Source organism: Marmota flaviventris, chromosome 8, assembly GCF_047511675.1.
Source record: "Marmota flaviventris isolate mMarFla1 chromosome 8, mMarFla1.hap1, whole genome shotgun sequence".
NCBI classification, from domain to species: domain Eukaryota; kingdom Metazoa; phylum Chordata; class Mammalia; order Rodentia; family Sciuridae; genus Marmota; species Marmota flaviventris.
The window spans coordinates 106,998,423-107,142,601 of record NC_092505.1 but is presented as its reverse complement, the minus strand read 5'-3'; the positions used below and the strand labels follow the sequence as shown (position 1 = coordinate 107,142,601).

The 144,179-nt window shown below is 40.0% G+C and overlaps 1 protein-coding gene and 1 non-coding gene across 5 annotated transcripts; both read right to left on the bottom strand.

Annotated features, from left to right (window-relative positions):
• Positions 1-61,911: 61,911 nt before the first annotated feature.
• Positions 61,912-110,783, bottom strand: Tsc22d2 (TSC22 domain family member 2). Of its 4 annotated transcripts, XR_011708364.1 has the most exons (5): positions 107,938-110,783; positions 96,711-96,782; positions 83,940-84,098; positions 65,187-65,238; positions 63,647-63,679 (listed from the first exon to the last, which is right to left on the bottom strand). XR_011708364.1 is itself a non-coding variant. In XM_071615520.1 (4 exons), the coding sequence occupies exons 1-4, from the start codon at positions 109,911-109,913 to the stop codon at positions 63,419-63,421; spliced, it is 2,361 nt and encodes a 786-aa protein (XP_071471621.1). In that variant the 5' UTR covers positions 109,914-110,783; the 3' UTR covers positions 61,912-63,418. The 4 variants fall into 4 exon arrangements, 2 of the variants coding, with proteins under 2 accessions (XP_071471621.1, XP_027789835.2); XM_071615520.1 differs by lacking the exon at positions 83,940-84,098 and having other exon boundaries at positions 61,912-63,679; XR_011708365.1 differs by lacking the exon at positions 96,711-96,782.
• LOC114091573 (U6 spliceosomal RNA) lies at positions 79,441-79,547 on the bottom strand. Its single transcript, XR_003582511.1, has one exon. It is a non-coding gene; the product is annotated as a U6 spliceosomal RNA (small nuclear RNA).
• Positions 110,784-144,179: the final 33,396 nt, after the last annotated feature.

The window sequence follows — 144,179 nt, the reverse complement described above, 5'->3', positions numbered from 1 at the left end:
TTTGAAATTAAATGGGTTTACTGATAAGGATCAGTCTTCAGTCTTCCCTTATATGATTTTATAGGTCATGATTGATCAGATTTTCTTATTAATAGTAAGGGTGAGGGTGATAAGGCAGATTCTGTGTTTTCTAGTACTGTTGAAAACTGCAAGTGTTGGCTCTACTTAGCCATAACTTGGTGCAAAAAGCCTGAGCAGCGTGTGTGTACTAATGAATTGGTAGAAGGCTGCTTATGTTTTGTTAATCGCCTCAGGATATCTCTTTTAAAATAAGCTGTTTTAAGAGGAACAGAAGGGAAATCTGCTACCTAATATATACACAGTGCGAACCTCATAGGGGACTCCCGACATACCCTCATGGAAGGAGGAGAGTAAAGGGGAGGAGTGGTTAAGGGCATCTAGGAACTTAACTGCTCCCCTAGGAGAGGAATTGGCCAACCTTGGGCCAGCAGGTTTTTAGCTGAACTTTACCTGCCTTTCTCACCCAGTAAATCAATCCCTATACTTGTTTTCCTCTTTGAAACAAGTCTTGGTTACCTAATTCTATTTTATTGTAACTTTAAAAATGAAAATTATTGCTCTAAATTCATAGCAGGTGCCTTACTCTTTGCTTGAATCAAATCATTCCATATCAAACTTGCCCTTGGTTTACTATAGATAATTGGCTTTAAGGTGGTTTTTGTTTTTGTTTTTTAATGTACAACAATTTTAATTTGTTAAGTTGCTATAGCTGGCAATCATTTCACATATGTAAAATTGCATTCCCTTTGTATTTCATGTGTAATTTGCCAATTGAGTGCGTTTTATATTCAGGTTGGATTATGCATGTTTGGGTAAATGAAAGCTGTGTCTATTTGATTTATCGTTTAAAAATAAAGTTCCCTGAATATTTGATGCTTTTCTTCTCAAAGAAAATGATTTTACAGAGTTCTTATCTGAGTGTATTATCTTACATTTAAGTTAAAAGAATAATACCGAGAGGCACAGATATAAGATTTGTAAGAAGGGGCTAGCGGGCTGGGGTTGTGGCTCAGTGGTAAAGTGTTTGCCTAGCATGTGTGAGGTACTGGGTTGGGTTCTTAGTACCACATAAATTAATTAATTTGTTAATTAAAGTATTTTTTTAAAGTGACTAAAAAGAAAAATATATAAGAAGTAAAATGAATTAAGAACTTTTTCTACTTAGGGTATTTTCATTTCATTACCCAAATCTGATTCAAGGAAAAAGTACAATTCTTTGATCTCCTTTCTCATTTCAATTTTACAGATCATCTGATGTTGAGCACAACTTGAGAATAAGTGCTTACTTGGGATTGTCCCCATCTATTTACTCTGATTTTTGCTCTAATACTTCAGGAGTTAAGTTATTTCATTGCATCTGTTAGGTTATAGATAATGTTGCTCAAACTAAATGGGCTTCCAAAATAAGATTCTCAGTGTAACAGGGTGCACGTACCAGATTTTAACTAACATTAAAGATGTACACGTACATTCACCCGCAGAGCCGTGAATTCTCACTGAGGTTACTTGGGTTCTGTTGGCCCAAAGGACTAACAGGCACAGCTCTATTGTAGGGCTCAGTAGTAGATCCACTAACAAAATTCCCATGTGCTTTAGCATCTGAAAATTTAGAATATCATCAGATTCTCCATTTAGAAATTGTTCTTAGGTTTGATTTGACTTTACCTACTTTTTTAGTTAGATTTTTTAAAATTGTTTTTGACTTTAACTTCAGGAGTTGACTTAAACAACAAATTCTGTCACTCTCTTAGAGCTTTTCCTGTTAAATGCAGTTCCACTCTAGACAATTCAATTACTTTATCTTCAAGTGGAATTAGGACACGTCCATACTGGGAAGGAATATTAAGAGCAGTAAAAGGCTAAAAAACTGAAAGGAAATTTTTAACTGAGCTTTGATAATTCAAATTAAATTCATACATTTCACAGAAACAGGACATGGAGAATTTAGTTGAACCGCTTTAACTTACATAAAATATAATTTTTTCAGTGAATACTCAGTAACATGCTATATCTAGATAGAGCTGTGAATAGAGTCCCAATATTCAAGTATCTTTCAATCTGGTGGAGGGGAGCAGATAACAGCATAAGAATAATTGTACATATTTCAAAGGAAAAGATAAATGATCTTGCCGTCACAGAGTTATTGGGGAGCAGAAACAGAACTGAGGTTTCTTGACTCGCTGAAGAGGTCAGAAATTGCAAAATGTACACAGCACTTCTGTTTTCATGAGCACTTTGCTTCTGCTTTTAGAAAAATTTTATTTTTTCAGGTTGCTAATCAAAAATTTATCCTTTAATGGGTGAATTTTTTTTTTCATTTTTCCACTATTTTTATTGGTACCTTATGGTTACATAATGGTGGGATTTATTGTTACATGTTTGTACATGCACACAGTATAACATAGTTTGGCCAATATCACTCCTCAGCACTTCCCCTTTCGCTCCCTATCTGATCCTTTGGGTGCAATTTCTTTTGAGAGTGAATTTAAGTGACAATTACTATTGGTGTTTCTTGTATAGCAGAAAAATCAAAGATCAAATTAGTAAGGTTTATGTCTTTAAGAATTATTTTGTATTTTGTTTTTAATTTTTTTATCTGTGGTGTTTAAGAATAATCCTACAATAAACTTATTTTTAAAAATAATGATTAGGTAGTCTAGTAGTTCAAGAAATGTAACAAGTGTTCTCCAAAGATACTTTTGATACCAAAGGTTCAGTGTGTTTCTATTTTGGAATGCAGATAGAACTAAATCTATAAATTTAAGTAATTACAATGGTTTCACCCAACTGCTATGTATTGCTATAAAGCTCTAATTTAAAAAAAAAAAATCTATGAAACATGAAAAGAATTTTTTAAAAAAGCATATTTGTGAAACTTATAAAAAGAATTTTACAAGATTGTTTCATAGTCAGTAGATAAACTAGGAACGGGCATTTTCTCACTGTTGGTCCAGCAGGAAGATGAGAATAATTGATTTAGAACTAGAATAATTTATTTAGAAGCTCTAGATATGATCTTCATTGGCCTCTTTATATCTGAGGAAATGACAGACAGTCAAGAAAAGTTAATCTTTCTCCCACCAGTGCCAGTAACACAACAAAAATTAGAAAAACCAAACTGGCTTTTCAGTATGGTAAGGATGTGCCTCAGAGGTAGAGAGCTCACCTGGGCTGTGCACGGCCCTAGGTCACATCCCCAGCACCTGAGGAAACAGGGCTCCTTTTACCTTGTGTATTAATCTCATGAGGCCCCGTGGGTTTTTCATAGAGGTGAAATCTGAAAGAGTCTGGTTTTCAGGGCTCTCCACCGCGTGGCTGAACCTGCGTTTTCAGCCTTGTCCCCAGTTTCCCCTCATTGCACAGTTTCCAATACTTTTGAAAATGTTTCTGCTCATTCTCCCACATTAAAGTTCTACCTGTCTTTTCAGACCCAGCTTTCATTTCACTTCCTCTGTAAAGTTTCTTTTTCCTCTAGAAACCAGATGCACTTGGGGATTGATGACTGGGCAGTTAGCACTTAGACCATATTGAATTGTTTTGTTTCTGAGTTTCTCAGATCAAGTATAGAGAGGGGCCAAGTCTTTTTCTTTCTTACTGTTTTCTACTCTGACCACCCCCAAGGCTAGTATGGAGCTTTATACACATAGTGGGAACTCAACATTGTTGAGTGATAAAAAGAGCAATGAATGCCTTATAATAAAATAATCTTGGGGCTGTTGCTGTAGCTCAGTGGTAGAGCACTTGCCTAGCATGCATGAGGCACTGGGTTCAATTCTCAGCACCGCATAAAAATAAATAAAATAAAGGTATGCATCTACAACTAAAAAAAAAAAACCTTATAAAAATAATAATCTTTAAGAAACATGTCTTGTAAATCCTCTAACCCTGGCAAAACAGTCACCCATTACTTCCAGTCCAGTGATCTCTGGTTAATGTCTGCCTTCATTACCAAAATTCAGTTTCTCTACCCACGAAGCACAGTCACACAGGATAGGCTTGATATTTGGAAATATTTCAACAGAGTGATATTTGTCCTTCAGTCATATTTAGAACAGTCATAGCTGGTGTCATGGAGAAAACCAAATAGTGCTTTATCAAAGAAGCTAACACTTCACCAACCAGTCAGTCCAGTTACAGGAAAGAAGCACAGCTGTGCCTGCCCTGCAGAGGGGTGCCTGTGAGTTGTCAGCTGCCCCTGCCTACCTCCATCCCAGGATTCAGGAAAGCCAGGACACCACCCGGGTGCCTCTTCTCCATACCAGGCCTGTGGACATTTCTCAAACCAGACCTAGCCCTGGGAAGACAGCTCCTCCTCACAGATTCCCTCACAGCAGGGTCATACCACATGACTAGCATTTAGAATGTGGTGTGGTTACCAAACCAGGCCACATATGTTGTGCAAGGGGCACTCCCTAGACCCTTGTGGGAAAATACCATCCGTGGAGCCACACAGAGCACAGGAGCCACACAGCTCAGCTCCTGGCACCGGGAGCCCCTTGAGACCAGAGGAAACCTGCTCTATTTGATGCACCAGTAAATGCACAACTGCAGATTCCTGAGCACAAATCCATCTGGAATTGAGACATAATTTCTTATAAGGCCCAAATCATAAAGGTATATAAACATTGGGAGCATTAAAGCATGCTTTTACCTAACTCCAGCCCTAGTCACTAGTGTACAACCCACCTGTTAATTACCAGTGGATTATAAGGAGAAGGAAGGCACCACAGGAAATGAAATCCATCCCCAAATCTTAGTCACTTGTTCTTGCATGAGAACAGTATTAAGATGTGTTTTGAAGCGAGAAACATTTCTTTTGCAAAACATGCTGTGGAAATCCATATGGTGCCAAGTACACACAAGGAAAGCTGACCAGTGAAATTCAATGCCTAACCTGGGCTAATCTGCTCAGAGTATCGTCCTGGGACCAGCAGAGTCCTGGAAGCCTGTTAGAAATACAGTATCTGCCACCCCACCCAAGGCCCACTGAATCTCCATCTTTACGGATCATCCCCCTGGTGATCTGCCTGCACAGAGAACTTTGAGAACTATTGAAAGGGCTTGGGTTTTCATCCAGCTCTGGCACTAACTAGCTCCATGATGATCAATCCCACAACCTCCTCAGGCTTCCTTTTCTTTGTGGTGAAGGAAACACCCTCTGCCTCAAGCAGCCCTTATGAAATCTAATGATGACAAAAACACTTAAATTTAAAAATACTCTACAAATAAGATAAGACTGACTTTGTGAACTGCAAAAACAGATTTGTGATAGGGCGAAGTGCTTTCCCCACCCCAAATAAAAGGAATAATAGCCTTCCTCTTTGATTTGGCAGGAAGTGATCCATCTTCTTAGTATCATCGGCTATTTACAGACCCCAAATTATAATTCAACCTTTTCAAAGCTTTGCCTCTGAAGGACCACTGGAAACCTGTAGGATTGTGAGTCATGTCCAGCTATGGAGTGACTGCCATGTGCCAGTCCTCCAGGAAGATCTGTTGGCATTTGGAAAAGTGAGGAGAAACTAGAGAGCTTGTTGTTCCCAGAGCTTGCTCATTCATTCTATATAATTTCCTTGATGTAAGCTGTATAACAAGCAAACAAAACTTTTAAAAAACAAACCATAAAGATGGCTCCCTCACAGCAGCAACCTGCTTTGGTGATTCTTACCGCACCCCTTCTATTACTTACAACCAAATCAGCACCACTGGGGAAGTGCAGTGATGATACCAAAGCCACCTGGATGTGAAAAGGCCCTTCACAAATATATGGGCTCCCAGCCTTGAACCTGAAAATGCTTGGGTCCTCATTAAGACAACTGGAGAACCATTTAGGGAAAATGTATGGAATTTGATTTGATACCTTTAATCATTTTAAAATAAACCTAGATTTACAGAGAAGTCTCAAAGATAGTACAGAAAATTTCTGTATATCCTCTACTTAGCTTCCTTTTATATACATCTTACAAAATTAATTATAGATTTGTTTCTGTTGTTTTGTCACTTTGTACCTATGTGACCTTGAGCAATCTATTTCAGTTTCCTCAAGTACAAAATCAAGATGAGGTGGGTTTGTTCATGGAAAGCGTGCAGAAGTGAGACGGGCAGAGCAGAAGCCCCAGGTTCATCTGAGATGTTTCCCTCCCTGGCTTGAACAAGCCATTTCCCCAAGGAGCCTGCTGTTTTCCATCAGGATGTGGATTTAGAGACTGCAATGTCCACTCTAAGGGAACTCATGCAACTGTGCTGCCTTGCTTCTAAGACTTTAGTAAACAAAGCTTTTATTTTTGTTGTTTTGGGGAAGAAGGACTGAGTCCAGGGCCTTATACATGTTGCTAAGCATGTTGTCTATGACTGAGCTGTCCCCAGAACATTTTTTTTTTTTAGTTGTTGATAGACCTTTATTTTATTTATTTATATGCAGTGCTGAGAATGAAACCCAGTGTCTCACACATGCCAGGCAAGTGCACTACCGCTGAACCTCAGCCACAGCCCCAGAACACATTGTTTTAAGAGAAAATGTACCATGAATTTACAGATACTGCCAACTCAAATTTGAAATTACAGGTCTTCACTTATGTCCTTAACTTTCTGTTTGTAATCGCCCTTTAAACTACATTGAAAATCTTGGTTCCTAACGTTAAAATAATTGTCTAGCTGCTTTATCTTATTACCTACACAATGCTTGCAGAATAACAATACCAACTTTATTACTAGCAATGCAATTATGAAAAGTTTGGTTTTCAAAGTTTCTTTGCACTCCTTTTTGTCCCTAGATAATATTTCTTGAGGAAAGTAGAGTCAAATTCCTGCTTTTAAGTCACCCAAAATTTATATTTAGTTATGCCACTAACTGGATACATAGGTTTATTCGTTCCATTTGATTTTTATGTTTAGAGCTTCCTTTTTAAAAAAAAATTTTGTTGAGCCGGGCACCGTGGAGCATGCCTATAATCCTAGCAGCTCAGGAGGCTTCGAGAAGAGGATCAAGAGTTCAAAGCCAGCCTCAGGAAAATTGAGGTGCTAAGCAACTCAGTGAGATCCTCTCTAAAGAAAATACAAAATAGGGCTGGGGATGTGGCTCAGTGGTTGAGTGCCCTGAGTTCAATTCCTGGCACACGGAAGGAAGGAAGGAAGGAAGGAAGGAAGGAAGGAAGGAAGGAAGGAAGGAAGGGAGGGAGGGAGGGAGGGAGGGAGGGAGGGAGGGGATGTGGCTCAAGTGGTAGTGTGCTCGCCTGGCATGCGTGGGGCTCTGGATTCCATCCTCAGCACCTCATAAAAATAAAATAAAGATGTTGTGTCCTCCGAAAACTAAAAAAAAAAAATATTAAAAAATTCTCTCTCTCTCTCTTTAAAAAAAAAAGAGAAAAGTTTTATTGAGAAGAAATTCACATACCATACAATTTACCCATTTAGAGCATATAATTAATTGGTTTTTAATGGATTTATAGAGGTGTACAACCATCACTATAATCATGATGCTTTTATTATGTTAAAAGGAATCTATAACTATCACCGTTCAACTCTCATCCCTCACATACAGCCTAGAGCAACCATGAAGTCACTTTCTGCCTCTGTATTTGCCTTGCACGGATATTTCCATCAGCGCATGGTTGGATCCGCTGTCTATGGACTGGCTTCACCCCTGTTGTATCAACGCTTCCTCTTTCGGACCTTCCATTACGCGGCTCTCCTGTAGTTTGTGGATTACTCATTAGTTGGTGGAGATTTGGGTAGTTTCTACCTTTAGTTTTCATGGCAGAGGCTGCTGTGAGTCTTCCTATACAATTTTTGTGAGAGCCCGTTCCATCTGTCTTGGCACACGCCCTGGAGTACTGCTGCTGGGCCAAGTGGCACGTGTGCCTACCTTTCTGAGGACAGCAGGCTGCTTGCAAAGCGCTGAACCATCTACATTCCTACTGGCAGTGAGAGGGTTCCAGTTTCTCCTCTGGATCAACACCTGTGATTGCCTGTCTTCTCCGTTCCAGCCACCCTAGCACATGGGCAGTGGGATCTCATGTAGCTTTGATTTGTTTCCCTGATGACTAATGATCTTCGTGTGTTTACTGGCCATGTGCATCTTCTTTGGTGAAATATCTATGCAGATTCTTTGCCCATTTTTAAAACTAAGTTATTTATCTCTTATTTAATTATAAGCATTTTAAAAATATATTCTAGATATAAACCCTGTATCAGATACATGATTTGCAAATATTTTCTCCCAGTCTGTGGATTGTCTTTTCACTTTCTCGGTAGTATCCTTTAGATTCCAGAAGATTTTATTTTTATTTGTCACTAGGGATTGGACATGGGCATCCTTTACCATTAAGCTACATAATGAGCCCTTTTTATTTTTTATTTTGAGATAGGGTCTTGCTAAGTTGCTTAGGGCCTCACTAAATTGCTGAGGTGGCCTTTAATCTGCCTTCAATCTCCTGCCTCAGCCTCCTGAGTTGCTGGGATTACAGGCATATGTCACTGCACCTAACTCAGATTTTTAAATTTAGACACAACCCAATTTACCTACTTCTTAATTTTGTAGCTTTTGCTTTTGATTTTATATCTAAGATATCCATGGCCAAATTCAAGGTCATGAGGATGTTTCTCTTTTTAAAGAGTTTTACAGTTTTGGTTCTTCATTGAAGTTGTGTATATATGTGTGTGTGTGTGTGTGTGTGTGTGTGTGTAATATACATAAATAAATATTTAAATTAAATATATATGCCAATATATATTGGTACTGGAGATTAAACCCAGGTATGCTTTACCATTGAGGTACATCCCTAGTCCTTTTTTATTTTTTCATTTTGAGACAGGGTCTTGCTAAGGTTCTGAGGGTCTCATTAAATTGCCGAGGCTGGCTTCAAACTTGACTTGTCCTCCTGAGTGCTAGGATTATAGGTGTCTGCCACCACTTTTCTTCAGTGAATCATCTTGGCAGTCTTGTTGAAAATCAGTTGACCCATATACATATGGGTTTATTTCTGGACTCACAGTTCTGATCTATTGATCTATATGTCTAGCCCTGTATCAGTCCCAGTGCCTGATTACCCTTGCTTTGTTTTATTGTTGTTTTTATTTGTTTATTTATTTATTTATTTAGTTGTTGATAGACCTTTATTTTATTTATGTATATGCGGTGCTGAGAATTGAACCCAGTGCCTCACACATGCCAGGCAAGTGTGCTACCGCTGAGCCTTAGCCCCAGCCTGTGTTTTTGTTTTTTATTTTGTTTGCTTGTTTTTGGTACCAGGGTTTGAACTCTGGGGCACTCGACCACTGAGCCACATCCCCAGTCCTATTTTGTATTTTATTTAGAGACAGGGTCTCACTGAGTTGCTTAGCACCTCGCATTTGCTGAGGCTGGCTTTGAACTTGCCATCCTCCTGCCTCAGCCTCCAGAGCTGCTGGGATGGCAGGCATGTGCCACTGTGCCCAGCTGTATTAGGTTTTCGAATCAGGAAGCATGAGTCACCCAGAATGGTTCTTTTTCAAGAGTGTTTTAGCTATTTTGGGTTCCTAGAGTTTCCGTATGAATTTTCAGATCAGCTTGTCAGTCTACAAAGAAGCCAGTTGGTATTCTGATAGGGATTGTGTTAAATCTCTATATCAATTTGGGAAGCATTGCAACTTCAGTTCATAAATTGTCTTCCAATTTATGAACGTGAGATTGTTTCAAGGCAATGTATAAGTGGCTACACAGCATTCTGTCTTGGTCTGTCATCCCTAACTGTGATGTTAGCTGTGGATTTTTTGTAGATACCTTTTTTTTTTTTTCAGGTAGATATTTTGGTTTGGTAGCATATTGTTGAGGATTTCTGTATGTATGTATCTTAAGAGATCTCATAAGCGATCCTGGTGTAAGTTTTCTTACTTTGAGGTGCAGGTTTTTGTATGAGGATAACAATAGCCTCTTAGAATGAAACAGAAATTATTCCCTCCTCTTCTATTTTCTTGAAGACTTGTGAGGAATTAGCATTAATTCTTCCTTAAATGTTCAGCAGAATTCACCCAGGAAACCATCAGGGCCTGGGCTTTTCTTTATGGATTTCTTGTTATTTCTATTGTACAAATTCAACCTTTTATTTGTTGTAGGTCTACTTAGGTTTTCTATTCTTGACTTGGTTTTAGCAGTTTTTGTCTTTTTTAGGAATTTGCCCATTTTTCTAAATTATTTATTTATACTTATATTTCTCAACGTTTATATAATTTATTGGTTTACAATTGTTCATAATACTTCTTCACAGTCTTTTTTTATATTTCTAAATGTCAATAGTAATGTTTACTCTTTCATTTGAGACTTCCCTCCCCACCCCCTCTCTCATTTATTTGATCAACCTAGCTCAAGACTGGTCAACTTTGTTGTTCCAGAGAACCAACTTTAGGTTCATTCATCTTCTCTGTTGTTTTCCTCTTCTCAGCTTCTCTAATTTCTGCTCCATAGCTGATGGTAATTCCTGGCTTGCCTATCCTTGGCTTTATGACTGAACTTGGGGGAAGGAAATCAGACTAGATGTTCTCAATGCACCTAACTAAAGACACAGCCTCTACCCCAGCTGGGGGCCAGGTATGGCCAACTCCCCAGGGTTTATGAGAACTGCAGACCTCCCAGCCTTCTTGGAAGGAATACCGTAGAACACTACTCTTTGGGTTTGGAGCCATGGGCAGAGGGGGCCTGTGTTCTCAGCTACGTTTATCCCAAGTAGTTTCCATAACTCTGAATGGGGAAGGGGAAGGAACTGGGTCATGGTTCTGATGTCACAGACTTCTTATTCTTTCCTAGTTTAAATAGCTTTTCTTGAATAAATGTTTCTTCACTTGCTGCACAGCTCTAAGGCAATTTCCAGAGAATTCAAATATTTTTTAAATGCTTTTCAGCAACTTCACTGTGGAGTAGGCCCAGGAGGGTTCACGTTGCCATCCAGAGGTAGAATGTTAGGAGTCGTCTTTTAACTTTTAATTCAATTTACCTTAATAGCCATGTGCCTTATTTAACATGATCCTAATTTCAAATGTATTAAGGTATATTCAGAGAAACTCAGTTTCTATTCCTATCATTTCTACTTTGTTGCTTCTTCCTATTGATAAGATCAACTTTTTTTTTTTTTTTTTTGAATACTAGGAATTGAACTCAGGGGCACTCAACCACATCCCCAACCCGATTTTTTTTGTATTTTATTTAGAGACAGAGGCTCACTGAGTTGTTTAAAGATTGACATTTTTGAGATATAATTAATGTACTATAACTCTCACCCCCTTAAGAATATTTTGTCTCCTCCCACAGAGACTCCGCACCCATGCAGCCTCGCTTCCCCAGCCCAGCCCAGCCCAGCCCAGCCCCTGGCAACAGTAATCTACTTTCTTTCTCTGGACTTACCTATTTTAGACTCTTTATATAAATGGAATGATACAACATGTGGCCTTTTATGACTGACTTCTTTTACTTAGTATGATGTTTTCAAGGTTCATTTATTTTACAGTGGGAATTAAGACTTCATTTCTTTTTATTTGTGTATCCGTTCATCAGCTGGTGGACATCTGGGTTGTTTCCATTTGTGTCTGTTATGATCAATGTTGCTGTGAACGTTCGGTTACACATTTTTTGTGTTGAACATGTGTGTTTCTTCTCTCTCAGGTATTTACCTCGGATAAGAATTGCTGAACTTTAGGTAACTTTTAACAAAACTTTTTTGCTTTCTTCTGTCATTCAGAGAGGTAATTAGATGGATAGCTCTGGGTGTATAATTATCCATTTTTTTAGATAAATAGCAGCACTGCACAGATGCTCTTTTTCCACCCTATTTCTTCTACCTAAAATATATCCTGAAAAAGAAAAGGAAAAAAAAATTATATGCTGAGCATCTGGCCACTTCAACGAACAGAAATTATTCCAGTCGCTTTGTAGCCTCACAATCAGGACGCGCCATAACTTATCCAACCAGTCACTATTCAGGGGCATTGGGGTTGTTTTACCACCTCATGTTATTACAAATAGAGAACTGAAAAAATATTTGTCCTGGGTATTTTGTCTTTTCATATTTTTGCAAGTGTATTTGGGGGATAAATCCTTAGAAGTGAGATTTCTGTGTCAAGGGATACACGTGTTAGGGATTGTCAAATGCCCTTCCATTGATGTTGTACATTCCCATCAGCAGTGTGACGGAGTGTGGCGTCCCTAGCTGGTCACTTTTGGTGACCTACTATTTATGCTTGAACAATGTGTGTTCTCTGGACCACAAGGCCAGGTTTATTTGTTCCTTTGTTCATGTTGTTAATTATGTGGTTTAAATCTAGATACTTATTAGTCTTTTTAACTTTTTGATAGAGGCTCATAGGTTTGTAAATTCTTTCAATATTTCTTTAAATTTTTACTTTAAATATTTTTAGGCTCTGATTGGTATGTTCAAGTTCAAGGTACTTTTCTTTTTACTGTGTAATATCCATCCTAATTTCTAATAAAGCTTCTCCACTACAGTCTACTATATTTGATGTGAGATATATGTATATATAGTCTTTAAATATATATTCAACTGTATTTTTATTTAGAATACATAATTAAATATATTCCTCACTATATTTGATGTGGGATATATGTATATATAGTCTTTAAATATATATTCAACTGTATTTTTATTTAGAACACATAATCAAATATATTCCTCTGTATCCAAAATGGCATATATAATAAATACATGTATATGTTCACCTTTTGGGGGGGAGGTGCTGGGGATTGAACTTGAACATACCAATACTTTCTTCTCATTAAGTTATAGTTCCTTTTCTTCCCCTAGTTTGGGATTAATTCAAGAAAGGCTTACTTTGTAGAACTTAATATGAAATTGTTTTTTCAGTTATAAGTCATAATTTAAGCTTACATAAGCACATAGAACTATAGCTTACAATGTAGCTTTTTTGGGGGGAAAAACGACATTTTAATCATGATCTTTTGAACTGTAAAAATATTCACTATAATGCTTGTTCATCAAAAGAATACTCTTGAGTATCCCTGTTATGAAGAAAAGCACACTAAAATATTTAGGGTAAAGACCCGCGACATGATTTATCTGCACACATGTGCGCACACACACAGCAGCACAAAGTGAATGATTTAATATGAGTAATCTGGGTAAAGGGCATATTGTTTGGGCACTATTTTTATTTTCACAATATTTTACAAGTTAGAAATTATTTCCAAGCAAAAATTTGGGGGCTGGGACTATAGCTCAGTTTTAGAGCATTTGCTTAGATATGCAAGGCCCTTGGTTTGATCCCCAGCACTTAAAAAAAAAAAAAAAAAAGATTTAAAACTTGAGCTGTAGCAAAGGATTAAAATGATAATCTCTTTTGCTTGTGGAATTTTCCGTTCACATTATTAAAACAAAAAGGAGCACAATAGTATTTTTGATGGTAGTTGGGTGCCACCCAGAGTTCAATTTCTGCAACTACTAATCTTACAAAATCAAAGCCAACTATCAACTATCTGGGAATATTGTGGTGTTGACTTCTTTGTGATGACAACAGAAGATTAGGAAAGGGATGTGTTTGATGTCACTAAAAATAACCACGAGCCCCTGCCGCACGAACACAGGAGCAGGCACTGCAATATCAGAGCCTTTCTGCCCTCCTTAAAACGTCATCAAAATTTCAAGGGGACATTGAAGGAGCAGGAGTTCAGAAAAAGACGAGGGTCAGTGTCCAGGCTAGTCAGAAGGGGGCTTTACACATGATCCAGGATCATTTTAGGGCAGAGAATTTATTCAAAACATAAAGTTACTAAGTAATCAGAGCAGGAAAACTAGAAACACTTTTTTTCCCCTTTCTCTCTAAAAAGCAGATGTGTGTTCTTTGATCCAAGTAAATTCCATGACAACAGAAGAACAAAGTGGGTTTAACATTTGACTTAGGATAATTTAGCACCGTGAGTTTGTAAAGAAACATACTTTAAAACAGACTTTGGAAATCAATGTGCAGCGCTCTTCATTCATCCTGATCCCCTTTAGTCCTCCTCCTGGATGTGGCCTTGGTCCAGGTTGTGCGGCAATCTTCAGAAGAACTGCGGAGTGTTGAGCTAGATTTAGAGCTTCTCAGTATTGTCACCGTCATCTCCCAGGCCCTCATCTGGCACCATCTGCAGGGTGCCCTGCTGCAGCTTGTCCCTAGGCTTCACGTGGCTTTTGACGTGCAGTTTTGTTGGAATATGACATAAAGTACCACAGCCCTGTCAGGCAGTATCTCCCAGGCTCATTCATGCAAAGTCTGAAGAACTGTCTCCAAACTGCTTTTCAATTTCATTGAAACATGTTGCTTCCACTTTCCAACATTCCCCTCACATGGGCTTGCTGGACCGATCTCCTTGAAGGCCAGTTCAGAATCCGTCACATCCTCACCTCTCCTGCTGTCACGTCTCCTTAGCAGCACTTCAGTGGAGGTCTGGGTCTCCACCTCCTCCCAGTGTGTGAGACACACCAGGGCCACCTGGTGCTGTTGTGTAGCAGGACAGCAGCCTGCGTGTCTTTGTCACATTGTCCCCTCTGTGCCTTCCTTGACTACACAGTCTACTTCTGTGTTCCCAACAAGTACCCTTTCCACCTCACCAGCTGTATTTGGTGAAGTCTAAAATTAATCTGACCTCTACTTTCTTCTCCAACAAAGACCTTTAAATGATGGATAGAACAATCTCTCTTCCCTATTTTATGTTCATGTCTAGTATCTTCTGCAAAAATAAACTCTCACCCCCACTCCCAGGGTGGGAATGGGGTCCCCTGGTGGAATGGGCTGGCTGAGACCCCCACTCCCAGAGGTGGGAATGGGGTCCCCTGGTGGAATGGGCTGGCTGAGACCCCCACTCCCTGGGGTGGGAATGGGGTCCCCTGGTGGAATGGGCTAGCTGAGACTCCCACTCCCTGGGTGGGCATGGAGTCCCCCTGGTGGGATGGGCTGGCTGAGATTCCCCACTCCCTGGGTGGGCAAGGGGTCCCCTGGTGGGATGGGTTGGCTGAGAAATAACAGCTAAGAAAAGTAGAACCATGAAAAAACACAGGACACAGACAGCAGTTTCAACAGCGGGGGCAGGACGGGCAGGCTGACCAGATGGATTGCGCTTCTAGACTCTGGCAAAATGAGCCTGTGCCTGCTTCATTTATATCGGGAAACATCAAAGGCCTTCCATAGAAAGTTCTTCACCAGAAAAGGTTAAAGTTGGGCTGTCCAGTTCCCAGTGGGTTATACCCATCTCTGGAGGAACTAGGAGGGAGCTTCCTATTAGAGCGGAGATAAAGGTCACGTGCATTGGGCAGTCTATTGCTGTGGGAGAGCCATGGAAAGTTCCCAAGGCCAAACCTAAATCTCCCTGGCTTCCACTCTGAGAGAAGACGCTCATGTAATTCACAGATGGCTTCCCACAGTACGCTGTTACCATTGTTTTGTTTTGTTAATTTTTTTCTTAGTTGTAGTTGGACACAGTACCTTTATTTTATTTATTTATTTTTATGTGGAGCTGAGGACCCGTGTGCTAGGTGACTGCTCTACCACTGAGCCCCAGCCCCAGCCCCTATTGCTGTTGTTTTTAATGAATTTCCTGCCTCCCTCCCTCCCTCCTTGCTCCTCCATGCTCCTCCACTGCCTAAGTCACCATTCCTTCTTGCATGTCATTTCTTCTAGGTTCTTTTTCCTTTCTAAGGTGCGTCCCTTGCTACATTCATCCTTTGGTGTCCACAGGGGGCTGGTTCCAAGACCCAACTGGGATACCAAAATCTGAGGATGCTTGAGTTCCTTATATAAAATGATGTGGCATTTGCATGGAACCTACACACAAACACACACACACACCCTGCATATTTTAAATCATCTCTAAATTACTTATAAGACCTAACACAATGTATACAGTTGTTATGTACTTTGTAAATATACATGTAACTATGTAAATAGTTGTTATACTATATTGTTCAGGGAATAATGACTAGAAAGAAATCTGTTCAGTATAAACACAATTTTCTAAAAAATATTTTCCATCTGTGGTGGTTAAATTACAAATATGGAATCCACCAAGATGGAAGGCCAACTGTACTTTAACATTTCTCTTATTTCCTCCTGAAATTTCTGAGAAAATCTAAGAGAGTATTAAATGAACATTTGATTCTAGTTCCCTTTGGATAGGTAGCAGGTGCTGCTGTTGATTTGTAGAAATGCTTCAAAGTTCTGGGGACAGAAATCCATTCTCCGAACCCCTCCAGACAGCTCCTTTGTACAGGAGTTTGAAAAATGAACTGTATTCAGGACTCTTTCCTTCAGATTTCAGGGTTGGGCCTTAGCACTTTTGTTTTTTGGAAGGAAGATGAAGCAGATTTTGGCCATATAACAGCTCCGCAAGCACCTTGTGGGCAACTCTGCAAGCCCCACCTAGGAACTGCAAGCCTCACCTAGGGAAATGGTGAAGAGCGGGGAGAGCAGGAAACTGACCTCCTTCAGGAGTGGCCAGGCCTTTATCTGTCAGCGTCCTGCACAGAGAGGCACTTGATGGGCAGTTGCTTCTTCAAGCAGAGGAGAGTCTGGGGATGGGGTGAATTCTCCAAGCATTCTGTTTATTCTAATGTAGGGAGGAGTGAAAGATTTCCCAGGGAGAGAAGACTGAAAAACTTGCTCTGAATGCTTGTGTAAATGGAATTCCGAGAGTGGAATTAGTATGTTGAAATATATGCACATATTTTAGTCAGTTCCAGGCGGTCCTGTGAATTAGTTTCACAAGGCTGTGTGGTAACATGGAAATCATGGATAGTAACTGAGAAAGGATATAAAATACCAAGTGTACTGATCTATCCATACTAAAATGGGAAAGGAAAACAGGACATATTAACTCAATGGATTCTTTTTTATTGTGATAGGTTTGTGTGTGTTTTTAAAAATTATATTTTGATAAATATGTCCATAATAAACATTTGATAATTGTTTAAAAAGCAAAGATAAAGAAAGAGAAAAATACACTTTTGCTTATTGTTGTAATTACAACTTGTTTGCAAATTTTCATATTTTTCCTGTTATACATAAACCAAAGGGTGTTAAATAGCATATACCATCAGATTACTCCAGTGAGAGTAGGAAATGCCCATGTTAATTTGTGTTGGTTCTCTTTAAATTTGGGCTCTTCTTGCAGGATTAAATGCAGAAGCCACCCAAAGTCCAGCCTTCCCAGGTCTTTTGTAAAAGCCCAAGGAAACCAGGATGAGGAGGATGGGACTGTGGAGGATGGGAGGGTGGGACCTGGAGGCTGGGAGTGGAGTGGTACAGCAAGTTCCTGGGGCTGGAAGTGCTACAGGGGACAGGAAGTGGGGGACCCACGGGAGCAGAGGATTGCTGAGGCCTTTGGGGTGTGGAGTCTGGGAACTTGAGAAAGTCAGCTAGAGTCTGATGGCTTCTGGGCGAGGCCCAGTTTCCAGCTCCGCCTGTGCCTGTTTCCCTCCGCGCTGGTCAGGAGGGTCTGAAGGAAGGTAACAGAAAGTGAGGCCAAGGCTGTAGCCTGAAACCACACACAGAGCAGATAAATTCTGCCCAGAACTGGAGGAGGGTCAAAGACCTCCAACGCGCTGGTGCTTGGGAGCTGGGAGAAGCTGGGTGCACCTGGAGGGCCCTAAAGCCTGATTCTCGTTCTCTCTCTCTCTCTCTCACACACACACACACACACAGGGCTCTGCTTCAGCAGCCTGGGGCAGAGCTGAGAACGCACTTCAGCAGGTTGGCAGTGCAGCTGCTGCTGCTGGCCATCCCCAGGGTGGGAGATGGAACCCAGGGCCCCCTCAGGCTGAGCCCACCTCTGGACAGTCCTTGGCCACCCATTTGGGCACTGTGTTTAGGCACTGGTGAGTCTTGCTGGCTGAGGCTCTGGGAGTGCTGTGATGTCATTTCCTGAGCATTGCTGCCCCCTGGAGGTTGGTTCGGTTCTTTTCAGATTTCAGGGACCCAAAGGCCCCACAGAGGAGCCCGTTCTTGTGCTTTCAATTACTTGCTGCCTGACCAGAATTTTGGATTTCCATAGTTAAAATGACCTCTTGGTCACTTATGTGACGTCTTTCAGTTTAAGCCACTGTCGCATGCATCAGGTAGTTGTGTTTCTCTTCCTGGGAGTATTCAACACTGTGTCTTGGGGACTTTTAGCAGCTGTCCTGTGAGGCAAGCAGAGGATTCTTCCCCTTTTCTGTGTCGGTCACAGAGAAGGGAGTGACTCCACACCAGTTGCTGGCAGGTACACGTGGCAAAGGGGTGCGGGAGGGGACAGTGAGAGGAAGACCAGATGCCACAGAGCGGCTCCCCAGCTTGTCCCTGGGAACGCACCTTGCCACTAAGGCTGTGACTGGGGAGAGGAGGAGGCCTCCACCAGGAGAGAGATATTTGGGCCCACCACTGTGCCCGGACACTCTGGGCTTCCCAAGCCAGCGTGGCCTCCTGCGACGAGGACCTGCCATCTTTGCTTTGGCCTTGCTGGGTCAGGGGCAGTGGAGCCTGAATCCTATGCCTGTCCTGCGTGGACAGAAACATGCATGGCCTTTGGCCTTCTCTGGGATGAAGGAGGAGAGCGGTGTGGGGAGAGGAGCCGCATTCAATGCAGAGCAACTGGACCCTCGAGAGAAGCAACCCCAAAAGTTTATTTCCAGCTCTGACATGAGTAGAAATGACCTAAAGTGAAGGAGGACAAACAGGGGAGCAGCTGGGCCCCGACAAGTCTCTCCTTCCCTCTCCCTGTCCCTCCCCTTCCTTCCTGTCACCCTGTCACCACTATCCTATCTGCTTGAAGCCAGTTAGCAGTGACAATTGAAGGAGGCTGAAATGCGGGCCCTGGAGGAGAGGAGAGCAGCAGGCATGGTGGGTGTGGTCTCGGGAGGGGAGGTGCGCAGGCTAACCAAGAGGGATGGTGCTCTTTATTTTGCCAGACAGCTTTGTTTTTTAAATCGTGGTTTAACTCACACAGTAAGCAAATGCAACTGAGCACATTCTGTATGCATGTGCACTGTCCCTCCAGGTCTCCCTAACAGGCCACTCCAGTGCCCCAGGGCCCTGTGCCCAGGCAGTGACCTCAGAGGTCAGCTTTGCCATCCTGTCCTGCCCTTGGACGGGTGTCCCTGCTCCAGCAGCATGTGCATCCTGGTGCCTGGCTTTCTCAGCACTGTGCTGGTTAAATTCACTGGCACTGTTTGTTCTTTTTCACCCCAAAAACCCCACTCCCCAGGTAGGCCCACGAAACCACTCCTCTGCTCCCTGTAGATCAGTCTATTCTGAATATTTCATATAAATGGAATTCACAATATCCAATCCTTGTTATGGGCTTGTTTTCAGGGTAAACCCATGTCACAGCATTTATCAGTGTCTCATTTTTCTTTTTAGCTAACAGATAATATTGTATTTTTTTTTTCATGTATAACATGATGTTTTGAGGCACAGATTCATTGTGGAACAGTTAACTGTAGCCAATTATCAAATTCATTACCTCACATAGTTAATCATCTTTGTGTCGTTTCTTTTTATTGCTGAAAAATATTCCATTGTCTGAGCATAGACATTCTCTTTATCCATCCACCAGGGGCACATTTGGATTTTTCCACCCCTTGCCCATTATGAATAACGCTGCTGTGGATACTCAGGTCACATTTTTGTGTAGACAGTGGACGTATGTGTTAATTTCTTTGAGGTCCATACCTGGTAGTGGAACGGCTGGATCATTTGTAATGCTGTGTAACTGGTTAAGCGATGGTTAAGAAGCAGCTACACCATCTGTATTTCCACCAGCAACGTGTAAGGGTCCAGTTCTTCCTGTCTTCACCACTCTCCTCTCTTGCCTTTTGGATTCTAGCCGTCTTAGCTGCTGTGAATCATCATCTCACAGTGCTTTGGATTCACATTTCCCCATGACTTGTGATGTGGAGCATCTTTCCGTGATCACATTAGTGTACCTTTTTTTCAGGGGGTACCAGGGATTGAACTCAGGGGCACCTGACCACAGAGCCACATTCCCAGCCCTATTTTGTGTTTTATTTAGAGGCAGGATCTCACTGAGTTGCTTAGTGCCTCTCTGTTGCTGAGGTTGGCTTTGAACTCGTAATCCTGCCTCAGCCTCCTGAGCTGCTGGGATTACAGGTGTGCACCACCCCACCCATCTACATATTAGTATATATTTGTGGGAAATCGATTTAGATCCTTTGTTTATTTTTTAAAAATGAGCTGTTTGTTTTTTATTATTTAGTTGTAAGAATTCCTTATATACAGACATAAACCTTTATTAATATGATTTTCCAAAATTTAATCCCATTTTTATCTTGTAAAACTGAAACTGGGGGCTGGGGTTGGGGCTCAGTGGTAGAGCACTTGCCTAGCACATGTGAGGCACTGGGTTAGATTCTCAGCACCACATAAAAATAAGTAAGTAAAACGAAGGCAGTGTCAATCTACAACTTCAAAAAAAAACTGAAACTCTACACATTAAGCCATTCCCCCATCCCTTCCCCCCAGCAGGCTAACTGCCCTTCTCTATTTCTATGAACCTGGCTATTGCAGGTGCTGCTCCTAAGTGGATCAGCAGTGTTTGATCTGGTCGCTGGATGCTCTCACTTGGGCAGTGCTGTCCAGGCTCATCCATGCTGGGGCATCCATATGTCAGAACATCCTTTCTAAAGCAGCCTAACATTGCTCTGTGTGTGTGTGTGTGTGTGTGTGTGTGTTTCACATTTTGTCTATCCATTCATTCAGAGGTGGACATTTGGGTAGCTTCTACTTTCAGGGGTTTTGGATCACTTTTGCTATAAGGAATACTTTTGTGATTTGAGGACAACATTATTTGGAGGAAAGGTACATAGAAAAGGATCATGTGCCACTTCATGGTGTTTGTGCATTTATTTAAGCAGTTAGGTAACCTCAGATGCGCGTCTCCCTAGTAGGTGCTGTCAGACCCTGTGACCCTCTGGTCACTTACATTACCCTCCTACATATTCCCCAGGCCTTTGGTGCTTATTGTCCTGCTGAACAAACTACTGGCTAATTAGGAACAACTCAGCGGAGAACAATGTCACCTGACAGAATCACATGTCCCCGTTCATCAGCAGTGCTGCTTCCTTATAGTCGAGATAGTGCATAGCACGGAGTGTTTGGAAGTGCTATGCGGTCATTTTAATCAAGCAAGTATCACAAAAGTCCCCTGAGGATTTATGTTCATTTGCATAAGATAATGAAACCTTCAGATGGGACAGCAGGTAAGGTGACAGAGTTAGTCTTGACCTGGGGGAAGTGGGAGAGGAAAGGAAAGAAGGGGTGGGTGTGGTATCTCAGATCTCCTAAGTGGACATGCTGCAAAATGACTGGTTTCTAGGGCTCCAAAAAATGAAAAAGTGGAATTTGGACATGTGGCTTGGAGTTCTTATCTACCCCTCCCTCAGCTATGCCTGTGTCCAGCCAACAATGATCACATGATCATTGTCAAAAGAGTGACAGCCACTGCAAAGGCCTTCTAGGAGGGAACTGACCCCTCCAGGTAACACACGCAGCCACCTTGTAGTCAGATGCAGATCAGCCTGTCAGCCTCTTGTTGTTGAAAATTTAAAGGCACCTGTCCCCAAGGAATACCTAAACCAACTCCACAGTAGGGCACAGGTCCCCTGCAAGCTGGGGAGGCACTGGACTTCACAGCCCAGCTGCCTGCCATCTCTGGCCATCTTGCCTTCTCGTTCTTAACTGATTCTTCTCTTCCACAGGTGCACACACAAGGAGCACGACTTTGCCACCCAGGGACCTCCCTCTACTTGCACTAGTGTCAGCCTGTACTTTAAGTGCTTTGGGGACTTTGGCTTCCAATTCATTGGCCCCTCTGCAGGCTGATCTTTACCACGGCTTGCTTTTTACTTGCTTATTGCAATTTAAGGAGCAGTATCAAGCCTTTATAATCTTCTTGCACATGGTTATAAACTGACAGCATGCATCTACTGGCTCTTTCATGATGTAAAACAGAAGGAAGCTAAAGAGTTAGACACCTGATCCTTGGGTCCCCACTATGAAGGGACATTCCCCTCTGGCAGGTGTCCTCAAACCCAAGCCTGCCTCCAGAGCAGCTGCCAGGCTTCTTAAGACATCGTCACTGCTGAGCCTCACTCCTGAGTTCTCTGGTGGCTTAGTTCTGGTTGGCCTCTGAGAATTTGCATCTTTAACAAGTTCCCAGATGATCCCAATGCTCCTGGTTTGGGGACTTTAGAGGGTTAATTCCAAAAGTCATATCAGGAAGAGCCGCACAGTGTGGATATGGGCCATTCATCACATACAAGACAGTGGTGACAAGGGATTTACTTACCACCCTTTACCGCAACTTCTATTTTTCTATTTTCAAATGAGGAAACTGAGTCATGAAGAGGTTAGTGCCTTTCCAAAGGCATAGCACAACCAAGTAGGGGGCTGGATTATGGATTTTGGTAGTTTCAGAGTCTGTGGGTTTAAATGAACCTCATCATATGAAGTGACGTATCTTATGTGTGTTTGCATACATTTTGTATCAAGTATGAACCTGTAAAAACTAAGAAATGCGTAAGAAAAATCAGTCTTGCTAATATAAAGCCAATGATTTCATTTTCTTCTAGTTCTGTGAATGCTCACTTTCTATCACAGGGAACCAGAATGATAAAGGGGGAGGACTATTAGTTCTTCTAATTGAGACTTTTAAAGGCATTTACCTCTTAACCTGAAGAGCGTCCTCACATTTCCCTCCTGGGCCTTTCCTTCTGTATTCCCCATCAGTCTGCAGTCATGGTGGTAGCTGTTCCACGTACTGGGTTCACCTAAGGAGATGTGCTGTGTGACTTCTCTTCTCTGGAGAAGGCCCTTTGCTGTCTCTCCCTGCTTCACAATCTAGGCTTTCCTAAGACCTAGCACTGAAAACAATGAACTGAGACTCTGCTGCATGAGTGACTGTAACTTATAAGATGGGCTCCCTGGGTCTCCACACCTACCCCTGGGACCATTCAGAGCAGGAGATAGATCTCAAGGCGACGCAGTGTTTCACTAAGACACATGGCTTGTGGAGGGACCATTGCTGTATGTATCACTCAGTACAAGGAGAATGCTGCCCATTAAGTTGTGTGGGTGTCTCAGCTGCGATCCCCACCCAGTAATCAGTCACACTGATGTCTTATTGCTTTGACAATACTTTCATCTCTTTTGAGAGATTTGATAAGATCTTGAAAGCCATTCAGGTGCCTTTCTTGGAATGTGATAGGCAAGTGTTTCTGAAACTAGGGCCCATGAATCACTGGGAGTCTTATTAAAAATGCAGGTTCTGGTTCAACAGGTCTGCAAAAGGCTTGGCATTCTGCATGTCCCTTGCGCTCCCTGGTGAGCCCAGCACTGCCACTGTGGGCCAGTTGTTGACTAGTAAGGTGCCGCTCCCTGCATCTTCTGGTGGGTGCCTTCCCTGCTGTGGTCTCAGAAGTGCATGCTTATTGCTTTACAAGTAAACAGAGCTGCAGGAATTCCTCCCACTACGAACACTGCTTCACAAACATCCCGCTCCTGTCCCTACCTTTGTTACTAGGCCTTTCGTGTGCATGACCTTTTGTTTCAGAATTGAATCATGCTGTGAAAATGTTTGAAGACATTTTAAGTGGCAAGTAAGCTTAACACATCCAATAGGAGTGATGCACAGAACTCAACAGAAGCAGGGATAACATGGCCATGCATGGCCACATTTACAAACGCATAGGCAAGGACAGCGGTGTCACAGACCTGGCCAGGCTGCCAGTAGACACAGGATGCAGTCAGGCTTGCAGGACCCATCCTCACTTCTCAACAATAATAAAATATGAAAAAGCAGCTGGGCATGGTGGTGCACCATAATCCCAGTGACCCGGGAGGCTGAGGCAGGAGGATTGCCTATTCAAATCTAGCCTCAGCAATTTAGGGAGGCCTTCAGCAACTTAGTAAGACACTGTCTCAAAATAAAAAATAAAAGGGACTGGGGATGTATCTAATAGGTAAAGCTCCCCTGAGTTCAATCCCCTGCACTCCTCCATATATATATATATACGTACATATATGTACATATACATATATGTGGAATCATGAAATATAGTGTTTTAAAAGTGCAAGAACAACAGGAGGAGAAGGAAAGACACAGGAAAGGAAGCTAGACAGCTCAGAGCTGCTGGCTTGTTGTGTCTTCTATGGGAAAAGCAGTGCCCCGGAGGAAGGGAGAAGAGCGGTTCCTGTGCCCTTGCAGCCTGCGCCGCTGCAGGGGGACCCACAGCAGAGGAGTGCACCCAAATTTTGGGATTCGGGGATTCTGCACTGGTGGGTTGGCCTCGGTGATGGTCAGCTAGGGCTGCCATCATCAGATGCAGCCTGGGTGACTTAACTGCAGAAAAGCATTTGCTCACAGTTCTAGAGACGACAAGTCCATTTGAGGTGGGAGAAAGTTTGGTGCTGGCAAGACTCCCTCCTTCTTACAGATGGCCGCTCAGATCTGAGGAACCGGGGTGGGGTGAGAAGGGGTGTGCTCTCTGCTGCCTCCTCCTCCTCTTGCGAGGACACCAGTCCTGTTGACAGAACCTCACCTTTATGACCTCAGCTAACCCTAATCAACTCCTTCAAGGTCCAGTCTCCAAATATGGTCACTTTGGGGGCCAGAGCTTCAGCATATGAATTTTAGAAAAACACAATTCAGTCCCTCATACCTACTTGTTAAAATTTCTTTGTAAGCTCTCAACATTTTACCACTCTTTAGTGGTGTGTAGACATGCGCAGAGCAGTAAAAACTTGGATGTGTGTCCTACGTATTCTTCCCTGAGACTGAGAGGGCGGCACTCCATCTTCCTGCTCAGCTGTCATGCGGTTAACAAAATCCCTCTTCACAGTCAATTTTGCTTCACATTTTCCTCATTTTTTTTGGTGCTCTTTTTTGTGATCTTGGTGTTTGAAATGTCCCCAAGAGTGGTGTTGAAGTTCTGTCTAGTGTTCCTAAGGGCAAGGACACTGAGAGGGGCCATAAAGAAAGTGTTGGGGACACGTGGTTCAGGTAGGAGTTGGCCCTGGGCTGGCTGTTGATGGAGCAGTCACCTGTACTAAAGGAAGCAGTCACCTGTCTTTAAAGGAAGCACACGTAAAGCAAGACAAGTTGTTGAACAGTGAAGGAGAATGAGACCAGAGGCTCTGGAGCCCGGCCTGTGGTTCCCTGGAGCCAGGGTCAAGGTCACTGACTCAGTGCTCATGGCAGCTCAGAGAGCACATCAACCAGGAGCACCAAGCACTGTCATTGTCACTAACTACCTGTGACAGAAGGAACCTGGTAAGATTCTATGACAGGTCCCTGAGTAGCATCACAAGGTTCTATATCTCAGATGGTACTCATGAGAAATATTTCTAGAGTGAAAAAGTGCTGCATTAAAAGAATAAGGGGGGAAACAGCATTGGATCCTCATTGTGCAGAGTGAAGCTTACTAAAGGCAGGGGTGGGTCTTCCACATTTGAAATGAACAAATGAAAAATTTGTTCATTTTTTTGTGTTTTTATTTTTTAAAAAAGTCGTACAGTAGTTGGTCTTCCAATGCTGTGTTTTTTAAGTTTCAAAATTTGAATGATCATTAAAAACCACAGTGTTTCCAGGAAGACTGTACCATGGTAGGTGAAGATAAGACATCTGGGAGAGCCCAGACCTGATAGAAAGTAATCCTAGAATTAAACATGAAAATTAATAAGATGTCTTTATTCTTCGTTCTTGTAAATGAACAATACACGAAACATAAGTCATACATTATGCTATGTAAATTTCATAATAATTACACCTTTCCTGTTCGAAAGCATTTTCTAATTGAAGAGTTTACTTTAGGAACTTAAACTCTTGAATTAGAAAATGTTTCATTTTGAGTAAGTTTTCCAGTTCCTTTAAGGACTGGGTTCTGAGTTCCAACCACCAGGTGGAGACCAAACAGAACTAAAGCACCTCCCATATTCTGTGCTTTGTGTTGATTGGGAGCAGTTCTTTAATCTGAATGGAAGAAAGGGAGAATTTTTTTTTTCTTCTTGTAAGTGTTCCACTGACCTCAAAGACCATCTGCACCGTCAAAACAGTTTTTTGAAGAGAACCACAACGTGCTCAAGTCAGTGACCTATGAAATTAAAAAAGGGAAACGTGTACTTTAAATAAGTTTAACAAAAGTAAATATATTTCCACATTACATTCTGGCCAGTTAGAGGATGTGTAAAATAATGTAGAGAAAAACAGTCATGAAGAAAAAATAAAGGACTGAGGCTGTAGCTCAATGGTGAGCACTTGCCTGGTGCATGTGAGGCTCTGGGTTCTTCCTCAACACCACATTAAACATACAAACAAACAAATAAAATAAAAATATAAAAATACAATAACATTATTTTTTAAAAGAAAAGTAAATAGATGCAAGAGGAACTTTAAACAACAGACACAAGCAGGGACACACAGAGTGAAAGGCGCGGGGTGGGGGGCGGGGGGTGGGCCTCTTGTCCCTGCTGGCAGGGGCAGCTGGGTTTTGGCCTTTTCTTGTCCACTGCAGGGAGGGTATCCAGGACAGCAGCCCCACAGAGCCTTCAAAGACTGACCAGCCTCCCACAGCCCTTCTCTGAAGAGGAGTTGGGTCTGTTTTAATTTGTGAACTTCAAAGTCTAATTTTAAAATGAAGATTTCTCTTTCCACCAAAATTGAAATATTTTTCTATCCCATGTAAAGGAATCCCTGGAGTTTTTAAAGTTCTCCTTTGGATGTTAGAAGTGCTGTCTCAGGCGAGATATTTAATATCCACAGGAGGAGCCTTCTGACTCTTTTCTTTTCTTTTTAAGATAGGAGTTTCTCATTCCATGATATTTGGACGTTCTAATTCTAGTGGCCATAGAAGTGCACTGAGGCAATGAAACCTGTTGTGTGTGTCTGTGTGTGCAGGCCCGCACACGCACTGGGAGTCTCAGGGTTGTGTGCCTAATTAGGGCCTTTCCAAGATGTTCTATGATAAAAAAGACTTTCCCCTCTGGGGATATCAGGTGACAGTGGGCTCTGCTTTCTGCCTCTTGAGGGATCCAACCATTTCGCTCCCCACACGGAGGGGAACTGGCCCCATGTGGGGTGCTCATTTCTCCTTATTTACCAGGAACTGGACACAAATTAGGAGCCAGAGCTCAGCAAGAAGATGAACTTCCCCATGAGGGCCTCTCCCTCAGATGAAATGTCTAGCTCATTGTCATGTCATTAGAAGAAAACCAGCTTGTTCTAGAAAAACTAATCTCACAGGTACTTTGAGTCACACCACTTGCCCTATTGGAGACTTCTGTGAGATTACGTCATATGAAAGTTTTTGACAAAACTATGATGGTATTTGCATTTCTTCCCTTAACACTTGGAAATTTAAAATAAATATATAAATAAATAAATCAGGTGGGGGGGAATCTAAGTTCCTCCTTTTATTTTTAACTTTTAAAAGAGTTTCATTTTTATGATTATTATTATTTTACAATAAAAACAAATAGGCATGCTCTCAGAAGGTATTGAGTCTTTGCAACATTAGAGGTGCTGCTTAGGCCAGATTCAATGTTTTTTCGAATTCTGGTTGTAACCTGCTGCTTGGTTGTAATACCAAGTTAGTGGAATTTTTTTTTTTTTTAACCTGTCCGAGATTTTATTAGCAGGACCGGATTGGCCAGTCTTAGAAGAGAAGGGGGGGGGGGGTGGAGAGAGAGAGAGAGAGAGAGAGAGAGAGAGAGAGAGAGAGAGAGAGAGAAGAGGGGGAGAGTAAGAGGGAGAGGGACAGTAAGAGAGAGTGAGAGTAAGAGAGGAGAGACAGAGAGGGTGAGAGGAGGAGAGAGAGAGAGAGCAAACACGAACAAGGTATTGATATTTATGGACTTAACACAGGATGAGGAGGAGCAAGGCGAGTGGGCTGTTACTTCTTCATTGGCTGAGAATTCGCACCACTTCAGGGATTGGAGGTGCGCCATTCAAAGTTCCAGCCATTCACAGGGATTGGAGGTGATGGTTCGTGCGCCATTCAGTGCGTCAAGGACCTGAGCTCCCAGAAGAGAAGCGCTCCCGGCACCGTCTTTACCAACATTCCTTCCTTTTTTGTTTTGGTTTGGGGGCCTCATACTCGATCTGGCTACTTCCTGCTGAGTAGGGGCATCGTTTAGAGGGAGGGAGGGAGTCAGTCGGTTGGAGAAGAAGGGCCAGGAGGCCCCATATCCATGCACTGAAGGCATGGATTTCCTCCAGGGAGAAGTCCATGAACGTGCCCTGCAACTATGAAAAGAAACATCATTAATTTCTGGCATGTCGTCCAGTCTGTAGGGCTGGGTAGAAAAAGCCTATGCCCAGGAGAAGGCAGATTAGAACATATAAAGCTGAAAACCAAGGGCTTATTTCTTTGGCATGGGGGGGTAGAGATGGCCCTTAGGTGGAGTTGTCATTCGGTATCTTCATCTGTCAGCACTTGGTGGAGATTTCTTGGGATGACTGGATGTGCATGTCGTCTGGCTCCTTGGCAAGTAGCTGGTAATCCCTGAGGAGCAATCTGCAGGCCGGTGGTGGATGTCAGGCAGGCAATCAGAGGAGTGGAGGACAACAGGAACGGTTGGGCTCGGAGTTTGGGAACGGGGTTCCACCTTGAGCGACGAGGATCCCCACCCCGGGTTTCAGCACCAATGTAAAGAACAGTGGAAAAGCTTCGTAAACTCAACAAGCCAAAACAACCGTTTACCTGTCCGAGATTTTATTAGCAGGACCATAGCGGCAATTGCAGAAGGGGTGGGGAGAGAGAGAGAGAGAGAGAGAGAGAGAGAGAGAGAGAGAGAGAGAGAGAGAGAGAAGAGGGGGGAGAGGAAGAGGGAGAGGGAGAGTAAGAGAGAGTAAGAGTAAGAGAGGAGAGACAGAGAGGATGAGAGGAGGAGAGAGAGTAAGAGTAAGAGAGTAAGAGCAAGTTAGTGGAATTTTAAACAATAAAATAAAATACAAAATGACAGCGTGTATTGTAAGTATTGACACATTAAACGTGTGCCTGTGTGAGTACTGGATTATCATGTAAAATGTATTTCTTACATTTCTACATCTTCATAACATAAATTGAAAGCACATGGACTACACTGTGGCCTCCAAAGTGCAGTCCTGAGAACTTTCTAGAAACACACACTCCGGGCTCACCTGAGATTCACAGTCTGAAACTAGGGTGGATTATAGCCTCTCCCCTCAGGTATTTTTTCTCCTTTTTTAAAAGGTGTAGATTTGGGGGCTGGGGATGTGGCTCAAGCAGTAGCGCGCTCCCTGGCATGCGCGGGGGTGCTGAGTTCATCCTCAGCACCACATAAAAATAAAATAAAGATGTCCACCGAAAACTAAAAAATAAATGTTAAAAAAATCCTCTCTCTCTCTCTCTCTCTAAGAAAAAAAAGTGTAGATTTTTTTCCTCTTTGATTAACTATATCATAACTCTAAAATTAAAGTAAAATTTTACTGCCATGAGAAGTGGCCCTTATGACATTTTCTGTTACTCTTACTGCTATTTTGACCTCTTGTTATCATCTGTCTTTTATGACATATTGTTTTGCTTTGGCTTTTTGCCATTTATTTTCTTTTTCTTGTCTTTTATTTACATTGCAGTAAGAACATTTCACTACAGCTACCCTCTTAACAGATTTAAAGTGTGACATAGAGAATGGTTAACTGTAGGCACAAGGACAGACAGCAGACCTCTAGAACTTAATTATCTTGCATAATTTTTTGTCCCATGCTCGGGATGGAAGCCCAGGCCTCAACAAGGTAGGCAAGTGCTCTGCCCCTGAGCTCCACCCCAGCCCACAGGAAGGGCGATGGGCGGGATACCTGGCGATCTTCTTCCCCCAGCCTCTGGCACTAGCCTTCTCCTCTCTGCTTTTCTTTTTAAGATAGGAGTTTCTCATTCCATGATATTTGGACGTTCTAATTCTAGTGGCCATAGAAGTGCACTGAGGCAATGAAACCTGTTGTGTGTGTCTGTGTGTGCACAGACACACACAACAGGTTAGCTTAAGTGAAGTAGCTATCTTAGCTACTTCACTTAAGTAGAATTGAGACCAGAGGTGATACCGGTGTTGAGAATAAATCAGGATCCGGTCCATTCCCCGCTATGGAAGATGGAACGCTCGAGAAACACTAAGGCAAGAGCAAGGAGTTTTATTTCAAGGATTAGAGGAAAAGGGAGAGGGAGAGGGAAAGGAAGAGGCAGAGAGAGGGGAAGGGGGAAGAGGGAGAGGGGAGGGGGAGGGGGAGGGGGAGGGGGAGGGAGGAGAGGGTCTTCTGCAGAGGAGCGGGTCCAAAGCTAGTGCCCCAGGGAGTGGGGGTGTCCTGCTCCTTTTATAGATTTTAGATTCCTTTGTTCTCAAGCCCCTCCTCCCATCCTGCTTAGGAGACCAAAAGGTGGAGTGATCCTAGGACCTGAAATGATCTGTCCAGGGGTACAGGCTGGAGGGAGCCGCCCAGGGGGCATTCCTTAACCACCCCTTAACCAGAAAGGAGGCAGGTTGGCAACAGGTTGGAGGAGCGAGGGAGTACTCTGGAGATATTAGTGCTTTATTTTCTTTGAATCAGCCCCCATCTTCCTGGCCCAATTCAATTGTTCATTATCTACACTGACTGCCCTTTTGCCCGGGCCTCAGAATCATGTATATTTTGCAATCAGAAAATATAATATCTCCAGTATTGTTGTTCTTTCTCAAGATTGCTTTAGCTATTCAGGATCACGTGCGTGCGTGCATATGTGTGTGTGTGTGTGTGTGTATGTGCACACGCGCGCGCTCTCCTGCGCCCATGAGAGCCTGTGTATATTGTGCATGGTTCCAAATAAATTTTAAGGTTTTCTATTCCTGAAAAAAGAATGCTATTGAGATTTGGATGGCAGGAATTGTGCTGAATCTTCTTATCACTTTAGGTATTATGGGTATTTTAATAAAATTCTTCCAATCCATGAATATGGTCATATCTTTCCATTTATTTGTGTCTTCTTTAACTTCTTTTCATCAATAATTTATATTTTTTAGTGCATGAGTTTTCTCTCCTTGTATAAGTTTATTCCTTAATATTTCTTCTTTTTTCATGCTATAATAAATGGAATTGCTTTCTTAATTTTATTCTCACATTGTTGTCATATAGAAATGTAACTAGCTTTTGTATGCTGATTGGATCCTGATATTGCCAGTGACGAAAATCAATCAGGACTGAGTATCCAAGAAGTGTGGAGGCAAGCATAGAAAGTAAGTTTTATCTAAAGGATAGAACAGAGATAGACTTCTCCTGGAGGAGAAAGGGGATCCAGAGCTAGTATCCAAGGAAATTGGGATGTCCTTACCCCTTTTATACATTTAGAATTTTTTTTTTTCTCATGGCCTCTCCTCCCCATCCTGTGTACCTGACTCCTGACCAAAAGGTGGGTCAAGGGTAGGAAGCTACCCAGGGGTCCAGGCAGGAAGGAGCACCCAAGAGGCATTCATTAACAGCCCCTTGTAGAGAGGAACAATTCCCTGGAGGCAAGTCTCCTTAACTTCTGGTTGCAGGGTTCTGGAGGTTTTAGCATTTCATTTCCTCCTGAATCAGCCCCCATCTTTCTGACCCAGTTATCTATTACCTACACTGTCTGTGGTCTTTTTGCCTTGTGGCCTCAGTAACCTGCAACTTCACTCCATTAACTTATGAATTCTAAGTATATGAGATTTTTACAAGTAAGATTATGTCATCTGCAGAGATAATTTTACTTCTTCCATTCTGATTTGGATGCCTTATATTTCCTTTTCTTGCCTGATTGTTCTAGCTAGAATTTCTAGTATTGTGTTGAATACAAAAGGCAAGAGTAGGGGAATCTTTTCTGTCCTGATCTTAGAAAGAAAACTTTCAGTTTTTCCCCATTGAGAATAATGTTAACTGTTGGATTTTTCTTTTTTTTCTTATTGGTGCATTATAATTATATATAATAATGGGAATCATTGGTATTTTTCATATATGGCCTTTATTGTGTTGAGAATTTTTTTCATGAAAGATAATTGATTTTTTTTGTGGGGGGGCGGTGCTAGGGATTGAACCCAGGGCCTTGTGCATGTAAGGCAAGCACTCTACCAACTGAGATATACCCTCAGCCCAAGAGTATTAAATTTTGTCAAAAACTTTTTCTGCATCTGTCAAAATTATTGCTGGGCTCCATGGCACATGCCTGTAATCCCAGCAGCCGAGGAGGCTGAGACAGGAGGATTGAGAGTTCAAAGCTAGCACCTCAGCAATGGTGAGGCACTAAGCAACTCAGTGAGATCCTGTCTCTAAATAAAATACAAAATAGGGCTGGGGATGTGGCTCAGTGGTCTAGTGCCCCTTAATTTCAATCCCCGTTACAAAAAAAGAGTGATTTTTATTCTTCATCCTATTAATGTGATACATCACATTTACTGATTTGAACATATTGAAGCATTCTTGCCTCCCAAGGATAAATCCTGTGATCCTAGTGTATAATCCTTTTAATTGTGCTCAGGAAGTCAGTTTGCTTGAAGATATTTTGTTGAGGATTTTTTCATGTATGTTATCAGGATATTAATCTGTAATTTTCTTGTGGTATTTTTATCTAGCTTTGGTATCAGAATAATGCTGACCTCATGAAGTGAGTTTGGAATTATTTTCTCTTCTTCAATCTTTAAAAAGAGTTTGAGTGATTGGTGTTCATTCTTTAAATATTTGGTAGAAGTCATAAGCAAAGCTGTCTGGTCCTGGACTTTTCTTTGTTCAGTTTCATAATATCTTATTGTTCTCATCAAGTTAGATATTTCTTCATGATTCAGTCTTGATAGGTTATATGTTTCTAGGAATTTATTCATTTCTTCTAGGTTATCCAATTGTCATATTTTTACAATAATATCTTATAATCTTTTTTGTGGCATTGGTTATAATATCTCCTCTTTCATTTCTGATTTTATTTGTCTTCTCTTTTTTTTCTTAATCTAGATAAAAACTAATAAATTATTTTAAAAAGTCAACTACTACTTTCATTGATTCTTTTCTATTGTTTTTATATCCTCTATTTTTTTTTTTCTTTTCTGCTCTAATCATTGTTATGTCCTTTGTTTTCCTGACTTTGAGCTCAGGATGCTCTTCTTTATAGTTTCTTGGGACATAAAGTTGGATTATTTGAGATCTTTCCTCTTCTTCACATATTACTTCTATTGCTTCTTTTTTACTTGTCTTGAGATATTTTCTAATCTCCCTATTGATATCTTCTTTGACTCAATAGTTATTTAAAAGTGTGCTGTGTGCTGGGATGTAGCTCGATGGTGGAGAACCTGATTAGCATGCACGAGGCCCTGAGTTCGATCTGCGGTACTGCCTAAATAAAGAAGTATAAATTTAAGTGTGTTCATTTTCATGGATTTATGAATTTTCTAGTTTTTTCTTCCATTACTGATTCATTTCATTGTGCCATAGTTTCAGTCTTCTTAAACTTTTTGAGGCTTATTGTGTGACCTTGCCTGTGAGCTGTCCTCAAGAATGTCCCATGTGTGCCTGAGAAGACCTATACTCTGCTGCAGTTGGGTGTCACTTTCTGAATATGTTGATTAGGTCCATTTAGAATATAATGTTGTTTGTTTATAGATTTTCTGTCTGGAAGTTCTATACACTGTTGAAAGGTGGGTATTGGAATTTCCTACTCTCATTGTATTCCTGTCTATTTCACCTTTTAGATCTGTCAGTCTCTGCTTTATGTACGTGGGTGCTCTGACAATGGACACACACACACACACACACACACACACGTAAAACTATATATCTTTATGAAAAATTGTCCCTGTTGTCATTGTATAAAGATAAAACATGTCCTTTGTCTTGTGTGACAGGTTTTGACAGCCTGTTGGTTATGACATTTGTATGGAGTACATTTTCTATAGTTTCACTTTCAGCCTGTGTGAATCTCTGACTCTAGACTGAGTCTCTTGAAGACATCATGTGATGGTTAATTTTAGATGTCATCTTGACTGGATTAAGGAATACCTGTGTCCATGACAGCATTTCCCAAGGAGATTGGCAAGTGAATTGGTGGATCAAATGGGGAAGATCTGCCCTCTGTGTGCAGGCTCCATCCAATCAGAAGGGGACCCTGAATGGAAGAAAAGAAGCCAGGAAAGGCGATTTTCCTTTCCTCTCCTCCCAGGACTCCTCTCCTGCCTTCGGACTCCATGCACTCTGGGATTTGGACTCCAGGGCTGACATCGGAGGTCTGGAACTTCAGTCTCAGAATGAGAGTCACACCACTGGCTTCCTTAGTCCTCAGGCTTTGGGCCTTGGACTGAGCGTCTCCAGCTGGAGATGGCCTGTAGCGGGATTTCTCGCCTTCCTCATTTCAAGAACCCTTTCCCCTAGTGAGTACACTGCTCCAATATCTGTTTCTGTATTAGCTGGTGCGCTGCGTCTGTGTTGACCTCTATATCCCAGTGACTCTCTGGGAGAACACGGCTAATACTACATACAACTGGAGCTTTTGAAAAAATCCATTTGCTATTCTTTGTGTTTTGATTAGAGAGCTCTGTTGAGCTATTTTAAAGTTATTGTCGATAGGTTAGGACTTTTAATTGCATTTTGTTAATCGCTTTCTTTTTGTAGCTCTTTTGTCCCTTTGCTGTCTTCGTTTGTGATTTGTGCATATGTTTTGTAGTGATGTGCTTGGATTCCTTTTAATTTTTCTTTTGTGCATCTGTTGTAGATATTTTCTTTGTGGTTACCATGAAGCTTATAAAAAACTTCTTATAGCTAGAACGATCTATTTTATTTTTTGTATTTTTTTTTTAAATTAGAGCTTTATAGTTATACATAGTTGGGTTCATCCTGACTCATCCATGCATGATAACCATCTATTTTAAACTGATACCTTTTTACATACAAAAACTAATTTTACCCCTGTCTCTATTTTGTTATTGATGCTATACTTATTTTATATTGTGTATACATTAACGAATTTTTTTAACTATAGTAATTTTGAACACATTTTTTTGACTTTTATGCTAGAGCTCAAAGGACTCACCACACCACAGTTTTACTCCAGAGTACTTAATTTTACTGGTGAGCTTTATATTTTCACATCCCTTCCTGTTGCTGTTTAGCATCCTTGCATTTTAATTTAAAGAATTCCCTTTATCATTTTTTGTAAGACAGATTTGAGTGGTGACGATCTCTCAGCTTTTGTTTGGAAAAAACCCTTTCTCCTTAATTTCCAAAGGGCATTTTTACCAGGTAGGGAATTGTTGGCTGGGGATTTATTTCTTTCAGTACATGATCATCTCCTTCCCTTTTGGCCTGCCATGCTTCTGCTGGGATTTCTTGTACTTGATGAGGCACTTTTCTCTTGCTTCTTCTAAAGTTTCTCTTTGTGTTTGATTTTTGACAAACTGATTATAATGTGTCTCAGTGTAGACTTTTTAGGGTTCACCCTATTTGAGGTCTCTTGAGCTTTATGAATCTGTTTATCTATTTCCCTCCCCAGATTTAGGAAGTTTCCAGTGGTTCTTTCTCTGAATAACCTCTCTGCCCACTTTTGCTTCTCTTCCCAGCACTGCCAAGATATATATGTAGGTTTGCACAATAGTGTCTCAGAATTCTCGTAGGCTCTCTTCACTCTTTTTCATTATTTATTCTTTTCTTGCTGGATAATTTTAAATGGACCATCTTTGAGTCTGCTGGTTCTTCTGCTTGGTCAAGTTGGCTTTTGAATCCTTCTAGTAAAATTTTTAGTACAATGATTGAATTCTTCAGCTTCAAAATTTGTTTGATTTTTCTTTATCATTTCTATTTCTTTGTTAATATTCTTATTTTGCACATGTATTGTTTTCCTGACAATATATGTATTCTTTTGGAACTCACTAAGCTTCTTTTAGATGATCACTTTTAATTTTCTGTCAGTCAATTTATAGATTTCCCAATGTGTAGGGTCAGTTACTGGAGATTTCCTTTGTTCATTTGATTGTGTCAAATTTTCCTTTTTTTTTTTTTTTATGTTCCTTGTAGCTTGGCACTAGTGTTGGCACATTTGAAAAAACAGTCCTCCCCCCACCCCACCCCTATCCCCAGTCTTTGTGGACTAGCTTTAATTGGGAAAGATCTTCCCCAGGCAGCTTGGCTAGAGATTCTGGTTCTTTGGTCCTAGATGCCCCAGGCATCTGAATTTTGTTTTATTTCATAGCTCACAATCTCTTGCTTCCCTTGATGTCTGCTCACATGGGTTCTGTCAGCACTCTGTGTGGCGTGAGACAGAGCATGACTGTTGGGTAGTGCACCGGGAGGCAAGGATGTTGGGAGCATGTTTTCCTTCCTGTCCCCCCTGGAGGAGAGGCCTCAGTTCTGTGCCTTCTCCAAGCCCCTCAGATCTGTGCTGGCCTTGGGAAGGTGTCTCTCCCACTAGCTGCCCCAGGAAGCTGGGCTATGCACGTTCTTTCAGGACTCTGTACAAGACAGAAGCCAGACTCCTGAGGAGTACACTGACAGGCCAGAGACATTGGATATTCACCTGGCTCTACCCCCAAGGAAGAGTCATGATGTCCCTCATTACTGAGCTGATGCAAGTTAAGTGAAATTGTTCATCTAATCCATTTCAATGTGACTGACCTTGATTTTGGCTCCCATGGGGGCACTTCAACTTCGTAGCAAGCTTCTGAACTTCTCATAGAGGTATTTTTGTTATTTATGTCATTGTCAAATCTGTGTTTCTGTGGGGAAAGAGGACTGGGACTTCCTAGCCTGCTCTTTTGCTGATGTCACCATTTAGGTGATGAACAGCATATACTAAATTTTGGAGCCACTGGCTAGAGCATTTCTGGGATTCTTCCAGTTGCACAAGTGTAGGATTGTGTTAGTTATTTGTATAGTTAAGGCAGCATTTTAAAAATTTACCTGAGCATAAGAAAAATACCCCAGGGACCCTAATTAAGCAGAACTTGGGCAGAGAGGGCCTTGGGACCATATTTTTAATGAACATCCATGGTGCTTGCTTCTTGTAAGTAGTGGGAGATACTATAGAAACATGAAAACTACAAAGCCTGTAGAAAATAAGTATTTTCTACATAAGAGAAATGACTATTTTCTAGAGCAGAAATAATATATATAGAAATAAATATATAAATAAATATATATAGAAATCAATTATAAGGAAGGAAAATGAGCTATTTGAAACAGAGCCTTAAAAGGTAAGAATTGTCTGAACATTCTAAACTGAAGGGAATGAACTTTCTTACATTTTGAATGCTGAGACTGGGACGTTCTCTCTGGAAAGCTGGCTCCGGAGCCTGTGAAAGTGCTTCAGGTCTAGACCTAGCAGGTGCTGAAAGGTGCCACTTGAAATGAACCCTGCGTGTCTATAGGGTCTGCTCCTGAGTGCTTGAGCCAGGCATTGGAGGAGGTGCTCTCAAGTGTCTCACTGTGGGAGAGGCGACTTCACACGTGTTGGTAGGGTGAGACTTCACCTTCAGAAGTGACAGATTCATCCAGTGTGACAGACTTAAAATAAAAGGAAGCAAACTTAAAATAGTGTTCTGGGCTCACGTTATCACCTCACTAAATAGCTACCTTTCTGTTTTTTGATGAAGGATCTTATATACATTAGAACATCAGATTTGTTGCTGTGCAGAGTCTTGTCACAGCACCATAGATGAAAATCCCCCTTGTACACAGGACACTGTGGTGCAGGAAGGAAGGAAGGATATGCAGAGTGCAGACATTTAAGTCTTCATGTATTTTTTATTTACATGCTTTAAAAATTCTTAATTAAATTCTCCTTCATAGTTCTTTTTTTTCTAGAAATTCGTGGGTTTCATTTTTGTGTTGATGTGTTTGACCATTTTGCTTCCTTTTTTTCGCTTTAGATCTATGAGGAACAAGTGGTATGAGTGTTTATTTATTTATTTATGTTTTTAATTTTTTTTTTTTTTTGGTGGTTCTGGGAATGGAGCCTAGGGCCTGTGTATGCTAGGCAAATGCTGTACCACTAAGCAACATCCCCAGCTGTATGAGGGTTTAAAAATATTGCCAATATCAATATCTACCTCCAGTGCATGTGGTAATCATGAGATAAGACACCTATCAATGGATCCGTCACCCAGGACAGGATTGTGCAAGCATTTCCAGGCCTGGGTGCTCTGGGAGACATGGTCACATGCTCTCCTATGAGGTATTTTTCTCTTTTAATTTCCTGGCATTCTGGAGTGGAAGGTAATCTTAGTATTCTCTGAAATTTTATGGTTTAGGACACAACTATGATATTTAGCAATAAAAGAAATAAATACTTATGAAATGCTACAGATTTAACTTTTGGATGAGAGTTTTTTTTTTTTTTTATGTTTTAGTTGTAGATGGACACCGCATCTATCTTTATTTATTTTTATGCGGTGCTGAGAATTGAACCCTGTGCCTCACATGTGTGAGGCAAGCGCTCTGCCACTGAGTGCCAGCAGGTATTTTCTGATATCAGAACCAAACTCTTAAACCTTGGTCATTCAGCCTAGCACTCAGGCCCACGGGGCACCACTGCTTTACTGACAGCTCTGCTCCCGGTGGTCCCTGCCCAGAGAAGAGGAAGTGTTCTCCTCAGTGCTCTGTGACTCTCCTGTGGTCTGTGAAGCATTTTGTGTGTATTATTTCATTCAGCATCGAAAACGCCCTGGGAAACTGGAAACCACCACATGAGGGGAGGTAAGCCAGACTCCGCAAGAGAAGCACCACTGTTTTCTCTCGTGGTGAAGCTCGTGGGGGATTAAAAAGGGCACCATGAAAGCAAAAGGGAGACCAGCAGGGTAGAAGGGAATGGGGTGAAATGAGGAGTTGTGTCACACACATGCCCCAGCAAGCCACAGCAGCCCACCACCTGCATGCTCAGTGGGCATCAGTTAGGACTCCCACAACACGTTCTCTCTCCTGTGCAGAAGCTAGAGTGAAATGAAGGAAAGGCAGGGAAAGATAGGACAACAAGCAGAGCCAATCAAATGCAAATTAATAACCTGACAAAGGAGGTCTAGAGGGTGGAGAGAGGGAGGGGGAAGGCGGGTGGGTGGGGAAAGGGGGCATCTTGAACCAAAGTCAACTCTGTGGTGTATGAGTTTGTGGGAATGAACCCAATGAGGAGGCATAACTTAACAACAACAACTACAACACACACCCTGTGAAGCAGGTGCCATTTTACAGAGAAGAGACCAAGGCTCAAGAGAAGTAAGGTGCATGTACAAGTTGCCTAGAATTCAATTCATATTTGATGTCAAGGCCCTGTGCTAGTCATTTGCCCACCGCTAATGTTTTTTTCTAAATGTATCACTGTTTTATTCTCACTTAAGATATTTTTAAATAGGCTCATTACTTATTTATTAATTTTGGTTTTTACGTATCCACATTTTGAGAGTCAATTTGATATTGGTATATTAAAATGGGTACCAAGACTTCACAAAGGGAAGCAAAGAAGGATAACTTTAAACAATCAACTCTCATATGTTGGCTTCCATAGATACTCTGTTCTAACTGGGATCTGAGAACAAACTGTCTCCACTCCCCCACCTTATTCTTATTGGGCAGGTTTGCCCTGGGGTACACAAATTTCAGGGACCCAAGCAAATGACAATTTGAAATATATGCTCAGGTTTTATTGACTGGATAACAAATCCTTCTGCTAGAAAGGAATTTCTCACCTTTTAATTTTGGCAAAACTGAAGAAAGACCTAACTGAGTTATGAACTTCTTGACCACTAAAAATAATAGCTGATGAGAGATCACGATGTAGATTTTGGCATAGAACTCAAAAGGCTCAAATATTGATATTGATGTAACAAAACTCCAGTTCTTATCTACTTACGTCAACAAGATTTTTCAGAGATGACATCTACAAAAAAGAAAAATAGAAATAGAATTGATGCTAGATCTCTCTTGCTCAACCAGTAACTATTCTCATCCATGAATAAATGAGTTAACTCGAAAAAATTCTAGCCATGGGGTTAGAGGAATTGCTCGTTGGGAGAGTACTTGCCCAGCATGTGCAAGGGCCTGGGTTTGGTCCCAGCATAAAAAAAAAAAAAAAAAGAAAAGAAAAAGAAAAAATTACCAACCATATTGCCATATTCATTTTATTAGAATATGTGTTTTTAGTACGACTTTTCTTTTTAAATTTGGAAGTTGTCTATCAAGCTGGACATGATGGTCAATGCCAGCAACTTGGGAGGTTGAAAAAAGAAGATGGCAATTTCAAGGCCAGCCTCAGCAACTTAGCAAGACCCTAAGCAACTTAGCAAGACCCTGTCTCAAAATAAGAATGAAAAGATCTGGAGATGTGGCTCAGTGATCAAGTGGCCCTGTGTTCAACCCCCAGTATCCTCCCCAAAAGTTAACTATTATAATTTTTAATAGATAGATATAGGTTTTTGCCCAGTTGTGTATGGATATAATTGTGATAACTGAGAAAACAATTTAATACCTTGAACTTTATGGTTATGGGCAATAAACCATATTTTGATTTATAAGCATATTTTTATAATAGAGAGAAGAACATCATATCAATAAAACATGTTTAGGCTTAAGAATGTATTGCATGAGGTCAGCTGTTTTTTAACTTCATCATGCTGTGGGGGGGTGGGCACGTGATTCTCTGCTGTGCTGGTTGGGGAGGGGGCAGGCTGACCTGTGTGCCTGGGAACAGTTAGCAAACAACTGGGCACTAGTAGCACCTCCCACAAAGTGGTCCAGATGTTGCTAGAAGTTCCCAAACTCGCGGTGGGGAAAATCACCCATGGTTGAGACCCACTGCAATAGGTTAAGTTCTGTGGGGGGAACAGAGTAGAAAAGGGAAAATCAGGGCAGGAGTGTGGCTCGGTCGTAGAGCCCATGCCTGGCCTGTGTGAGGTCCCAGGTTTGATCCCCAGGCCTGCAAAAACAAACAAACATGAGTCACCTCTGCTGTTGAAGAAGAGCTTGTTTATTTTTGGATGATGAAGAGTGATAGTGAGTATCCAGTCCCTGTGGAATTTAGATTCTACTAGGTAAGTTTAAAAGTGAGACCTAACACTTCTTTTTTCTCTTTCCAGTTGAGGTGCATATGTACAAAGTAGAAATGGATACATTATTTCTATTTCAAGATACCAATTTTCAGATAGCCTTCTTGAAGCTATTATCATTTTTGTAATTATGAACACATTAATTGTTGAGTTCACAGGTTTCACGGTGGCATTTGCATACACATGTGTGGAACTTTGATCAGACTCCCTATTTCTTCTCCTTCCCTTCTCTGGGCCCTCTCTAGATCCCGATTGTCCCTCTTCTACTTTCAGGTGAAGGGAGAGGAACCCTGCACACTGTTGGTGGACTGTCAATTAGTGCAGTCACGGAAGACAGTATGGAGGTCCCTCATAGAGCTAAAAATAGAGCCACTAAATGATCCAGCTTTTCCACTCCCAGGTACATTTTTGAAGGAAATGAAGTCAGCAAAGAAGACACCTGCATGCCCATGTTCATGGTGGCAGTATTCACGTCGCCAAGACATGGCTTTGGGAGGGAACTCCACAGTTTTCAGGGCTGCACTCATGGACACTCCACCGACAGTGAGCAGGGTTCCTCTCCCTTCACGCACGACCTTCCAGCACTTGTCACTCTCTTTGTGCTTTGGTAATAGCCATTCTGACCAGGTGAGATGGAGTATCGAGGTGGTTTTATTTGCCTTTCCCTGATGGCTAGAGATGTTGAATATTTTTTCCACATATATATTGGCCATTTGTACCTCCTCTTTTGATTCAGATCATTTGCCCATATATTGATTGGATTGTTTGTGTTTTTGTTGCAGCCTTTGAATTTTTTTATTTTTATTTTTTGTGGTGCTGGAGATTGAATCCAAGGCCTTCTGAATGCCAGACAAACGCTCTACCAACTGAGCTATATCCCCAGCCCATGAGCTGTATCCCCAGCCTTGAATTTTGTATATGTTCTGGATATTAATTCTCTGTCAGATGCACAGCTGGAGAATATTTTCTCCGTTTCCTTCCCTCTGTTGATGTTTCCTTTGCTGTGAGAGGCTTTTTAATTGGATGTAACACATCTGTCGATTCCGGCTTCTGTTTCCTGGACCACTGGAGTCCTGTCCAGGAATCCACTGCCTGGGCCACTCAGGGCCTGGAAGTGCTCCCCTTTCTAGAGGCTTCAGCTCCAGATCTTAGGGAAGGTCTGTTGTCCATTTGGAGTTGATGTTTGCACAGGACAGTGGGATCTAGTTTCAGTTTTCTCTGTGTGAATCTGGAGCTGTTTAAAGCACCGTTGGTTGAAGAGGCTGTCTTCTCCAACGTGGGCTTCTAGCTACAAGTGGGTCTATCTCTGGGTCTCCCCTTCTGTGCTGTTGGTCTGTGGGTCTGTTTCTAGGCCAGTGCCGGATGCTCTAGCCACCAGGCTCAGTGTGTGCTGTCAACCTTGTTGTGCTGCCCCAAGCATGGCTTTGCTTCCTCTTTTCTGAGCACTGCTTTTGCTGGTCAGGGTCTTTTGTGTTGCCAGGTGAACTTCAGGGTGATTTTTTCCTACTTCTGTGAAGAACAGCATCGGTGTTTTGAAGGGGATTGCAGGGAGTGTACAGATGGCCTTGGGTAGCATGGACATTGTCACAATGCTAATCCCCCAGTCTGTCAATGTGGGGGATATTTCCAGTGTCTCTTCTGTGTGTTTCTCCAGTGTTTCATGATTTTCATTGTAGTCTTTCACATCCTCATTTAGGTTTAGTGTGTGTGTGTGTGTGTGTGTGTGTGTCTAGCTACTGGGACTGGGACTGTTTCCTGATTTCTTTCCTTCTCAGTGAGTTCATTGTTGATCTATGAAAAGCTACTGACCTCTCCATGTTGGCTTTTTACCCTGCTGCCTCACTGACTGCTCATCATGTCTTTTGGTGCAGCCGGTGGGATGTTCTAAGTGCAGAGTCAAGTCCTTAGCAGTCAGGGGTCATACGACTCCTCCTGTCCTAGGTGTAGGCCTTTTCTTTCTTTCTCTTGCCTGATTGCTATGACTGGCACTTCTAGCACTATATCAAGTGATAGCGATGAGAGTGACAACCTTGTCTTTTTTCTGATCTTAAAAGATATGCTTTCCATTTTTCCCTTTCCGTATGATGTTGGCTGTGGGTTGGTCATGCAGTCTTTATTACGTAGCGGCATTATCTCTGTGTGCCTAATATATCAAAAAAAAGTTTCCCTTTTATCATAAAGAGATGTTGACTTTTATCACAGGCTTTTTCTGCACCTATTGAGATGACCATGGATTTTTACCCTTGATTCTAGTAATGTGATGTATTTTGTTTGTTGACCTTTACTTGTATCCCCAGCATGAAAACAATTTGGCATATCAACTTTCTAATGTGCTGTTGAATTTGATTTCCAAGTATTCTGTCAAGGATTTTTGCATCTATGCTCATGAGGGATATTGATCTGTAGTTTTCTTCTCTTTCTCTTTCCCTCTCTGTCTCTCCCTCCCCCTCTCTCTCCCTACTCCTCCCTCCCCTTCATCTCTCCCTGCCCCCCCTCCCCTTCATCTCTCCCTCCCCTCCCTCCCTCCCCCTTCATCTCTCCCTCCCCCTCCCTCCCTCCTCCCCCTTCATCTCTCCCTCCCCTCCCTCCCTCCCCCTTCATCTCTCCCTCCCCCTCCCTCCCTCCTCCCCCTTCATCTCTCCCTCCCCTCCCTCCCTCCCCCTTCATCTCTCCCTCCCCCTCCCTCCCTCCTCCCCCTTCATCTCTCCCTCCCCCCTCTCCTTCATCTCTCCCTCCCCCTCCCTCTCTCTTCCCCTTCATCTCTCCCTCCCCTCCCTCCCTCATCTCTCCCTCCCTCTCCCTCCCTCCTCCCCCTTAATCTCTCCCTTCCCCTCCCTCCCCCTCCCTCCCTCATCTCTCCCTCTCCCTCCCTCCCTCCTCCCCCCTTCATCTCTCCCTCCCCCTCCCTCCTTCCTCCCCTTCATCTCTCCTTCCCCCTCCCTCCTCCCCCTTCATCTCTTCCTCCCCCTCCCTCACTCCTCCCCTTCCTCCCCCCTTCATCTCTCCCTCCCCCTCCCTCCCTCCCTCATCTCTCCCTCCCTCCTCCCCCTCTTCCCCTTCATCTCTCCCTCCCCCTCCCTCACTCCTCCCCTTCCTCCCCCCTTCATCTCTCCCTCCCCCTCCCTCCCTCCCTCATCTCTCCCTCCCTCCTCCCCCTCTTCCCCTTCATCTCTCCCTCCCCCTCCTCCCCCTCCTCCCCCTTCATCTCTCCCTCCTCCTCCTCCCCCTCTTCCCCTTCATCTCTCCCTCCCCCTCCTCCCCCTCCTCCCCCTTCATCTCTCCCTCCCCCCTCCTCCCCCTCCTCCCCCTTCATCTCTCTCTCCCCCTCCTCCCCCTTCTCCCCCTTCATCTCTCCCTCCCCCTCCTCCCCCTCCTCCCCCCTTCATCTCTCTCTCCCCCTCCCTCACTCATCTCTCCCTCCCCCTCCCTCCTCCCCCCTTTCTCTTCCTCCCTCTTCCTCTCCCCTCCCTCCCCCCTCCTCTCTCCTTCCTCCCCCTCTCTCCTCCCTCCTCTTCATCTCTCCCTCCCCCTCCCTCCCTCTTCCCCCACTCCCTCCCTCCTTCCCTCTCTTCATCTCTCCCTCCCCCCTTTCTCTCCCTCTGTTTCCCACCTCTTGCTCTCTTTCTTTCTCCCTCCTTCCCTCCCCCCTTCCTTTCTTCTTTGTCTGATATTGTACCAGGGTGATATAGGACTGGTAGAACAAATTTGTAAGTCTCCTTCCCTTTCTATTTTGTGGAATTGTTTTAGAGCCTCGGTGTTGGTTCCTCTCTAATGTCTGATAATACTCAGCAATGAATCCATTGGTTCTGGGGCTTTCTTTATTGGGAAACTTTAACAACTGCTTTAATTTCATTACTTGTTATTGATCAATTTAGGATTTTTCATGTTCTCTTGATTCAATTTCAGCAGGGATTATGCATCCTGAAATATATCCATTTCTTCTTGATTTTACAAATGATTGGCGTGAACTTTTTCAAATATTCCCTAATGGTCCTTTGAATTCCTGTGGCACTATTACATGATCTCTTTTTCCACCTGCAATTTTATTTATCTGGGGCTTCTCTCTGTTTGTTAGTTTAGCTAAGGGTTTGTCGATTTCATTGATCTTTTCAAAGAACCAGCTCTTAGTTTCATTGGTCCTTTGCATCATTCTCTTAGTCTTTATTTCATTTATTTCTGCCCTGCTCTTTATTATTTTTTTCCTATTGATTTGGAGTTTGGTTCTTACTTTTCTAATATTTTGAAGTGCATTACTAGATTACTTATTTTAGATGTCTATTTTTATTTTTTTTAATATTTATTTTTTAGTTGTAGTTGAACACAATACCTTTATTTAATTTATTTATTTTTATGTGGTGCTGAGGATCGAACCCAGGGCCTCACACGTGCTAGGTGAGCTCTCTACCACGGATCTGTAGAATTCCATCAAGCATCTTCTGTAATGCTGATCTAGTGCTCTGGTGGTCATGAATTTACTTAATTTATGCTTTTCCTAGGAGGCCTTTACTTTTCTCTCAGTTTTCAAGGATAACATTGCTGGGCCTAGTCATCTTGGTTGGCAGTTATTTTCTTTCTGGATTTGAAATTCATCATCCAGTATCCTTCTGGTCATCAATTTCTGATGAGAAATCTGTCATTACTCCAGTTAGTTTGCCTTTAAATTTGACTTGGGAATTTTCTCTTGCAGCTTTAGTATTAACTCTTTGTTTTGTACTTTTGGCAATTTAATTATAGTATGTCATGGAGAAGTTCTCTTATGGCAATGTCTACTTGGGGTTCTAAGGGCCTCCTCTACCTGAACGTTTTTGGGAACGTTCATAGCTGCTTATCTGCCAGCTAATAGGTACACCTTTCCCAGTGTTTGGGAACATTGCTGCTATTATTTCCCTGAGGATGTTTTCTGTGCCCTAAGCTATGGCTCTTCTCCCTGTGGTAGGCGATTAGACAGATGTTTAAGCTTTTAGTGGTGTCAGGTATCCTGTATGTCCTTTCACTATTTCTGTTTTTCCTTCATGGCCGTCTGAATTTAATATTTGGGCAGAGTTGTCCTAAAGCCCCAACCTTCTTTCTCCCGCCTGATCCAGTCTGTTGTTGAGCCTTCCAACTTTTTAAATCTGACTGATTGAACTCTTCATTTCCAGAATTTCTGTTCTTCTCTTTTTCAGAATCTCTGTGTCTTCATTCACTGCCTGCATGGTCTTCCTGAATCCATTCAACTAGCAGATTATTTTTCATCAACCTGAAAATATGTGAAGGGGTACACAGTTACCCCAAATTCTTTCAGGAATAAATAAGGAAAAAACAGGTTGGAGATCACTGCTTTCTATCACTTTATAAGTGGAAAATCGTTATCCTGTTCTTTGGGTGTTGAATATGTCCCCCCCACCCAGCAGACGTACTAAAGTTCTAACTGCTGATGTCCTAACGTCCACTAGGATTTTTAAAGGGTAATCAAGTTAAAATGGGGCCATAGGTTGGGTTCTAATCCACTATCACTGAAAATAGAAAATCTGGGCGTAGACACTCACGGAAGGAGAACCATGTAGAGAGGTGGACTCGTGGTGACTGAGACAGTGATTGGACTAACAGCCGTGCATCAAGGAAGGTCAGAGGTCGCTGGCCACCACAGCAATCAGGCCGAGCCTTGGGAGGAATCTACCCACAGGCTCACACCTCAGTTTTGGACTTCTGGCCTCCGGAACTGTGAGGCAATGATTCTCTTTTTCTTTTATTTTTTTCATCCAGGTTGTGGGTACTTTGTTAGGAAAACCCTCACCAATTCACACACTTGCCATAAAATTATATAATAAGAGTATATTAAGAAGAAGACGATGCCCTTGAATGTCATGAAATTTCAGCCAGTTCCTCAAGAGCCCACTGAAGATAGGCCTGAGTCTTTTTCTTCATTGGAAGGAGACTTGGCAGAGGCACCCCCGTGGTCATAGCTGCTTATCTGCCAGCTAATAGGTACAAGCAACCCCAAGACCATCAGTAGATGAACAAGTAAACAAAATGTGGTACCTACGCATGGTGGGGTGTCATACAGCCTTTTAAAGGAAGGTAATCTTGATGCAGCTACACCATGGGTGGAGATTGAGGCCACTATGCTGAGTGAGATGTGCTGATCACAAAGGACAGCTGCTGCATTACTGTCCTTTTATGAACCCTGCAGAAGAGTCCAAGTCATAAAGTTGGGACACTAGACGATGGCTGGAGGGGCTGGGGAGGCGTTTTGAGGTACTGTTTGGTGCATATGGAGTTCCAGCCAGACAGACAAAGGGTCCTGTGGGTGGTGGGAGGGACGGTGCAGCTAACGTTAGCGTGCTTAATGCCACGAACTTAAAAACGTCCAATGTCTAGGTTATGTATTTTATCACAATTGAGAAAAAAAAAAAAACAGTATAGCCAATGTCAAGAGAGATGTTAAAAGCATATTAAGACAAAATTGAGGTAGTTACCTTGAGCTAATCAGGAAAATCAGGCAAATTGGAAGTGAATTAGATTTTAATAGCTTTCTACGTAGTCCATGTTATTTGTTTGCTGGGCAAATGTCTACATATCACCTAAGGTCATCCCACACAGTGGAGAACTGTACCCCACTCAGGTGGTAACTGCCCATAAGAATGTTTTACGCCGCAGAGAGCCAGGCCTGGGGCTCGAACCTCAGCCCCTGGACTCTCCGTCCAGTATGCTTTTCTTATAACATAAAAAAGTTCTTATTTTGAAATAATCATACTAATCATAAATAATCATAATAATGTTCTGAGATATTAGACCATAGCACCAACCCTGGGTTCAGCTCCCCTCTGCTAGGTTGGTGGCTGGCAGCATTGAATTTTGGGGTGAAGGATAAGAGAAAGAAGTAACCCTTTAAATAGCGGAGTTTCAGGAGGAAACCAGGGGGCGTTAAAGTAAAAGTAAAGTGCTAAAGTGAAGAAGAATGACCAGAAACAACACACAGTCTTTATCGTATCAGTGCAACATAGCTGGAGACGAAGGATGAGGACCCCGACTTGTGCACTGTCAAATGTAGGTTCTCTTGGAAACTTAAGTTACTGATAACCGTCTCTTTTGCTCCTACTTTGTTTGATGATTCTGGCCCTGTGACAAACATAGGTAGTTACTCAGGGAGACCTGGAGACAGACACTTAGAGATATGTAATCTGGGACTAGAAGCAAGGAAGGTTGGGGATGATTTTGAGAAGTGTAAATTGGAGTAGTTGAATATTTTCAGAGTAGATATTATTTGAAACACAATCATTACACCGGAAGAATACACACTTAAAATGCTGATTCAAAACTAGTTTAGAAATTATGTTTAAGAAGGGTTATGTAATTTTTTTGAAAACTGGCTCATTTCATTTTTGAAAACTGGCTTCAGGGAACAGCTGGATACCCACTGCCTGCTGGTGTGATTCAGCAGGAGGCCCAGGCATTGTGCTGGAAGCTCTAGGCAAAGGATGAAGCTTGTCCCTAAGCACATCTCTAGAGGTAACTTTTTTTTTTTTAAAGAATTTATAGCTTTTAGTACATTTCCTCTAGCTTGAGTATTTTCTGAAATATTCTATACAAATTTGCATGCAGTTCTTCACATTACGTTTACAGGATTCCACTACATGAGCAATTTTCACTGATGCTATTAGTTACAATGACAACTTTCTCATATTTTTCGCAAACGCAGGATCTCGACCCATTGTGCATTCCTATCCTTGGACCGACTTGTCCTTTGCCGTTGTTCCTTCTCAAGGTTTCTCCCCGTTGAGTGCTCTTTCACATCTGTGAATTGAACCAGGAGGACCAGGGACACTCCCATATGCTTCAAACTGATATGAATTCTCTGCATTATGCATAGTCATGTTTTCTAGAAAAGTCCTGTGAAAATGAAGCTTTCCTACATTCTGTATTTAGGGTTACTCTCCAGTGTGGTCTTAATGTTTGTGAAAGTAACTAGAAGAAGGCTTTCCCATGTCGCTTGAACACGGAGGGTCTCTGCAGTGTGAGTTCCTCCATGTACTTGAAGAGCAGTGAAACAAATGGAGTTTGGGACAGCATATCAGTGCTCCCGGTGTTCCCAATACCAGATCATTTAACTATGTAGGATTTCAGATATTCCAATTATGGTGGTACTTTTGTTTGTTTGTTTGTTTTCATACCAAGTTTGAACCCAGAGAAGCTTAACCACTGAGCCACTTCCCAGTCCTTTTTGTTTTAAGACAGGGTCTCACTAAGTTACTGAGGCTGGCTTTAAACTTGAGATTCTCCTACCTCAGCCTCCCAAGTCACTGCACCCAGCTCAGATATCCCAATTATAGTCGATCAACCTATGTGCATTTTGGAAGGAAACTGCCTGGGATTAAATCATATTGAAATAGGCTTATTTACATCACTTGCATCTTCTGAAAATCTGCTGTCATTCCAAGGTTCTGAAAGGACATTGCTCTTTTTTTTAATATTTATTTTTCAGTTCTAGGTGGACACAATATTTTATTTTTATGTGGTGCTGAGAATCGAACTCAGTGCCTCACGCATGCTAGGCGAGCCTGCTACCACTTGAGCCACATCCCCAGCTCCGACATTGCTCTTTTTTATGAGTGCAATTACCTTAGATTTCTTCTGGAATCTTTATCGTCATTTTCAACATTATGGCCTACTTTTCTCCCTGTAGAGCCCAGCTGCCTGAAGGCTTCCCATGTCCCTTCTCTTCCAACTTCTTCTGCAAAGCATCCCTCCCAGCCCACTTCTCTGGGGTGGAGTTCTCAGCCAAGTCCCCAAAGGTCATTGGGTCCATTTCCAGCTTTTGGAGTGTCCTGGTGTCCTCCCCAGGGCTTCTGAGGTTGGTGCTGGTCACAGTGCAACAGAAGCTAAGCTGCTGGACCTCTTTCAGCTTGTAGGATGGGTCCAGACACTATCTCTAGAGGCAACTCTTACTTATGGGAAATGGAGAAGAGAATAAAAGGGTAAATGATAATATCAGAGCTGGGATTTGCTTTAAAACACTTCAGCAGAGAAAAAAGGCAAAGCCAATATGTACAATATGCATTTCTTCCCTGGGGCTGCCATAATAAAGCACCACAAATCTGGTGCAAACTCTTCTCTTTCAGTCCTGCACCTTCTCCAAAGACTTTAGGGGAAAATGAAATTAAGTGTACACTTACTACATGAACCATTAATAGTTCGTTATCCACGTGATGTGAAAATAGTATCTCACACAAAGACTTGCATGTGAATGCTCATGCAATTTTATTCAAAGTAACCCCCAAATGGAAGCAACCCAAATACTCATCAACACTATTGCATAAATTGTGGTATATCTCTACAATGAAATATTCAGTTGCACAGAGAAACGAATCTCTGATACACACAATGTGTATGAATTTCCTGAAACATGGCACAGAGTGAAGGAAGTCAGCCGGTGCAGAAGGTTAATTCTGCCTAACTCCATGCATGTGAAATCCAAGAAGAGAGAAAGCTAAAGTACCAGACCAAACCACCTGGGGCAGAGGATGGGTGGCAGCCGGAGGGCACAGCTCCCACCTTGGCTGTGGTGGTGGTGACCTGGCTATGTCAATATAGAAACTCATCAAACCGTTTATTTAAAATGGTGCATTTTAGTGTACCAAAAATATCTCAATAAATTAGTTAAAATCGGCTTAAGGTATATTTTGAGTGTTTCCCTGCTTTGATCAGTTTTCTTGGAACACCCAGGGCCTGGCCATTCCTACCCTTATCTTCAGGTCTTCCCCGGAGGGGAGGCTGTAGTTATGCAGCTAGATGCAACAGAGGGGCACAGGGTTCAAGTGGAAGAAACAGCTCTTTGACATCTTGGGTGTCTGGGTTTTTGAACTAAGCAAGGAGTTTTCTACCCTAATTACACATTAAACAAACCAACCAACCCAAACTTCCTTCTCTGAACCTCAGTCCTCTGCTTTTCTACGGGGAAATGGCCTCATGGCTCTGCGAGCTTCTCCTCAGCCACGGAGGCGAAGCCAAAGGACTACAAGAAACGTTGGCCATTTCATCCTAAAGAAATTCCTATATGACTAGGCAAAGATGCACAGAGAAACAGTTTCCCTTATAGGAAAAACAGAGTGCCATCTAGATGCCCACAAATGGGAATGCCACGTGCTGGTGGCTTTTTGTACAGTAACACACAGCCATTTAAAAAGCTAAAGACAGTCTCCCAGTCACAATATGGAAGGATGCCCACAGTTACTGTGGATTTGTAGAATGTAAGTTGAAGGGGAATATGTTTAGTATGACCCAGTTATGTTAAAAAAACGTACAAAATGTATGTGTATCTTAATTAAACACAGAGAATTGTTAGCACAGATTAACTCTATAGAGTAGGACTGAGGGTGAGTGAGGAGGAGAAATTTTGCTTTCTTTCTAAAAAAAAAATCTGTTTTTGCAGTACTGGGGATCAAACTCGGAGCTCATGCATGCTGAGCATGCGTTTTCCCACTGAGCTACATCCCCAGACTCAGATTTTGCTTTAAGATGAACAAAACAACACCTTCTTCATTAGATTTTTCCAATGAATACTATTCATTTCCAATGAATACTATTATTAAGAAAACACATGCTTCTCACACTCAGAACCTTCCTTGCACTGGTTTCCGGGCATGGACTGAGGTTCCTTTGGAGGCAGACTTACCTGTCACCCTTCCCAGGAGCCATCTGCTCTCACTTGGCCCATCCCATGTGGCCATCTCTTGACTCACAGAGCCACCTCAATGAGATCACACAGAAAAATCACTGGGAATGAACCATGTGTAGCTTCAACAGTTTGTTCCAGCAAAGGAGTGCCTCCTCCTGTGACCTATGACCCATCTCATCAGGATGGAAGAAGTGGAGCACACCCGCCCTGGCCACAGTGCAGCTCTCCCACCAGGAGACGGAGATCTTGGGCAGGTCTCAAGCTCCTTGGATTCTCTGAGCCTGTTTCCACACCTGTCCAGTGAGCACACACTTGCCCTCCCAGGTCTCCCTAGTGCACTTGTGAGGTTCTACAGAGACAGGGTGGGGATGTGGGGCAGGGCAGGTTTTGTGGGAAATACTGTAAAATGTGGGTGTGTTATTACTTGGAGAAGGTGCTGAATTTATCTAGCTGGCCTGATTTATCAGAGGTGCTATTTGCAGGGCCTAGAAAATATCCCTTTCTTTTTTCCAGAGCTTCTGTTCAAAAAGTAGTGAGGAGAGAGAGCCTGGCTTTCACCAGATGCCACCAAAGAGGTCACGTGGAAAGTGAGAGCGGGCACCCAGTGTGCTCACCCTGGCCCGGTCCCTGTTAACTGACATATTTTGTCTCATTTAATCCTCCCAACAATCCTATGGTGTATTTGTCTCAGGCTACAGTTTACTGATGGGAAAACTCATGAATTAAAAAAATGGAGATCGAGGTGAATCTTCTCTCATTTGTTCTTTCATTGAATAAGTCCTAGTTGCCAGGAAGTCCAGCAGTGCACTAGGAGTCCCTGCTCTCACAGAGGTACCTCACTCAGGGGCCTGGTGGGAAGTTTCCTGGCTCCAGAGGGTGAAGGGGAACTCTCACCCTGTTTTGGCACTCAGCTTCTGCGCCAAGTGTTGGCACGCTGGGGCCCTGGTCTCCTAGGCTGCTCCCCATGCAGTCCAGGGACACCGATGCCCTTCCTTCTCCTGCCCTGGCCTCCCCACCCTCGGCCCCACAGGCTCAAGCGGCCAGCGTGGAAGCTTGTTTCCACCAGTGTCTCCTCCCAGGGTGTGATCCTGGAGGAGGCCTGCAGGAGAGCCCTTTCCCAGATGAGTCAGGCAGCCGTCATTACCTAGTGCTGACCCAGGACCGTCATGGAAGCTGCAGTCAGCAGAGGAGCCAAGACTCACAGGGTTGGAACTCAGCTTCAAGCTAGGGGCTGGCCAGGTTTCCACCACTGCTGCCAAGTCTCCGCTTGGTCATCCTCTGGGGAGCAGGACAGGGCAGTGGTAAGAGTCCCGTTTTACCAAGGCTGATATTTCTGGGGACTCCTTTTCGGTCTTTCTCAGTGAGTGCGTTAGCAAGGATGGGCCACAGGGGCAGGGTGGGGGCGGGGGGAGGGAGGCAGTGCTGCTCCAGAAGACGGTGAAAGGAGTGGTCTGTCAGAGGGCCACTGAGACCCAGCCCCCTGTGCCAACGCCAGACCCCCTCTGCTGGGATCCCTAGGGGTTGAGCCCAAGGCCCTTTACATGGGGCCACCTCCCAGCCCTTTGTGATTTCCTTATGGAGACAGGGTATCCCTAGGTGGCCCAGGTTGGCCCTGTCTGTGCCATTTCTCCTGCCTCAGCCCCCAAAGCAACTGGGATTTCAGGTGTGCCCCACAGTGCATGGTCCCCAGCGAATGTCCCATCACTGAAACTTCCTGTGTCAGGGACAGCCTGGAGGGTGAAGGGGGTGTCTTCACAGAGTCCTGGTGGCTGACAGCCATCTCGCATGGGATGCCAGGGGTGCCTCGCCCAGGAGGAATGCTGCTCCCTAGAGGTCATCCACCAGGCCCTCTCTCTCTGAGGAAGCTTTCTGCCTTGTGAGTTTGTAAGGACCGCGTTCAGTCCCCGCAGGGGGACGTGCACTGGCGATGCCTCTCACCTGTGTAACTCTGAGGACTGCGTCCAGTCCCCATGGGTGGGACCTGTACTGGCTATGCCTCTCACCTGTGTAACTCGGAGGACACCTGTCCAGTCCCCCCAGGGTGGGACGTGTGCTGGTGATGCCTCTCACCTGTGTAACTCTGAGGACTGCGTCCAGTCCCCTGTGTAACTCCGAGGACACCCGTCCAGTCCTCAAGGGTGGGACATGAACTCATGATGCCTCTCACCTATATAACTTTGAGGACAGCATCCAGTCCCTGCATGCGCTGGCGATGCGTGTGCTGGCAGGGCCTCCTCACCTGTGCAACTCTAAGGACACCCGTCCAGTCTCCACTGGGTGGGACGTGCGCTGGTGGTGCCTCTCACCTGTGTAACTCCGAGGACTGCGTCCAGTCCCCTGTGTAACTCTGAGGACTGCGTCCAGTCCCCCTGTGTAACTCCGAGGACAGGACACCTGTCCAGTCCCCGCAGGGTGGACGTGCGCTGGCAATGCCTCTCACCTGTGTAACTCTGAGGACTGTGTCTACTCTCCTGTGTAACTCCGAGGACACCCGTCCAGTCCCCTCAGGGTGGACATGCACTGGCGAGGCCTCCTCACCTGTGTAACTCCACTCCATAGGTCCCCAGGCCACTCAGGCTGTGTTTTCCTGGCTCTTGTGAAACAGCTGTGGCTCCTGCAGCATGGGCTTCCTCCCCTGCTCCCAGGTGCAGGCCACCTTGCAGACTGTGGCTTCGGTGCTGTTCCCTGGCCCCTCCCTCCAGACACCTGGGGTTGAGTGTGCTCCCCAACTCCCTGCCTTCTCCGTTCCTTCTTCCCAGAGTGAACTATCAGAGTCCGTTTCCCTCATCACTTCACATGGATTCCTTTGTGGGTAGTCAACTTGTTACTTGAAGACTGGAAATAAACGGGGAGAATCAGGTCCCTGCCTTCCTTATAGGAACCGAACCACAAGGTAACTAGACAGTTGAAAAGGACACGTTTCTCTTTAGAGCAGTGTTTTGCTAACGAGTTGTTAGAGTCTGTAAACAAGTCAAAATCACACCTGGCATTTTGCCAGGGGAATGTTAGAGTTCGTAAACAAGTCTGGATGGTGCCTGGCAAAATGCCAGAGGGAGTGGCTTGAGAAGTAACAAAAGTGAGCCATTAAGTGTGGAGATTCCTGATTGGTTGACTGCTGTATCTAGTTTATGTTAATTAGATAAGCTGTGTGGAATGTATAAATACCTCTGTTGTCCTGCAATAAACGGCTCCCACTCCTGCTGTATCAATGTACACAAGTTGTTCGTCACCCCCCCCCCACCCCCCCCACCCACCCCCGGTTAGTTTGCTGCAGCCGGACTGCGGCAACGAGTGAAAAGGAATAACAGCATTAGGAGTCTGAAGGGTCTGGGTAATGACCATCAGTGCTGCCCACATCATCAGACAGGGGCAGCCAGACATCACGTGACAGAGTGTAGACCACTTCTTACGAATTGATCTTGACAAAATGGGAACCCGAATTTGATTAGGCTAGAGATCTAATTTATAGAAAATACAAGGCACGGAGGACTCTACAGGACTGCAGTCCAGAAAACACAGACTTCAGGAAAAGCAGCAGGACAGACCACCCAGATTCTTGAAGAATATCAAGGGGAAAAGCGGGGCAGGGTTGGGAACCTATGGATAAAACATTCAGAGGCGTGCCAGCCAATCCAATATGGGGCCCTTACTTTAACCAATATGCTAAGAATTTTATGACAAGCAGGGAAACATGGACATTGGGCGTTTGGTGACACTAAAGGATTACTATTACTTTAGGGGTGGAAAATAGTTATGGTCTTTTTTTCTAAAAAATTCTTATATTTTAGATATATGCTGAAATACACATATATACGAATATAAGTTTACGATATGTTGGATTTCCTTCAAAAGAATCCAGAGGATCATAGGGGAAATGGGCAGGAGTGTAAGCTCAGCCATAGATGACCGTTTATGCTGGGGGGATGATGGGACACCAGGAATTCATTACACTTCACTTTTGCATAGGGTTAAAAATGTCCAAAAATTAATATAAGAATTTAATATAACCACCAGAAGAAAGGATGTGGAAGGTACAACCTCCTCACCATAAGAGAGGCCCAAAATGAGCAAAGCCCTCAATTGAACAAGGTAGGAGGGGAGAAATGGGAAGGGCCTGGGAAGCATTTTAAGGAGAGAACATAAAGTCAGATTCTAGTAATAATAATAAATAGGAATGGACAAAATTTGTCTATTAAAATACAGATCGGGCTAAAAATAAAAAACATTCAGTTATACTTTGAACAGAGAACTTTTAAAAAATTAAAAAGGAAAATAAAGGCATAGAAAACATCTACTATGAAAATTACATGGCAATAAACAGAAATGAGGTTCAAAGAGCTCAAACAGGTAAGAACTGAAATATGTGAAGTAGGATTAGCAACAAATGACCAGTGGTGTTGTGAGGGGCAGCTTCAGGCTGCAGTGGGAGCCATAGCCGGGCATCGTCTCCAGGAAAAGCAGGCACGGGGCGTGTGTGTTAGCAGGCCACGAGGGCCACCCGTCTGTCTTGATCTATGTGTGGAACCTGAAGGAATTTCCATGTGAAGATGCAGAGGAAAGGCAGAAGTAGAAAATATGGTGGAGACAGAAACCTTTCTGGGGAGAGAAGACTGAAGATGCAAGACCCAGAGCACCGGGGTGGGGGCAGAGAGAGTGGACAAGAAGAAAAAAACGCCTTCTATTTTATTTTGTTTCTAATTTATTAATTTGCCATTACACAAACAGTACATGAATGCATATTCATCAACATGAAACATTACAGTTAAAGCTAACGCACGCCACCAAACTCCTGCTGGCAGTCCGGTGGTATCCTGCGGGGCCTTGAGTGTGTGCCCGGCACACTAGTGCACACATTGGAAGTACACTGTGCGGCATCCGCGCGTGGGAACATGGGGCTGTGTGTTGACAATGGTGTCACATGGGTTACATGTATTGCTCTTCAGTTTTTACTCCCACAACTTTTCACAACTTTGTTTCCCAGATCTTTCTGTGATGGTGCACTAGGTCTCTCGTTTTTCGTTGGTACTTGGTACTTTATGATGTGTACTGTATTCTACTCCTTCGATGGGTGTTTGGGTTTTCCAGTTTTATACTATGACAAGCAAAGGTGCAAATGACATTACTGTGTAAGCCGCCTTGTGAGCACGTGCATTTCTTTTGTGTATATATTAAAAACTGGAGTTGCCGGGTCACAGGGCATATGAATCTTAAGGTTTAATCATGCCACCCAATTGCTTTGAAACATAACTGGGCCAACAACCTGTCACCCACCAGCAAGGTGGGATTCCTGCTTTCCACACCCTGCCAGCTCTTGATTTACAGATTTATATTCTTTTTAATATTTGCCCCATTGGATCTGAGATGGTTTCTTGTATTTTCACCTGCATTTTCCTTATTTTGCTGCGGTCAACTCTCTCTTCCTGTAATTATTTGCTTTTCCATGGTTCAATTTCTACAAAGGATATGTGACCGAAAGAGCAGAAGGCTTCCTGCTAGTCCTGGTGGAATCCGTTTTTGTGAGAGATCTAAACCTTCTGCTTTCTTCCCAAATGGCTTTGCTGTCTCAGTACTAGTTGACTAATTCCTTCTTTTCCCTACTGACTTGAAACGCCACTTTTGTCATTTACTCAGTATACCTTTGTGTTTCTTTCTGGATTCTCAGCTCTTAATAGAGACTTGTTTTTGGCATCAGGCACCTGAGTTATTCTTAACTTGGTTCCTGAATGGTAGCTGCTTTTGTCAGCCAAGATATGTTTTTTTTGTGAGACAATAGACAATATAATTCATGACACACAAATCCTGTTCTAGCCAAGTTAGATTTAAATCAGTTTCATTATCTACTAAAAACTTAGGGTATTAAAAAATGTGTAAACTTCTATCACAGGCTAATTTCTCTTTTGCGGGAGTATCTCATAGCCTCCAAGTAGAGGTGGGAGGCTTTTTTTTTTTTTTTTTAAACCAGTTCCTCTTTCTAAAAGCATTGTTTAATGTTAGAGCTCCTTAGGTGATTTGAAGTTGTTTCCTGGCAAACGCACAGGGTTTCACATGACATGGCAATGTCACTGTTATATACATGAACCTTTCATCTAATAAAGTCTGAGGTCCACACACCAGGACACTGAACCTGAAACTGGCACTGTGCTGCTCCAGCTTCGGCCTGTCCATGGATCCTGAGCTCTGGGAGGGCACAGATCATGTCCCTTTCATCTTTTTATCCCCAAATGTCTCGTACAGGGCACAGCACCTACACTAAAAGAGAATGGAATCACATTTCTACAATGTTTTTATAAAACAAAACAATGTAACCCAAATTCCTCCTGAACTTCACTTTTGGCTGCTTCATAATTTATACATTTTTTTCTTGTCTATGCAAGTCTGCCACCTGATTAAGTGATACTGTATATTTATTTCTAGTAGTAATACTAGAACTAGACACTGACCTGATAGTACCTCGTGCACACGTATGGACTTGCTCTGGTTTGATCTACCTATAGATACGTTGCTTGCCTGTGAATGACAGCAGAACTGTGATCTAGAAAACATTCTGGATGGCAGTGGGCAAGAGCACTTTGTTGTTACATGGGAACATTGCAGGCATGCTGGAGGCTGGAATGAGAAGGTAGCCTCGATTTTTTCATGGGAGAGTTGAAGAGTTGCATTTGTCTTGTTTTAAAATTCAGTTCTTTTTCCAAGTTAGCACACCTTTGCCTTCCCTTTTTTGAGGGGTAACTATGGCTTCTGTAGACAATGTCTTAAGTCTGTAAATCTCTGGATCTGAGACATTAGGCTGCAGGAAAATTCTTCAAACAGCCTAATCTATCAGTTTCCCTGTGCAGAGAAAGAAAAATAAAGCTAACTCACCCTCCAGGTATGTTAAACCAATTCAATGACCAAGTGGACTGTGCCAGTGCAAAACACCAGCTTCTTACTTTGCTTTGCCATCACTAATCTTGAAAAGCTGTCTTAGTTTCTTTATCTGATGATTCCATTAAGGGGCGGGGGTGGAGGGGGAGTGCAGATGTCTGTGAACTTGAACCTGCTTTATACAGTGCCTCACGTAGCATTTTTTCTCTCTGAACACAGCATGCCATACCAATTGTACCCCACTCAGGAAATAGTAACCATAGCACTTATATAGGTGATCCTTCCACCTACAAAGAGAATATATGTACTTGAAGAGCAGATCTCGGTATGGATTTCTGTGACCTGGTACAGAATTAATGAGACAAGGATATATTCTGGAATGTCAAAAAAAGGTAAACTGGTGCAAATGTACCTCACAGAATAATAAACGAGTAGTATTGCTAGAAAATAAAACATGGATTACTGGGAGGCTGGAGAAGGGCAGTGGTAGGGGGCTGCTGCCTGAACTGGGGACTGATCTAGAAGTCTGCTGGATTGATCTCCCTCAAAGGACAAAAGGCTAAAACTTGGCAAAATCTAGTCTGACTAGTGTTACCAGGACCTGCAGTGGAGCCAGAAGCCATTCATCCTTTCAGAGAGCAAGAAACATCTCTTTAGGGAAAGGCTTTGGAATTATGCTAATCCTAGTCACCATAAAAGGATTAAATTTTATTAACCTTTAGGGCTGAATTGACAGAGGCAGAAATTGATCATCAAGGTTCCTCCATGTCCCCCACTCTTTTATTAGATTCTTGAAATTCCTTTTAACAGGAAACAAAGACTTTGATTTCATAGATATATATGAAATATATGACTGTTGGACATAAAAGACGGACTCAAACTTTCAAGTATGAGTTGGGGCTCTTTGATTTTCCTTGAAAGGGCAAGGAAACAAGACAACTGATGTTGGGAATGGAACATCCATTGAAAAATGGCACAGAAAGGCCCGACACAAACTTCCTCCACCAGCTTCACAGGAACTGCCTGTGCAACTCTGCCTTTTCATCATTTCTTCTCTGGATTCCTGTTGTCCCTCCAAAATTATTTCCTAGCTTCCAGTTTCAGCCCGCAATCGACTTCCCATCTGCCACTCTATCTGAGCATATCATACTGCTTAAAACCATTCAATAAATTATTCTTGCTTTCGAATAGGTGCCAAGACCACCAGGGCTAGTGGGGTCATCACTGCCACTCTGTCTCCCAGGAAATTCTGGGGCTCACTTAAGACTCTTATTCATGCTCTCTGCTTTAAACCCCTGAGCACTGTTTTCTTGTGCTTGGAATGCCTTTCCACTTGGCTCTTGTAACCTAAAACTCAGATATCACTTCTTAGGAAACCTACTCTGACAAAGCCATCTTTTGTACAAGTACCAAGTAAGGTTTTTCCCCCCAACTGTTGCTTTGTATCCGTTGTCTGTAACCTTAAACTGTAAATCTTGAGGACTAAGCTTTGTCTTTTTAACAGTATTATTGAAGAGAACTCAATCATATCAACCACTGGGCTAAATAGCTTCATTTATAACTTAATTATGAGTTAAAATAACTAAATATTTAATCTCAGCTCCCTACTTTTTTTTTTTTTTTTTTTTTTTGGCGTGTTGTCTTTTTGAGATGTTGCAAGTTCCAACATCACACTGGAATTACATAAGATGAATTTTCTTTGGGGAAGATCAGATTTGAATTATACACATATAACTGTATTAGAAAAATTTCTACTTTATGAATTCCTGGTTGGCTAAATAAACCAACAGAACACTTATGTAGCACCCAAGTCTGTAGACACTGCATTGAGAAATTAGAGATACACGACATACCTATAAGACTGCCCCCAAATTGGAATTTCAACCAGTTAATATTCTATTTGGAGCAAGAGACTCAAAGCTTCAAGGTAAAACTGAAAGTTACTCAAGATCCTAAACAAACTAACCCATTGGGGGGAATGCTCAGCACTTCCAAATACAAGTCTAATAGCTTTTCCACTTCATCCCCAACTTTAGAGTTCGGAGTGTGCCTCACGGGAGGTGTGGATGTAGGGACTTCTCTTTGCAGCTTTTTTTTTTTTAGTGGGGGTGGGAGGTGCCGGGCTAAAGGGAGAATTTTGAGTCCTGATGGAAGGAGAAAGTAAGCAGAGGGCAGGCACAATAATTTTGTATTTCTGACATTGCACCATGAGTTCTCACATCACTGAACTGAAAAGACTATTAGTATTTAAGGCTCTTGATACATATTGCCAAATTTCTTTCTCAAGTACACAGAAAAGCCTGACTTACTACATTAAGCCCTGTTATTTAAAAGACACAACAACTGGTTAAAAATATTAACTTGTATTTCTTAGGTTACTAGAGGTCGAAACTTCAGAAACCACTTTATTTCTCCTGTGAATGGTTTCCTCTCCTTTTTAACATTAGTAGTGACTGCTGTTACCATTTTAAACTTTAACATATTAATTTTCTTGATCACAGCTACTATCCTTTATAAAATATTTCTGTCCCCAGAACCAAAAATTTATCTCTTACTTTCACGAAAATTGCAACTTTTTTTTTTCTTCCCAGTGCTGGGGATCAACAACTGCAGGGCCCTGAACGTGCCAGGCAGGTGCTCTCCCACTGACAACATTCCCAGCTCTCCAAGCTTTTCTTGCATATTTTTCTTTGACTGAGTGAAGCACTCACTGTTAGCACTGAAGGGTGCACGCAGCACATCTTTTGGTTAACACTTCCACAGCAAAGCTTCGCATTCTATCTCACCCACTGTGGCTCTACTTCACGTTCTTAGGGTGACTATCAAGCCTATATAGATAATAACTAGAAATATTTGAAGGAACTAACATTAAAAATGTGTTCGCTGAAAATACATCCTGCAGCACAACTAGAATATAAAATATTTGGTAATCCCATGTACATCTCAATTTTATGCCTTTTGTTTGTGGATAATCTGATTAAGCTTTTATTTCAAATAAAGAACACTTATCCTCTTTAACATGGAGAGGTAACTACCATTTCTCATTAATTCCTGATTAGTTCACTGGCTATAGATAGAGCACGTTAATTTCTACAGGCACCTTTCTGAATTCAAGTAAAAGTTTTGGTAGACAAGGATTTCCTACTTAATGTAATATGATTATTGAGTACAAATATTGCTCACCATTCTAGCAATCTTCAAATTATTTACTTTGAAAATTTAAGAACTATCATTAAATCATTAACACCACAGGTTTTCACATTTAAGGAATACTCTGAACTGTGAAAATACAAATCTAGTCAAATTTTGAACACATATAGAGCCACATATTTCAACAAAACTGCAGTTTAATTTCAGAAAATGTGTTAAAATATATATTTATACATCAATTTCTGACATACACTTAATGTGTTAGTATACACAAAATGATGCTTTCTCTTGAAACTGTATTTATGAAATGTACATTTTAATTTAAATACTCAGTATACACTGCACTTAATCTGCATGTTGCATTTATTAAATACATTAAAATCTGCAATGTAACAAAACGTTTTCTGCATACGAAATTCAAAACACCATTTTAAATGAACAAAAGATGGCTCACTTCATTTTTGTTTTTGTACAACTAGCGTTTTGCACACTAGCTCAGCTCCACCAAACCACCTGTTCGTTCTTTTTTTATTTGACATTGTTCACAGACTAGTACATATTACAATAAGAGTGCTGGATAAAAACATGAGGTACGAAAGTGGTTCAAAGATTATAGGTCATGCAGATCATGCTAGACAGCAAAGAAAATTGTGACCGAGAAAACACTAAATAAAAATACATAAAGAATGTGCATTATATATAAAAAAAAAAAAAAAAAAAAAACCAAAAACAAAAAACAAAACAAAAAAACCCCCAAAAAACAAAAAACAAAACTCCATTACACAGCTTTGCTTCTTTGGTTACAAAGTAGGTTGAACAATTTCACAGCTTTTTATTCCCAACCAAAAGAAAAGTCATACGAAATGTCAGAAAGCAGAGGAATCGTGGCAATTTCTCTATTAGAAAGTAGAAACAAATGAACAAAGTTTTCTTCATCAAAATAGCCCAATTATTTATTATATCACAATAACTGGTGACTACCTGTACAGCTGCACTACGTTCTTCATACTTACACTATACAAAATTTACATTCAAGCTGGGTCTTTACTACTGAAAATAAATACCAAAGCTAAATTGCCATTAGTGTTAGAAATATGCCAGGATTCTTTTGTTCAATTATTGCCTAAACGTTTTATCTATTAAATGCAATCCTGTCTTTCAATTCCTTTACTGATATTTATAATTATTCAAAAAAATTAAAAAAGTTCTGTGACATTGTTCATGTACATTATGAAAATAGCAGCCCTGTAATAAATAAAACACAAATAAATGAAAACTTATGTAGGCAAATGTTACTGATGTTGAAAGAAAGTGGCTCTTTAGATGAACTGTTACTTATAATGTGGTAAGAAGGCTCAAGGTAAATCCATGGTAACAGGAAACATGGAGAGCCACCAAAACTCTTAAAGACCCTACTCATGCGCACCAGGTGAAATGCAGACTTCTGCTTGCTTTAGAAAACCCCATCTATTATTCTCCGTGTGTACTGATGACATAGAACTGGACATCGAAAGCGCTGCATGACATCTTAGAGAGGAAAAGCTCTTGTAGAATGATTGTCTAATACTGAAAAGGCCAAACACACAACCAAAGCATGGCTACTTGCTTTCATATAAAGTGGGAAGAACAGCAGTGGCACACAGATGGATTGCTGTCAGTGTTTTCCTTAGTGAGGCTTAAGAAAGCTTATGCTGAGGAGACATTCGGCTGCTGTGGAGGCTGCGCAGGCGGTGGAGGCTGTGCTAGCACTGCTTGCTGCTGAGAACTGCTACCAGGATTGGCCTGTTGGGCTGGGAGCTGGGATAACTGATCATTGTTTGAAAGAGATTTTAACAGTGCATTTTCTCGTTCAAGTAAAGAGTTTCTTTCAACTAATTCTTTTATTTGTTCCTTTAGAACTTCCACTTCTTCTCTTACTGCATACATCAAATGGCTTTTCACCAGATCCTGTGAAAAACAAAATTAGGAATATCAAAAATAGAAAGGAAAAGGCATTGCTTTTTGGTTCTAGACTACTTGGTGCCCTGTAAACACAAAGTGTTTTTTATAAACACAGTGTTTTTATATGTTTTCCTGCTCTTGCTTTTAATGTTCCTGCTATATCATGACTAGGCCTATGGGTGATGGGTTGAGTAAAATCTAGTTCTCAACTAGAGCAGCAAGTCCCCAGTTTTTTTTCTTTTTGAGACAAGTTCTTGATATGTTGCCCAGGCTAGCCTTAAATTTACAATCCTCCTGCTGCCTCAGCCTAAGTAGCTGCGATTACATGTATGCACCATCAAAGTCTTCTTTTCATAATTTTGGATGATTTCCAATAATATTCACTCCCCCAAATCAATTTAAGCTTAGAATTTAAAAAAATTGTTTAAAAAAACCCACATGCTTACATGTTGGAGTAATGCTCCAATGAAAAAATGATATTAAATCAGCCGCAGAACTACTTCAGAGAGAGATAAAGTGACAGGGATTTAGATTAGCATTTACTTGAGAATTCTGATTATACTTTCTATATTTTTATTTCTACCAGGCAAGATTGAGTTAACTCTATTCTTTGACATATTTAACTACTTCAAAATGTTAAGCTTTAATATCAGTTTTAAACAACTGAAAAAACTCAAAAAAATTGTTTATTGCTTCTTTTATGATTAAAATCCTGTAGCAAAGGAATAGTTACCATGCTATTTTTTAATCTAACAAACACTTGTCTTTGATTTCTTTTACAGAAGAAACAGGCTTACAAGATATGGATAATGTAATTTCCAACTTTAAAATCTTGGAATTTATTTTTCCTAACAGTCTGAGATCAAGAGTCCTTATTTATAGCTCATCTATACTTATAATGATCTTTTTTTGTTTTTTTCCTTGTGGTGCTGGGATTGAAGTCAGGGGGTGCTTTATCACTGAAATATATCCTATCCCTTTGTATTTTCTGAGACAATCTCATTAAGTTGCTTAGACTGGCCTTGAACTTGTGATCCTCCTACCTCAACCTACCAAGTTGCTAGGATTACAGGCATGGGCCACCATGCCTGGCTACTTTAAATATTCTTGAATCAATGTATTTTAAGGGAACACCCTCCCCCTCCAAAAAAATGATGGCAATAGCAGAAACCAGAACCTGAAACCAGTCCACTCATTGAAGCTCATGGAGACATGGCCTTTGATGAAATCACCATGCTTAGCTGCGTGATTTCACTGGTCCCTTCTAATGGCCCTTTCTCAACCGTGATGCATGAAATGTAACATGTCCAAATGGGAGAAATATTTACTCAGCTTGTATCTTTAGACTAAAAATTCTCAATGTTCTAACATTTTCAATTAAATCTCATTACCAAAAAATATAATCTAGTCAACTTTTAAGAAATTAGATCTTTGTTATCTAGAATTGATAAGTACAAAGTGTTTCACAGGACCCACAATCTATGAAATTAGAGGACTATAAACTTTTACTTACCATTGCTTGTTCTATTTTGTTGTCAATGGCTACAACACCTCCCCCAGATGCACTGGAAAAAATTAGAATATTTCATTAAATTATTCTAAAAAATTTAATCTCCCTTCCAACTCTTAATAATGTAAAAGACATTTATGTTTTATTTAAAACCAAATATGATTGCTTAAAATAGCTTATTAATAAGTCTATTCTCCCAATTTCAAAACTCAAGAGTTCTATTAAAGAGAGGATCTCAGTAAATGGATGACTTCTCAAATTCCTTTGTAGTTCCAACATTTATAATTTGCCTACAATATGCATATGCTGCCTTAAAAGTAACTCTCAATTTTATTCAGAAGATTTCATTTCAGTGGTCTCAAAGGATAGTCTGAATGAGCAGTACCCTTTTATCTCCTACACTTCACTCTACAATCAGTCTCATCCCTCTCGTGTGGAAATCCCAGTGATTACTTGTTGTGTTAAAACTCAGATGATGATTTAGAGATGGCCTCTAAAAACAATACAGAGGGCTTTGGGGGCACAGCTGGTTAACAAGGAACTCAACATTCTGGTAGACCTACATGCTTTGATTATAGGTTACCTGCTGGCAAAAATCACCTAATAAGGCATGTGGGTTAGACCAGTTTTTCCTGGAAACAACTGAAAGCAGTCTAGCCAGGACGTACACATCCCAAATTCAAATGCTATTTCAGCACTTGTTTGCTAATGACTTAGAAGGCTGAATATTTGTCCTCTTTGGTGGTTTATATTCTCCCATCTACTAAGTAATAAAAGTAGGAAGACTCTATATTTTCTTATTGGTATTTTTATCAATTTTGAAAAACAGTAGTAGGTTTTAAAAAAATCACTCTTGTAAAAGAACATCTGATAACTTTATTATGTAAATATAAAGGTCTTTAAAATAATTTTTATACAAAACATTTCTAAATATACAAAGTCAGAAGAATTTGGTACTAAAATACCAGAATACTATTTTACTTTAAATGGTTATATCAGATTAAGCCTCAGAAATATATTGTTCAAAGTAGTTGTATCTTTTAGATTGTGATCAAAGAAGATCTGGTTATAATTCTGGTTTTGCTACTCACTTACCCACCCCTGTGACCATTAGCGAATCATCTACTTAACTTCCTTGGACCTCAGCATCCCCATTCATAAAATGAAGGTGTTGGTGTCAAAACTTTAATGAACTTTCCACTTCTAAATCCCTGAAACTCTGGGATTTAGAAATTGAATTAATACACGGAAAACACTATGTTTTGTTTATTTGAGCATTAACCACATTGATTACAGCATAATGTTTCACTCATTGCTGTTGCCATTTCTAAGATGAAAAGGGTTTTGTATACCTAATAACTGGAAAGGATATACAGATCGTTAACAAATACTTTATACATAGTGGGCTTTAAATGCTTGTAGAGGGCTGTGCAAAGTAAAATAAGACTATATGCAACTATAAATTACAGAAGTATATACACTATGAGGATATAGTGTAACATTCAGTGCCAGAACCAACCATACTTGGGCAAAAAAAAGATGGTGACAGGGATTTAGATGAGCATTTGCTTGAGAATTCTAATTATACTTTCCATATTTTTATTTCTACCAGGAAAGATTCGATTAATTCTATTCCTTTGACATATTTTATTTAAACACTTCGATATGTTAAGCTTAATATCAGTTTTAAACAACTCAAAAAACTCTTAAAAATGGTTTATTGCTTCTTTTTAAATGATTAAAATCCTGTAGCAAAGGAATAGTTACCATGCTATTCTTTGAATGTTAATCTAAAAACTCTTGTCCTTGATTTCTTTCACATTAGAAACTGGCTTACAAGATATGAATAATGTTGTAGGTATATAGATGCATATCCCAATTTATGCATAATATTATAGGTACATATCCCTTGAAAGGTACTAACCCATTCTGTCCCATTGTACTAGATGTGGAAAACCTCAAAAACTTAAATGCTGTATATATTTAAGTATATGATAGGTGATCATATATTCTGCTACTAAAAATGTAATTATGATTATAATATTAATATAATATTTATAAGCTCTAGAATATTACTGCCACTTTTTTTTTTAATGTACATGTGTAATTCTGTGGAAATATTTACAGAATTGAAAACTCGGGACTTTATGGGTTAGTAGTTCTAGTCTGTTGAGTGCTGTACTCTTAATAGAATTAAATCAGTCACAGACATGATTATTAATACTATAATGACCTGTGACTACTCTGATTGCTGTTACTTTACTCAGTAACCTAATGCAGTGGTCTCAAGCTAGCATACAGTCATCTGGAGGTTTGGTAAAAACAGACTAGTGGGCTCCGCCCACCCACCAGTTTCTGATTCAGCAGGAATAGGGTAGACCAAGCAATATGCATTTCTTTCTTTCTTTCTTTTTTTTGTGGTGCTGGGGATTGAACCCAGGGCCTATGCATTCGAGGCAAGCACTCTACCAACTAAGCTATATCCCCAGCCAATATGCATTTCTAACAAGCTCTAGATGATGCTGATTCTGCTACCTGACCATATTTGAGAACCACTGGCTTACAGAGATGACAGTTATAGAAGGAAAAATAAAAGGGGGGGGGGAGGAAAAATATCCCTAATTCTAATATAAAAATTTCAAGCTTGGTATACAAAATTCTTCATGACCTTGACCTATGCCTTATATGGTCTCTTTTTAGTTCTTACACTCCATCTGGCCTACTGCATTATGGTCTTATATAACTACCTACAATCTGAGGAATATAAGCTCTCTCAGGTTTCTTTGGCTTTGAAGAAAATGCTCCCTCATTTGGAAGTGCAACTGTATTCCACTTATTCCTTAAGATTCTCCAGTGCCATCTCTGATACCTTTTCTAAGCAGAGTCAATTATTCCATTCCTCCTGCAGTCAGTCCACCAATATTCACATTTTTTTTTTTTTTTTTTGTAATGCCGGAAGGTAGAAAATCAAATTCTGGCTCCTCCATATACTCACTGTGTGAATTTTTAGAAATTATTTAACATTTACAATTTTTTTCATCTAAAATAAGGATTATATGCACTAATTCATGAAACTCTTGTGAGGATTAAATGAGTTTTAGTAGTACTTGAAATAGTTCCTAGCACACTGAGCATTCAATACATAATAATGATTATTTTTACCACTATAATACTGCCACCGTTGATCCTGTTAGGCTGATCTCCGCCCCCACACACACCTTTGTGTGTGTGTGTGTTGGAGATTTAACTCAGGGCACTATACCACTGAACCCTGAACCATATCCTTTTCTATTATTATTTTGAGACAGGATCTTGTTATGTTGCGTAAGGGCCTTGCTAAATTGCCAAGGCTGGTCCTAAACTTGCAATCCTCCTGCCTCATCCTTCTGAGTTGCTGGGATTATAGATATGTGTGGTTCCTTTGGCTAAATTCTTCAGGAGGTTCCATATCTTCACTTCTGTGAAGATGTGAATACAGTGCTTGGCACATAAGAGCTCAAATGTATACTGGCTGTAATTAGAAATGGTAGTGATCAGATCTGAAACAAACACTGGATGACACTGGGAAGCCATCCAAAAACATTTATTAGTTTGGGTTATGGGGACTGACTCCAGGGGCACTTTACCACTGAGCTACATCCAAGCCCCCTAACTCCGCTTTTAAATTTTGAGACAGGGTCTAAATTGCTGAGGGTCCCACAGACTTGTGATCCTCCTGCCTCAGCCTCCCAAGTCTCCAGGATTACAGATGCACACCACCAGGCCTAGCCAATTTTTTGAATTTTGATCAATCCATAGTTTTCAAAGTGAAGCTCCTAGATCAGAGGATCAGCATCACCTAGGAACTCACTAGAAATGGAGATACCTGGATCTACTCTAGACCTACCGAGTTGGGTACTCTTGGGATGGGGCTACTGATAGGAACCCTCCTTGTGATTCTGATAAACTAATGTTTGAGAACCATTGCTTTAAACAGAAGATTTATAATAAGGATATCAATATGGCACTCTTTAGCAAAAAGAGGGTACTATTATATTTCAATATCCAAGAGTAAGGTTTAAAAATACCTTATCAATGAGGGTAGAAAGCTGTATTCTATGGTGTTCAAAGTTAATAGTGATTTAGTTTTTAATATGAGAAAGATTAATAAAACTAAATGAATAACTCCTTTTCAAGTTTCTTTTCCTCACCTAATGTTATAGTATCACAACTTTTATTATTGTATTCATCACATCATATTTTGATGGTTAAGCAGTTTAATATTTTGATGGTTAAGGTACCTAAGGGAAGGCTTCCTGTCTTTCTTTTTAGTACTCTCATCAGAGTGTACATATACCAAGTATACAATTAGGTACCCCAAAGGCAGTTAAGAATAAACCGTATGCTTTAGATGAAATGGTGTGCATATGTACAGCCATACTCAAATTGAAACAAATAAATTTCAAACCAAGTGCTATAATTACTGCCTCAGAAGCATGGGGAACATGAAGAGTTTAGAATCTTCCCTTTTAAACTACTATTATGTACACTGTAAGTGCTGAATAAAGCCAAAGGATAATTAAAAAAAAAAAAAAACTTTCTGTTTACTATGGACCTTGATAGCATTTACACATAAATTAAAATTTGCAGATATGGAAGAAATGAACAGAAAAACAGAACTGTGCAAAGATAGTAAGAATGAATGTATTACCTTTTATATGATAATTTTTTACTTACGAGAACTGCCCTATAAGAACCAAATGAGCTTGAATTTAGTAAATAAAGCCAACTGCCAACACATTTACAGGAGAAGTCAAACTGAAGGTATCAATGCTGGGAGAAGACAGCATAGCTTCCTGTGCTCTTCTAACTTATCCCACTGGCTCCCACCATAGATTTGTTTCTGAGATCTCCTTAATATTTAGGAGAGCCCTTGCAACCTCACTAAGAAATGCGGCTGGGTAGGTAAGAACCTCTACTTCACAAGTTAAAATCAGTGAAGGCAAGGATAATCTAACTTGATTTCACATTAAAAAAAAAAAAAAAACTCTTCATGAGAAATCAACTTTTATCTTTATCTGCAGTGATGTGGACAGATAATCATAGTTATTTGTCTAAAATAAGACCAATGCAAAATTTTCCCCAAGTGGACATATTTTGACTACTTTGTCTTCTGTCCTCTTCTCTATACAAATGCTAATTAACAAAGCAATAAGGTAGAGGAAAATAATAATTAATCACTGTACATTTTATGGCAGGCACAAATTATTTAATTCTTATGATTAAGCCTGAGCAACATTCTTGTTTTACAAATAAGCCAAGTAACTTGCTCAAAGACACACTGCTAAAAACAGAATTCAAACCTAGATCTAATGTCAAAATAGGTTTCCTTCTAAAACAGTAAGGCTATCAAGAAGGAAAGCAGCGCTCTGTGACCTAGAATAGACCCCAAGTCACACATACTATGAAGAATGCTTTAACTAAACACCAAATATGAACTGTGATGCCATAAGCATAGATCCAAAGATCAAACCACATTTGTAATACCATTTATCTTATCTAGCACATTCCCAGAAGAGGTTCAGCTCTGAGGATAAGGGAGGAAACTTCTTAGAAAAGGCTCTTGCACAGCCAGTGTAGTTTACCTATTCATTAAGAAGCAAACTGTTGTTCTGGTTTGTCAGAAAGCTAGAGACAGAGAAATATAAGACTGTAAAAAATTTATCCTGCTTCACTCAAAGACCCTTCTAAACTTTCTATGAATCACAATCATAATAATACATCATCATTACTACCAAATGGCAAACAGTAATTCTAACCTGAGTAACAGTTTGCCTGTTCTCAAAAAAAAAAAAAAAAAAAAAAAAAAAAAAAAAAAAAATCCATGGGGAAAAAGTCATAAGTTGCAGATTATAAAAAGTAAATCTAATGAATGTATAGTTCAGCAAGGTTGTGAAAGTTAAACATAATTTAAAAAAATTCACCCCTCTTCTGTAAGAGAGGACTACAGAATATTTACAGTTTAATATAAGAGAAAATAGAAATTCTTATTTCTAAAGCATCTAGATTAATTTTAATTCATACAGAATTAACCTCTGGCAAAACACAAACTTCTATTATTAAGAATAAATTACTAGATGAAATTAACAGTAAATTAAGCCAAGAACTTAAAAAATTTATGTACTCTGATTTCTGAAGATAAATTCTACTAATGTAAAACAATCTGCTTAATTTTGTGATTAAAAAACCCCCACAAAAATGCCCCATGATTTTTATTAGTAACACAAGATAAGTGATTTTGAAGAAATTATTCACCCTGAGCAAGCAGGTAAATGGCTATTTACAAACCTTACATTAGTATTTTCTTAAGTAGCCACTCTTACAGTGGTATGATGAAAAGTGTTTACCAAAAAGTGATTAAAAAGCAAGCTGGGGGGCTGGGGTGTAGCTCAGTGGCAGAGCACTTGCTTAGCATGTTCGAGGCCCTAGGTTTGACCCCCAGCACCACAAACAAACAAACAAAGGCTAAATATTTATGCAATGATGGATAGTGTCATCATTTCTACAAAAACACTGGTCACCGATGCCTTCAGCATATTTTATATTCATCCAGTCAATTTTAGGCCAAATTTCTGGTCAGGAGGTGGAAATAAGAAACACGTGAAAAGAGGACACATGCAGTGGACTGCATTAATATCAGCTTCCTGGTCTGGCCCTGTGCCGTGGTCAGGCAAGATGTTATCAGTGAGAGGAACTGGGAGAAGAGTGTACAAAAACTCTACCCCACTGTTGTCTTTTTTACAATTTCTTGTGAGTCTACAATTACTTCAAAATAAAATTTTTTTCAAAAAAGAACGTTCTCATGGTAAAAAATACATCAAAGAGTATACTTTAAAAAGTATGCATCAACACAGTCGCTTTTCTACCTCAGATCCCCTTGGTCCAAATCCAACTATATTGTTCATATTAAGGAGCATTTCGTTAATACTTCAGAGTCTCTATATATTCCTGAAAATATAGAAAAATAAAAACCTTCTTCAGCAATTTTCCTAAAATATAAAGTGCTTCTAGAAGTCTAAGACCAGGAGCCCAACAAAAAATTTGGAGAATTCATACTGACAGTCCACAAGAAACACATGAAAAAATAATTTCAAACATGATAAAAATACAGATCAAAACTATAATTCAATACTATTTCCAACACATATTCCCCACCCAACTCTCATCCGCCCTTAAACCAACAATCCTACATCTGAGAATTTATCCTACAGATATTTACATACACAGGAAACACCATATTGATAAGGACACTCATTGCAGCATTGTTTAGAACAGCAAGGTTTCTGTCAACAGGAAGCTGGTTAAATAAATCATGGCTCAGCCATCTACTGGGTTTAAGAGTATATACCTATTGAAAACATGAAGATGTTTTTCTATGTATTGAGATGGGAGCAGCAACACACCTGGAGATCTTTAAGTAAAAGTACAGAGATATGCTCAATATATTGTCAGTTACATGAAGGGATAATATATATCGTATTTGCTTTTATGTGCATAAACTGTGAAATAACACACATGAGCTAAGTGTTTACCTGTTGGGAAGGTGGACAAATGGAGGACAGAACAGAGAAGACAGACTAATTGTATCACATTTTTGGGAAATACTGAAAAATATATTCAAAATGAAGATAACTCATGAAGGAGTCATTACTCTATGCAGCATATATTCAAGACATGAACAAATGGCAGACAGGAAAAGTAACAACAGGAAACAGAAGCAAGGGAAAAGGAGGGAAGAGATATAAACTCTTTCTCCAGGAGCTACTTCATTCTGTAAGATAAGGTACTATATTTACCACTGGAAACAATGATCAAGAAGTGATATTGTGATTTGTAAAATTCAGGTCCTTGGTTTAGGGTGATTTATAGCTGCCTAAAAATACACCAATCATGTTTACTATTCCCACTATGGCTCTCCTCGCTTTCTTTCTTTTGGGACTAGGGATTTAAGCCAGGGGTGTTTTACCACCTTTCCCTACCCCTTTTTCTTTTTAATTTTGAGATAGCTAGAACCTAAGCAATTTAGTGAGACCAAGTTGCTGAGGCTGTCCTCCAATTGCAATCCTCCTGCCTCAGCCTCCTAAGTCACTGGGAATACAGGCATGTGCCACTATGCCTCTGGCTCAGTTATGTCTATTTATTCAAATTCAACATGATAAGTAAATAGACAAAATTTAAGGTAAGCATCCATGATATAACAGGCTACATAAACTTAGATGTTACACTAAAAAATGCTTTCCAAAGAAGGTAAGGATGAGATTAACATAACCTTATTTTTCCACGTCTGTTTATATTTCTACATTTCTAAGTTATGATATTTTGAGAGAATCATTTCAATTACTAGAGAGTAATGGATACATACTAAAGGGTTTGAATCATTTCAATTACTGAGGAGCAAAGGAAACATAACAAAGGTTTAAAGTCAAATTAAGAATCCACCACCACATTGCTGAGCACTGTAAAACATTCCCTGGAGATGGAGAAAATAACACAACTGACAGTCACCTAGACTTAGAGGTACATTGGTAGCTCAGAGAAAAAGGGGAAAGGAATTAGAGAGGGTTTTAAATTCTGCTGAATTACATCTAGCTCACAGCAACTGACTATAATTATATAGAAAAGGAACAAGTGGAACACAGTTCCATACATTCATTCTAGATATTCTAAAACCATTCCTTTAGTCTGCTGGGGTAGAAGCTGATGGCTAACCAAGCTTCTAAAAATTCAGATCAGAATTTAGTGATTAAAGTAAACCTTAATGTAATAAAGCATTTTTCAATACTGATTTTAAGGGACTCTTTCCTTGAAAATACAAAATTTAAATTAAAAAAGGGAGATAAATCCAACAAAAATTCTTAGTTTGCATGAATATAAGAGGTCAAATTATTTTAGGTGGTTTAGGAAAAGGATAAAGATAGACTTCCAATGAAAGGACTATGATTAACAACCATTTTATAGTTTGTAGTTAACGTTAATTTTCCTTTAAAAGGTTAATTACAGTATTCCTTTCCTTAACTAAAGGGAAAAATAACATTTAAATCACCTGAAAAACATGGGAAATTTTCATGATGTAATTGTATAAAAATGAACAAAATTAGAGAAAGAACATGATAGAAAAGAATGTCAAGGAAAATAAAACGAAAAAGTGAAACTATATTAAGATTTATATTTCACTTCAGAAACCAACAAGCATTGGATAATCTTTCACCCTTAGATATATCCAAATCCACTTAACCTTTCTAAAACTCAAAATTCTTTAGTAATGACATAAAAATAGCCCCCATCAGTAACTAGCTTTACACTTATTTATTTAAATGTTTATTTCCTTTTTTGGGTGGCGGGTACCAGGGATTGAACTAGGCACTAGGCCACTGAGCCACAACTCCAGCCCTATTTTCTATTTTATTTAGAGACAAGGTATCACTGAGTTGCTTAGGACCCTGAAGTTGCTGAGAACTTTGAACTCACGATCCTCCTGCCTCAGACTCCCACGCTGCTGGGATTACAAATCTGCACCACCATGGTGGACTAGATTGTACACAAACTTCACTTCCTATCTCCTATATAGCCAAATCTCAGTAGCATTTATCTTTCTGGGTGACACTCCTATAAAAATAACAGATTTGGAGCTGGGTTTGTGGCTCAGAGGTAAAGTGCTTGCCTAGTATGTGCGGGACCCTGGGTTCGATCCTCAGCAACACATAAAAATAAATAAAGGTATTGTATCCAACTACAGCTAAAAAATAAATATCTTAAAAAAAAATGACAGATGCCACTCAGTATTCTCTACACAATGACTGACATTCAACAAATACTGGCTGCAAGAATATTAAGTTGGGCAGTAACCATTAGTGAAAGATCACTAGATGTGGAATTAGTAAATCCACATTACAGCTTGGCCTCACCTCAAGTAATACGTCCTTTTTTTTAAAAAAAATTTTTTTTAAAGAGTGAGAGTGAGAGAGCGAGAGAGAGAGAGAGAGAGAATTTTTTTTTTAAATATTTATTTTTTAGTTTTCGGCGGACACAACGTCTTTGTTTTTGTATGGACTTTTTTTTAATCATTTAGTTTCAGAGTTTTATGGAACTTAATGGAGTCATATAAATAGTTTATTTTTCATTCCTTTTTTTCAGGGTTAGAGTTGGACAGAGGAAAGTTAGTAGTAATATTCAAGATAAGTCTTGGGAAAAAGTTATTGAAGTAAACAAGGGGAAGGGGAAAGCAGAACTGCGGATAGCAGAACACTGAAAAATGCGTGATCACAGTTTGGGAAAGTGCTATACTGAGGTCAAGGAGAATAGTTTTTTTTTTTTTTAAACAACAGAAGTATGGTGAATCTGTGAGGTTAGAGAGATGGTGGAGGAAAGGGATTCACCTATGGATGAAGAAAATGCCAAGGAGGACTGGGGTTTCTGAGCTGGAACAATGACCAGCAGGGAGATGGTCAGTGTGTCCTAATATGGAGGCAGCCAGATATGGGTGGGATAAGGGGGGAGTGCATAGTGGAGAAACCTGGGAATCTTACCGATAAGAACACGACGTTTATGTTCCATCTGAAATGGAGATCCAGGTGGAGGACTACCTAAAGAAGCTATAAGAAACAGGTATCTAGCACTTGTCCTCAACCTAAAAGACTAGATTTGGCAGGTGGCTAAAACCATAGGAGAAGATAAGTAGGGCCACTGGAAAAAACCAACATGTGAAGAAGAAATATGGAAAACACGGGGTTAGGAAGAAACTGCCCTTCTTTGGAAAGCTAATGATCTAATATCTCGTATTTGCCTCCTCTTTCTTAAGCATTCTACATAGTCGTAGCATTTTTCAACTAAGCAGCCATTTCCAAAGAAATACTCTCAATTACATTTATATAATGACACTTGAATGAAGTGAATATAAGACTATTCCACTGTATACCAAAATCCAAATACCAATGAAGAGCATATCAATAGCTTCTGGTCATTTTTTAGCTAACAATTTCCTTTATGCCTATTTCTTGAAGGTACAGGGATGGCATTTAAAATAGCTTTAAAGAAAAAGTCTAGCCAGGTGTGGTGCCTCATGCCTGCAATCCCAGCAGCTCAGGAGGCTGGGGCAGGAGGATCAGAACCAGCCTTAGCAATTTAGCAAGGCCCTGAGCAACTCAGAAAGACCTTGTCTCAAATTTAAAAGGGCTGTGGAGGGGCTGTGATTGTAGCTCAGTGGTAGAGTGCTTGTCTCACATGTGTGAGGCACTGGGTTTGATTCTCAGCACCACATATAAATAAATGAATAAAATAAAAGTCCATTAACAACTAAAAAAAAAAAAAAGGGCTGTGGATGTGGCTCAGTAGCCTGTGGGTTCAATCCCTGGTACCCCCCCCCCCCCAAAAAAAAAACCCCTCGAATTCTATGGACAATATATATGAGAAAGTAAAATTATATTAGACTAGCCATTAGGATTAATAACCAAAGCCCATTTTTGGTTCCAAAGTTAATTTATTTTTTCTTTGCTATTTTATATTCCTTTCTAATCTGTCCTCACTGTCCAGGGATGGCAATAAATAAAATGAAGGTTGTCAAGGGATTTGTTTCAAAACAGTTAAACCCAGAATAAGACAGTAACAAGAGGTTTTTAAAGAGACAGTTGCTTGATTCTCGTTTAGACTAAGGCACAGCATCAAGCATGGTCATTGCTCCTTAATACAATGAGAATACTGTATTGGGGAAAAATCTGACCTTTACTTTTAATAAATCCATGAATGTTTTGCATTTGGAATGTTTAAAAGAAAATCTTACCAACTTAGAGCTCTCAGCAAAGAATCACCTCCAAAAAACATAAAGAGAGAATGGTGAATGTATGCCTTGGTGGTGAATGTATGCCTTGAAAAGCATAAAGCTATCTAGGTCATCAGCTTACTACCACTTGGTTGAAGTCCCCTTTGTTCTCTATTTCATGCTGGGGTCACACATTCTGGGAGGTAAAACCTCTCAGAAGTTGCCTAAGTAAAAAAGCTGAATTCTCCAAGAAGTATTTCAAAGCACAGGCTTTGAAAGAAGACAAGCTGCTTTAAAATCCAAACTCTACCCACTCACTAGTGGGGTGATCCTAACAAGTTTCTATATATACAATGGGGTCACAGTTTTATATACCTGAAGGACTGCTGTTAAGGACTAGTGAGGCCGTTACCATGGGAAACAAACCTCAACTGGTTTCTTCTATTGTTTGTATCAATTTGAGCTCTGACACTTTATAAGGGCTACTTCCCCAGTGTATCTTAAATTATAAGTTAAATAAAAGTCAAGCTCCCGAGGCAGCAAGGTATAAATACAAATCAATCAGTACTGAGAAAAAGGTTTTATAGTTATGTCTCACCAAAAGATTTAAACAATCCAAGTTATGCTGTAATAAATTTACTTGATATTTTGTACTCAATTAGTCTAATGTTAAAGACTTAATACAGTCACAGAATGCATGCTAATAAAATTTGTTCAACCTGAGATTTAAATTAATAACATGGCTTAGTAAACACAAAATTCATGTGGACTGAACATTAATAAAGCTCTTACTGATCCTCTTTAGAGTCTCAAAGTTGCATTGTTTAGAATAAAATATTCTTAACTTACTTGGGGAAATTTTTTCATAGGTTGCTGAAACATATCTGGATTAATTTAATTCAACATAAAAGTTTCCAAAAAATTGTGTAACTAAAATATCCCAGGTAATACTTTCATGTGAAATTTCAACAAATTCCAACTGAAAGCAAATAAAAAACTGTGGGATAAAGCATTGTTTTGCTTTTAAACCACTTCCTGTCCTTGTCAATCACTGCTTTACAATTACCTATGTCAAAAAGGGATTATGGTGTAAACGATAAAGTATAAAATAGGACTACTATAATAGTTTTTCACTCAATAAGAACTGTAATAAATATACTATCAGTGACAAAAAGTTTTTAACAGCTAACAACCTTTTCTCATTTCAATTTAGATCCATGTCCTTGATTTCTTATAGGAATAACAACTATACAGTTTAGACATGACTGAATTTTACAATGATGTGCATATGTCTGTGTAAAATCTTTTATGATTAAGTCTTAATTTTTATCATGACCTGGAGTTTGTTAAAATCAATTTAGAGGCCAGATGGAGACTGTCATCTGAAATGGTATGCCTCATTTGCTCTCTTGGCCCTCTTCCTTTCTTGCCAATAGGCATCACCTCTCTGAGTCTTCCACATTTTTGTTGTTTTTATCAGATGTTCTCTCTTGAATTAAAGCTTAAAGACTCAAGGGTCTACATTATAACACTGTGCATGAGTTACATGTTTGATATGAGTTAATATCAAATATATTACTCAATATCAACTCATAAGAAAAATATTGAATATGACATAATATTTGGAAATATTTTATATTTAATACAGGTAATAATATTTTATTACCTAGTTGCATCTAGTAAGTTTGACATGATCTGATGTTATGTTGGGCTTATGATGGCAGGACAATGATCTAAGAAATTAACAGTGATTTAAACTATTAGAAACTGACAGAAGAGTTACCATTGGAACACAGTAAAAGTAGTGGAAAACTTCATGGAAAATAAAGTGGAGTTTAAAAAAAATTCTACTGATGTTCTGGATAAAAACAGTGACAAAGACTTTTTCACATAAGAATCACTGATTTAGAGAAGAGTCATCTGTAAATCTATCTATGAGTTCTCTGAGTGGACCAATCTCAATCTAAAAGGAGAAAGTGAAAGGAACCAAAGGCCAAAAAGGCTTGCAGGTTTAGTCTAATAAAGAAGATAATTCAAATTGGCACGTGTTTCAGCAAAAAAGTAGAAGTTCTCGGTGTACTAGATAGGAGTCTGAAGAAATTCTGATATACTTCACTTTTTATTTGGTGGATAGGGGCACAAATAAAGACCTCCCATGAGGACATTACATCATTACAATAATTAAGAAGTGAAGAAGATATCCTCATGATCACTAAGATATTAAACAATGTCTCCTTATTTGGGGGGGGGGATGGGGAGGGTTACCGGGGATTGAGCTCAGGGACACTTAACCACTGAGCCTTGTTCTCATTAGAATCTTGCATTTTATTTAGAGACAGTTGCTTGGTGCCTCACTGTTGCTGAAGCTGGCTTTGAACTCATGATCTTCCTGCCTCAGCCTCCCAGGCCCCCGAGGTTACAGGCATGCACCACTGCACCCAGCTCTCTTTATCCATTTTTGTTTTTAATATGGAATGCTTCACTAATGCGCCTATTATCTTTGCGCAGGGGCCATGCTAATCTTCTCTGTATTGTTCCAATTTTTGTAAATGTGCTGCCGAAGCGAGCACTCCTCATCTATTTTTGAAAAATAACTTTTATTGTTGACTTACATGGCCAATAATTGGAATCCATATTACTTATTAGGGCAGCTCTAAAAACACAGAAGTAACTAGACAATGTACCATTTCAACCCTTCCACAGAATTTGTAGTGCAGCTAACATTCTTTAATGTACTTCAAATGATGGCAATCATCTGAGTTTTCTGCTTCACATTTTAAACTTCTCTGTCGTACAGGAAGAGTTTATAAAAGGTTTAAACATGAAACTGATTTTTTTAAAAAATGACCATGAGACCAAGGTAAACGTGGTGTTCAAAGATGACAAGTTGCAAGGTACACTGTTGACATGATCCAAGTGGGCCACTAAATTCCCTTCCAACACAAATGTATAATTCTAGACTCAAGGTAAGCTGTGAGAGGTGGTAATGAATAAAAGGGCTTTTTATCTGGAGTCACATCTAGGCTTGAATCTCAACTCCATCACTTTAAAGATACTGACTTCAGGCAAGCTATTCGGCCTCTCAGGAGATAAAAACAAGACTAGGTAATGGGACTCAGTGAGATAATGCATTAGTGTCTGGCTCATGGTAAACACTTAATATGTTACCTATATAATTTGTAGTGGTAAATTACAGTGGCCAAAATTTAAACATCATGAACTGACTTAGAATAGGTGATCAATTTCTACATTTGTTTCTTGCTTCTAATTGTATTTAATTTCTGATATTCTTTACAGATACTGAATTATGGGATGCTACATTCAGAGGGATTTTAATATATTTAAATATTTACCAGACACTGCAGTTATAATATCAACTAAATATAACCCTAGGGTTAGAGCTTACATTTTACATACAGAAGACATACAAATTATAGATATGGCAAATGCTAAGATAGGGCAAGATTTTAGAGGATGTTTGGGGAACAAATAATATCTAGAGTCAGGAAAAAATGTTTAATAGAGAAAGTGTCATAGCTGCGTGGAGAAAAAAAGAACATTTAAAAAATTGTTCCAAGTAGAAAGAACAGGGGGATGGGAAATAGGACAGGATGAAGAGACACTCATCAGACTGGCAGACTGGCAGCACTTTGTTCAGAGAGCTGTGGGAGATCAGGGAAATGAAAATTCAAGGAGAGCCCTAGGCTGCAGGGAACAGGTGTGAGTGCCTAGAGCACACATCTGCCTACAGCATGAAGATAAACACCGGCACTAATGTGCTCTTGGAATAAGGAACAATGCTAGAAGAGGGTATGGACAGCATCCTGAGGACTCCAAAACTATTTAGAAGGACAAACAGAAAAAAAGCCTGCCAAGGAGTCTGAGTAGAAACTACCAACAAGGTGCAAGAAGAAAAATATGAAGGGACAGTATCACAGATGTCAAAGTATCACACATCAGTCCAAATTACAAACCATTCACCTATCAGTATTAACTTTAGTTTTTAATTAAGCATTTTTAAAACTATTGAAAAGCTACTTATCAACCACAACTCCAACTATGAACATTATATATGTTCACAAAGTCAGGAAAGGAGGATACAAATGCTGAGATAGTAACTGTGTTGAAAACTTGGTCTTATTGTCCAAACTTTCCATAGTTTTAATCTTGAAAAGTCAGATATATTACTACTAAAGAAGTTAGGATACAAATGCATTATCAAGAAGAATAAAACTATGATTTTCATATTCTGATGGGACTTATGAAATTATTTGTGTATTCTTAATCATGGCACTGAAAAAATTGAGTTTCTACTTATCAGCAAACAAATTCAATTTAACTGAAAAGCAAACAAATTCTTATGGTTTTCACTTGTACTTATTTTAAGCAGTATTATTACTGTAGATTTAACTTTAAACCCTATTTGAACACACAGGAACCTTATTACAAATACTTAAATATAGGTAACAGGTTATAAGGTTTGGAGCTCATATGAGAGAAAAATTAAACAACCCAAAGGGTATGTACAAAGATTCTCGTAAGAAAACCTCATGTATCAATAGTGATTCTTTCTTTTCCCCCCTCAAATTCTTAAAATAGGCATAAAAGAGGTTTCTCAATATAATTATTCAAAACTAAGGACAAATGAGAAATTCTCATGAAGAATTCAGTAGGGAGTTTTATATCTAATAATATTTTCAACTTCTACATGGAACATTGGCAGCTCAAGGAAGTTTTTTAAAATGCCATCTAGCGTTTGCTATTTAAAAATTCTGAATATTAAGGGGTGAGTTCCTTAATGGTTACACTTAATACTAATAACATTAATATATAATATTAATATAATACTTAATACTATAGTACTATTCTAGTAAGTACTAGACCTTAAAAATATGTATATATCTAGTACACATTTGTGCTTATAACCATAAACATTAATTCTGAACATATTTTCTAATGCACAAAATGATTCTGAATAGTAAGCAACTTACAACATGTATTTTTGGCCAACACTCTAAAAGATGACATTTTAGTAGAGGATGACTCATTGCTATTTAAGTTCAAGGTAAATCAAATTTATTCACACCTTCATAAAATATAAAATCCTTTGTCTTATCACTTCAAGTAAGCCAGGGTCACTCTGCATATAAGCACTCTGAGAGTCTATGCTCCAGTCAGAAAGTCAGACCCGAATCCTAGCTCCCACTCAATGGCCACGTGACTTGAGCAAGTTACTTAACCTATCTAAGCTTTTGATTTCCTTTTCTGTTAAACTGAAGATATTGATAGTATCTAAAAGTTAAATGAGAAAATGTGCCAAAAATACTTAGCACAGTGCCTGACACATAATAACCACTCAGTAGCAAAACCGAAACTCCTTTGTGGAGAAATCCAATCAACACTTGAGCACAGGGACTGAAACTATGAAATTCCTAAGCCAGAAGCAGCTAGGCTCTGATCTGTCCCATCATTCTTATGGTTACTTAAAATAAGCTAGTCTTGGATAAATATCACTAAGAATCATTATAATTGTTGAAAATTTCTCTCATATACCACTTATGTGAGTGCCTAATCAGGCTTGTCCTTTTAGGCACAAAATATTCCCTAGCAATATTAACTGTTTTGAAAATCTGACAAATGCTCTGAACCCTTCACAGAAACCTAAACATATGAAAAATGCTGCCCCATATTCCAGAGTTTCCAATCCTGAAGCCCTATTAAATATGGATATCCTAGAGAAATTATTCTCCTTATAATCATTTATGTAGATTTGTTATAGAAAATAAAGAAAACAGAAAAGTATAAGAAACAACTTATTGGTTTGTTGTATTTCCTTCCAGACTTCAATTGATCCAAATACTAATTTAAGAAACTTTAGTTTACAGAATATGATAAACATGAAGCTATGGAATACTATATCAGAAATAATTTAGAATATTATTCAAAAGATAGAATGGGTATGAGTGCATATAAGGAAGAAAACCCATCTCTGGTTAAGGATAAAGTTTGAAATACATACTGCCTGTTTAGCTGTGCAGGCCTTTTGCGCCCCACCCCTATTTTTTTACTGGTTCATTATAAATATACATAATGGTGGGAACTTTTTGGTTTTTTGGAAAATAAAGAACTTCAAATAATTTTTTATGGTAACCACATTTTAGTAATATTAATTCTACATATATAATAATTGGACATAAAATTTAACCCATATTATTTTTCTTCATTTGCAAAATATGGTGATTTTCAGTTTAAAATTTTAAATCTTGAGCTAAATTCTATTATTCTAAGAGCACCCCCCTCATACAGCTGTGTAAACAAAAGCAAAATAAAAATGTACACAAAACAAGTTATAATTTATTTTTTTTCTAGGCAGAGTACAATTCTGAGAGGAATTAATTTTCAGGGTATACGAAAAAAAGTGTATTGACTTCTAATATATCATTTTCAGGTGACACTGGTATCTTAGGTGTTCTTGACGTAAAATTTTGGGTTTATTTTAGAAACATTTAGAAGAAAATTGTCTTTTTATCAAGAAAGTAAAATCCCCAAAAGCATTAATAAAATTAATCTAAGCTATATTTTATGAAGAAATGGACTTTTTAAAAGAAAAATGATATTATTTATCAAATATCTCCTGGAATAATAATTCGAAGTATTTTGGGCTCTCCACTATGCTGTAAGCATCTACAACAGATCCAACAGCAACATTTAAAAATTTTTATGTAATTCAGGATTTCACTTTCTTTTAAAAACTGATGTATTTATTGAACACCACTGCAAAGATATGGCCTTAAGCCTCATATAATAAAGATTACATACTCCAAGTATTTAAAATTTCAAATTTTAACTTATATTTAATACTATACTCTTAGTAATACAATGTGCTCATTTTGTTCATAAATAGTCATGTCAATACAATAACATCAGGTATAATACATAAAATCTAATCCATTAAGTCTTACCAATTTATGACCTGATGAGACACTCTTGTGGACAACATTCAGTCCTTAGAAGCTAGAATAACCCTCCAACCATGTGAGGGCATCACAACTTTTAAACTTTCGGCTTTCGATCATTATTATGTCACATTCCTCCTCCGATGCTGAATTCTAAAAAAAATTCTAGCAAAGAGTTTAAGTAAATAAGTGTTTTAATAAAATAGCCTTTAAAAATCTTTTATAGCAAAATTTTATGTTTTACCATGATTACACAACTGATATTTTGTACTTAATATTTTTAAATGTAAAGTAATTTCATATTTGATTTGGTTACTTTGAACTTTAAATTTCAACATGGACTTTCAAGGCCATCAGGAATACTTGTTAGTGAAGACTCAACTAGAAATGGAACCAATTAAAGGTTTAAGATCATGATCCAGAAATTATGATTTAATACCACATAATCTGATGTAGAAAGTTTTGTGGTCCTATAGAATGGCATTTGAGTTATACTTTGGGTCCACATCCACAGAAGAGATTTTAGAATTAGAGCTGGATCAGTTATGATATATGTGAATCATTAAATGCTTACAATAGCATTTGATTTTTATTCTTAAATCTGAATCTGTCTTCACTGCTCAATTATTAAAATAGACAACATGTTAGTATGAATAAATTTTTAAGTACTTTATGTAGTAGACATAATAATGTATTCTACTCAGTAGTGGTCCCGAGTACGGGCAATGGAGAATTGGGGATACAAAGATTTAATAATGACAAATACTACCTTGTTAAGAATATCATCCTAAATTATATTAAATTTTCACCAGAAAGTTTTCAACTGGACATATTTTTTAATCCCTGAAGAATAATATCATTAAAAACACTGTTTGATATGAATGCACATTTACACTTTTAGTTGCCAGTAATTCATGGAAAAGACAACCCATATTTGTGGGCATATTTTACCTAAATTAGCCCCCTAAATAAAATGATATATAATGGGGCAACAGGGAAAGGGGAAAGAAAGAGGCCATTATTGAGGAAGATCAGTATGTACAAAGTTATAGAAAACTTCAAGAGTATTATAAAGTAAATTCCGCAGCTATCTCAAGATAGATTTGACCCACATGTATGGACTGGTTTATGCTGTTGCAGACCTGAACTTCCAAGGGAACTCTTCTGTCAAACTTGGTTATTTACAAATATGATCTTTCCAAATGTAATCTCACAACACATTTGACTTCAACAAAATCATACAAACACATTTTGTCTTTTTTCAAAGCACAGTTTTATAATGAAATCACCTGGTGAAGGCAAAAATCCATATTTATGAGGATATACAACAGCTTAAAGTTCTGGTCATTTCATTAACATTTTACCAAATATTTGTAGAAAGGTTTTATGCAGCTCTTACTTCCTCTCAACCAAAATATTACCAAAAACTTTTTTTTTAAATGTTTATTTTTGATGATTTATTATTTGTGGGGCAAATTCCATGAGAAGATCCGGTATGCAGTCACATTTAGTAAAATCAGTTCTTCCTGAAATGTCTGTCAATAATGCTGGTCATTTCCTTGTGTGCAAGGCTTTGATGAATTGGTAATTTAAAGGGCAGAATGTTTGACCCTCTGTTAAAGGGCTTGCCAACAAACATGCATTGTTATCATAAATGCCTGGAAAGCCTTTGGAAGACAGAATTACACCAGAATGAAAGCATTCAGTTATTTTACAATGAAACTTATAGAAGAAAAATTAAAGGTGTGTGCATTATACGAACATGGCTTATGAGCTTATTTAAAAAGACACAAAACTTTTATATCAAAATTTTCCTGAATATTTATTATTAAAATTAGTTGTTACCAAGTACAGGGGTCATATTTGAAGAGTTTTAATCACTAAATTCCAAATTGAAGAAAATTCTTATTAAAAATCTGAAATGAAACTGGGTAACTAAAATGTTTTCATTCTTTTTCCATTTTTGAGGAAGAAAAATCCCATTTAACTGACAATGTGCCATTAAACGTTCTTATAGTTCAGTAAGAACTAGGCTTATGTTTGTCATCACTTAGCTAGCTTTCTTTCAAATGGAAAATCTATATCAATAGGACAAAATAGTAAGCAGGAGGGCAAAAAGATGAATGATTTGCCATTTCCAAGTGATTATCTGAAAAGTGAGTGATATGCAAAATCAAATTGCTAAGAGTTCCTAAAAGTATCCTCCCTACCCCCAACCTTTTATTGGTGCCATACTAGGGATTTAACCCAAGGCATCACACGCGTTGGGCAAACATTCTACCAGAATGTGTTTAGCTTAGTTGAATATCAAATTTTACTTTCAAGTGTAAACAACATTTCTTTCTTTCTTTTTGAGGTGCTGGGGATCGAACCAAGGGCCTTGTACATGCAAAGCAAGCACTCTACCAATTGAGCTTCATCCCCAGCTCCCTGGTAAGCTATATTTCTTTAAAAATATTCTAAAAATTATCTAACACAATCTATTAATATTTTGCCACATTTCACCCTGCTGTTCAAGAAAGTTCACTACACTGTTTTGGGTTTAAAAAAAAAAAAGCCTAACCATAGTAAATGCTTGCTCTTGAAGGTCTGAAATGCTTACTTTTTAGTGGAGAAAGGGGGAAAGTGTGGCATTTTCTGTATGCCCCAAATACATTAAACATAGTTGTTCCATAAATTATGTACTGGGAAATCACTGTAGAAGAAATATCAAAGATAGAACTTATTTTAAAAAAATCAGTCCACATGTACATGATAAAATAACAACACTGGAAAGAAAGTTATACTCCATGAAGTAAATGTATAAAAAGACACACAACTGTAAAGCTCATGTTATCTGTGGTTGAGCCAAGATCTAATGTAAGAGACAACTATTAGCTATACTAAAAAAAAAACTAAAAACATGCATCTTTTCTTGGTGTTTGTGGTAATGGTTATCAAAACCAGGGCTTTGGGTATGCTAGCAGGGGCTCTTTGACGGAGCTATATCTGTCTGGGAGTGTGCACACACGCACAGTGTTAGGCTGCATATCAAATGCACCTACTGGTGAAAGATATGCAAAATACAATTTCATTAAGCTCTAAGCTATTTGTTATTAACAGTTCATGTTTATTGACAAATGAATTATACTGCTGGTCCTTTCAAAAGTAGTAGAAACACATACAAAACATATACATATTTCTCAATATGCACTTAGGACCTGCATACTTTGTTAACAGAAAAACTTAGAGCTTATTAGTAATAGTCAACATAAAGGAAAAGAAATGTAAAAAAAAAAAAAAATTAAGAAATATCACACATTATGCTTTTGAGAAGTGGTATCTAATTTCTTGAGACAAAGTATGTTATGACCATCCTAGATATATACTTAGCAATATTTCCTGGACTTGGCACATGGAAAGTAGAAACATCTGCTGCAAATAAACATAGAAATTTTGTGATGACCAAGGGTTAACAATCACTGTAAACAGAACAAGGATTAGTTACAACTCTTTTCCTTATTTCTTATTCCACTTCCAATAGTGTGTAGGACTAGAGAGAATATACCTTTTTTTTTTTTTCCTAATTACTAGTTGTACATACAGAAAGATGTTTTTGGTTTTCAGGACAAGTTCTATTTGTATTCCTAAATGTGTGTTGTGTGTGTACATAGAGAACAGCTTACTATAGGTAAAAAATACACACTGTGAACTGTACTATTAGTCTTGATACTGATGTTGGAAAAAAAAAAAAATCCTCAGTCTGTGGACTTTAGTAACTGTGAACAGATGAGAGTCACGCTGCCTGAACACATTTTGTAACATACTGAGGACACCATTATTTCTGGCCCAAATATTACAAATTAAAAACCGAAAAATATAAAGGAATCTTCCAAATCTTTTAGTATTTGTAATCAATAACCTTTAAACTTTGAAAGTAATAAAGAAATAAATTGGCATAAAAAATGCTCTTTCTTGAGGATATTTAGCATTGGGTATACATTCTAAATTATTATCATTTAAATTTATTTCTGTCCAATATGAAAAATATTTTAGAAGTAGTCAAGTAAAGCCTAAACACAGAAGCTAATTTCTAATTTAAAAGGTTTATACCCATCATAAAAATCTAAGATACTCCCTCATTTGAGTCATTTGGGATATTTCTAGGAGCATGAGCACACACATATACCTACAGAATGTGAGCTATACTAGAAAATGAGGCATTTTTCTCCTGAACTACTTGAAACTCCAAATCTTAATGAAAACAAAAATTTTACCACCTTCTCATCTGATCTAAATTTCACCCTGAAAATAACTGTAATGACCTCTCAGAGTAGATTGGGGTGACTCAGGTCGAGATATTTATTAAATAATGATGGTGGTAAGCAAATACACAGAAACATGTAATGATGGGGAAACAGTAAAGGAATAATTTCTCACTGTCAGTTCTGAAGTTTAATAATGGGCTGGAAGTCGATTGTCAGTGTGTTGGGTGTACCAGTTCACTTAGTTACAGAAAAACTAAGAGAAGAAATGTCAAGGAACCAATATAATACCAGTTCAAATAGTGAGATAAGATCTCATTATTTAAGACGTAAGATCTATGGTTAACAATCTGGCAGCAGACAAACCACCTAAGTATCAGTATTAAACTAAGAGGACAGGACAGAATACAAATGATAGTTAATAATTTGTAAACCCAAGTAATGATGTAAAAAATGTCTTCTAATTATACTTCTTTTTCCAATTCAAGATAATTAAAATTACCAACTTAATACATATGCAAGAAAGTCACCATGTACAGGAAATAAAAGTACATGAATATACCTATTGCTATTCTAAAGGATACATTCATTTTAACATCTACATACTCTCCTTCTCTGAAATTTCTCCCCCAAATTTGAGAATAGAACTTTCCTTATAAAACTTCTCTAATCCTAGTTGTTCCATCTAGATTTCTGGCAGTATTCACTTGTCTTCCATTCCCCAAATAATATGAACTAGCTAGGCAGATACATTTTTTCCCCTAGTATTTTATCCAGAACAGTAGCACTGTCTTTTTTGGATCAATATTTACACTTCAAATAATCCTATAAGAGACAACAGAATTGAAATACCTGTTACACAGGACTTTATAATTAAATGTAATCTATAGTTCTGTATTGGCTTTGGGATCAGGTAAAAATGATTATGAATATTTTGGGAGCAATTGTTAGAAACTGCATAGTAATGTCAAGTGTCCTAAATTTGGTAATAATTCTGTTGGTATGTAAGAGAATAATCTTAGGAAACATATGCTGAAGTATTTGAGATCAAATGATTATGATATCTGAAACTCACTCTTTTTTGGAGTGGGGGTACCAGGGACTGAACCACTGATCAACATCCTTAGCTCTATTTTGTATTTTATTAGAGACAGGGTCTCACTGAGTTGCTTACCTTGCTAAATTGCTAAGACTGTCTTTGAACTTGCGATCCTCCTGCTTCGGCTTCCTGGGCCACTAGAATTATTACAGGTATGTGCAACCACACCCAGACTGCAACTTACTAAGTGGTTTCTAAATATTATGATGGCAAAGCAAATATAATAAAATGCTAATAATGAATCTTGGCATGAAGACTATTAAATTTCTTTGTTTTATTCTTACATTTTTTTTTCTGTAAATCTAAAATTATTAAAAAATAAAGATTCAAATATTTTCCCTTCTTTGGCTAGAAAACATGTTCCCAGGGTGTTTTCGTCTCTAAAATCACTTATCCTCTTCAGACCTGATCCTGTTCTCTAAACATCAGTGGTGTTGCTCAAAGTCCTGGCTTGACCCTTTTACCCTACTTTCTTTCTTCCAAATCTTGGTCTTTATTAAAGCTTGAACTCTAAAAATAAGTAACAAAGTAAAACAAAAGATTCTTTTAGTCTTAATTTCTCCACCCAGCTGTGTGCACCCTGAATATTTCCACCAGCTCATCAATTTATCTATAAAATAGTTAAATACAAAAACCTCATCACTTTATTCTTTCCAAACTAATTCCTTCACTAATACTCTCTAATAGTACCAGAATTTCCCAGTTAGGGTTTTTGACATTTTGAAGTCAAGTTTGGGTGCTTCCCTATAGTATTCAAGCAGTTGTAAAACCTAATAATTCCTTCTCTCTGGTAATTATTCCTTCTTCATCTGGGGACCTTTCTAGTATTTTTGGTCTCTATCCAATTCAGCTTCTCTTCAAATATATTAGGCAACAAATTGAACTATTCTTATCCCACATTTCTGTCCTTTTGCAGTGGTTCTGTATTTCCTCTAACTGGACTGTTCCCTTTTCCTCAGTTCTCCAAGACCAAATTCTACCCACCTTTAAGTTTCCAATTAAAAAGTCACCTTCTGAAGCAACTTTGACCAATCCCTCCAGCTGTTCTTGAAAGACAAAATGCTTGATTCTACAAGACAGATCACTTTTAATCATGTGATAATGTATTTGCCCATCTTTTTCCATAGTAGACCAAGCTAATCAAGGTCAGTACTGAGTTGTCCTAATCTTGTTCTCTCCCAGCATTTACTTTTAGGAATCAATAAACTTTTGCTGAGTCAAAGAATTGCAAATTTCTCTTGATATTCTCCCTTAGCTTCATTCTGTACTATTATGCAAAAGTGAAATTTTAAGACTTTAGTCTTCTGGTTAGGAAAGGTGATCTCTCAGAAGACACTTAAAATGGCAACATGAAAATCTTTTGTCAAGCGTCTATAATTTGGGATAAGTATTTATTGCCAGTTTTTCCTTGATGTCTGCAGGTCAGATGCTCAAGTTCCTATTGTAAAATGGAGCAGTATTTGCATATAATCTATATACATTCCCTTGTATACTTTAAATCATCTCTAGATTAATAATAATACTAATGCAATGTAAATACTTAGAAATAGTTCTTATACTCTATTGTTCAGGGAGTAATGACAGAAAAGTCTGTACATATTCAGTACAGATGCAATTAAAATTATTTTCTGAGGTAGGCTGAATTCAAGGATGAAGAACCCATGGATACAGATGACTGATTGTACTTTATGCAATGACCAAACATCTAATACTTTACTGAAATTTGTAGGAAGGTTTGTTTTCAGAACACTGCAGCATGGTTTTCACAGTTTTATGTGGTCTTCTCTCATCTTTCACTAAAAGCCCCCAAACCTGTATTCACCATCTTTACATATAACTGTATTTCCTTTCTACATACTGTTCTTATTTTTACATAACAAGAATTTGACTTATATCTTGACAGCATCACTTTAATAACCATGTACATGGCTTTTAAAAATTTGGAAGATCTGTTGTTTTTTGTTTGTTTTAAAGTATTTTATTTTTAGTGGTAGCTGGACACAATACTTTTATTTTTTTTGGTGCTTGAGGATCAAACCCAGGGCCTCGCACCTGCTAGAGGAGCACTCTACTGCTGAGCCACAACTCCAGCCCCTGGAAGAGCTGTTTTTATGTCCTACAACTATGAACTGCATGTATGATTCATGCATGTATGTCCATGCATGTATTATTCATGACTTGAAGGAAGTTAACTTTCTTAAATTTCTAACTTTATAACACATAAGTACCCCCCACCCCAAAGTTACTTTCCCAATGTCTGGCACCACAAAATGAAGAATTCTGTAGTATTTAATATACTGCTGCTCTGTGATATGTGAGGGCTTCATTTACTACCACTGTCCATGGCAATTCTCATTTCCAATAAGCTTACTGTCAGAAGGAGGCTCCATTGGTTCCCTATTCAGGACTCCCACTTGCTATGTCTAAAAGGGGCTCTTTCTTAATGAGGCACAGCAGTTTGCTAGCAGCCTTCCACTCCTTAAGCAAATACTCAGCTCTTTAAGATCTGCTGATAAGGCCAACAATGACAAAAGAGAAGTAAAGGAGCTTAATTCCAACAGTTACCTTTTTCCTTTCTCATTTAGAACTACATGGGGGACCAAACTCAATGGAGCAGGCATTTTAAAGGTAACTGAATCTAAATTTCAAAAAAGTCAATTTCCTGATTAACACACATGAAGACAGATTTATTATTTCTAGTGAGGGCAAAACTATTTCCCAGGAGCCCCATTTACTTTCTTTAAGTAAGCCCAAGCCTGCTTGTTAACATAACACCTTCCTGGCTATCCAAGTAGAAAATAAGGAAAGTAACTTCTCTCGTTTTTATTTTTTTTTTAAATTTCAAACATATGCCTTTAGTATGCTTTCTATTTAGATTTACTAGCCTACAGAAATGTAATACAATGTCATTATCTTGTCCTATTTTATTCTACCAATACTGCCTAAATTACATTAATATTTTATGCCTGTTACTTGTTCATACCACAAAAATTTTGTCAACTAATAACACATCTGTACATATTTTTTACTCCACCTACTTACTCAACCTAGATTTCAACTTCCCTGAATTTCCATATTCAGTTCTTTCAATTTCTCAATTTCGGTACATGCCTTAGACTAGTGAATAAATGTCATCATTCAATAATAACTTTATTACTTGCCTGCTTTAATGTCATCTGAACATTCTATAAGCATGTCCTTAAGTTTTTATCTAAATCTGGGATCTAACAATGAGCTTTGAAGAGAATATGTATAGCTTTCATCTGATCCTCAAAGTATTACTGATTATCTGCTTGTCCTACCTTGGCTCACCTCTTACATAAAAACTACAGAATAAGCTAGCGACAAAAACATTTATATAATATGATACAAAGGAGTCCTGTGAGCGTAGCCACTTTAGTAAGTACTGAAGGAAAACCTGGAAATTTGGAAGTATACTTAGTTAACTGAATCTCCACACCAATTAAGACCAATATATGTTACCCTGAATATATGTTTACTGGGGGAAACTAGGTAAACAGTACACGGGAACCCTTAGCATTATTTTTTCAACTTTAAATCTAAAATTATTTCAAAGTAATAAATGGGGGGGTGGGGCAGGGGAAGGATCAAAAGGAGGGAGGTGAAGAACACTAAAGGGTCATTAAAAACCTGTCCTTGTTGGCTTCTTGGACTACCCTCTACTAGATGTCCTTAAGTGAAATGTAGATAAATTATTAAGTACTAAGGACAAATTATCAGGGACTCTATTTGTGGTGCTACAACATGGTTCAGTCAGTTCTATATTCTTAAGGTACTTATACATAATTATTGGGAGAGAACATTTAACCAGTACCAATACCCAACAAGTATCCCACTATACAGATGAATCTCAAACATAACACTAGGCACTAACATAGTATAGGAAGTACACTAATTACATAGCGTATCGGAAGTTAGGACAGGGAGAAGGTGACTAGAAGCGGGTATGAAGAGGCCATGAAGGAGGGTTATAATATCCTATGTCCTGATCTTGGTGCTGGTTACACATGTGTTTTCAGTTTAAATTGTACATTTATAAATGGTGTACTTTTTTGATACAAGTTGCAGTTCATTAAAAAGATTTTTAAAGATTCCTATTACTGAGCATTCAAAAATTAGATTACCCAAATTGTGAAACATGTTCTATTATATGGGATAACAAGTATTCGTTAAAAAACCCAAGTTTCTTGGAGGATGAACAGAACAAAACAAATTATTTTATAAAGTACCCATGTTATTGATATAGAAACATTTAGTGCTAATTCACTTCTAGATTCAAAAATGAAATCTTATAATGTACAATGAAAAGAATGAAAATTTTTTCTAACACAAATACTTGGGTTAAGGACATACTTTTTTTTTTTTTTTTCAGCCAGTAATTTAAAAACCAGATGTAATTAGATGTGAGTGAATAATCTAAATATTTTAACAAAAACCATCAAATATTTACTAAAAGACTTTCTATAAACTTACTTAAGACATTCATTTTAATAACCCAGTTCTTCTACTCTCCAATAATTTCTCTTTAAATAGTGGTGCTACCATAAAAAAGAACAAGCAGACTCAAGGGGATGGTGTACCTAACAATTGCTACTCTTGCTACATTTATGCAATTTCCTCATGAACATGAAAACATTGCAAGTGCTTATCAATGAGAGTAAATTCTTACAAGCTACCTAATTTCTTCCTTTAAAGTTTCTTCTCCCTAGTTCTCCTTCAGCCTTACTGACCTTGAGAGCTGTTTGCTTTTATATTTGAGAGCTGTTTGCTTTTATAGGTTCCCAATGAGAGCCTGATCCTCAGTGACTAGCAGGATAGGTTCTAAATTAATTCTGTAGATTTAAGAGAGCTAATAATTAAATTCACAAAGTTTAAAAAAAGTCATATTTTACAGTTACTGCTCTGAAACACTAACACACGAGAACATTGCTAAAAAATTAACTTTACGACGAGATATATCTCCTAGAAAGCTAATCATGTAGCTACATTACTCACTATAATAAGTAGGCATTCCTAACAAGAGGTCGATTATTTTTGAGCTGTGTTGACTGTCCGAATACTTTAAGATAGTTTTACTGATTGATTCCCTGAGGATTCTGCAACAGACAAGTAGGGAAGTCAGAAACTATGATGGCATATACAGAAAGATGGAAAAGGCAGCTGAGAAGAGCTTCAATATTAGTACAATTTAGGAAACCCCTGGATATCCCAGGAGAGAATATCTAAATACAGGAAGAGGCAGCTGAGTTGTTGAAAAGCTTTTCAACTTGCTAATTTAAATAGGAAAGGAAATGAAGGACCATTAGGGAATTTAAAATCAATATGAGAAAAATATATCACTCATATTTTGGTTAAAAAGAGACTCAAGGAATCCTTGAGATGGGGGTTGGCAGGGGGGCAGTAATCAAAAGTACCAGTCTTTCAAGTTAGGACAAAAGTGGACATCTTCTGATATCTAGGGCATGTTTAATGAAAACTGGCATAAAGGCTGCCCCTACTGAAAAGCATTCCAAGATCTCATAAACTGAAGCCTGAAATATAATATCTGGCCATACTGACAGGCAAGTTTATGCCTAAAATAAGTAGATTATGTAGTAGATAAAGTAAGGGACTTTCAGTCCCCTAAACTTCTGAATGGATCTAGCAACCACAGTTTTTCTCAACTGAGTACTTAATAAGCTAGTTGAAAAATCAAAAGGAAGCCATTAGTCAATTTCCATTAGGTTGGGCTTGTCACCTTGGTATTATGGGCCAATTTATAGTGAAAAATGGCTGATCTAAAGATCTAGAATGTAAGTGCTGATTATATTTTGGCATTAACATAGACAAGTAGCCATTAGCTTCTTTGGCTTTGAAGAAGAGAAAATATTTTAACTCATGAAAAACTACAGATAAAGCAACTTGCCTCATTTCTGACACCTTAAAATTTCTGGTATCTATAAAACAAAAATAAATAAAGGAGTATTTAGCTGTAACAACAAATGAGCAGTCAACTTCTTTGTTGTTTTGCAATGAAACACAGGAAGCCTTTTAATATTAGAACAGAATTATACAAAATAAAGCTCAAATCTTTTTATGCTGTTTTGAAAAAATAATGTATGTATTCACGCTGCTATGGCAGATTGTCAAAATTAGATATTTGAAATACAGTTGAAAACTTATTACTACATTTCAAAATAGAGTGCTATTTTCCCTTTTTCTTCAGATGAAGTATAGATGCATCCTAAAGTATTGATACTCTGACTACACCCGGTAAGATATTTGAATAATTAAACCTTCATGCTTGTTTCATGCTATAATTTACATTTACATATTAATTTGTGCTGCTATAGCAGAAATACCTAAAAACTGATTTTATAAACTTGGTGCTACAAATTTTAAACATAAAGTTCAAAAAGTAACTGTTTAAAAACACTTTTGGTGAAGTGTTTTTGTGTTAAGGGAAACACCATCTAAAGGTACTTTGTTAGAGAATACCTTTAGAGTATAACACACAAGCAAATCAAGCCTAAGGATTAAAAGAAAGTTTTACTGTTTTTAGGCAATATAGATCATGTCTTAATATGATATGTACATGCACTTAGCAATACTTTTTCTAATGAGAGGGAGCAGATTGTTATCCAAAACTATACCAAAAGACACAAATGCATTGCCAGGCAGAGTTAAAAGAATCTAACAAGCTTTGTGTGAATTTTAAAAACACTGCTTGTGCTCAACTTTTGTTAATTAAACATAGAATGATGTAGTGCTAACAAATATTCAGCAAAAATAACTGAACAGAGCATACACTCACTTAAAATATATGCTGAGCAGAAAGATAAACCAAAGTATCTTTTCTCAAAAATGAACTCTGAAACTATTCTGTATTTTTTAATGTTGAAAGTAAAATATGTACATTTCTGTGAGAAAGCAAACTGTTTTGGGGCTTAGCAAATCAGTAATGTATATCTAATGAACTCCATAGAACCAACTTGGATATTTGAACGTCTCATCAAAAATTAAACAATGACTACTCTGATACCTTGGTCTTGTCTTTCCGCCAATTTTAAAATTTGAAATAATATTTTGTTTTACGTTATCATGGCTTTTATATAGAAATTATATAGAATAGCACAAAATTAAAATTACTACAGAATATTTTTTTGTATTAAAATAAGTGGTTATTTAATATAAGATTCACACACAGAAATATAAATCCTTCAAAAAAAATAAATATAAAGTGCACAAAATTCAGTTAAAAAAAAAAACATGTTTATAAAATATATATACTGTCCTTTTGGTTTATTTTGCTGCTTTGTCCCATGCTAGATACCATGTGATTTTCCCTCTTAAAACAGCAAAGATCAGTTTTATGCAAAGCAATTCATGCATACATTTTTGCATGTATGCATTCCATATGTCAAGTATTCATACCTATCCCAGAGGCTCTTTGATTCCTGAAACGTGTTCAAATGGAACGCTTGGTAGAAAGCAGTTGAAGGATTCCTGTGAGATCCGAGAATCAAATGGAAATGAGGTTGAGAATATACAGTAAAATCACTACTTTAAAAAAAAAAAAAGAAGAAGAAGGAAAATTTTAGATTTCTAATACAGTGCAACTGCTTTATTGAAAATAAAAAGAGAAAAGCATATAAAGTTGTTAAAAACTAGACAAAAAACCAATAGACTCCAACAATAATTCAGGATCAATTTTCTAAAAGGGGTAATAGATAAAACTTTAAACTTTATGTTAGTTAGCATCCAGTTGTGACATTGTGTTTACATACGAATGTGACTAGTCTACAGCCCATCATTTGCCTTTTAAATATAATATCTTACTAGTCTAGCAGTTTAACAAAGCTATTCTTAAGTGTTCATGTAAAATGTTAAGTCATACATTTCTCAGAATATGCTGAAGTGGGAAGTATTTGAGAATGAACAAGAGTCCTTTCCTGGGTTGGACTTGACACATTTCTACCTTCAGAATTCACATATTTACATGTGGTTTTTCTCTGGGCTGGTACAAAAACTTTGGTTGCAATGGCAGCTTTCTAGCTTGCATTAATACAACACCCCTTTAAAAGGTAAAAGCTTATTTACAACAACTATCATTCACTTTTACCATTCTGGCTAACAGCACAGAATCCTAACTGATGGCTCACCTGGGCAAGTCCCAGTATGTATGATTCTCCTTGTTTCAGGACTAGTTTCTTAGGGAACAAACCTTTGACAAACCAGCTTCTTAATAGTTCGCCCTCCTCTTCAGCATGGTTCTGGTCTCTCTAACCACCAACTTGTACTTTAGGGGAGCTAACAAATATCTGTCACATCATTTCTTGATCCATGCTGCAGCAGAATAGCAGCATCTAACAATGTAAATGTTTATTGCACAAGAGACCCCGTTCTAAGTGCTTTATGTTTATTAGCTCAACTTTTGCAATAGCTCTACCTAAAAGGTCTAAGATTTATATATTCCTATCTCACAGATCAGAAAATTGGGTCCAACAGAAGTAATCTGCCTGATGCCATAGACCTAGGAAGGTAATCTGGTTCCAGAGTTTATGTTCTTAAACCACTAAGTTAAACATGTAGCAGCACTAAATTTTGACTTCTTTAAATCTCTGTTAACAGCCTCTCAGGATGACTGAAGAATTGAGACAATACCTAAATCTCTTGGAATACAGTCAATGCTCAACAGCTATCATTTTGTATACAAAATGACACAAATGTAATTCTGAGGCCCTAATAATGTGCATTTAGAAAGTCTGCAGAATTATGGGTACAGTTTGAAAACTATTTCTAAGGTCTACTGCAAGAGTACTCAAGTATCAGTGATCATCAAGACAAATGCACAACAGAACTCTGATTTCAAAACTCAGATGAAGGCTAATTAAGTTGTGTAATATAACTGTACTTAGAAGTCAGTCTGCCAAATCAAATGAAAACCAGCTGAACCAACTGGAAACTCAACTGGGTTTTTTTTTTTCCCCCTTTTTTAAACCAGGCCTGCGTAGGACCATATGGGAACTAGTTTGATGTCCTCACAGGTCTGTTAGAGACCCCAAATTTAGACAGAATGACTCAAAGAGTTAGGTAGTAAATACTTCCCTTCAAAGTAAACTTAGAAGTTACTCTCCAAGTCTGGAATTAAAAATTCATAAACAAGAACTTTAAAGATGCTCAAATATGAGGATGACATTTAAAAAAAAAAAAACACTTCAGATTTTGGCCAATTCATCTGCCAAACAAATTGGTTTCAATAAAGTCATATGACTTAAATTACGGAATTCTAGCATTTCTTAGCATAACAGTAAAATTTCTCTTATAAGTTAAATGTAAAGTGGAAAAAAAAGAACATATCTACAGTGTGAAAAGAACCTACAAAATGAAATACAATCAATGAACTTATCTTTAAAATGTCAAGAATATTGCAAAAGCTGAAAATTAACACTTATTCTATATATACTCAAAATGAAGAAGGCATTTGGAGTTATACAGTCTATATACCATAGAAAACTTAAAAATAGTCTAGATTCTAAAGATAAAAAATTTAGAGTGCCTACTAATGAGACATGAGATTTTGGAACGGGATGAAGTTAAGTGACAAGAGTGCTTGCCTAACATGCACAATTTAGCAGGCACTGGTAAAAAGAAAAAAAAAAAAAAAGTTTTTTTGGTTGTTGTTCCTGGAATACTACTTCAAGTAAAATGTTACCCATAAACTGAGTGTCCCCCTTCCTATTTTTAAAGCAAGTAGCAACACTTTAGCTCAAAATATTAACAGGCGTAGATAAAAGATTTCAAATCTCTGAGACCTAGCTAATCAAGAAATCTAAGGGAAAAAGAGAGAGAAAAAGAACCATTTGTAAATACTAACAGGCCTGATCATCAGACTTCTGTTTTGAAATGGCATAAAAATTGAGGGGATTTGGGCTGGGGTTGTAGCTCAGTGGTAAAGCACTTGCCCAGCATGCGTGAGGCACTGGGTTGGATCTCCGGCACCACATAATACAAACAAACAAATAAAATAAAGGTAATATGTCAAAAAAAAAAAAAAAAAAAAAAAACAAATGAGGGGATTAAGAGTCCAAGGAAAACTGTTAATAGAATCATTTCACAGTTACAGTCTATTAAACCCAAAAACATCAAAAGGTAACTGAAATGTAAAAATTTATTTAAAAAATATTGAACTTTATATAGTTTGGTCACAAATTGTCTTCTGTCCAAGAAATAAAATTTGAAACCAGTTTCCTAACCATTCTAAATACAGAACCAACCAAGCAATTCTTAGGATGACTGCAGTGTTTCAACCACCTAAATGAAATTATTGATTTCCTAGTTGGAGCCATTTTCAAAATCGCTGAACAAAATATATTCTTCCTTGACTTTATATACTAAATGGTCTATCACGACTATTCAAAGTACATGAAAATAGGGCATCAGAAAATGACACAAAACAAAACACTTTAATAAGACACTATCTTTGTCAGATAACTATGACAGGGAGGGGAAAAATACACATATACCCACACTGTAGAACAAAGCTACAAAAGTTGATGAGGCTTCAAAGGATATGTGAGTCCTGAACTCAGTGAACATTTTCTTTTATTTATGTCAAAATTCAACTTCAGAGACTCTTTGAATAGAAACCAGGGAAGTACAATAAGCAGATGATAAACAAGGGCCACTTCCATATTACTATCTAGGGATTATAAATGGTTAAAAATATCCTTTAGATAAAGGGTTACAACACTTCAGTGGCTACAGTAACTTTCCCTTCCTCCCAGTATCTCATCCTCTGCCAAGTAATAAAAGCAAAAACTTCCAACTCTGGAAACACACAAGAGCACTAGTGTGGAGGTTGAAGACAAGCAAGAGACTATGCTTTATCACTTAACAGCTATGTGTTTCAAACTTCTAGAGCCTCGGCTTTCCTAATCTGTTAAGGGAAAGGGCGAGGGGGGGGGGGGGAGGAAGAAAGCACTTCTTTACAGGTTATTGCAAAAATCAAATAAGATTATGTATACAGAGAGCCAGACACTATTAAGCTTGATTTGTGTTTAAGATAGGGCTATGGTTTCCAAATTATGTTGTATAAAAAAACAACTTTTGGTAGAATATCTTAACATATACCAAATGTTTCATCTCCATCAAGGTAATACCCAGGCAAACAATAGTTAAGTTTAGAACTAGGTGTACCAAAGTATGTAACACATTCCCCTGAGTATTTTAATTTGGGGGACTCAGTGCATCTCCATGTACTCCCAAAACATAACTCTGTTACAAGATTTTAATTTAAAATACAATGATCACTGAAAGGAGAGTTGAAATGGCTACAAAATAAGTATTACTTGAACAATAAAAGCTTCAAGAAACACATTTAATAGCAACCAAAATCTTATAAAAATTTAAATTTATCAAGATTTTAAGCCTTTCATTCTGGTTCTGGTCAAGTTAATCAAATCATTTTTCAAAATGACAAATTCTTACTCTTCCATGTCATTGCACAAGCTGCCCTTTCCCTTAGTTTGGAAAAGCATCCCTTTCTCTTATCAGTAACCTAATCTAAATGACCCTTTTAAGATTTTAAGAGTGGGTCTCAGAAGCATGCACATATAATGATTTGACTCTGAGAACACAAACTAAATGTCAGAAGAACAGAGGTGGCAGAGAGCTTTCAATTTTTCCTTTTGTATATTTTGAACTATATAAATATATACTTATACAAAGAATAACTTATAAACAGAAGTTAGTCTAATAACCTCGTAATTGTTAAATGACTTGATGTTTTATATTGTCCCCATTAACACCTTATATTTAGAGTCTACAATGTATATATCTATATCTATATATATATATATATATATATATATATATATATATATATATATATATATGATAATCACTTTCATATAGCCTGAGATCTTGGAAAACAGTAGTCTTATTTTTGTATCTCAGTGCTTACTATTCAGAAAATACAATGAAAGATGAATGATTGACATATTGTTACTTTAATGTTTACTTAGACATTCAATCTGCTGAATGAATATTTGCAAATCTCATTTACTATCACACAATGGTCCTGTGACAAAAAAAAAAAAAAAAAAAAAGGTTTAAAATAAGAGAAAGGTTTAAACTAGCAGCTCTCTCATGAAGCTTATCTTGTTAACTCAATAGAGCTAGAAGGAATCTTAAAATCTGAGCCCTTAAGTCTAGCTTTACCAATGAGGAAAATTGAGAGAAGTTAAAGAACTTGACCAAAGAAACCATCAAAGTTGTGGCAGGGCCAAGTTTAGAACACAATTTGCTGCCAGATGTAGTTGCAAATGTCTGGAATCTCAGCAACTCAGGAGGCTGAGGCAGGAGGATCACAAGTTCAAGGTTAGCCTCAGCAACTTAGCAAGACCTCGTCTCAAAATAAAAAGTGAAAAGGACTTAGGATATAGCTCTGTGGTCAAGTGCCCCTGGGTTCAATCCCAGTTCCAAAAGGGGTGGGGGGGATGAGAACACCACACTTTGTTATACTTCTTACTACCTCATGACCTTACTGGCCTAAAACATCTCCCTTTCTCTGACTACATCCATAACATATAATTACACTTGCAGAATCAAAACTGAAGACTACTGATACAAATTGTAGCATGTCAAGAGGTGATTTGGACAGATAGTACTTTGGATGCAAAAATATTCGTATTTCTGTGATGAACACTTGCCATACATATTGCCTTATATTATTATTAACATATAATTGCAGCCATTATTTAATACTTTAAACCCTCCAAGATGGGTATTATCCTGTTTTATTCAGGGCAACAAGAGACAGGGCAAAGCAACTACTTTAAAGTCAAATACCTCAAATATGCAGAACAGTGGATTTCAGTCCAGCTACATCTGATTCCACTGTCTGACTGTAATGGTCACTCTTACATGGTATGTTAAAACATAATTAAATTGATTCTGTTTGATCAAGAGCCCCCTCCCCTTTTCTGTCTTTGTTGTTTTCAAAAGGTAAGTCATATATAAGATCTATTTTATTGGGTTTAAAATATGAAATCAAAACTGCTTGGTAAAACTGAATTCTATTTTAGTAACTATTGAGCTTTAAATTTGCTTTGGAAATCCTTTATTCACAGATTAAACAATTTACTTGTAAATAATGAAGCTGGATAGTCTGAAACATTAAAATAACATTTGCAAACACTAGTATTACTAAAATGACTGACACATTTATCACAAAATTTATCTTCGACAAAGCAATATTCACTAGCTAAATTCTAGTAAAAGCTATGGGATAGGAAATTTTAAGTGATTTTCACTTATTTGTCCTGCCTTCTCTAATAGTAGGTGTGTGTTCTGGGCCACCACTAACAGAATTACTCTCAATTACCTGTAAAATTTTCATTAACCATCCTATTATACACAAACAACTAGAAGAATGAGATCTCTTTTTTAATTTTTTAAAACAATTATTAGTATAAGTGCAAAGAAATAAAGATAAAATACTTAAGTCTAATTTGAGGTTTTAAATTTTGAGAGGTTCAGAGCAGCATTTGTGAAACTGAATTTACCTGACTGAAAAGTAAAAATTATGCCAACATTTTTTTAGAGATAAAGCGGCCAACTAATATACCTTAAATATTACCAGAAAAGTTCAAAATGTACATATTTAAGTATATTTATTAGTGTCATGGAATGATGCAAACTGGATTCTGTTCTGAAATCTTTACGTGACAAACCATATTTCGGCCCTGAACAATGCCAGATAAAGAACATAGCAAATATTGAGACTATTTTAAGAATTCCTGTGGGAAAGACATCAAATCAATGATTCAGGTATGCACATTTGTGGATGCAGTAATTAGCATTATGCCATCAAAAATAGTAGCCTCAAATCACAACCCACTGGTTGAATATGAGGAAAAACTACAAACTGAAAGGATTTACTCCAATTTAGGAATTTTGCTGCACATCCCCTATAAATACTGTCATTTCCTAAGGTTTCTTACTGGAAAATCTGCTTTCCCCATTCATAAGGAATTACTTGGGGAACTCAGGCAACATTTAATCAGAAAAAAATTAAATCGCTATTCTTTACTATTAACAACTATTCCTTCTAAGATCATGTCACATTTTATTCTGCCATATTTTCTTCCATCTTGGTTATCTGTTATCACTTATATTTCCTGGCCTCCAACTCCTTATCATTTTAGGAAAGTTAAAATTATTTTATACTCTCCTAACAACCATTCCTGTTAGGAAAGAAATTATTTTGATTTATCATTTGGTGGGGCTGTACTAGAAGATCTGAGAGCATGACTGCTTCCACTCTTCTCTTCTTCTGTGCAGAGACAGAAAAACTCCATTCGAAATTACCAAGTACCAGACCCATTAATCCAGTATCATGCTATTTCCAAGTTAGTGCTATCAGAATCTAGAAGAATAAATATCAGGGAGTACATACATACCCCTACTACCAGTCCTATATAAAATGACTTATTCCCACACTGATATGCCCTTATGTTTTCTAAAAACATTAACCAATAATTGGCCTATATTAATTAATGCACAAAAATTTTTAAACAATATGTGTCATTGACTATAAAGGTCACACTCCTACTGATATAGAAATTTCAGGTACTCTAGGATATCATCCAACCTTTCTGGAAATCTATAATTTTCTTTACGTCAAGCCATGTTTATGACTAAAATATATATTAGTAATTAGGCACTTCTGATGAATACACCAATAAATATCATTTTATACTAAACAATGACACATATGCATATAATCACATATGCACAGAATTTTACACTTGGGTTACTCTTTGGTAAAAGTGCCCTCTCAAAGGCTTACGTAGACATAAGATGGCATCTAATATGTGATTTACACATCAACTGAAAAGTTGGATGAGAAAAATTACCTCTAAAATTCAATATATAAAGAAATGTAAAGCCCAGTGTGGTGGGCACAAGCCTATAATCCCAACTAACCTGGAGGCTGAAGCGGGAGAATCTAAAGTTTAAGGCCAGCCTGGACAGTTTAGAGAGACTGACTCAAAATAAACAATCAGAAGTGCTGGGAACATACACGTGCTCAGCAGTGGAGTGCTTGCCTAGCATGTGCAAGGCTCTGGGATAAGACCCAGTCTGCAAAAACAGAGAGAAATGAAAGCTCCCAACAAACACAGATTCAAGTAAGGAGTTTCCATGTTTTTGACTTGAGTGCAGTGAGATTTTCATGTAATACAACTCTGAAAAGTACCTATAAGTTTTAAGTTTTACAGTAAAGAAAGTTCTGCCTCTTGGTATACATCTATATAATCCTCTCAACTTCAAAAAAAAAAAGAAAAAAAAAAAATTCCATTAAAAGTACATATTCACATTTATATAAATGAACAAAATTTGTATTTATAGCACATACCAGGGCACACCATTTAGTATTCACAATTTATACTCTGTCAATCAGTAGTCATTAGCAAACTACAAAAATAAAAACCATTAACCAGATACACACACACACACCACTAAGGGATCCTTACAATTAGGTTTTTAACAGTCTTGAGCTGCAGTTGACAGTTCACAATTGCAGCCATTCATGGGAGTTCCTGGAATATGGCCTATAGAGATCACACTGGTCAGTTATCTATGGAAAGCAATCTCCTACTGTGTTCCTTTTAGGGCCAGTAATATTTTACACTTTCCCCCATTTAGAGGAGTCTGTTCAATGTATAGGTAGTAGTTTAATACAAATTCTGTACCATTCACTGTAAAAGTGATACACAATTCTTTATAAAGTATATTTTCAGCCATTGTATATCCACCAGTTTACATAAAATCAATTTGAAGAGTCTCAACAACTAATCATGAGCCTTTTTAACGAAAATATCTAAAAAAGATATCATGGTAATTAATAACATAGTCAGCAAGTAATGAAATTTGAGAACTTTTGCAATACAATCATCAGCCCTTTCAAAGGTATAACATTTAAGATACATTAATATAAGGCCTGGTCCTGCAATATAAATGACCTTGAAATTGAACTTATGGAGTCTCATATTAGGTAATGGAACCAAAAATCACAAAATAAAGAGTTTTCGGCCTAAAACCCACACTAATTTTTGTTTTCCCTCCTTTTCTCAAAAAAAAAAGAAAGAAAAAGAAAAAGGAAAAAAAAAAGAAAGATTACATTATTGCATTTACTAAAATCCTAAATTTCTTAAATTTACAAATATTTCCTTGGGATCTAAAGGATTTGTCAACTAGTCACAAAGTTTGTCTTAATTACCCAGGACCTCTCATTCCAATTTATTTTACTTTGAATGACTGCAAATAAAACTGTGTAGAATTTAATAAGGCAATCCAAAACCAACGTACTAAAATTGAGATTTTTTAGTAAAACTGTAGTATCCCTAAAAACAGTCATCTTATAATTTAATTTATGCCTGGAAAACTCTATGATTTCAACCTTAAAACATTAAAATACCCTGTCTTTTACAAAGGCTTTTGGTTTAAAAAAAAAAAAAATTACTATTTCTACTTAATGGATTCAATCCTTCACCAGGTGTGTTGGTCCTGTGATAAAACGTCAAATGTGTAAGATTACATCTTGGAAACTAGCATGTTAAATTAAAAACCAATGAAAGTTTGTAATAAAAATTAGAATTGCACATTTGATAAGCAACACAAATTTTAAAAGACTGGGGAGAGGGAGGGAAGTCTCATGTTTAAAACAGGACTACACACATATCAAAACCCTTGCACTAGATTAACTGCTGCAAACTGCTAAGAATGTATGATAGTATCTGTAGTTCAAACATGGAGTCTGTGAATGATTCTTCAGATGATCAACTTTTAACACAGTAAGGACAAACAAATGCATCTCTGAGATCATACCCTAAAGAATACATTTCAGAATTTCAGAGATCTGTCAACAGATCTCTCTGCTTCAGTCCATAAAATCTCATTAAAGTTCTGAGAAGTATAATTACATATTCACAAACTAAGAAAGGTGTGATGTATTTTTCATTCATAGATATACTTGAGCATGGAAAGGAGGGGTGGTTGGTAAACCAGTCATTTCTTGAAGAGATATGGGGCAGTGCACAGAAACAGAGGTAATTAAAAGGTTATTTACCAATTTATCAGGAAAAAAAAAATTGGTGTCTTGCAACTAGAAGAGGTAAGATGCCTGTCAATTATTATCAAAGGCGAAAAAAAAATGGACTCAATTTGATTTCAGGTTTGCCCCTATATGTGGAAATGGGAGCATCTATAAAAGGAGAGAGATTTTTCTAAGTGGCTTGTGGAATCAGTTTCTTTACTTGGTAGTCTCACCCATGTAAAATTTCTCAAAGACTAGCTAGCTGAGCTCACTTATGGGTAGGTGGAGTTCTCAAGTGGAAGAAAGACTCCCCACAAGCAAGTCACCTATAAAAGAAGATGAACTTTGAATTACAAAAAGTAGTGAAGATAAAAGAATTTCAGTGAGCATTTTTCAAACCAACAGAAGTATATAGCAAAAATACAAGGCTAATTAGAAATGGGAAGTTAAGAAAAGAAAGTGAAGAAACTAAGAAACATAGGTAGAAAAAAATTTTAACATTTTACTGTATCTTTCTACATAAACCCACAAAAATAGTTTTGTTTAAAATTAATCTGGCTCAAAAAACTCTGTAAATAAATATGTAACTGTAAAATGTCTGAACTCACTCTGTAATTTTTAAATGTAATTTAAAATGTTGTAACAAGTATTTTAAAATCTACTGTATTTGTAGCATGTCAAACTTCCCTGCAATGTTTCTTCAAAACCACTAAAAACCCTCATTAAACTATAACTAAACATCAACTCTTGTAGAATGATGTAGCAACACACAATTTTCACTTAGACCATTAAAAAAGCATCCCTTACATAGAGGGAGCCAATTATTGACATTTACACTATAAAATTACTCCTAATTTCAAGAACTACATGTTCTTTAACTATGTTGAAAGAATTTTCAGGCCTTTCCTTTTCTATATTAAAAGGACTCATGGAAGATAAGAACATCTTTCCAATATATTTTTTGTTTAATAAAACAAAAAAATAATATCTTAGAAAAGTCACTGGGAAGTCTCACAACCCTCTTCTATTTAAAGGTTGAACTAAGTATGATCTTTGAAGCTGAATTTGACACTTCACTCTCTCTTCAGCCTTTCCAGATACACTGGAGACCATTCCTTACCTGGATTGTTTTTTTTTTTTTTTTGCTAGAGGGGCAGTCTGCTTTCCCAGAATGGAAAACTTAATTCATGTTTCAGCACCAAAATTCACACTGGTAAAACTGCCATAGTGCTCAAGTGTGATTAATATCTAACAAAAGGACAATCCTTTGGGAGCATACTAGCTACCACCTCTAAATTATTAAGGTTACACTGAAATCCATATTTGAATAAAGTGTTGCATCCCTACCCATTTAAGAAACTTTTTAAGAAACCATGACAAGCCCAGGTCTCTCATTACAGGCTTTTACTTCAACAATTTAAATCAATTTTACTAAACTAAATCTTATATTTAAAAATAAAGAGGCCTCAATTGAAAAAAGAAAATTTCCCAAAGCTGCAGCCTATGCTATGATGTTTGGCCAAGCATTCCTATCCAATATTTAAAATAAGAGTTCCATACCTGTCTTCATCACCATCAACAGGAATAGCTATGCTGAACACAGAGGTGGCGAGGTTGTTCATAGGTGTTAACTGGAGGGGGTTGGCCAGGGCATCTGCAACAGGAGGCTTCACAACAGGCTTATTTTCAGCAATGAGAGAAAGTGGTGGTTGAGGTAGGGGTTCTGATTTTCTTCTAGTATCGTCAACTTGCCCGACTAAAGGCTGGGTCTGAGTCTGAAACTGGCTTAGGTCAGACTGTGGTAGACTTGTCGGTGCGCTGTGAGTGCCTTGGGCTAAGGGCAGCCCAACATGCTGGAGGAGGCTGCTGCTCCTGCTGACTGGCGTATGGCTGCTCAGCTGCTGTGACTGGGCCAGAGGCGCGGGTACATTTGGCATAGTAACAGAAGTGGTAGACACACTAGGCACGCTTGGAGCGGGCAACGCTGCAGGCACGTTTGGAACTCCGGGCACCACGGTGTGAGGGCCACCAGGCACTGCTGACAGCTGACCACTGCCACCGATCTGCGGCGGAGGCACCGACGGGGGCTGCCCGGGCCCCGCAGGACCCATGCCCTGCTGCACCACGCCTCCCACAGCAGCCGGGGACACACCAGCTGGCTGACAAGGCGCGGCCTGCCCGCCCTGCGTAGGTCCCGGCCCCGGAGCCACAGCTTCACTGGGCTGAGGAGACGCACTCACTAGCTGCGCGGCGGCCGAGGCGGCGTTCTGGCCGGCGCCCAGGGGAAAGCTGGCCGCGGCGGAAGGGGTCGCTCCGGCGCTGGTAGATGAGGGCTGCGCGGGGCTCGGAGGCTGCAGGCCGGACACGTGCTGCTGCAAGTACTCACTCTGGCCGGAGGGCTGTGCCGGCAGCAAGTGCCCAGGCGGCATCTGAGGCTGGGGGTACGAGAAGTGCTGCGGGTGCTGCGCGGCAGAAGCGCCGCCGGCAGGGCCAGGCTGCGGAGGCAGGGGCACAGCCGGCTGCGCCAGGGCTACATTCGTTGGCGGCAGGACCTGTCCCCCGGGCCCCGGAGGGGCGCCGCCCGGCCCGGCCCCCTGGAGCTGGCTCGGCGGTGCGGCTGCCATCATTGGCTGCGGCCCGGCAGAGGCTCCAGCGAACGGCGGCAGCGGAGCCGAGCTTGGAGCCACAGCCCCACCTACGGGCGGCGGCGGCTGCGGCTGCCCAACGCTGAAACTCTGCGGCGCGGCCGGAGCGGGCTGGCTCATCTTCTCCGACGGGGGTGGCTGTGACACAGCAGTCGAGGAGCTGTCAGTTCCCGAGTCGGGCCCGTGCGCCCCCTGCATGGAGGCCACCACCACCACCACCGACCCTCCGGTGGCTCCCAGGCCGCTGTCCCGCTCAGCAGTCTGGTCGAAGGTATTGCTATGCCGAATGCAGTCCCCTGAGCGGGTCAGGACGCTGCTGTCCGAGTCCCGCTCGTAGTACTCCATGCACGTCCATCGGCCGCGGCGGAAGGGTTCCCCGCTGCCGTGGTCCAGCTTGATCACACGGAAACGAGAACTACAAGTGGTGGGGGGCTGCGCTGGAGGGGCCGACCCTGGTCCGCTGGACGAGCCCGCCACTGGGGGGCCGCCGGGTGCCCCCGAGGTGGGGGCCGAGGTGGCGGCCGCCGCCAGGGAACTGGCGAGTGCCCCGGCCACGCTCCGGGCTGAAACGGCTCCTCCTTCGTTGGCGGGCGCAGCCGCCGCGGCCGCCAGCTGCCCGTCCAGGAGGAGGTTCGGGGAGACAGTCCCGGGAGTCTCCGTGTCCCCAACATTGTTGAGCGTCTCTTCAGAGGAGCTGCGCTCGCAGACCTCCTCAGGGCCGTAATCCGTGGCTCGGGAAACGTCGAATATCTCGGAGGAAACGTCCTCAGTGCGTGACTCGTCCGGGTCGTCCAGGCTCTCGGTGTCCTCTGTGATGCTGGTGGCCACCTGGGCAGTGGTGACACTGGTGATTTGGAAGCAGCTCTTCTTCTTGGCCGGCATCTTGGACATGGTGAAGAAGGCTGGCGAGCAGCGAGGACCGCGGCTCCTCGGGGATCCCACTGGAAACCGCAGAGGGCAGCGCAGGGCCCGCAGACAAAGTCCAGTTCGCGCTGGTGCGAGGCCCGCCGCTCTACGAGTCACGGGCCGCTGCGGCCGCCGGGCGAGGCATCCTCCTCTCGCTTCCTCCTCGCCTCCTGCGGCGGCTCCGCCTTCCTTTCAGTCCCGCGGCCGCGGCGCCGCAATTCAATCCCAGCGACGGCGAGCGCGGCGGCAGGGGCGGGCCGGCGGCTTCCTCCGGGCGCGGGCCGCCGCGGTCAGTCCAGCTCGGCGCTCGGCACTCGGCGCGGCCGCAGGCCCGGCGGGGGCGGAGTGGGAGGCGCGGGCGGCGGCGGCGCGAGGGGCGGCGCTGCCCCGCTCGGGCTGCTCCGGCGGCGGCTCTTAGGAGGGTCGGCGGGAGAGTGCGGAGCCGCGGGCTGCTGGGCGGCGCGGAGCCGCGGCCCGCCCTCCCGGCTCAGCCGGAGCGCGGCCCCAGAGACATGTCGCCGTCTCCGGCGGAAGCCCGCTCCGGGGGAGGGAGGCCGGCGCGGTCCTCCCCTGACGGGGGAGCCACCCGCGGGCGGCGGCGGCGCGGCCTCCCCTCGCGGTTCCCGGGAGAGAGAGGGGCGGCGGCGGACGGCGGGCCGGCGGGCGGAGGCGCCCGGGCTGCGTGAGGGAGCGGCGGTGCCTCCCGGCTCCTTCTCAGCGCGCCCGCCTCGGAAACGCGGAGAAACTGAAATTCAAACTGCTGAAGCGGCGGCTGCAGCTCCCTCCCCTCGGCCAAGATGGGGCTGAAATGGCCGCGCCAGGGATGCTGGGAGGAGCAGCCGCAGGCCCGCTGCCGCCGCCGCCGCCGACTAAAATGCCGCCGCTGCCGCAGCCGCCGCCAGCGCCGCAGCCGCCGCCGTTCCGTGACGCACCGGCGTCGTGACGTCACGACCCCGCCCCCTCCGGTTTCCTGCGGAGTTGCGCGTGAAGGCCGCGGGGGAGGGCAGTGGGCGGGGCCAGGGGTTAGAAAGGGGGAGCGGTTTCTTTATTTAAAAAAATTTTAAATTTAAAATGTGCGCCGCAGGTTCCTTGAGAGTTGAGGAGCCGGAGGCAGCTACCATTCCCAACCTCGAGGAGAGCCCCGCGCGTCGTCGGCTGTCCCACTCCGTGGGTGGCGAGGCTGAGGCCGGAGGCCGGGTGTGCCCCATCAGTCTCCGCGGAAGGGTCCTGAGAAGTGAGTGCCAGAGGCACCGGCCGTCGCCCGACGGCAGCCCGCCAGACCGACCCCAAGCGGGCCCCTCGGGCTGGAAAGCCTGCCGCCCGCGGTGGCTTCGGGGCCGCTGCCCGGGCGACGTGGATTCCCGGACGGGGAGTTCCCGGATCCGCTGGGTTCCAGGGGGAAGAGTCCACTTCAACTCCTGAGGCTGTTTTCACTTTCAGCACGAAGTCAGCTGTGGGTTTCGTGGGCGCAGAACCTGCAGTGCTCAGAGTCGCAGGTCTGCCTTTTGTTTACTCTCAACTCCTGGGGTCCGGATTGGGCCACGAATGACCCTGACGGTCAGACAGCACTATTCCTTGTCCTGGCAGAGAGCAGCTATGAAAGTACTGTGATTCTATTATCTCATAGCTACTTTCAGCAAAAGAAGGTGGTAAGGCTGTCCTTTTAAACAATGGTAGCTCTTGAACTTTGACATACCAAAGCAGTCCTCCTTTAGGTAGGACCCAAGAAAGCTTGATGGAAATCAAGAGTTCATCTCTATTGTAGCTTCAGAAATCAAATCAAGACTTACATAAATCAGTACATCAACTGTTCTAATCAGTTCTTTGAAAAATAAAAAGACTTTTTATCCCAAAACATGTTTTGAGAATTAAATTTGTACAGAATTTGTAAAGTCTTTAGATGTATTTATAGAGATAGTTTTTTGTTTTTAACTCAGTATGTCCTTCAAACCCAACTGACAGAGGTCAGGATGTGAAATAAGACCACATAATAACATCCCTGTTTCTTAAGGGGGTAGGAGAGTAAAGAGACAAAGTGTAACATTATGCTGCTATTGTGGCAGAGATAGCTAATGGAATGTTTCATTTCCAAATCTGCAGTTTTACTTATTGTTAGAGATAATTTTTCATCAATAAATTAGATGAACTGGTTAAATCCTATATGAAATTATTAAAAAGTTAATTTAATTTTGAATTGATTTACCAGATTGTTAAAAGTGATTTTTAATGGGTGGTGTTGACTGGGAGGTTTTTGGAAAAGTAAATATCATATGCCTGTTTGTTCCATTACATTATGTTATTAAACTTGTTGATTATTTGCCATGATACTCTTAAAGCACACATTTAAAGGGGAAAAAAAGTAATCTGTAAGACCATGTCTCCTTAAAGAATATCTATAGGATTTATTATGAAATGAAAGTAAAGATAAAGCTAATTTAAGAAAGATCAAGAAGTAAGCTACATTCTGGTACAGAGAGGTTAAAAGACATTTTAGGATTATAAAATTTAAATGTTTCACATAGATACTTAAGGATTTGTGTGCGTGTGTGTGTGTGTGTGTGTGTGTGTGTGTAAACTAATAGTTCTCTTTGAACATAGTGTTTTCCAGAAGTTTAAAGATCCTACCTTCTTTCGTATCTTGTTCTTTAAAAATATAGAACTCAGGAGGCTGAGAGAGGAGGATCACTTAAACTCAGGACTTTTTGAGGCCAGGCTGGGCAACACACTGAGACCTTATCTCTTAACTAACAAAACCAAAACCAACCAACCAACCAAAAAACAAAACAAAACCCTGGTTTAAAAAAAAAATGTAGAGAATTTATTACACTGATCTGTTAGGAAGAATTGATAAGAATTCTGATTGTTGCAATAAGTTTGAAATCATGTACAGAGGACTAAAAGTGGTACTGCTATATCCAAATTACAAAAGGACATCCAGTTCATAGTTGGTCCACAACAAACTAAAAACCTTCAATAACTAATAAAAATGACAGAATGTGGGACGGACACACAAGTACCTTGCTGGGTGTATAGACAGTTGTTAGTAAGTACAATGGGACCTGACTCACTAGAACTGGAGAGGTCCCTGAAGACCCTAGCGCCAAGGCTGTGGTCTTAATGCAGCTACCCTGACTTCATACCTGCATCCACAAACCCTAGGTGAGGCTGAGGAAATCCTTGATTATGGTTTCCAGAGCCCCAGCTTGATCATTTGTCCTACATCTGGTACTTCCCTCAAAGATTTCAAATTGCAGCAGATTATGGGAAGTACATTTAGGAAGAACAATGTGGGGGAAAACCCACTAAAAAACCAAGGACTATTTTCACTGATGAAAAAACACTACTTCAGCAAGATCTTCTTATCATTCATAAACATCATACCCTTACACTACTAGGTTATTATCTAACCATATCAGTACCAGATGGTGAATTATAGTCCCAAGATCCTGAAATCTGAGTTACAGATAGAGATACAGAAAACCTGATTGCCCCCATGATACCTATTATATTTAAAATAACAATGATATATTAATCTAAACACTCTTGAGCCAGCAAAAAGAAACTAATACTATTTTGGTAGAAATTAAGGAACTGGCTAGGCTAAGAGAAGTCAACCTTTAGCACTTACGCTGTGACATTTACTGTTCATTCCCTGCATATATCAGGAACGGGGCGGCCTATATCTTGGCCATAAAGTTTTTCTGGGGTTTAGAAATAGTTTACGTTTTCATCACCAAATTGTTGGAATAATACAAAGTGAAGGAGTCATTTTCAGGTTCTGAAAAGCATTGCTAGAAGTAAATCTCAGTTGTCTAAATCAGTAGTACTTGATCTGTTTCTGTGATTTTCCTGGTGTTCCATTTCTGGAACAATATCATATTAAGAAACCTTTGCAGTGAGACCATCGTGTGATATTATCCAAAAATGGAAAAAAAAAAAAAAAAGGGCAGTGAAAGAGACGGCAGGCTGAAGAAACCCCAGGACCACTTTATGAGGAAAGTGCAATCTGTTGGAGGTGTGCAAAGTCTTACTTGAGAATGAGGTGTTTAAGATTTTCACATTTAAGAAAACTTCTGTTAGACTCAGAGTTTGATAGACTATGAAATGATGATGTCCTTTTTTTTTTTTAATAATGAAGATTTCCTTGAGTCCCATGACTTTTGAAGTTCAGGCAAAATGTACCACTTGGGTGGAAGAAAAGGATGCATTTTGAAATAATAATAAATACAATGTCCTTTTACAGCCTGTTTTATTTCATCATGAAATTTGGTTTACAATCTTAGAAAACTAAAATCTTAGTCCTCCACAGGACTTTAGCGTCTATCCTAAATGCTTCCCTGTAAGGCAACATGAGTAGAAATCTGTTAATGACTCCCGTACTTCTTCTTTTGCATATAAGGTATGATACCTCTGGGGATAAAATTAAAGAAATCTACATGGCCTAATTGGAGAGATCAGAAGTAAGCAAATTCTGGCTTTGCTCTAAATCTGTTTCATGATTGCTGATGAGTCTTTTAGCCCCTCAGTGTCCCCATTCCTAAAGAGAAATAGTATTGTAGTGAAGAGGCATTCCAGTACAAAGCTTCCAAAACAGTGTGTGTGGGGGGGAATAAGCCACATGGCAGCACTTTGTTATCTTTGGAAGAAAAGATAACAACTCCAAGGGATGCTGATGGAAGTACCGTTTTCAACACCGTTTGTTAAATTAAAAAAGAAAGCCGTCACTAGCTATTTGTGGTTGTATGAAGAAGTTGTTCTGTCATAGATGAGCTAGCTGTTAGCAGATCTGCAATGGCATATCCTGTGATACAGCAAAGCGTCACTGTGTATTCATTCTTGTATATCAATTTGCTGTATTCACAGGTGTGATTATGTATTGCTTACAATGATGATATGCCTGTAATTTTAAGTTGTAACTTCAGCACTCATGGAAGAATATTGAAAGACATTGCTAATTTCTAGACTTCTGGGTTATGAGTCCTTCTGTATGTTATTATTATCAGCTTACACTGATTTTTTTTTTAAAAAAACATGTTTGAATGTAGAAACTTGTATGAGTTGAATTTAGATGTGAAGGAGGGTCCAGATGTTTCTGACTGATAATCTGAAGGTCACTCTAACCTGGCTGATTAGGTACCAAGTATTGAAAGGCAAAGATAGACTTGACTACCCTGTATTTCCAGTTACATTTTAATTCCGAAGTAACTAGCTCTTTAGTCACTGAAAACAAAACACTTTTAGCCTCTAACTCTAGAATATATGAAATCCTACTTTGAAAGCATTCATACTCATTAAAAGCTCAACTCCTGATCCATGTTTGCATAAGGATTTGGGTATTACTTAAAATAGCCATATAACGAGCTACTTCTTAGCAAATTAATACTCACCTCCCCATCCTTAACCTGGGATATTTAGAAGAGAAGGAAGCCACTAAGCTGAAGACACTGGAGGGAAATACAAAATCAAGATGAAAAGTTAACCTTAAATTCTAATCTGGGCCATCAAATTTCTAGTGAGTAATAGTAATAGTATTATTTTGATACCCACTTTGTGACAGCTTCCCATTTTTAAACTAAGTTGGCTAGATATAAATATATTTTCATCTTCTAATGTTTAAAATTTTTATCTTTTGCCCCATATTTTTTCTGTATTTGGATACTAATCTTTCTTCTTGGCATATTGCAATGGTTCTAACCTCCAAGGAAGAAAAATAAACCCCTCTGATAAAAATACATATTTTCAAGAAAGATAAATTATGTGGAGATGATTCATTCATATTATTCAAGTATTCACCAATGAACTTCCTTAACCACTATGATCAAAATAATTTTGCCTATCAATATTTCATTTGAAATATTTTATTTTGGTGTAAAAAAGACCTCATGATAGCACCAAACTTATGTCTTGAACAACCAGCACCAAATGTAAAACATAATACTAGTTCTGCTTATTCATTCATTGATCGTACATGTAGAAGCCTACTATGTGCTGGACTTGGTGAGAACAGTTGTGAACAGTTCTGAACTAGACAAGAAAAGTTCTTGTTCTGATAGGTCTAGTATTTTAGGAGGGGAAATCAATGCCAAGGACATAAAGAAATGTAGTAGTTTCAAATATTCATAAGTATTAAGAAGAAACAGAACAGCAACACAAGGGCACTGCCCCTTGGCTGAGTGTCTACAGGTAGGCTTGGGAAGGGCTCTTTGATCCAAGGACAGGCTCATCCTTAGGCGGGGAGGGGCTTTTTAGAAAGGGAGACTGGCAAGGACATTGCCTCCTGGTGGAAGCCATCATAACGGGCAGGGACTGGGAGAGGCAGGAAGGGGCAAAATGATGTGAACCTTGTTAGTGGAGAGAAGGAGCATGTTCTCTATTTTAAACGTAATAGGAAGCCACAGAGGTAGATAAGCAGAGGATTAAGTGATCTGACTTGGATTTAAAAGGAATCCTTTGTCATCTTCTAATACATACTATGTTTTATATTATGTTTGTCAAACATCTTTAAAAATATATTAAATATATTTATAGGGCCATAATATTTGTGTCATACCAAAATGGTAGGAATATTCAATAATCTAAGTGACATTTTGAATCAAAATATTCAATAACTTTGTAGCAAAACTAAGTACCTGTAGGAGAGATATCTTTTTCTCTATGAAACCCCCAACTCTAAGTTAAAAGCAGCAATTTTGATTACTTGAGATGAAATTAAAATGTCCTGCTTTTTCTTCCCCCAGTACTAGGGATTGAACCTAGGGGTGCTGTACTACTGAGCTATATCCCCATCCATTTTTATTTTTGAGAGAGGGTCTCCCTAAATTGTTCAGTTTGAACTTGAACTTGCCAACCTCCTACCTCAGCCTCCTAAGTAGCTAGGATTACAGTGCCACCCACACCTGCCTGAAATGCCTTACTTTATTTATTTTTGGTTTTTTAGTGGTGCTGGGATTAGAACCCAGGGCTTGTGCATGTGAGGCAAGCACTCTTTCAACTGAGCAATATCCCCAGCCCCAAAATGCCTTACTTTATAAAAAAGTGAATAATAAGTCATTTCATATAAATGTAATTATTAGATAAGTGTGACAGAACCACCTGATGAGAACTTCCAACAAGTAGAACTAATTTTGGGGAGGCTGGGATTAAGTGCCATTTTTTTTCAATGAGATAAAAATACATATAGACAGGTCCAGGGACACTTTGAAGTGTTCAGAGACGTGTTTTGGTGTTACTGGGTCACTTTTCTTTTAGAAACCACTTGGAAGGAACACCTGAGCAGCAGGTGTTGGCACTGGCTTCAGGGCTATTTCTTTATGACTGAGGTCACATTCTGAGGGACTAACCTGGGTACTTGGTCCACATCTCCTTTTCTCTCCTCCCAATTCCAGGCCTAAGTGTATAAAAGTTCAGTTTATTCTTACCAAGGCAAAACTCAAAGAGGGTCACGGGTCTGTGAGCTTCAGTAGAGACAGATGCATAGACTGTGATTTTCTCTGGAACACACATGGTTCATCTGTTTTCCTAGTGGAATGTGGGAGAAGAGACACCCAATGCTCTGTACGATAGTCCCCTGTGGGAATGTAACAGGCCTCTATACATTCCAAACTGAAAGGAGAAGAAAGTTTGCTTATCTCATCCAGTACTTTTAATATATGTTGATTATAATTTGATAAGTTGATGTTTCCACATATGATTATACAGCATTAAGATTAGAAAATGAAAAGGGAAGTGTGTCATAGTTTCAGTGCAGATTCTTTGAAAAGTGTACATGTTTCTTTGCTGCACTTTTGTTAAGTATCATTCTAAAACTCTTGGTTTGTTTTGCACCTTAATTGTGAAACTCACAAAGACTGAACGTATCACCTTGCAATAGCACTTCTTATGGATGGACAAACATTGCCCAAACTTCATAGTCTACCTTATTAATGAATTTTACTTCTAGTTAAATCTTATTTTCAAAAATTAAAACCATTTTGAAGGTGAATATTTTTCAGTATTTGATGAGATCTTAAAAAATGTTAAACATGGTAGAATAACAAGTGGAAAGGGGCTGGGGCTGTAGCTCAGTGGCAGAGCACCTGCCTCGCATGTATGAGGCACTGAGTTCAATCCTCAGCACCACATAAAAATAAACAAATAAAGATATCAAAAAAAAAAAAAAGAATACCAAGTGGAAAACAATACTGTGCCTCACCTTTGAAAGAAAAGTACACATATACACAAGAAAGTAATGTGGGCAAAAATGTGCCAGAATTTTAATAATGGTTAACTCTGAGTGATGAGATTTGGGGCTTTATTTTAAAAAAATATTTTTGCAAATTCTCGACTATTTTTATACTCTATTTATTATATATAGTATATATAATGTATATACTAAAATATGTATCTATAGACTCTAGACTAAATCAAAGGCATTTTGTAAAGGTGTGACAGCCAAGACTACAGTTTCAGTGAGATGTGGCACATGGCACTCAGAAAGGCTATCCAAGGATAAATCACTCCTTGGGAATGCCATCAAAGATAAATATTAGGGTGATTAATGCCTTTTCAGTTGAATCAAACTAATGCAGAGAAACTTTTAAGAGTTTAGCAAGGAATTAGGAGGACATAAAGGACAGAAAATCATTAAAATAGGAGAAGTGGAGTTGAAAGAATAGGATGTCAGGAAACCTTTGTTCTGTTGTAGGCAGTCTTCCTTCTGGACGTATGTCCTTGAACAGGTCATGACCTCTCTGGTCTTGGTTTCTTTAACTGGGAAGTAAGGAGGTTGAACAAGAGGATGACTATTTTTAGTGCCATGATTTTATGAATCTAGATTCCCAAAGGACATGTTTAAATTTTTGGTTTTACAGGAGAAAGTCAGCATATAAATGGGCCTACACACTGCCTATGCCGCAGCCCTGGTGACAGCTGAAGGAAGCTGATCCTTGCCTGGTGCCCCTTCCCTGTCTTCGCCCTGCTCTTGGATGCACTCCTTTGCATTCTGGGAAAATGAGGCGATGGCCTTCATCACTGAGGGGCTCTTGTTCTTTTGGAGATCTGCTAGCAGGATATCAAGGGCAGTGGCACCCAGGGCAGTGGGTATTCCTGCCCTCCTCCCCCTTCTCTGCCAGGCTGAGACTCTCGGGGTGACGCCCCTGCCCAGTTACAGCTCCTACCAGATCTCCTTCCATGGCTTCAGCTTTTGTTCATCCTCAGTGTTCCTTGTGGGATCTCCTAACTCTGACCACATTTCTGTGATTATTATTTTCATTAATTTGTCCAAAATCCCCCTTTGAACTGTGCTTCCGATATCCTGCCAGGACTGGGCGAATAATACATTCAAGGGATTCATTTTTCTGATTCCCACGACTTTGTTCATACCCAGTCTTTCCCATCTCACTTAGGGTAGGGGCCTAAGCCCTGACAATGACCCTCTGCTCCAACCACCTCTGTCTCCTTGTTCTTCTTCCACCCCACTGAGAGACCCCACACAGAACCTCTATGCTAGCCATGCTGTCTGCTGAGTCCCTGAGCTATCTGCCCGGCTAATGTACTCACCTTCAAGTCTGAGCTCAAGGTCAGCTTTTCAGTGAGTCCTGCCCTAAGTATGGCGAGGCTGCAAGCCTCCCTACCCTGCTTTTTCTTCTTTCTATAGCACTTATATTTTAGCATACTATTTTATTTATTACTTATTTTGTTTATTTATCTTTCCATATTAAAATGGATTACTCCAAAAGGGAAAGAATTGTCATATATCTTACTCATTCTTATATCCCTGGAGTCTGTGGCAGAGTGTGGCACATGTGAGAGTCTCAGCAAATATTGTGTAAACGAATGAACTTTTCATAACACTGTACAACATTTCACTCGGTATTTTGGAAGTAAAGAAATAAGCGTGTCTAACATCAAGGAACATTGGTACACTGGGAAATTCTCTGCAAAGACAGATTTTATTCGTTTAAGCATGTATTTTGAAGAAGAAAAAAGAGATCATTTTAATTATTAGACAAAGAAGGTTTCTTTACCTTTTTATTAAAGCATTTCCTTCTTTGTAAAAATTTTAAAAATTGCTGGATATGGTGGCACACACCTGTATTTGCAGTGACTCAAGAGGCCGAGGCAGGAGGATTGAAAGTTCAAGACCAGCCTCAGCAACTTAGCAAGATCTTCTCTTAAAATAAAAAAATAAATAAAAAGTACTGGGGGTGGAGATCAGTAGTAAAGTGTCACTGAGTTCAATCCCCAGGACACACACACACATTTTTTTTTTCAGAAAATATTGCAAGCTACATATTGGATCATATACAAAAGTTTAAAGAATACAGTATTTTTAGTGTTCTACAGACAGTAGAAGAGAAAAGAATACACATTACTTGACATTAGCCATTTTTAAACATATTTGATTCAGGAACATTGAGGTTTTTAAAATATTTGGTATAGCAGTTTAAGTAACATTTCCTTTACCTAGAAAAATCTAATAAATAGAACTATTCTAAGGGTAAACAGTTCTTATTTAGTATTGTGAGTGTAGGCATATAGATAAATCACTGTAGAAACAAACTATTGGAAAAAAAGTTTTCATTTTGAATTCCCGGAGTCTAAGTGCTCTGGCTTAATGAATACCTAGGTTTTTTTTTTTTTTTTAAATGTCTTTTATGGGCTCTTTGGGTTTTGTTTTCCTCTTCTGTTTGGTTTGGCTGCTCTCATTTACATACTTGTTCTCATTAGGTTTGAATTTCAGTGCAGGCCCCCTCTGCAATGGGAACAAATGTCTCACCATGTGACCCAACTTTCCATTACACACTGAGGCATGTGCCCTCCCAGAGGCAAAGCATCCATAACTGGTACACAAGAGAGGGAACCATCACATAAAAGAAGTCAAATTTGAGGGCATTTTTCCTTAGTGTTAATATAGTTTCACCATAATAATAATTCAGAATAATCAGCTAATGACCACAAATGAATTATTGTTAAAACATCGTTTCCTTGGCATAAAATACCTAACATTTCTAATTAGATGGTAATTTTCATAGCCACCATGGCATTTGGTATGTCCTAACCACCTTTCATCAGAAGTCTTCAGACCCCTGGGAAGAAGCTCATTACACCCTGAAACAGTTCTGGGTATGAAGAACAAGTTTGGCTGATGTTCTGTATCCATTTTTAAAATTTTTTTTATTTGTCAATGGGCCTTTATTAGTTAATTTATTTACATGTGGTGCTGAGAATCGAACCCAGTGTCTCACATGCTAGGCAAATGCTCTACAACTGAGCCCCAGCCCCAGCCCCATTCTGTATTCACTTAGATGCTGTATTGTGTGGCAAAGATTTAAACTGCACTAGGAGACTTCTCAGTAATGCTTCAGCCAAGTAGGAAGCAGAGGCAGCAGGAGAGATTCAGAAGAGCTGAAAGTCAATCCCCAGGTAAGAGTCTGGGCAGAATTCTGAAACTCATTGTTTTATTCTTTAAAAACTAAGTAAATAAATGAATTGTACAGGCTACTCCAGTAGTAGGGTCACTATTAATATCCACAAAGATCACTCGTTGTATTTCCAGGGAGCTCTAAGAGATTATTTTTCTGGTGGCATGTATTATTTTACTTTTGGCTAGAAAGTCAAGGTAGAACAGTATTAAGAATAGCTGTCAATAAATTGAGAGTATAGTTCAGTGGTGGGGCACTTGTTTGGCAGTAGGAGGTCCTGGGTTCCTATTCCCAGCTCTGAAAAAAAAAGAATAGCATTAAATAAGTGTAAACCTCATCATAGCTCTTTTCATATCTCTGGTCAGACCTTCTACACATGGAGCACTTTATGATCGTCAGACCTTACCATGCATTATATCTTTGGGTCCTTGTAAATCTATATCTGTGTGACCTTTGGCAGGTCACTGAGCCGTAGCTTTGACTTCTGTTTGGTAAGCTAGATTGAATAGATGCCCTCTACCATCCTTGGGAATGCTTCAGAATTAATAACAGAGTACTTGAGCACATTGTGACCTCTTTCAAAGAAAAGCATTGTTACAATTACAAATCTTTATCATCTTTGTAGCTTAGGAAACTAAAATTTAAAGAGATTAAGTAAATTGGCCTTAAGTATTTAACCACATGAGTCTCAAGAAACACACAGAATTATAGATTAAAAGGTTGATTTTTATAGTTTAGGTAAGAAATTTGAAATTTAATTATATAGGGCAAAATATTGCCTCATAAATAGAGAATGGAACTTTCTAAACAGTATAATCAGATATTCATTCTGAGCCATGAACTCATTAATTTTAATTAACTGTGTCAAACCGAATATGATTTCATCAGTTATTGGTTAGCATTCAGGCTACATATGACAACTGATGAAAAGATACCAACTTGGAGTTGATTAATCCCAGAGTTATTTTGAATTATATAGGCTGAAAAGAGAAATAGGAAACATTTTTTGTTAAAAATAATATTTTCCAAATATATATTCAGAATAATATTGCATTAGCATAATTAAAATGATTATCCTTGCCGCCAATATTATTTCATGTAACTTAGACATTAGACTAAAATCTTAAGAATATTGGATATTTTATAAAATGTTTGAGTTTGAAGGGAATGATATCCCCTACCTTGAATTACTGAGATTTATTATAAATATTATGACCTAAATCCATATGATTGAAATATTATTTGTATTTAGTAAACATTAAGATCAGAAAATGATCATTTGAAATATTTTAAATTTTTTTATAATGGAAAATGAAAATACACAAATATTTCAAACATTTGTAAAAATAGAACTGCCTAGTGGATGATAACACTGGCATGATCTTCTGGGCTCTCAGAAGAGACAGAGACAGTGGGGAGCAGGGAGAGGTGGACCCGTGTCAACCATGAGCCGGGAAGAGTGGTAGGTGCTTTATGGACATGTCTTCTTTGAGCTTTGTGGGATAACTACATGGGTTAAAGAGGAGCCATTATGGGGATTCTTGTTTTGCTTGGAGACCTCAGGCCGGTGGAAGCAGGTAAGGGATGGCTGGCCAGTGGAGAAGCAAGGTGGCTGCTGGGAGGTTCTTTCCTGAGGAGTGAAGGGGCAGGAGGGCTGCTCCCTCTGTGAGAGCAATGGACCAGGTAGGCCTGGGGTGCCACGGCTGAGTGAGCAGGAATGGTGGGCACCATCACTGTGCTTGGACAAGTTTCTCTGGAGGACTTTCTATTTCCTTTATTAAAGAGTGGGCCTTTGTAATATTAGATGAAGATTTTATTTTTTTCTGTTCTTAAAAAAAAAAAAAAGGTGGTGGTGGTGGCCTGTCATTCTATTTTAATTCAAATGCAGATGTGTCTTTATCTGGAATGTATGTGTAACTGTGTTGGAATTAGACTGTCCAGAGTCAGACTATCTTCACACAGCAGAGGAGCAAATTCCCGGGATACCAGGCGGTGCTTTCTGTAGACTGCCACTGTCTCCTGTCCCAGAGAAGAGGACACTTGCTTCCAGCCCCAGCTCTGTAAGGGGCAGGTCACCTCACCCCTCTGGGACCCTGTTTTTCTTCCTCTAGAAATAAGGAGACTACACCCCACAATCCTAGACCCCCTTTCCACCTTTCTGTTCTGCAGTTCCCTGAGACAGAAATGGCAGCTTATTCCTGAGGCTTCTTAGGAGAAAAAAGCCCCAAACAGCTACCTTCCACGGTAACAATCTCTGCTCCACACATGTTGGTGTTCCAAAGATTTAAAGTTTTTAAAGTTCATCAATTCTGTAGACTCTGAGGGAGGCAGGGCCATTGATATTTCCAGACAGCATTTGACTGTTTAGCATTGTTAGAAAATATTTCTTTTCTTTTCTTTTCTTTTTTAAAGAGAGAGAGAGATAGAGAATTTTTTAATATATATATATATATTTTAGTCTTCCGTGGACACAACATCTTTGTTTGTATGTGGTGTTGAGGATCGAACCCGGGCCGCACGCATGCCAGGTGAGCGCGCTACCGCTTGAGCCACATCCCCAGCCCAGAAAATATTTCTTAAGGTGAAATTTTTCTAGGAGTGAACTCAGTTTTTAAAATATCTCATTTTGAAATTTGAAGTAAACGACTTGTTTGTGGTATCCTATTCAGGTGCTTTTTAAACCACAAATAATCTGGTCCATCACTCACAAAATTACTCTCCATCTCAGAAGTTACTTTAGGGACCTTTGTTGCTATATGAAGGGGAACAGATAGAGCTTTTTATTGTTGTTTGTGTTTGTTTTGCAGTGCTAGGGATGAAACCCGGGCCTCACATATACCGGCAAGTGCTCTGCCACTGAACTACACCCCTAGGCTCCAGATGAAAGTTTAAATGTTATAATATTTCAGTTATCCCAACATATATTACTTGATGAATATATGCTAAATGGAAACATTTTGCTATAGTTTTACTTCATACTTTTATATTGTAAATTTTTAAGTTCAAGAATGGATAGATAATTTTGATGAAAAAAAAAACAGAAAAATTTTTAATTATGTGAAAATGACCATTCATCATCTTCCCGAGGTGACACCTGCTCTGTAGCCCTAGGTCGAGTTCCTGCTGCCTTGATAAGCACTACTCTTCTTGTTTAAGTGACAAGGATGAGTAGTCCATGCTCCGCGGTCCTGGAAAATGAACAGTTAGCGGAAGATGCTTGTAGCCCATCTGGAAGAAGAGAGCTTATCAAGTTGTTTCTACTTGATGATCTTGTTTGAACCCATTGGGTGGTATTATCTGCTTTTACACATGGAGGACACCGAGTCTCATGGGCGTAAAGTTATTTTAATGGTCATCTTGCTGTAACTTGCTCAGTAATTTTTGTCCTCTTAATCAAGACCATGCCTGTCTTCTTCCCTCGGGAGCCCCAGTGCCTAGCATAATACTTGGCATATAATATCAGTGGTGCTTAGCCCCTGAGCCACATCCCCATCCTTTTAAAAAATATTTAATTAGAGATAGAGACTCACTAAGTTGCTTAGGGCCTCACTAAGTTGCTGAGGCTGGCCTTGACCTTGGGATCTTCCTGCTTCAGTCTCCTGTGCCAATGGGATTACAGGCGTGCACTACCATGCGTGGCAATGTCAATACATACTTGATGGATTAGTAACTGCTGGATTATTAGTTGTATCAAAGAAATATGGGCTGGTAGAAGATTAGCAGTGCAGATCTTCTTCCCCTCCAGCAAGGACTCCTGCACTGTGCCTTGCTCCCTTTCACTCTTTCTGTTTAGTATTAACAGGATAGACGCTGGAGGTCTGGAAAAAGAATCATGTAGCATCTGATTTTTTAAATAAGGGGAGAGATTGCCTTTGAAAAGTAGAAACTGAACATCCTAGAAAAAAAAACACTAGGATCAATCTCCCAGAGCTCAGACACTGGGAAATCCAACCGCAAAAAAGCATTTTCTTTACAAAGAAGCAGTTATGTCGTGTGTATCAAACTTTCCCCTTTAATGGCCTGGAATCATTTTAAATTGGCCATTAGCAGTGATGGCAGCAAGTCTGAGAGTCTAGAAGTGTATTTTGTGCTTTATCAGTAATTTGGATGGGATTTGTGAAGCTCAACATGGCTGATCCTAAGAGGCAGGGTTATTAGCACTTCAGAATGGAAGAATGGAATTAAAATGACCTTGAAAAAATGAAGTTAATTCTAAATAGGAACACACCTAGGCATGAAAGACAGATGTGATAAATGCAATGTACAACTGGGGTAGAAAGGAATTTATAGCACCCAAATTCAGGAATTGCAAGCTAATTCTTATATTACAAAGAACTGCTACAAACTATTACAAGAATATTCTGGTTAGTTTAAGAGATTTGCAACACATTGTATGAAAGTCAGGTGATAAAGAGTAACTGAAATTGGGAATATGAAAACATAGAGAAGAAGTTGAATTTCAGTCACTTAAGTTCTCCAATAATTTTGCCCCTCGAATACTCAGTCTTAGAAGCTACTCCAGGATGTGCTCCACCAAAATGAGGGAATACAGCAATTCAGAGGGAGACAGCAGGTACAAGAGACAGGCAAAGGCATTCCTAGCACATGAGGAAACCTTGCGACTAGGTCAAGGCACATTATCAGGGGTGAGCAGAAATTATTTTTTTAAGAAATGAAAATGAAAGAACTTACGTGTTTGAATATTTTTTTTAAAGGTTAACAGTTGATGGGGAGTTTGGGTTAAATTAGTGACAGTACACAGAATGTTTGGCAAAACAAACAAAAACTGACTCCAGGGCAACATAGCTTTGAGCCAAAAGGGAAAGAGTTACAGTGCATGTGCTACAGAGCTTAGCTATAAATAACAGCGCATCTTACAGCAGTGCAAACACGAAGTGTTCAGCTCACCGACATTTGGATATAATGAAATGGAGTGGATGAAGAGATGGGAACGGTTGGTGTGAGGTTTGGGAGGAAAGGGGATGGAGAAAGCTGTGCCCTTTTAGCTCACAGTGAGAAGGTGGAAAATGCCTACACTAGAAAAATCAAATTTGTACCATAAGCGAATATAGCATATGAGTTATGGATGTCAACGCCAAAAGCACCAACCAGCCAATCAGAGGAACAGAATAAAATTGCTAAAAACTTTGCGGTTGCCTCTGGAGTGGGAAGAAATGGGCCTGGGGAAGTTCTAGGAACCACTATTTTTTATAATAATCCCTACAAGTTGAATTCTTTAAGCTATAGGCACATATAACTTTGGTTAAAATGAACAAAAAAGAAATCAAATGACATAGCCACATGTAGACATGGTGAAGGAGTCACCCTGTGATATCCGAAAGTGGGCGGCTGTCCTGTCCTGGGGGAGGCAATGTTTGCTGCACTGTGCAGCCAGGCTCTGGATTCCATGCTGTGTCCTGGTAAGGGCTGCTCTGGAGGAGTTTTTCTTTTTCTTTTTTTGGTGCTGGGAATCGAACCCATGGCCTTGTGCATGTGAAGTAAGCACTCTAGCTATATCCCGGTCCCTAGAGCAGTTTTTTCTAGGCAGATGATGCATCTCCTTCCCTGGACTGTTTGGAACTAAGTGCACACGCCACCTGGTGAGGCTTCCACCATTGTGAGTGGGGCTCGTGGGCTCCACTCTGGGCCTCAGCCGAGGATTGGGGGCGGAGACCCATATTGCACTCATGGACACACAGACTGAAAGGCAAACTGCAGCTCAGACATGTGCTACTCATGTGGCCTCTGAGAACGTGCTGACCTCTCTGGGTCTTAGTTTCTTCATCCATAAAATGGGGCTGTATGATACCCACCTCAGAGCAGTGCTGGTGATTAAATGAAATTGTTTTTAAAGCACTTGGAAGATGCTCCAGATGTTTCTGTTTCCTCCTGTCTGAGGTGGTGATCTCCTCCCAGGTTCAGAACAGGAATCATTCGAATCATATGATGACGATATTTGACTCTTACATAATCATGTAGAGAATTAAAATATACATTTAAATACCTACTTATTTTTCTTTTTGTAAAAAAAAAACTATAAGTTCTCCTATCCAGAGATAGACATGCTTTAAAAACAATTTATTTGGTCAAATTATATAGCTCTTTGAGTGTCCAATTGACACAACCAGAGTGTTTTCGTGTTACATGGAGCATAGCAGGTGAGAAGACCTCGGGAAGCTCAGGGCCTTTGGGTGTTGCAGTGGTCAAAAAATGCCCCATCCGGGCAGTCTCCAATTGCTAAGCAGCCCTGAGAGACCCAGTGAATCATGGTTTATAAACAGCTATTCATAGACACAGGCATTCCCCGGGGGCATTATTTATATGAAGCTGTTAAAGAGCAACTTGATTTTTTCCCTTTGTCATGCATTGACTGTAGCACCTGACTCATGAGATGGGCAGAGGGAGGAAGGGTCCACGGAGGGAAAAAGAGACCCTGTGCTGAGAGTGGCAAAGAAGAGCTACTGTCGAAGAGAGGCCTTCCTGAGGAGCAAGCCCATGTGGTCCTCAAGTCCTCTGTAGTTCAGAGGGCAAGAAAAACGGCCTGGTTGCTGAGGGGTGACCTGCCCCTTCCTGGCTTGTGCTGGTGCCTGAGTTGGAGTTCAAGATGAAACCTTGTCCATGCTGCCGCTCAGAGCTGCCTGGATAGAAGCAGTTATGTGGACAACAGGAAGCAACTACTTTCACATGGAAATCCTCCCATCCAGTGAAAGAATATATATTTTAAAATAAGTACCAAGTAAATCCCTTCTTTCCTTTCTTCCTTCATCCTCCTCCTCCTGCTGCTGCTCCTCCTCTTCCTTCTTCTCCTTCTCCTTTCCTGTGGTGCTGGAAATCAAATCTAGGGCCTCAGACATACTAGGCAGACCCTCTATCACTGAGCTATATCCCCAGCCCTGTGAGTAAATATTTCTCATTTTCCGTGATTGGCTCATACTAAAATCGATTTCTCACTTTTGATCTAGGTGAAAGACCACTGGATTCTAATTGAGTATTATTCCATTTTCTATTCCTCAAACAGGAAAAAAAAATCTTTCAATGATTCATCCATCAAATGATCAGTCCTTTTTGCATTGAGCCCCTATTGGACTCTGGGGCCACCAAGGTGACCAAGACAGAAGCTACCCTGGCAGAGCATGGATAGAGGGTGATAGTGGAGAGATGCAAACCAGATTTGCAAAGAGGCAGTGGTGGTAAGAATGGCGGCCAAACAGTATGTTAAGACAAAAGCTGGCAGGCCAGCCCGGGGCTTTCTGAGTGGGCTTCCACAGGAGAGGTGAAGTTGTGACTTGGTCTCAAAGTCGTCATGAAAATTTGGCAGTCAGCAGGGGAGATGGTGAAGGTGTTCGTGAAAGGTAGCACAGGAGCAGAACTGAGGGGCAGCAGTCTGGGGAGTGGCATGAAACTCCAGGGGGCTGGTAAGGGAAGCTTGTGGGAAGGCAGCAGGAGAAAAAAGACACAAGGTATGGACAGAGATGACAGGCTCCATGATGCATTGTCCAGGACACTGCTGGTGGTGAGGACTGGCTGGGGTGGGGGAAGCTGCTAGTCAGGAATAGTCCAGGTGAGAGGTATGGAGTTCTTGAATCATGGGAATAAGCATGTCAAGGGAGGATGGTAAGTAATTACAAATCCCCCAAACATTTGAAGTACCACGCAAAAATCCTAAGAAGATGTGAATTGTCTATCCTAACGTGGAGTCTATTGTGACGCAGCTCGTGTTGAATAAACAGTGCCCGTGGCCACGTCAGTCAGTGCACAGTGCCGTCAGCATCAGGAGCGTGTTGCCATCACGCAGTGCTCTCCTGGCTTCCTGGGATTTACGATGGTGGCTATTTATGGAACAAGCCTGTTTTAGTCTCTTTAAACATCACAAGATAAACTGAGTTTGCCCATTTTATTTTCTTTAAGAATCCTACAGAAGACCATTAACTTTGCTTCCAGAATAAAAGATAATGTCAATATAAATTGTCTGGAATTGGTAAAATGGTAGAAATTGAAGTTCTGTGATCTTGTAAGTTTTTCACTTAGATGAATGAATTGATGACTTGGCCAGAGCATTTCAACATTCCGGGCTTGTGATAAAATGGAGTCCAGCTCAAGTTTCTTTTAATTTTCCTCTTTAGGAACTTGTGATTCAATGTGTAAACATTTATAAAGATACACGTTTGGATTTGGTGATGATTTCACATCTTAACTACTAGTATGCTAACTCGGTGAGGGAGACAGCTGAGGAGATGGTTTCTGGGGGAGTTTGTCGCTGTTCTTCATTGTTCCTCAGGCAGGAAGCCACGGGAAGCAATGCATTGTGGAGCACATTTCCCTGCAGGATCCGAGGGTCATTCATTGTGAAAAACTTTGCTTCCCAGCTGCCTGGAGTTCACATTTTTGTACTTGATTTTCCCTCCAGGACAGTTTGTTGAAGTTAGTTCTCAGAGATGGAAATATCTTCTTATTTTTTTAAAGCCACAGTTCCCCCAATCCTGGCCCATGGAGAGATGAACTTGATTAAAAAGAAAAGATCTAAGTGGCCAGAATTGTTTTGACATATGAAACAACCCAGACTGCAATATGAAATAGTCATTAGGTGTTCTTAATAATCCTTGGGATAAGTGCTTTTGGATGAATAAAAACAAGATCTGTCAAAATTTTAGATCAATTTAAGATGTAGTGAGTCAGAAACAGGAACATGGAAATGAAAGCCACCTTTCCCCAAAAGACCTTCACTTCTGTCTGATGAGGATGACTTTAGGTCTCTGTGCTTGCTTTTTCTTCTTACTTCTCTACGTTCCTGTTCCTTCTTTATTAGAGGGTGTCACATGGTACTCACTCAGTCATAGAATAAAATGCTTTCAGGTAGAATGAATACTCCTAGGTTAAACAGCTGGTTTTTTGGACATCTATCCCAGTACTTTCTTTTCTTCCCTCCCCTCCACTCCCCTCCCCTCCTTCCCTCCCTGCTTCCTTCCTTCCTTCCCTCCCTGCTTCCTTCCTTCCTTCCTTCCCTCCCTCCCTCCCTCCCTCCCTCCCTCCCTCCTTCCTTCCTTCCTTCCTTCCTTCCTTCCTTCCTTCCTTCCTTCCTTCCTTCCTTCCTATTAGATCTTTAAGGTTATCCATAGTAGTTGGGTTCATCCCAACATACCAGTGGTTTTCCACCTGCCTATGCATTAGATCACCTAGGAAACTCTCACAGACTACCCACGCACAGACTTGGTCCCCCCAAATTGCTAATTTGATTGGCATGGGGTGGGACATGAGGGTTCCCAGGCTGACTCTACTGTATAGCAGAATTGAGATCACTGATCTTGACTGTCCTTTGAAAATGGTGACCCCAGGCTGTCTTACCACCAGCCAGACCTGACTTGCCTGTTGCCCACTTCAAGCTTACTCTGGGGATAACTGTGAGAATCAAGCACTGTGTTCTCCAAAGTGAGGGGCCTGAGATAATGGATTAAGGTGTGGGAAAATATGAGAACTTTCTTTTTTTCCTCAGTGCTGGGGATGGAACCCAGGGCCTCTCATATGCTAAGCAGAGCTGTACCACTAAGCTGTACCCCTAGCCCCCATCTCTTTTAAAATCTCATTCTTGAATGATTGTTAGAGTCTGTAAACAAGTCAGGATGGTGCCTGGCATTTTGCCAGAGGGAGTGGTTTATGAAGTAACACCAGCAAACCATTAAGTGTGAAGATTCCTTATTGGTTGACTGCTGTATCGAGTTTATGTTAATTAAGATAAGCTGTGTGGAATGTATATATACCGCTCCGGTTCTACAATAAAAGGCTTCCACTCCTGCTGTATCAATCTACACAAGTTGTTCGTCACCCCCTGGTTATTTTGCTGCAGCCGTACTCCGGCAAATGATGTCTGTTTTTCTGACTTGTGAGGGTGCACAACACATTAGTACAATAGATTAGAGATGTAAACAGAATAGAGCCTTTCCCCCAGATGTGGGGCTTCTGATTCTGTGCTTTCCATGAGGGCAGCTTGAATGTGGATTTTTTTATTATTGCTATTTTATTTTTTATTTGTTCTTTTTAGATATACATAAGAGTGGAGTGTATTTTGATGTATTACACATACATGGAGTAAAACTTATTCTAATTAGGATCCCATTTTTGTGATTGCACATGATGTAGAGTTTCCCTAGTCGTGTATTCATATACAAACATAGGAAAGTGATGTCTGATTCATTCTGCCTTTCCTATTCCTGTCCCCTTCCTCCCTTTGTCCCACTTTGTCTAATCCAATGAACTTCTATTCTCCCCCTCCCGGCCCCCATTGTGTGTTAGCATCCACAAATCAGAGAGAACATTTGGCCTGTGGTTTTTGACTTAGCATGATAGTCTCCAGTTCCATCTATTTACTGGTAAATGCCATAATTTCATTCTTTTTTATGGCTGAGTAATAATTCATTATGTATATACACCACATTTTCTTTATCCATTCATCTGTTGAAGGGCATCTAGGTGGGTTCCATAGTTTAGCTATTGTGAATTTAGCTGCTATAAACATTGATGTGGCTGTGTCACTGTTGTATGCTGATATTAAGTCCTTTGGGTATAGACCAAGGAGTGGGATAGCTGGGTCAAATGGTGGTTCCTTTCCAAGTTTTCTGAGGAATCTCCATACTGCTTTCCATAGTGGTTGTACCAATTTGCAGTCCCACCAATAATGTATGAGTGTGCCTTCCCCCAACATCCTCGCCAAGGATGTTGGCTTTTTGATGTGTACTGACTGCTGCAAGCTTGTCTAGAGCCAGTGTGAAGTCTTACAGGATGCCTATCCCCCATAATGGCTGCCTTCTGTGGCCAATGGTAGGATGTAGTCTCTCTGGTAGGGACTTTGCTCTTCCAGGCTCCTGATATAGCTTTACTCTTGGCCCCTTCTCTAGTCCAACTTCCCTTTGAACTTCTTAGCTATTCTAAAATGCCCAAGCATTTTGGGGGCATAGTAATAGAAGAATAAGCTTTAATATAGAAAAGGCTTCCAAATATTCCTTGATATCTTGTGACTGTAGGAATCATTGCAAGGTATAAAAATGTTATTGTGATTATATTTTTAAAAATACAAAAGGAAAATTTATCTTTTAGAAGGATATTTGAGATAATGTTTATGGACCGAATGGCACAGTATCTGGAATGTGTTTTAAACTAATACATGAGTATGTGTAGTCACTATAGTTAAAAAGAAAAATCCAGCCTGAGGAGGGAAATGGATGGAGGGTGGGCATGATGTGACTAGCCAGGATCCCACCATCACTGTCAGAGTCCTGGGAACATGCAGGTCATTGGTGGATCCTAGTTACTTTTTTTGTGAGCTTGATTTCTCATACTTAAACATTAAAAAATCTTTGGGATTATTCATGTTTCAATTATCTAAAAAGAATATCCCCCAGCTCAAAATGAGAAGGGCACCCCAAGCCACACTCTTGCATCAAACCCTGTATAAATCTACTTTGGGGTGGGGGTTCAGACGTCTCCTGAGGCTGACCTGCCACCACAATATTACCCATTGACTTTCTTTCATACCCCTCACAACCCTGTTCCTGGAGTTAGCGTCCTCTATTCTGCCTGCCATTGTGTTCTCTGCCTGGCCCTGAAGCCCCCCCTACTCCCAGACATCCAATAGTCAGAGCTGGTCAGCAGCCTTGGCCAGCTTCTCTCCCAACACCAGTTTTGTTGGCAGCTGCCACAGCAGCCACTCTGCACCCCATCCCCCGCCATCCCCCCCCCCCGCCCCCGCCCCCCCCCCCTGCTCTTGTGGGCCAGCAGGGCCTGCAGGTTCAGAGGGCCAGAAGGGCCAGAAGAGCCACTTGCCTGTTACTCCTGCGGCTCAGTCTCCCAGGTCGGCAAGAAGGCTCTTCCAGGTTCTCCATTCTTCCAGCCTCTATCCATTCTCCTCTGGGGGGTTTCAGACACTGTGGGCTGGGAGCTGGTGACCTTTCTGCTCTGTCCCGCCAGGCCTATCCCCTGCCCCACCTCCTCATCCTGGGAGTGGGAAGTCTAGATGCAGGTTTCAGAGCTTGTGTTAGGGGGTTTCTAGGGTGTCTGTTCATTTTAGAGTTTGTGTCCCTTTTAAGTATTCCAGTTGCCTGAAAGTCCCTCCAGCATTTAGTGTCATGATTGCAGGTTTTCAGATGACTTGGCCGCACACTGTCTGTCCCTCTCTGTCACTCCTTTGTGACAGGCACAGCATCTGGTTTGCATTTTCTGTAACCAAAGGTGAGAAGGGCCTCTGGCCTCCACTCCACTGTCCAGTCGTTCCTTGACCCTAACCCCATTCTGGCCCCATTCCCAGCAGGGCTCCTGATGAGCTACTGCATCACCACCTCCTTTCCCCCAGTGCTCTGTGACCTGCCTCAGGGATAGTGAAGCCTGGTGGCTTCATTCATTTTGACCTGAAAATGCTGTCAAAGGCCTGGGCTGGGCACTGATGGGAGGCACTGCAGCTTGGAGAGTGGAGAAACATAAGTGTTGGTTTCTCTTCTCTCTCTGCACTTCCAGTTTTAGAGAGACCAAGGGCAAATCCCCAGCTCTCCCAGGCCTGGTTTCAGCCGGGTCTCAGAGACAGGAGACATAGGGGTGGGGGGAGGGTGGGGGAGGGTGGGATGGTGGGAGGGTGGGGGTTGGGTGGGGGGAGGGGGGTGGGGGAGGTGGGGGTGGGGAGAACACTCACTGCAGACCTTCCAGGCCTTCTACAACCTCAGGACCAAGACCAAATGGGCTAAGGGAGAAAGGAGAGGACCCACCAGGGAAATGGGCTAAGGGAGAAAGGAGAGGACCCACCAGGGCAGGGCAGAGGTCCTGGGAGGAGGGAGAAGAGCAGAAAGGAGAGCACAGGGCTTACGCTGGCTTTTATTTTTTGTGTTAGAAGATAGCTGGCTTTTTTTTTTAATTGGTTGTTCAAAACATTACAATGCTCTTGACATATCATATTTCATACATTTGATTCAAGTGGGTTATGAACTCCCATTTTTACCACGTGTACAGATTGCAGAATCACGTTGGTTCGCATTTGTGAACTTCTGGTATTTAAAATGTCCAGTTGGTAGGTGAACTGTGGATAAACTAGGATTATATGAGGGAAATAGGCAGTTTTCAGATACTTCCTAAAGCAGGAAGTGCCTGATAATGGAGCAACGGTCATTTGTTGACCACACTGTAGTCGACATCCCATCTTCTCAGTGACATAGTTCACATAAGATGCATTTGAGTTGGTGTTTGGACTCAATTTTCTGGGCCATTGAAGGTTATTGTTTAAAACTTTTGCATTTGCCTAGAAGGCCAGGCCTATGTACTGATAAGTCTTATATCTATATATCTGTATATCTATATCTATAGATCTAGATATGTATATATGTATTTTTGTACAACGAATGGCAGCATATAGATAATATTTAGGTTTTTTTTTTTCTTTTACAGTGATATTTCTGTTTAAACGAAACCCAGGGAATACAGAAGAAGGATAAATAAGAAAATAAAAGCCTTGACCCTCAGAGAGAACTACTCTCAACATTCAGTTCGCATGGGTCCCCGCAGGCCTGCGGTACCCACAAGCGTTTCTCCTGCTCTTTCACTCTCTCGAGGGATCTTGACGGTCACTCTCCTTGTCCCCCTCCTTCCCACCGAGCACTTTCCTATGTGACAACAGGATTTGGGGATGTGCATATCATTGCAGTATGACAGACATCAGCGCATGGATTGACAGCGGGCAGCTTGTTGAACGCCCTGGAGCCCAAGGGGTGCAGCAGCCGGGGAAGAGCGCTCCTCCTCCCTGCCGGTTGGACACCGTGCGCCCCACCGCCTGTCGCCCCCGTCACTCCTGGGGCATAGACTGCACCCGCCACGCTCTGGCTCCACGACGCTCTGGCTTTGGCTTCCTGGAAGCGGAACCTGGCCGCACGCGGCGCTGGGCTTTGCTCCCTGGTGCCCAGCGCTGGGCCGGCGGGGACTGCAGGGTGCTCTCCTCCACTGAGGCGCCTGCTTCTTCCTCGGAGGCCCCGGGATTTCTTTGACCCCTCCGTCTGTGACGGGCATTGGCGTCTGCCCATCCTGAGCCCGCAGGAAGGGCGCCTCTCTGGGCCTCTGTCCCTGCCTTCTCCTGGACGTCGGGACCCTCGGGACAGGTGCGTGCGGGCCTGCGCGGTTGGCACGCGGGGCTTTGTAGGTAGCTCCAGCTCTGCCAGGGTGCCCACCAGGCCGGGCCGGCGGGAGGGGAGGGCCACTCCTACACGTTCCTGCAGACGTCTGAAATTTCAGTCCCAAGCACCACGGAAGGGAAGTGCTTGGAAGTCTTCTTCGGTCTCCAGATGGGGAGGGTGCAGCTGTTCTTTTTGGTATGAGTTTTCGTGGAAGCCTATAGGTGCTTATTTTAATACAAGGGTGACCTGCTCACTGAAGGGGACCCAGGAAAGCTCTTGTCGTCTTGGTGGGAGGGTGGCAATCTTCAGGAGACTGGGACACTCCGTCCTCTGCATCTCAGTCACCCGTGTTCCTGTCTGTGGGATGCCCGTGTAACTCTTCTACCTACCTGTCTGCTGTCCATACTGACTTATGAATAGATTCCTAGCAGATTCTGGGGGAATCTTTTGCCAGACTGCGTGGGTGCCTTTCCCACCAGGGCTTGCCTTTGCTCTCCTAATGGCCTCTTCGCATGGAAAACAGGTTTTGATTTAATGCAATCGGTTTATCCACATTTTCCTTCAGGGTTCGTGCTTTCTGTGTCCTGTTTGAGGAATTCTTGCCAATTTCAAGACCAGGACAATGTTTCTTCCCAAAAGTCACATTATCCTACTTTTTCACATTCAGTGAAATTATTTCACAAAATCATTTTACGATTTCCTGAAATGGACTTTTTGGTATAGTTTCAGACAGATGGCCAAGACTCTTTCCCATGTGTATCTAATTGAGTCTTTATCATTTGTTTAAAAGACCATTCTTTCCACCCATAATGTGAGTTTCAAGGAGCTCTTGGTATTCGATCAAGTGAATGGAACATTTAATCATTGAGAGAACACTTCAGTTGAGCATTTTCTTATTTATTCTTTCTTGATGGTTGGTCTCAAGTGACTTTTTAAAGAAGGCATTACTGGAACGAATCCTAACATATTTTATTCTATAAAGAATAAAATTCAACTCAAAGTGGATCCAAGACCTAGGTATTAAATCATAAACCCTGCACCGATTAGAAGAAAAGGTAGGCCCAAAACTCCAACATGCTGGCTTAGTAACCAACTTCCTCAACAAGACTCCTAAGTGCTACAAGTAAAATAAAAAAAGAAATCAATAAATGGGATGGTATCAAACTAAAAAGCTTCTTCAGAGCAAAGGAAACAAACAAAAGCATGAAGAGAGAGCCTACAGAATGGAAGAAAATCTTTGCCACCCACATCTCAGGTAAGGCATTAGGATACATAAAGAACTCAGAAAGCTTAACACCAAAACAAAACAAAAAACAAACTAACAAACCAATAACTCAAGGAATAAATGGGCAAAGGAACTGAACAGACTCTTCTTAAAAGAAGAAATACGAACACTCAACAAATACATGAAAAAATGTTCAAAATCTATAGCAATTAGAGAAATGCAAATTAAAATTACACTGAGATTTCAGCTCACTCAACCAGAATGACAATTATCACGAATACAAGTAAACATAAATGTTGGTGAGAATGTGGGAGAAAAGGATACACTCATACATTGCTAGTGGGACTGCAAACTGGTGCAAACACTCTGGAAATCAGTATGGAGATTCCTCAGAAAAGTTGAAATGGAACCATCATTTGATCCAGTTATACTGATCCTCCGTTTATACCCAAAGGACTTAACATCCATACTACAGTGACGCAGCCACATCAATGTTTATAGCAGCTCAATTCACAATAGCTTTTAAACTATGGAACCAACCTAGGTGCCCATCAACAGTCAAATGGATAAGGAAAATGTGGTATATACACACAACGGAATATTACTTAGCTGTAAAGAAGAATGAAATTATGACATTCACAGGTAAATTGATGGAACTGGATACTATCATGCTAATTGAAATAAGTCTATCCCCCCAAAACCAAAGGTGGAATGTTATGCAGATGATAATGCACAATAAGGGAGGGGAGAAGGGAAGATAGAAGTACTTTGGATTAGACAAAGGGGATGAAGAGAAGGGAGTAGGGATGGGAATAGGAAAGACTGTGGAATGAATGTGACATAACTTCCTGCGTACATGTATGAAAATACCATGGTGAATCTCATGTTATGTACCTCCACAAGACTGGGAGCCTAACTAGAATAAGATACACTCCATGTTTGTGTAAATATGTCAAAATAGATTCTACTGTCATGTGTAACTAAAAAGAACAAATAAAAATAAAAAATAAAAACAAAACAAAAAAGAATAAGTATCAAGATGTTGAAAATGGCCAAGCACTTTTATTTATTTATTTATTTTTATGTGGTGCTGAGGATCGAACCCAGGGCCTCACACGTGCTAGATGAGCACTCTACCACTGAGCCACAACCCCAGCCCCTGTATTTGACTTTTTGTATGTATATAAACCATACTTTATTTTTCTATACACACACATATGCAGAAACCATACTTTATATCTCTTTATGCATCCCATAGTGTCTAGTGCAGTGTCCTAGATATGATAGTTGATCAGTACACTTTACATGATTGTACTAAATGACTCTTGGGAAGATTGCTGTGGGCCAATTTTGGCAAACAAGAAGTATTTGAGGAAATACAAAATTATATTGTCTAAATCAATGTGTACAACTCAGGTATAAGAATAACTAGTAGATCATGATGTGGGTGGGAAGTCAAACCTTCTCTTGAGTTCTGGCTCTTGCCCAGAACTATTTTGGTGTCCTCCTAACTAATCTGCCTGCCTCCTTGCCTTTAATCAATAAGTTCTTCATGGGGCACCTCAATTATCTGCATAAATCTCACTGTGTGATGCCACCACTCAATAACCATTCATGTAATGGTTTTCCAGTTTGCTTTTTAAATATTTTTTTAGATGTTGTTGAACCTTTATTTTATCTATTTATTTTTATGTGGTGCTGGGGATCGAACCGAGGGCCTCATGCATGCTAGGTGAGCTCTCCACCACTGAGCTACAGTGCCAGCCTCTGGCTTTCCAGTTTTGAGGTACTTCAGCACCAACTGGAGAGCTTGTTACAAACCCATATTTATTCTGCTCTGTAGAGATCCTGATTCAGCAGTTCTGAGGTTAGTTCCAGGTGTCTAGATCTGTAAGAAGAACCATAGATGATTCTTTTTTTAAAAAAACTTTTTCTTATACCTTTATTTTATTTATTTATTTTTATGTGGTGCTGAGGATTGAACCCAGGGCCTCGCACATGCTAGGCTAGTGCTCTGCCGCTGAGCCACAACTTCAGCCCCCATAGATGATTCTTCTAAAGAACTTTTTTTTTAGTTGTAGATGGACACAATACCTTTATTTTATTTATTTTTATGTGGTGCTGAGGATCCAACCCAGGGCCTCACACATGCCAGGCAAGCACTCTACCACTGAGCTACAACTGCAGCCCCAGGTGATTCTTTTTTAAAAATTAAAATTAAAAATTTAAAGTGAAGGGCTGGGGATGTGGCTCAAGTGGTAGCACGCTCACCTAGTATGTGTGAGGCACTGGGTTCTATTCTCAGCACCACATAAAAAAATAAAATAAAGATATTGTGTCCATCTAAAACTAAAAAAAAAAATTTAAAAAAATTTAAAGTGAAAATATGAAAAGTATATATATTAGTGGACGTTAGACAATTTTCTGTTACTATAGCAGATATGTAAGATAATCAAGTTATAAATAGGAAAGGTTTATTTTGGCTCACAGTTTGGGAGGTTTCAGTCCATGATCAGTCATTCTCTTTCTTTTGGGCCTGTGATGAGGCAGCACATTATAGTCAGAATGTGTGGTAGATCAAAATTGTTCACCTCATGGTGAGCCAGGAAGCAGAGAGAAAGAGGAAGAGACCAGGGTCCCACAATCCCCTTTCAGAGCATTTCCCTAATGACATAAAGGCCTCCCACTAGGACACACCTCTTAAAGTTTCCACCACCTCCTAACAGCATCAAACTGGGAACGAAGCCTTTAACACATTGAATTTTGTGGGACACTTAAGATCCAAAGTAGAGTTGGGTGCAGTGGCACACGCTTGTAATCCCAGCAGCTTCTGAGGCTGAGGCAGGAGGATCTCAAAAAAAAAGAAAAAAGAAAAAAAAAAAAAAAAAAGAAAATGGCCAAGCATTTGTTAAGTATGATAAAATTCTTGGTTATAATTCTGAATTGACTGTTACAGACCAAATAAAGTGTAGACTTTATTTTATTTTTTATTTTTTAAGAGAGAGAGAGAGAGAGAGAGAGAGAGAGAGAGAGAGAGAGAGAGAGAGAGGAGAGAGAGAATTTTTAAAAAATATTTATTTTTCAGTTTTCGGTGATACAACATCTTTATTTTATTTTTATGTGGTGCTGAGGATGGAACCCAGCACCCTGCGCATGCCAGGCGAGCATGTTACCACTTGAGCCACATCCCCAGCCCCAAAGTGTAGACTTTAAAAAGTAAATTTTCTCTGGAGACTTGCATAAATTAGTGTTTTGGGGCAGCTTAGATTAATTCTTGTTAATGGTGATGCAGATCTTATTTTATGAGGTGTACATTAATCAGTTGAGTATTTGGGTTTATCTTCTATATTCTGAAGACCAATTTTGGGAGTGTAACAAATTATTTGGTATTTATCAAAGGAAACCTGGTTTGAAAATGCATCACACTATTAACATTTATGGTTTCTACATTACTAACATTCATTCACTCAGTGACTCATTTTAAGGGAACTTTATTTGAGATGATGTCATTTTTTTGTTACCAGGGATTGAACCCAAGGGCCTTTTTATTTCTTTTATTTTGAGACAGGTTCTCATTAAGTTACTTAGAGCCTTACTAATTTGCTGAGGCTGGCCTCTAACCTGTGATCCTGAAATTATAGACATGCACCGCTGTGCCCAGCAGAGATGACATGATTTTAGAGGTACTAGAAAATTGAAAATTTATGAAGAGTTTCACAAAGACAGCTAAAATCAAAACTTACCTAGGAAGTGAGTTCTGTATACATTCTAATGACAAATATGTGACATTTATGTTTGAATTTTAACATTTTTTGTGTAGACTTTAAAAAGTAAATTTAAAAAGTAAATCAACCATTTTGTAGTGTTAGATTTATTTTAATAAAAGAAGCATAAAGTCAATATTCCGAGTGGACTTCAAACATAATTATAGCCTAGCATTGGACAGACTTGCCATTAGTCTTATTTTTAGCTACTAGGAAAGTGTCACTGGTATTAATTAGCCTTTGACATGGATTTTTGTCCCTTATTAAGTTTCTATATTACAGTGAAATCTAATGTATCTAATTTTTAAAAATTAAAGTGCCTAATAGTTCTGCCATCTAAAATGGTTGTGATCACAATAAGCCAGATGAATAAAGTTAATGATGAATAAAGTTAATTTTTTTTTGCATTCATCGAGCAGAAATTATTAGCTTTAATTTAAAAATCTTACTAATTCACGCTATATAAAATATATTCGAACTGGACTTTTACTTTTAGAATTAGATGTTTTTTTCACAAAACTTAACATTAGTATATCTTGCACATATTTGCCTTTATATGCATTAACATTTTTAGCTCTGTTAAAATTACTTTAAGGTGAATAAATGTGGTGAAATTAGATCTGCCAAGACTCTTGCACCTTTTATTTTCACACCTGCAAACCAAACTATTGTATCTTCCCAAGAGTCATATCACCTTATTTATTTGATGATTCCACTGAACAAACTAGGACTGAAAACTAAAAATTACCACAGCCTGACTGTAGGTCGTGGAGAGAGGTAGGCCAGGGCTTCCCAAGATGGGCTGTGTAGACTACGGGTTGGACAAGGCAGTGCTGTGTTCAAATTAAATGAAACGAAACAGAACAAAGCAAAACGAAAAGGAGTGCCATTAGTCTGGAGGATACAAGTGAACCAGGCTTCCCAAGTGCTGAGACAGGCCAAGCTTTAACAGGCTCACATGGTTTGTGGGTGGCTGAGTGGGAGTTGGGAGAGACATCAGGGCAACACCAAGGGCTGGGGCTGTGTTTCCTCTAAGGTCACAGCTGAGCTTCTTACAGTCTCCCAAAACCCCAGTCTGAAACAGATGTGATAATTCTGGTACTTTTCTCCGCCTTATACTTCCAGACTGAAAAGTTACTGTTCTCCTGGTTTCTGTATGGGAGGAACTGACCCCTTCCTTCTTCCAACAGTTGTGAGCACCTTCTCTTCCTTCAGCACTGAGCAGTGCTGCCCTTGATATTCCCCAGCATCGGGACCCTTGACTCTCTGCCCTGACCCGCGTGTTTTGAGTTGCCCTCCCCTTCCTGACCACTCTCAGCCCCTTACACCATTTAACCTCTTCGTAGCAGCTGGCACTATCTGAATTCCCTGGCTTGGCCCCCTGCACTCAGGCCTCGAGACAACAGGGACTCTGCCTCTTGTGTTCTTGGTGCCCGGGCCCTCCAACAGTGCCAGCACACAGTAGGTCCTCCAGAGACCCAGCCTCTGTGGTCAGAGAACTTGCCTTCTGAAGGGAGAGAGGTAGAAAACTCCTTTCCTTCCGTCTCCAAGTGCTCCACTTCCCACTGTGTGAGGTCCAGGTTGAATGAGCAATGGGGCCCTGTGGACCCTGAGAACCGGCTCTAGGACCTGGATTCTGTCCCTGGGAGCACATGGGAGGAGAGCGTCCTGATCATTCAGCTTTGTCCCCAGTGTTCTGGACTACGTGGAATCCTCCCGTGCCTGGCTGTTCCCTCTGTGCCAGGCACTGTGCGAAATGCTGTGTTTACAAGGATCTTCTACGCAGGTCCATGGCTGCGGCCAGCGTCCCTTGATGGCGGGATGTGTTTTGAGAAGCGTGTGGTTAGGCGGCTTCATTGAATGAACATTGTGATGTGTCCTACATAAACCCTGCTGGCTGGGTCACTCGCCAGACCGGCCTCCATGTGTTCATGAGCCACAGTAGACAGATGCATGAGGCATGCCCAAAAGTTGCGGCAGGCTGTTCTATTAAACATTCTCTTAAAAAAGTCAGAAGAGAACATTCCAAAATGTGACAGAGGGTGGCATGTGACTGAACGAGCCAGTTATCGAGTACCTTGTTCTGAACATGACGGCGTGTGCTTGCCGTGACTGGCCCTGCCATGGGTTCCTTTACATGGTGTCGCCACAGACATGAGAGCCAGTTCTGTGGTTTAGCATCACGAAGGCCATGACATCACCAGGTAACCCAAACTTCCAGGTCCATTGTAATCGGACGGGACCACCGCGTGGGTTGTCTTTGATGGCTGCGTGGGCGTGGCAGTACCTGCATGCTAGGTGTTATAGATTGGTTTTCAGCCAAAGCATAGTTTCACCACCATTAGTGAAGACGAACATAGAATCTGGGAGTCTGAACAAAGCAGCGTTCTCTTGTGAAGAGCACTTGATTAAAAGGCCACAGAGCTAAGTCCAGCTGATGATGAGAATCGACCATTTACCAGCTCTGTACCTCACAGGACAGGTGAGGACACTGTGGGTGAGGGGTCCATGCTAACTATCCAAGACCACCCAGCTTGGGACTTGAACCCAGGCCCTTATGATTCCAAAGGCAAACATTTTAACTCATTGGAAATGCTCCTCCAGGTGACTCTGGTGCTGATTTGTTGGAATGGCTGTGACTTTGGGTCAGACCCCAGCCCTGTCACCTGAGACAATGGGATTGACAGTGTCTAGGATCCTTGTTGCTCCATGATCCACCCCTAGGACCATCCTGGATCTCTTGTTGATTTGTCCCCTGTCATTCATCTTTCTACTTTAAATTGGATTTACTCCCTCAAATGGTGAGAAACATGAATAGAAATCATGACCTGGATAGGCCGCGTCCAAGGTGATTGGGGTGGAGAGCAGAGGGCTGGCTCCCGACCAACTGGAAATTGAAAAAGCACACAAGTGATGACAACCCCAAGCCAAGCCCCATCGCGTGGAAGAACTGGAGATCACTGCAGAGATGACCAGGGCGTTTGAAGGTCACGTGGAGGCCCAGTGAGAACCCTAGGGAAATAATAAAAGGCATGTTAGCAACCAGTACATGTGCGGGGTACTGTAGGGCCAGGGCTGAGAACGGAAGTCAGCCAAGAAAGACCAGGACTCGGTGCGTCGTCTGTGGAGAGCACATTGTGCTGAGAATAAAGGCAGAGCGAGGAAAGCAGGGCAGTTGGGTGACACCTGAGCAAGGCAGCGGGTTGAAATGGAAAGATCACATGCCATCTGGGGACACTTCCTGGGAAAGGTGTTTGCAGAAAACCCCAGCTTTTGTAGATAAATCACTGGGAAGTCTTTCAGGGGTTAAAGACACCGGTCACGTTTATGTGGATAATCGTATCATATTTATTTAGGGCTTTAAAGGATGCAGTTAGTAATTTGCTGTCTTCAGGTTTTCATGTCAGGAAAACAGAGTATAAAGGGTGAGGTTTTAAGGGAGGGAAGGAAAAAGGCTTAGCTGGCTCAGGATAAAGAAAAAAAATAGAAACCTTTGTTGTGCAATCCTATGCAACACAACTGCAATAGATCATGAGCAGGGAGCCCCCATTCCCAATCCCGCAGGCCTTGCCATTGCTCAACTCTGAAATATTGTGGCAAAGTTATGCAGAGTACAAGTTGTTATAGACCCAGAGACATTCTTGTACAGGAATGCTTTCCCATGTTGTAAATTTGATGAAATTCCATTCCTTTTTGAAGGCTTTATCTAGTCAAAACTGGAG

Bases quoted from the DNA above. Each gene is read 5' to 3' on its own strand.
- Tsc22d2 (XM_071615520.1), bottom strand. From the start codon at position 109,913: ATGTCCAAGATGCCGGCCAAGAAGAAGAGCTGCTTCCAAATCACCAGT. The intron at 96,783-107,937 runs GTATGGAACTCT...CGGATCTCACAG, and splicing joins GTTGATGGTGATGAAGACAG to GAATCCTTCAACTGCTTTCT. The intron at 63,680-65,186 runs GTAAGTAAAAGT...TGTTTTTCACAG, and splicing joins ACAAAATAGAACAAGCAATG to GATCTGGTGAAAAGCCATTT.